The following is a 144179-nucleotide window of genomic DNA, read 5'->3' on the forward strand; positions in this document are numbered from 1 at the left end:
GCCTTTGACGTGGTGAGTCGTCCTGCTTGCCTTTTCCGTCATTTTTTGATTCCCACTTACGAGGCTGCTCTCGGCTCTGTTGGGCACCTTGTGCTCTGCCGCAGCCTCCTCCACCGGTGGGTGAGACCGATGTTTCCTGCAAAGAGCGAGGAGAACGTTGTTCAGGAACCTGAAATCTATCAGGTGACTTAATCATAGTGCAGTCGCGCAACTCATATGTACGCTCAGTAGAGGCAGGTGTTGATGAAGCAGGGCGGAACCACTGTTTTTGTTGCTGTTTCTCCTGTTTTTCTTTCTTACTCCAATTTTATTTCAGAACTTTCTGGCGATCATCTTTATCAGAAGGCGCCGACTGAGTTTGCTCCTGTGCTTGTTTCTTAGCAAAAGGCTTAAAACCCAAACTATTACGGCCAATAGTCTTATAAGCCTCCATAACATTTTTCGATAACTGACGGGGTTTCTCTGCCTCAGGAACATCGCGCAAAGCATTAGACATTTGGAAATCTACCGCATCTCCCTTAACATTAGCAAGGACGAGATCGCGAACCATGTAAAACGCTCCAACGAGTCACATTCCCGCCTCTACAGCCGCCTCCACTCTATGTTCATCTTGAACTCGTTAATTGAGGGAGGGCAGGACAGCCATTGACGGGGTGCCGAAGCACCTAGTATAGACTGCCGCAAACTCACACCCCAAGTAGTACAGTCATTTACGTCCGGCACTACGTCTTTCTGCAAACTAATAGTAAGGATCCTGTGTTTTTCCACAGGAGTGGTATTTGGAAATACTGCCTCCAGTTGGCCACATTTCTCGGCAAGCCAGAAAGGCATCTCATCCTTATCCTGGGGACACTTGCCACTAACCACATTAACCATAACAGGACTAAACTTCGGCCCATTTGGTCCAACTGGATGCGGCGCACCACCCGGGCCCCACCCGGGAAGTTGCGGGAAATATAATGAACAGGACCCCTTATCACTGACACTGCAGAGACATAAAGGGGCCTCCATTCAGCAGCTGTAAAATGCCCCGCATTAGGGTGTGGGGTATAACCAGCTAAAACAGGCCAAGAGGCGCCTGCAATTGACAACAGTCCCACTCTAACCGCTGTTATAACATGTGGGAGGGCGCCATTAAACCAAACGTTATGCTGCCAAGCAGAAATCGCAACTTCCTGTGTTCTATATGGAGCGTAATCTGCAGGCACGGCAGTCGGAGTGTTAGTGCAAAACACATCAGTATTACCTTCAACCACAGGAAACGTGATCTATGAGTAAAATAGCTCAAATGGGTACCATACGTCAGCAGATACAACAAAAACCCCTGCCATGCCTTCCAAAGAGAAGTTGAAATCCCGCAAATGATTGCGCACAGCCAAGCGACTGTGAACTTGGATATCAATCGCAGCCATACCGACACAGAGAAAGCCAAGTGATGGAGGAAGGTTTCGCACGTAATGAGACTTGCTCGGATTCAACCCTCTCGAAATAACACATAATGCATTAATAAACATGTTTCGTATTACTAATACTGCACCACACGACATTTCTAGTATCTAGGGGAAGCTTGTCAATGTGCTTTTACTAACAGTAACTCGAGTGACCTAATATGGCCGCCTCGACGCGGGAACTTTTCTGCACATGCGTCTTTCACACTCATGTTACATGACGTACTCTCTTCTTTGGTGGGAAAACTTTGCTTAAGCGCACTAGAATTAAAAATGGCTGCTCTATGTTTCACATGCTGATGCTTGCACTGCTGCTCATACTAAACCCTGTTTGTTCTGCCTAATCACTACTGGTATAATTAAAATAAAGTAAGGAGAATAGAGTAGAAATAAGTGGTATACAGTGAATTCATTTATTCATTGTTCTAAAACTGTTTCTCTTTAACTTTGCTACTAGCTCGTTTCTGGGCCTAATGTTACCCTGCTACACTCCATATTAAAAGAACTGCGCCTGCGCAGAAGAACCCAAGAGTCCTCACGTCATGGCATTGAACCGGTGCCAGCAACAGACTTGCCTGTGAAACTCATGAGAACCTCACCCTTCGACCTCCCAAAGGAAGCTCAGATGTACCGAAAAGTTATGTATTGTATTTGTTATTGAAACATCCATTGTTAGGTGGAATAAAAGTGCATGGGAAAATAACATCATAGGAGGGGACATTAATTTGAATATATAAATGAAATGACCTCATAACTGGTATGGTGTGATGACCTCTCCTCGATTTTGACCAATCAAATTGAGGGAATACATGAACATGCAACATTGGGGGGTGGTACACTACCCTGGAAAATGGTATATCTAAGGTAGGCTTAGCTAGTTAGATTGTCCGACTTGCCCGAATAGCTGACCTGTCATTGACCCAACGAACACAATAGGCGATCGAGAGCAGAGGTGCTGGCGGAGCACTCAGTCAGATGATTCGATAACCCAATCGGGGTTCTGGGAAGGAGTTTGATAACCCAATCGGGGTCCGACTGTTAGCTGCAGAGAGGGGTGTGACGCTGGTGTTGCACTTAGCTGTGGGTGCCGATCCTGACCTGTGGTGGTCTTGTCCTGATCCAATTTGGTTTGTACTTGTCCTGATTCTGGTCTGCACCTGTCCTGTCCTGTTGGCACCTGAACTATCGGGAGTCCTGTCCTTTATCCCAGCCCATGGCCAGGGTTGGCCTTCACACCTTTCTAGGTAAATATACATTTGTGTGGTTATGTCATTGTACTGTTTCCCTTTTCTTACCCTTCCTATGTTTCAATGCTTAAAAAAGTCTTGTAATATTTTCACATCATCTTGCTTTGATTATTTTCTTCCTAATTGAAAAAGCTTTAATTGAATTGGTATGGACTAAGACATTTAAGAATTTACATAGATAAAGAGTTTAAACCTTTCCCGAGTTTGTGGTTATTTTATAAAGGCAAATGTTTATTTACTGCCTATTATGCTAACTCCCTTGATCCCTTAGGACTATAGGTACCGATAACAAGGATTGGTAAGTCAATGGCATAGGTCCTAAATGGTTAAATAAATCCTGATTAAAGTGTAGGTTTACCTGTTCAAAGTGTGTATGTTTTATGGGTCCAGGTGAGTATGGTAAATGAGCAGGTGAGCCCGTGCTCTATTCTTTTGGTAGCAGAGTAGTGCTTAGGGTTTAATTAAGATAGGTAGCTAGTTGTGTATTGATGATTTGATTTTGTACTGATTTTATGTACTAACCAAAACCCTTTTGTATTGTTCTATGTTTGTTTTGGAATCCCCGGGGGCAGAATAGCAGGTGGTAAATGGAAGCCACACTGCAGTGAGGTCACTTGCCTAAGGAATTAAGTGCGTATAAAATTAGGTAGAACTTGAAGCACTGGTTAGGGATTTTCTGTATAAATGTGTGAATAAATGATAGCAGAAGAGTTCGCTGGTGAAACCATGGCCTTATATCACCTAGAAAGGGTAAGCCTGAGGGAGTAACAGGTTATCTGATGCTTGTGTGAAGAGTAAGCGGAAGGGATTCACTCGCAGTGTATGAAGAGTAAGCGGAATGGATTTACTCGCAGTCAGAAAAATGATTCTTTCCTTTGAATTTAGTCACTTAGGCACAGTGGCGAATGTTTTTATGTTGTTAACCCCTTCACTGCGGCGGCTATTCCGCCGCAGTGCTAAGGGGGCGGGGCGGCTGCACGGCGCTCCCGTGCTCGTGACGGAACCGCTCCTTCACGAGCCTCGGGTGCGCTGTGCTTGTGATGGACCGGTTCCGTCACGGCCCCCGCCCGCCCAATAGAACGCTCAGCGCAGGCGCGGAATTCGCGCCACGCAATCGCGGCGAGCGGGCCGTGACAGGACCGTTCCGTCACAAGCACAGCACACCCAAGGCTTGTGACGGAACGGTTCCGTCACAAGCATGCAAGGGGTTAATTATTAATATTGCATTTAAAAGTGAAAAGTAATAAGTTTTCGTATTACCTTGAAAAGGAGGGAGTCAGTTGCGGTGCTGCGCTGATGTCACCTAGAGTCACACTGGTATTGGTTGAGACAGCGGGTGTGTAGCTGAGATAATAATTGTAAAGGAGGGGTGAGTGCAGGAGCGTGAGAACTTGTCTCACGAGAGAAGCCGTGCAATTATTGGTCAAATTTATTTGAAAACTAAACTTTGATTGGTTCTTTAAAATAAGAAATGAGCTGGTATTGGTGAAGCATTTACTAAACAATTGAGTGTAGCAGCATATTAAATTTAACGGTGCAAATCATATGTGGCATATAGATCCAGCAATTATAGGAAACAGACTGAATAGAAGGTACTTAGGTTTTGCGCAAGAGCAATACAGAAGGGGAAGTCCTCATATCATGTAGGAAGGAAAGAGAAAAATGAAGTTTTTGAATAGAATTAAGAATTTCTTCAAGAAAGATAAAACGATTAAAACTAGAGAAGGGATTATTATTCCACCACCAAATATGCCCACATCATACATGATGGTAGAAAGGGGTTATCACACTTGTGTGTGATTAGAGAACTGAATGGAGTACACTAAAGATGATGGTGTTTTGGCATTTCCCGAAAATGGTACCTTTAATGGTAGAATTTTGTATAATTTGAGATCACGCATGAATGAATCAGATCCCAGACCTAGATGACCCAGTGCGAAGCATTAGAACAATGGGAAACTGAGGCTTTTGAGCGAGAGAGACCCGGAAGTGACAGATGTCCTAAAGAAACCAGAGATAAGCAAATGAAGAAATGGAGACAGTCTATGTTAGTGGAAGGATTATATCCCGTACTAACGTTTGAAGAACCATCAGGAAGCAAGTGCACAGAGAAAAGGAAGAATTTAATGACTAGTGGTGACTCTGATTATGATTATCTGGAGGATTTGTTAATGAAAAATCCACCACCTTACCATGAGGAAGCAAGTAGAGCTAACCCCAGTGCCCCGTTCTTCACACCACCTTTGGTTCCACAAGGGGTACATGAGCCTTCATTAGAAAAAGTCTTACAGGAAAGGAAAAGAGAGGCAATAAATAAACAGAGAAATTAATTAATTCAGAAAATTTCCCAGTTGAATACGATTCCTGAAGCCTTGACTATACCGGTAACTATAGGTCCTGTTGTTCCCTTGTATGGAGATAAACAAATCTGTCCCAAAACTCCTGTTCTGACCACACCGGTAGTACAACCTAGAAAAGAACCCTTGATTATTGATGAAGAAGCAAGTGAGTGCGAGTCAGTAGTATCCCTAATTGATATACCTAATAGAGAGGTGGTCTCGAGAAATAGAAAAGCCAAAATCACAGCTGAAAGCATTGGATATTTTCAAATTAAGAGTTGAATTGGAAGAATTGCTTGCTGGAAATGTGGAGTTAGATAGATTAAATACCTTCAGTGAGGATGAATTGTTGTTTATATGTCGAAGTATTACTCGAAATACAAAAGTTTTCCATCCTGACCTGTGGTGGTCTTGTCCTGATCCAATTTGGTTTGTACTTGTCCTGATTCTGGTCTGCACCTGTCCTGTCCTGTTGGCACCTGAACTATCGGGAGTCCTGTCCTTTATCCCAGCTCATGGCCAGGGTTGGCCTTCACACCTTTCTAGGTAAATATACATTTGTGTGGTTATGTCATTGTACTGTTGTCCCTTTTCTTACCCTTCCTATGTTTCAATGCTTAAAAAAGTCTTGTAATATTTTCACATCATCTTGCTTTGATTATTTTCTTCCTAATTGAAAAAGCTTTAATTGAATTGGTATGGACTAAGACATTTAAGAATTTACATAGATAAAGAGTTTAAACCTTTCCCGAGTTTGTGGTTATTTTATAAAGGCAAATGTTTATTTACTGCCTATTATGCTAACTCCCTTGATCCCTTAGGACTATAGGTACCGATAACAAGGATTGGTAAGTCAATGGCATAGGTCCTAAATGGTTAAATAAATCCTGATTAAAGTGTAGGTTTACCTGTTCAAAGTGTGTATGTTTTATGGGCCCAGGTGAATATGGTAAATGAGCAGGTGAGCCCGTGCTCTATTCTTTTGGTAGCAGAGTAGTGCTTAGGGTTTAATTAAGATAGGTAGCTAATTGTGTATTGATGATTTGATTTTGTACTGATTTTATGTACTAACCAAAACCCTTTTGTATTGTTCTATGTTTGTTTTGGAATCCCCGGGGGCAGAATAGCAGGTGGTAAATGGAAGCCACACTGCAGTGAGGTCACTTGCCTAAGGAATTAAGTGCGTATAAAGTTAGGTAGAACTTGAAGCACTGGTTAGGGATTTTCTGTATAAATGTGTGAATAAATGATAGCAGAAGAGTTCGCTGGTGAAACCATGGCCTTATATCACCTAGAAAGGGTAAGCCTGAGGGAGTAACGGGTTATCTGATGCTTGTGTGAAGAGTAAGCGGAAGGGATTCACTCGCAGTGTATGAAGAGTAAGCGGAATGGATTTACTCGCAGTCAGAAAAATGATTCTTTCCTTTGAATTTAGTCACTTAGGCACAGTGGCGAATGTTTTTATGTTGTTAACCCCTTCACTGCGGCGGCTATTCCGCCGCAGTGCTAAGGGGGCGGGGCGGCTGCACAGCGCTCCCGTGCTCGTGACGGAACCGCTCCTTCACGAGCCTCAGGCGCGCTGTGCTTGTGATGGACCGGTTCCGTCACGGCCCCGCCCGCCCAATAGAACGCTCAGCGCAGGCGCGGAATTCGCGCCACGCAGGCGCGGCGAGCGGGCCGTGACGGAACCGTTCCGTCACAAGCACAGCACACCCGAGGCTTGTGATAGAACGGTTCCGTCACAAGCATGCAAGGGGTTAATTAATGAATATTGCATTTAAAAGTGAAAAGAAATAAGTTTTTGTATTACCTTGAAAAGGAGGGAGTCAGTTGCGGTGCTGCGCTGATGTCACCTAGAGTCACACTGGTATTGGTTGAGACAGCGGGTGTGTAGCTGAGATAATAATTGTAAAGGAGGGGTGAGTGCAGGAGCGTGAGAACTTGTCTCACGAGAGAAGCCGTGCAATTATTGGTCAAATTTATTTGAAAACTAAACTCTGATTGGTTCTTTAAAATAAGAAATGAGCTGGTATTGGTGAAGCATTTACTAAACAATTGAGTGTAGCAGCATATTAAATTTAACGGTGCAAATCATATGTGGCATATAGATCCAGCAATTATAGGAAACAGACTGAATAGGAGGTACTTAGGTTTTGCGCAAGAGCAATACATAAGGGGAAGTCCTCATATCATGTACGGAGGAAAGAGAAAAATGACGTTTTTGAATAGAATTAAGAATTTCTTCAAGAAAGATAAAACGATTAAAACTAGAGAAGGGATTATTATTCCACCACCAAATATGCCCACATCATACATGATGGTAGAAAGGGGTTATCACACTTGTGTGTGATTAGAGAACTGGATGGAGTACACTAAAGATGATGGTGTTTTGGCATTTCCCAAAAATGGTACCTTTAATGGTAGAATTTTGTATAATTTGAGATCACGCATGAATGAATCAGATCCCAGACCTATATGACCCAGTGCAAAGCATTAGAACAATGGGAAACTGAGGCTTTTGAGCGAGAGAGACCCGGAAGTTACAGATGTCCTAAAGAAACCAGAGATAAGCAAATGAAGAAATGGAGACAGTCTATGTTAGTGGAAGGATTATATCCCGTACTAACGTTTGAAGAACCATCAGGAAGCAAGTGCACAGAGAAAAGGAAGAATTTAATGACTAGTGATGACTCTGATTATGATTATCTGGAGGATTTGTTAATGAAAAATCCACCACCTTACCATGAGGAAGCAAGTAGAGCTAACCCCAGTGCCCCGTTCTTAACACCACCTTTGGTTCCACAAGTGGTACATGAGCCTTCATTAGAAAAAGTCTTACAGGAAAGGAAAAGAGAGGCAATAAATAAACAGAGAAATTAATTAATTCAGAAAATTTCCCAGTTGAATACGATTCCTGAAGCCTTGACTATACCGGTAACTATAGGTCCTGTTGTTCCCTTGTATGGAGATAAACAAATCTGTCCCAAAACTCCTGTTCTGACCACACCGGTAGTACAACCTAGAAAAGAACCCTTGATTATTGATGAAGAAGCAAGTGAGTGCGAGTCAGTAGTATCCCTAATTGATTTACCTAATAGAGAGGTGGTCTCGAGAAATTGAAAAGCCAAAATCACAGCTGAAAGCATTGGATATTTTCAAATTAAGAGTTGAATTGGAAGAATTGCTTGCTGGAAATGTGGAGTTAGATAGATTAAATACCTTCAGTGAGGATGAATTGTTGTTTATATGTCGAAGTATTACTCGAAATACAAAAGTTTTCCATCCAGACCTGTGGTGGTCTTGTCCTGATCCAATTTGGTTTGTACTTGTCCTGATTCTGGTCTGCACCTGTCCTGTCCTGTTGGCACCTGAACTATCGGGAGTCCTGTCCTTTATCCCAGCCCATGGCCAGGGTTGGCCTTCACACCTTTCTAGGTAAATATACATTTGTGTGGTTATGTCATTGTACTGTTTCCCTTTTCTTACCCTTCCTATGTTTCAATGCTTAAAAAAGTCTTGTAATATTTTCACATCATCTTGCTTTGATTATTTTCTTCCTAATTGAAAAAGCTGTAATTGAATTGGTATGGACTAAGACATTTAAGAATTTACATAGATAAAGAGTTTAAACCTTTCCCGAGTTTGTGGTTATTTTATAAAGGCAAATGTTTATTTACTGCCTATTATGCTAACTCCCTTGATCCCTTAGGACTATAGGTACCGATAACAAGGATTGGTAAGTCAATGGCATAGGTCCTAAATGGTTAAATAAATCCTGATTAAAGTGTAGGTTTACCTGTTCAAAGTGTGTATGTTTTATGGGCCCAGGTGAGTATGGTAAATGAGCAGGTGAGCCCGTGCTCTATTCTTTTGGTAGCAGAGTAGTGCTTAGGGTTTAATTAAGATAGGTAGCTAGTTGTGTATTGATGATTTGATTTTGTACTGATTTTATGTACTAACCAAAACCCTTTTGTATTGTTCTATGTTTGTTTTGGAATCCCCGGGGGCAGAATAGCAGGTGGTAAATGGAAGCCACACTGCAGTGAGGTCACTTGCCTAAGGAATTAAGTGCGTATAAAGTTAGGTAGAACTTGAAGCACTGGTTAGGGATTTTCCGTATAAATGTGTGAATAAATGATAGCAGAAGACTTCGCTGGTGAAACCATGGCCTTATATCACCTAGAAAGGGTAAGCCTGAGGGAGTAACGGGTAATCTGATGCTTGTGTGAAGAGTAAGCGGAAGGGATTCACTCGCAGTGTATGAAGAGTAAGCGGAATGGATTTACTCGCAGTCAGAAAAATGATTCTTTCCTTTGAATTTAGTCACTTAGGCACAGTGGCGAATGTTTTTATGTTGTTAACCCCTTCACTGCGGCGGCTATTCCGACGCAGTGCTAAGGGGGCGGGGCGGCTGCACGGCGCTCCTGTGCTCGTGACGGAACCGCTCCTTCACGAGCCTCAGGCGCGCTGTGCTTGTGATGGACCGGTTCCGTCACGGCCCCGCCCGCCCAATAGAACGCTCAGCGCAGGCGCGGAATTCGCGCCACGCAGGCGCGGCGAGCGGGCCGTGACGGAACCGTTCCGTCACAAGCACAGCACACCCGAGGCTTGTGACGGAACGGTTCCGTCACAAGCATGCAAGGGGTTAATTAATGAATATTGCATTTAAAAGTGAAAAGAAATAAGTTTTCGTATTACCTTGAAAAGGAGGGAGTCAGTTGCGGTGCTGCGCTGATGTCACCTAGAGTCACACTGGTATTGGTTGAGACAGCGGGTGTGTAGCTGAGATAATAATTGTAAAGGAGGGGTGAGTGCAGGAGCGTGAGAACTTGTCTCACGAGAGAAGCCGTGCAATTATTGGTCAAATTTATTTGAAAACTAAACTTTGATTGGTTCTTTAAAATAAGAAATGAGCTGGTATTGGTGAAGCATTTACTAAACAATTGAGTGTAGCAGCATATTAAATTTAACGGTGCAAATCATATGTGGCATATAGATCCAGCAATTATAGGAAACAGACTGAATAGAAGGTACTTAGGTTTTGCGCAAGAGCAATACAGAAGGGGAAGTCCTCATATCATGTAGGAAGGAAAGAGAAAAATGACGTTTTTGAATAGAATTAAGAATTTCTTCAAGAAAGATAAAACGATTAAAACTAGAGAAGGGATTATTATTCCACCACCAAATATGCCCACATCATACATGATGGTAGAAAGGGGTTATCACACTTGTGTGTGATTAGAGAACTGAATGGAGTACACTAAAGATGATGGTGTTTTGGCATTTCCCGAAAATGGTACCTTTAATGGTAGAATTTTGTATAATTTGAGATCACGCATGAATGAATCAGATCCCAGACCTAGATGACCCAGTGCGAAGCATTAGAACAATGGGAAACTGAGGCTTTTGAGCGAGAGAGACCCGGAAGTGACAGATGTCCTAAAGAAACCAGAGATAAGCAAATGAAGAAATGGAGACAGTCTATGTTAGTGGAAGGATTATATCCCGTACTAACGTTTGAAGAACCATCAGGAAGCAAGTGCACAGAGAAAAGGAAGAATTTAATGACTAGTGGTGACTCTGATTATGATTATCTGGAGGATTTGTTAATGAAAAATCCACCACCTTACCATGAGGAAGCAAGTAGAGCTAACCCCAGTGCCCCGTTCTTCACACCACCTTTGGTTCCACAAGGGGTACATGAGCCTTCATTAGAAAAAGTCTTACAGGAAAGGAAAAGAGAGGCAATAAATAAACAGAGAAATTAATTAATTCAGAACATTTCCCAGTTGAATACGATTCCTGAAGCCTTGACTATACCGGTAACTATAGGTCCTGTTGTTCCCTTGTATGGAGATAAACAAATCTGTCCCAAAACTCCTGTTCTGACCACACCGGTAGTACAACCTAGAAAAGAACCCTTGATTATTGATGAAGAAGCAAGTGAGTGCGAGTCAGTAGTATCCCTAATTGATATACCTAATAGAGAGGTGGTCTCGAGAAATAGAAAAGCCAAAATCACAGCTGAAAGCATTGGATATTTTCAAATTAAGAGTTGAATTGGAAGAATTGCTTGCTGGAAATGTGGAGTTAGATAGATTAAATACCTTCAGTGAGGATGAATTGTTGTTTATATGTCGAAGTATTACTCGAAATACAAAAGTTTTCCATCCTGACCTGTGGTGGTCTTGTCCTGATCCAATTTGGTTTGTACTTGTCCTGATTCTGGTCTGCACCTGTCCTGTCCTGTTGGCACCTGAACTATCGGGAGTCCTGTCCTTTATCCCAGCTCATGGCCAGGGTTGGCCTTCACACCTTTCTAGGTAAATATACATTTGTGTGGTTATGTCATTGTACTGTTGTCCCTTTTCTTACCCTTCCTATGTTTCAATGCTTAAAAAAGTCTTGTAATATTTTCACATCATCTTGCTTTGATTATTTTCTTCCTAATTGAAAAAGCTTTAATTGAATTGGTATGGACTAAGACATTTAAGAATTTACATAGATAAAGAGTTTAAACCTTTCCCGAGTTTGTGGTTATTTTATAAAGGCAAATGTTTATTTACTGCCTATTATGCTAACTCCCTTGATCCCTTAGGACTATAGGTACCGATAACAAGGATTGGTAAGTCAATGGCATAGGTCCTAAATGGTTAAATAAATCCTGATTAAAGTGTAGGTTTACCTGTTCAAAGTGTGTATGTTTTATGGGCCCAGGTGAATATGGTAAATGAGCAGGTGAGCCCGTGCTCTATTCTTTTGGTAGCAGAGTAGTGCTTAGGGTTTAATTAAGATAGGTAGCTAGTTGTGTATTGATGATTTGATTTTGTACTGATTTTATGTACTAACCAAAACCCTTTTGTATTGTTCTATGTTTGTTTTGGAATCCCCGGGGGCAGAATAGCAGGTGGTAAATGGAAGCCACACTGCAGTGAGGTCACTTGCCTAAGGAATTAAGTGCGTATAAAGTTAGGTAGAACTTGAAGCACTGGTTAGGGATTTTCTGTATAAATGTGTGAATAAATGATAGCAGAAGAGTTCGCTGGTGAAACCATGGCCTTATATCACCTAGAAAGGGTAAGCCTGAGGGAGTAACGGGTTATCTGATGCTTGTGTGAAGAGTAAGCGGAAGGGATTCACTCGCAGTGTATGAAGAGTAAGCGGAATGGATTTACTCGCAGTCAGAAAAATGATTCTTTCCTTTGAATTTAGTCACTTAGGCACAGTGGCGAATGTTTTTATGTTGTTAACCCCTTCACTGCGGCGGCTATTCCGCCGCAGTGCTAAGGGGGCGGGGCGGCTGCACGGCGCTCCCGTGCTCGTGACGGAACCGCTCCTTCACGAGCCTCAGGCGCGCTGTGCTTGTGATGGACCGGTTCCGTCACGGCCCCGCCCGCCCAATAGAACGCTCAGCGCAGGCGCGGAATTCGCGCCACGCAGGCGCGGCGAGCGGGCCGTGACGGAACCGTTCCGTCACAAGCACAGCACACCCGAGGCTTGTGACAGAACGGTTCCGTCACAAGCATGCAAGGGGTTAATTAATGAATATTGCATTTAAAAGTGAAAAGAAATACGTTTTCGTATTACCTTGAAAAGGAGGGAGTCAGTTGCGGTGCTGCGCTGATGTCACCTAGAGTCACACTGGTATTGGTTGAGACAGCGGGTGTGTAGCTGAGATAATAATTGTAAAGGAGGGGTGAGTGCAGGAGCGTGAGAACTTGTCTCACGAGAGAAGCCGTGCAATTATTGGTCAAATTTATTTGAAAACTAAACTCTGATTGGTTCTTTAAAATAAGAAATGAGCTGGTATTGGTGAAGCATTTACTAAACAATTGAGTGTAGCAGCATATTAAATTTAACGGTGCAAATCATATGTGTCATATAGATCCAGCAATTATAGGAAACAGACTGAATAGGAGGTACTTAGGTTTTGCGCAAGAGCAATACATAAGGGGAAGTCCTCATATCATGTACGGAGGAAAGAGAAAAATGACGTTTTTGAATAGAATTAAGAATTTCTTCAAGAAAGATAAAACGATTAAAACTAGAGAAGGGATTATTATTCCACCACCAAATATGCCCACATCATACATGATGGTAGAAAGGGGTTATCACACTTGTGTGTGATTAGAGAACTGGATGGAGTACACTAAAGATGATGGTGTTTTGGCATTTCCCAAAAATGGTACCTTTAATGGTAGAATTTTGTATAATTTGAGATCACGCATGAATGAATCAGATCCCAGACCTATATGACCCAGTGCAAAGCATTAGAACAATGGGAAACTGAGGCTTTTGAGCGAGAGAGACCCGGAAGTTACAGATGTCCTAAAGAAACCAGAGATAAGCAAATGAAGAAATGGAGACAGTCTATGTTAGTGGAAGGATTATATCCCGTACTAACGTTTGAAGAACCATCAGGAAGCAAGTGCACAGAGAAAAGGAAGAATTTAATGACTAGTGATGACTCTGATTATGATTATCTGGAGGATTTGTTAATGAAAAATCCACCACCTTACCATGAGGAAGCAAGTAGAGCTAACCCCAGTGCCCCGTTCTTAACACCACCTTTGGTTCCACAAGTGGTACATGAGCCTTCATTAGAAAAAGTCTTACAGGAAAGGAAAAGAGAGGCAATAAATAAACAGAGAAATTAATTAATTCAGAAAATTTCCCAGTTGAATACGATTCCTGAAGCCTTGACTATACCGGTAACTATAGGTCCTGTTGTTCCCTTGTATGGAGATAAACAAATCTGTCCCAAAACTCCTGTTCTGACCACACCGGTAGTACAACCTAGAAAAGAACCCTTGATTATTGATGAAGAAGCAAGTGAGTGCGAGTCAGTAGTATCCCTAATTGATTTACCTAATAGAGAGGTGGTCTCGAGAAATTGAAAAGCCAAAATCACAGCTGAAAGCATTGGATATTTTCAAATTAAGAGTTGAATTGGAAGAATTGCTTGCTGGAAATGTGGAGTTAGATAGATTAAATACCTTCAGTGAGGATGAATTGTTGTTTATATGTCGAAGTATTACTCGAAATACAAAAGTTTTCCATCCAGACCTGTGGTGGTCTTGTCCTGATCCAATTTGGTTTGTACTTGTCCTGATTCTGGTCTGCACCTGTCCTGTCCTGTTGGCACCTGAACTATCGGGAGTCCTGTCCTTTATCCCAGCCCATGGCCAGGGTTGGCCTTCACACCTTTCTAGGTAAATATACATTTGTGTGGTTATGTCATTGTACTGTTTCCCTTTTCTTACCCTTCCTATGTTTCAATGCTTAAAAAAGTCTTGTAATATTTTCACATCATCTTGCTTTGATTATTTTCTTCCTAATTGAAAAAGCTGTAATTGAATTGGTATGGACTAAGACATTTAAGAATTTACATAGATAAAGAGTTTAAACCTTTCCCGAGTTTGTGGTTATTTTATAAAGGCAAATGTTTATTTACTGCCTATTATGCTAACTCCCTTGATCCCTTAGGACTATAGGTACCGATAACAAGGATTGGTAAGTCAATGGCATAGGTCCTAAATGGTTAAATAAATCCTGATTAAAGTGTAGGTTTACCTGTTCAAAGTGTGTATGTTTTATGGGCCCAGGTGAGTATGGTAAATGAGCAGGTGAGCCCGTGCTCTATTCTTTTGGTAGCAGAGTAGTGCTTAGGGTTTAATTAAGATAGGTAGCTAGTTGTGTATTGATGATTTGATTTTGTACTGATTTTATGTACTAACCAAAACCCTTTTGTATTGTTCTATGTTTGTTTTGGAATCCCCGGGGGCAGAATAGCAGGTGGTAAATGGAAGCCACACTGCAGTGAGGTCACTTGCCTAAGGAATTAAGTGCGTATAAAGTTAGGTAGAACTTGAAGCACTGGTTAGGGATTTTCCGTATAAATGTGTGAATAAATGATAGCAGAAGACTTCGCTGGTGAAACCATGGCCTTATATCACCTAGAAAGGGTAAGCCTGAGGGAGTAACGGGTTATCTGATGCTTGTGTGAAGAGTAAGCGGAAGGGATTCACTCGCAGTGTATGAAGAGTAAGCGGAATGGATTTACTCGCAGTCAGAAAAATGATTCTTTCCTTTGAATTTAGTCACTTAGGCACAGTGGCGAATGTTTTTATGTTGTTAACCCCTTCACTGCGGCGGCTATTCCGACGCAGTGCTAAGGGGGCGGGGCGGCTGCACGGCGCTCCTGTGCTCGTGACGGAACCGCTCCTTCACGAGCCTCAGGCGCGCTGTGCTTGTGATGGACCGGTTCCGTCACGGCCCCGCCCGCCCAATAGAACGCTCAGCGCAGGCGCGGAATTCGCGCCACGCAGGCGCGGCGAGCGGGCCGTGACGGAACCGTTCCGTCACAAGCACAGCACACCCGAGGCTTGTGACGGAACGGTTCCGTCACAAGCATGCAAGGGGTTAATTAATGAATATTGCATTTAAAAGTGAAAAGAAATAAGTTTTCGTATTACCTTGAAAAGGAGGGAGTCAGTTGCGGTGCTGCGCTGATGTCACCTAGAGTCACACTGGTATTGGTTGAGACAGCGGGTGTGTAGCTGAGATAATAATTGTAAAGGAGGGGTGAGTGCAGGAGCGTGAGAACTTGTCTCACGAGAGAAGCCGTGCAATTATTGGTCAAATTTATTTGAAAACTAAACTCTGATTGGTTCTTTAAAATAAGAAATGAGCTGGTATTGGTGAAGCATTTACTAAACAATTGAGTGTAGCAGCATATTAAATTTAACGGTGCAAATCATATGTGGCATATAGATCCAGCAATTATAGGAAACAGACTGAATAGGAGGTACTTAGGTTTTGCGCAAGAGCAATACATAAGGGGAAGTCCTCATATCATGTACGGAGGAAAGAGAAAAATGACGTTTTTGAATAGAATTAAGAATTTCTTCAAGAAAGATAAAACGATTAAAACTAGAGAAGGGATTATTATTCCACCACCAAATATGCCCACATCATACATGATGGTAGAAAGGGGTTATCACACTTGTGTGTGATTAGAGAACTGGATGGAGTACACTAAAGATGATGGTGTTTTGGCATTTCCCGAAAATGGTACCTTTAATGGTAGAATTTTGTATAATTTGAGATCACGCATGAATGAATCAGATCCCAGACCTAGATGACCCAGTGCGAAGCATTAGAACAATGGGAAACTGAGGCTTTTGAGCGAGAGAGACCCGGAAGTGACAGATGTCCTAAAGAAACCAGAGGTAAGCAAATGAAGAAATGGAGACAGTCTATGTTAGTGGAAGGATTATATCCCGTACTAACGTTTGAAGAACCATCAGGAAGCAAGTGCACAGAGAAAAGGAAGAATTTAATGACTAGTGGTGACTCTGATTATGATTATCTGGAGGATTTGTTAATGAAAAATCCACCACCTTACCATGAGGAAGCAAGTAGAGCTAACCCCAGTGCCCCGTTCTTAACACCACCTTTGGTTCCACAAGTGGTACATGAGCCTTCATTAGAAAAAGTCTTACAGGAAAGGAAAAGAGAGGCAATAAATAAACAGAGAAATTAATTAATTCAGAAAATTTCCCAGTTGAATACGATTCCTGAAGCCTTGACTATACCGGTAACTATAGGTCCTGTTGTTCCCTTGTATGGAGATAAACAAATCTGTCCCAAAACTCCTGTTCTGACCACACCGGTAGTACAACCTAGAAAAGAACCCTTGATTATTGATGAAGAAGCAAGTGAGTGCGAGTCAGTAGTATCCCTAATTGATTTACCTAATAGAGAGGTGGTCTCGAGAAATAGAAAAGCCAAAATCACAGCTGAAAGCATTGGATATTTTCAAATAAAGAGTTGAATTGGAAGAATTGCTTGCTGGAAATGTGGAGTTAGATAGATTATATACCTTCAGTGAGGATGAATTGTTGTTTATATGTCGAAGTATTACTCGAAATACAAAAGTTTTCCATGAAAAATAATGAATTTGGCTTTAGAGATGGGATTGATATTGGAAAATCTAAAGTGTTACAGAAACCTTACCGAGCTGAATTTTCTGACAAAGATTTAGAATACATGAATGTGTCATGACAAAAAGTGCAAATAAAGGAATTATTGTCATTGTTGCAAAAGTGGGGTGATTAGGACAAGTGGAAAACTAGATGGACAAAGAAAAAAGAGGAAGACCAAGCAAAAAATACTACATCTGAATATTTATTAAAAGAACCCGAAAAAGTAGAAAGGTTGTGTCCAATAAGAGAAGTGCCAGGAGGAGGGTATGTACATGTCCCATGGACCCGACAGTATATCTGATCATTTACAAATGATTTCCCGAAACTCAGAGAGAAACCTGTAGAGTGGTACCGGCAAGTCGAAAGATTTGTAAAGGTCTCAAAAGTATTGTTGAAAGATTTAGATGGGTTGTTTGATATCGTAGTACCCGCAGATTTATGGACAGAATGTAAAATTACTATTGATTGGCCCAGTGACGAATACCCCAGAGAAACAAAGACAGGAGCACCATCAGATGATGTAATGAAAAAATACCATCAAGTCATAACCTTCCTGAAAGGGAAAGTACCCCCAAAAGAAACAAATTGGACAAGAATAGGCAGAACTACCCAGTGCATGCATATTATGAGCGCCTTTTACAGGTATTCAAGCAGTACAGTGGGTTGGAAAACATCTATACGAAAGACATGACACATTTTATTTATCGGTTTGTGTCAGGGTTAAGGCCAGAAATTTTGCAAATGATTAAAGATCATAAAATCTGCTGGCAGGCCAAGCCTGTTGATGAAATACTCAAGTATGCAAAATACTGTGGGGATGAAATTGACAATAGATGAAGAAATTTAGAAGAAAAGGTAATGTGGGCACAAGTAAAGTTAGCAGAACAGCAAGAACTCCAGTTGAATCAATTGAAAAATAATCAGAATCAAGGAGATGGAATTGGGGGTAAACCGAGAGGAAGAATGAACAGAGAGGAGGCAAAGAAAAAGTTTCCTTGTTATGGGTGTGGAAAAATGGGGCATTGGAGAAACGATTGTAAGGCTGTATTGAATAATAATGTCCAAACTGACAATTTAAATCCACAGATGCAGAATGGGGTGTCAAGGAAACAACAGCAACAGGTAATACAGAACCAGTTACCACTTGTACCTATGCCAGATTCTGGGAGCCAAGCTAAGTACAGTGTGAATACCACAAATTGGGAGGGAAGTGGAAGGAGAGACGCAGTGACATCGCAATTTCTTTTGAGTGATGCATTTTTCAAGGAAGATAGTTACTGACGGTGCCTCAGAGGGGAAGACGAGGAGTGCGTACTTGGCGCATCCTTGCCGGTAGATCAGTCAGGTCCATAGATTGAGGGAAAGGTTGAGGGAAATTATGTTACCTTTTGTTGGATACTAGCACTACCCATTCTACTGTGAGAACAGCAGACGTTCCAAACCTACCCCTCTCGGGAGAAGCGATCCAAGTAGTGGGTGTTTCTAATAAACAAATTAGTACCCCTGTTACGGAACCTATTTATAATTACATTTATCAAGCGCACAGCTACCCGGAGGTTTCCCGGCGCTAAGCAAACTGAGCAGAAAGGGAAACAGGGAAAGTCAGACCAGGAAGGTTAAAAATCAAAAAGCCAAGTTTTAATTCCTTTCCGGAATTTCAGAAAACAAAGTTCAGAGCGCAGAGATTGGGGTAAGGAGTTCCATAACGAGGGTGCCAGCAGGGAAAACGAGCGTCCTCCCATTTTGGCTCTGGTGACACGAGGGATCTTACATTTGTTCTGAGTGGAGGACCTAAGTGTACGGGGGGGATGTATTGCTGAACCAAAACAGAAAGATAATGAGGGGCTCTACCTGTCATGATCTTGTGCATATAGCAGAGTGCTTTGAATTTAATTCTGCTCTCGATGCATAACCAGTGCAGTTTACGCCTATGCTGTGAGACCGAGGATCTCGCAGGGAGGTGACAGATAAGGCGGACTGCCATATTCTGTACCACCTGAAACCTCCTGGTCACCTCCTTGCCGGCACCGAGGAATAGGATATTCCCATAGTCCAGGCGTGAGGTGACAAGAGCCTGGACTACAGATCTCAGGGTGTCGGCAGGCAGCATCCACGTAATTTTCCTCAGCCACCTGATGATGGTGGTACAGGTGGCTGAGACTTTCACAGCGTGTTGTTTAAATGATAGCTGGTTATCAAAGATAACCCCTAGATTACGAGCAGACACGGTGGGAGTAGGTAAAGGCCCCATCTCAGGTGGCCAATGTTGTGGGCCCCAGAGCGAGGTGTCTGAACCAAACAGGAGCAGTTCGGTCTTGTCCCCGTTTAATTTTAATTTGTGCTTCAGCATCCAATCTGATATTTGTTTCAGCCCGGATTGAAGAGAAGAAGAGGGAAGATTTTTATTGGTAGACAATGAGTAGATGACTTGAGTGTCATCAGCATAGGAATAAATTGTGAGACCAGCCTGTTCTGCCAAAAAAGCAAGGGGTCTCACATACAGGTTAAAGAAAAGGGGACTAAGGATAGACCCTTGGGGAACACCGTGAGTGGAAGGGAATATGGATGAAACAGAGGAAGAAGAGAAAACTTGAAACGTGCGATCAGAAAGAAAATTAGCAATCCAGGCCAGGGCGGAACCTCCGACGCCAATAGCCTTCAGGGTGGACAACAAGATGGAATGGGAGACGGTGTCAAATGCGGCACTCAAATCAAGCAAGATGAGTGCCACCGTCTCCCCATTGTCCACCTGCCGTCTAATGGTCTCTGACACACCCAACAGAGTGGTCTCCGTAGAAAAACCAGCCCTGAACCCGGATTGAGAACCATGTAAAAAATTGGAGGTTTCAACATATGAATTAAGCAAAAAGTTAACATGTTTTTCCAAGATCTTGGAAAAACATGAAATCAAAGAAATGGGGCGAAAATTAGAAGGATTGTTGGGGTCAGCGTTAGCCTTTTTCAACAGTGGAACCACCATAGCGTGCTTCCAGTCACTAGGAACAATAGCTTCTGTTAGCGAGGCGTTCAGGACATCCAAAATAATAAGGAGTGAAGCTGAGTCCAGAGAGCTCAGAACTTGAGGGGGCATTGGATCAAGGGGGGAGCCAGATTTGATGTCATGCAAATACTTTTTTAAGAGCCCAGAAGAAATGGGGTCCCACACTTGAAGTGGGGGGATCACTGACTCAGAACAGGGAATGAGAATAGGGGGAACATTGCACAGATCTTGCGCAGAAGGAATGGAGGCTGCAGACATAGAGTTAAAAGTGTCGTAGATCCTATCAATTTTCGCAAGAAAGAAATTGGCTAAGGCATTGCACTGGACCGTGTTCAAGCAGGGGTCCTTAGGTACCGAGGACGCACCTGACAAGTCTTTGACTATTTTAAACAGGGCCTTCGGCCTATTTTGTGCTGTCAGTATAGTGCTGTTAGCAAAATTAGCTCTGGCGATGTCACAGGCCGAATGATAGGCTTTAAGGGCAGACTTATATTTTGCTTTGTGCTCCGGGTCATAGTTGGAGCGCCAAATACGTTCCAGCTTTTTGCAGTTGGATTTTTCTAGACGGAGGGAGTCAGTAAACCAAAGTGCCGGTGGATGGTGAATTTGTGCTTTATTTTTATGGATAGGAAGACACGCGTCCAGAGCAGTTATCAACCATGATCTAACAGCCGGAAGCTCTTTAATGGTCGTGCCGGAAACTGTGGGTTTTGAGTTGGCGAGAAAATAATTTAATTTGTCTATATCTAGACGTTTCCAGTTCCTACTGGCATTATGGGGAAGACCGGGACTTAAGGAGTGGGATTCCCTCAATTTGATGGAAAAGTTGACGATATAATGGTCAGACCAGAGGACCGGAATTGCAGATTGATAGACAATATCAGTAAGGTTAGATATAATGGGATCGAGAAGGTTGCCAGCCTTGTGAGTAGGGTCAGAATTATGAAGGTGAAGGTCGAGTGCTTCAAGATCCTGTAAAAGACGCTTAGAAATCGCGCAAGAAGCAGAGTTAAAATGAATATTTAGATCACCCACAATAATGAAGTTGGTTGATTGCAGTAAAAACGGAGCGATAAATTCAGGAAGTGAGGCAGCCCAACCGCTAGCAGATCCCGGTGGGCGATAAATCAAGGAGCCAGTCAAGGTAAAATGAGGGGAGAGGGTCAGTTTAAATAACCCGGCTTCACAGTTAGGGAAATCGAGGTCTTCCCATTTACAAGAGAATTCTCTCTTGAAAATAATGGCGATTCCCCCGCCATCTTTAAGGACTCGGTTACGCCCCACATAGGTGTAATCGTAGGGGAGAGCCATGGCGATGTCCGGACCAGAGCAGTCATTCAACCAAGTTTCCGTGACAAACACGGCAGCTGGACCAGCTGTCTCTAGAAGATCAAAAATATCTCTCTTGTGTTTCGAAAGGGAGCGGCAGTTAATGCTGATAAAACTCAGAGAGGTGCAAGAATTGTGCACAGTGGTAGGGAGAGTAGGCTTAGTGATGGGAATATTCCAAAAAGTAGAAGAGATACAGTCAGTACTTGAATTGGAAGAATCCAAGGCAAGGAAGCAGTGAGGGCATGTAATGGGCGCGTTTTGGCAGTTCAGAGAAATGCCCGAGGGACAAAATGATCCTCGTAGCTGAAGTAAAGCAGTGCGAGAATATGAAATAAGAGTATGGGCAGGGGAACCAGGCCCTGGGCCCGTGCTGGCGCGGACGGGCGCAGACGGGCTTAACTCTGGCGCGACTCCGGCGCGCCTACGACGCGCCCGCTGCGCTCGCCCGCTGCGCTGACGCATGAGAGGCGTCTTTGTAGGCGGTGATGCGGTGGGGGAGGAGTCGGGAGGGCGGGGTAGGGACAAATTAAAACAAGATTGCCGTTCCCGGCTCTTACTCAGCGGGACGGTCGGGTAATAAGCAAACACGCTGCTAGCAATCAGCAGATACAGGTTAAAAAGATGCCAAAGTGATTAAAAGCGCTCAGCGCGAAGCCATCCGCCCTCTGCCACAGGGCTCTGACAATGCGCGAGGAAAAGAGGCAGCGCCTAAGTAGGCGGTGATGCGGTGGGGGAGGAGTCGGGAGGGCGGGGTAGGGACAAATTAAAACAAGATTGCCGTTCCCGGCTCTTACTCAGCGGGACGGTCGGGTAATAAGCAAACACGCTGCTAGCAATCAGCAGATACAGGTTAAAAAGATGCCAAAGTGATTAAAAGCGCTCAGCGCGAAGCCATCCGCCCTCTGCCACAGGGCTCTGACAATGCGCGAGGAAAAGAGGCAGCGCCTAAGTAGGCGGTGATGCGGTGGGGGAGGAGTCGGGAGGGCGGGGTAGGGACAAATTAAAACAAGATTGCCGTTCCCGGCTCTTACTCAGCGGGACGGTCGGGTAATAAGCAAACACGCTGCTAGCAATCAGCAGATACAGGTTAAAAAGATGCCAAAGTGATTAAAAGCGCTCAGCGCGAAGCCATCCGCCCTCTGCCACAGGGCTCTGACAATGCGCGAGGAAAAGAGGCAGCGCCTAAGTAGGCGGTGATGCGGTGGGGGAGGAGTCGGGAGGGCGGGGTAGGGACAAATTAAAACAAGATTGCCGTTCCCGGCTCTTACTCAGCGAGACGGTCGGGTAATAAGCAAACACGCTGCTAGCAATCAGCAGATACAGGTTAAAAAGATGCCAAAGTGATTAAAAGCGCTCAGCGCGAAGCCATCCGCCCTCTGCCACAGGGCTCTGACAATGCGCGAGGAAAAGAGGCAGCGCCTAAGTAGGCGGTGATGCGGTGGGGGAGGAGTCGGGAGGGCGGGGTAGGGACAAATTAAAACAAGATTGCCGTTCCTGGCTCTTACTCAGCGGGACGGTCGGGTAATAAGCAAACACGCTGCTAGCAATCAGCAGATACAGGTTAAAAAGATGACAAAGTGATTAAAAGCGCTCAGCGCGAAGCCATCCGCCCTCTGCCACAGGGCTCTGACTATGGAAATAGGAATAGGTAATTTTAAAGAAATGCACACATTTGTAGTGTGCGGCTCCAGTCCAGTGAACCTATTAGCTAGGGAATTATGGTGTAAAACGAATTGCCCAATCTTTTGTACCCCAAGTGGGGTTGAAATTCAAACCCCAGACGAAGATGGAGTTTATAAATTAATGTTAGCCAAACAAGAAATTGAAAATAAAAAGATGATAGTGGAAGATCTCCCAAAGGAATTACAGCATACGGTGAATTCTGAAGTGTGGGATTTCACTGGAAAAGATGAAGGATTAATGGCAAATGTTGACCCGGTAAAAGTGACGGTGAAAGAAGGTGCAGACATTAGTCAATACAAAATAAGCCCAGAAATAAAAGCAGGTGTTGCAGCAGAAATAAAGCGTTTGTTTGGGCAAGGCATGTTACAAGAAATAATGAGCAGTCCATGTAATTCACCTATAATTGGCATAAAGAAACCGAGCGGGAAATATAGGGTCGTGCAAGACCTCCGCAAGTTAATAAAATTGTCGTCCCATGCTGTCCAGTTGTGCCAAATCCTGCAGTGATTCTGTATCAGATACCGTGGGGAGCCGGATGGTTCACTGTAATTGATTTGTGCCATGCCTTTTTCTCCATACCATTACATCCAGTAAAGCATGACTTCCTTCTTGAAGCTGCGAGACTGTCTGAGCTCAGCTCCAGCTTTAGGGATGCCTGATAATTCAAAAGAATTTGCACTGTTCTGTGTTGCACGTGACAATTGTGCATTGTCTGACTAGACCCAAATACACGGTTCAACGAGACGTCCTGTGGCATATTTTTCTGCTACACTGGATCCAGTGGCATCTACATTGCCAGGATGTCTGAAAGCAGTAGCTGCAACCTGCATGAGTCTTGAGTAAAGTGAATCCATCATTATGGGACACCCTGTAACTGTGTTTGTCCCACATGCAGTGGTGATTCTATTAACCAGAACACATACTCAATTTTTGACTCCTAGTCGGCTGACTAAGTATGAGCGAATCCTTCTAGGTGCAGGGAATGTGACCATTGCCAGATGCACTGTCCTAAATCGAGCTACACTGTTACCTGATTCACACTTTGAAGAAGTGAAAGAGGAAGTCGAGCATGATTGCATCGACCTCACGGAATACAGTACTAAGCCCTGTCCAGACATAAGAGAAGAGCCATTGTTAAAATCAGAATATGAGCTATTTGTAGATGGCTCATGCATGAGACACGAGGAAGGAGGACTGAGTGCTGCTTATGCTGTGTGTACTTTGTGGGGTCCAATTGAAGCATCCTATTTACTGGAGTCAAGTCTGTACAAATAGCCAAATTAGTTGCATTAACAAGAGCCTGCAAATTTGGAAAAAATTGGAGAGTAACCATATACACTGACAGTCAGTATGGTTACGGGGTTGTGCATGACTTCGGCCAACTCTGAATGCAAAGGGAGTTTCTGACTTCTTTGGGTACTCCTATTAAGAATTGACATTATGTAAAAGACTTGCTGGAAGCAATTCAATTACCAAAAGAAGTGGCTGTGGTCAAAAGTGCTGTTCACAAATCGGGAAATGACAAAGTGAGAGCAGGTAACTGATATGCTGACCAACTAGCTCAGCATTGTGCCAAACATAAGATGGCAATAAATAGGACAATCGATGCATGTGGAAACAGCTGCCAACTTATGTTGCTTGAAAGAGTGAAAACATGGGAGGAAGTGAGAGATTTGCAGAATGAGGCAGAAATGAAAGAAAATGAAGAGTGGGAGAAAATAGGATGTCAGAGAAGGGCTGAGGATGGGGTTATTATTTACCTTGATGGGAGACGTGTGTTACCAGATTGTATGCTTGCTCCTATGGCTAGGATGTACCATGGAGATTCACACATCGGTAGGGATGTGATGATTAGACTGTTTAGACAGAGTTGGTTCAATGCGAGATTCAGGAATGTAGCAGAGAGTCTTTGCCAGAGGTGCATAACCTGCCAACGAATGAATCCTGGTAAGAGAACATTAGTGTTCCCAGGAAAGATTGGAAAGGCAGAAGGTCCCTTCATACAACTCCATATTGATTTCATCCAATAACCCCCTTGCCAAGGACTGAAGTATGTCCTTGTCATTGTCTGCCTATTTCCAAAATGGGTGGAAGCCTACCCTACCCGCAGGAAAGATAGCCTCACTGTAGCCAAGCTTCTACTTAGGGAACTCATACCTATGTTCGGTTTTCCAGTAACAATTGAATCAGACCGAGGGTCTCATTTTAATAATGAAATAATTCATCTAATCTGTGAAGCATTTCAAATTGAGCAAAGGCTGCACTGTGCACACCGCCCTTAGGCTTCTGGAGTGGTAGAACAACTGAATGGCACAATCAAGTCACAATTGGGAAAGATGTATGGATCTACCCGATTGGAGTGGCCTGATGCTTTACCTCTTGTTTTGATGGGACTCAGAAGCATCCCAGACAGAAAAAAAGGCTTGAGTACCCATGAAATACTCATGGGAAGAGCAATGAGGCAAGCATGGGTACCAGGACACAAGCTGATAAATATATTTGAATATTTAGTACTCGAGTACTGCAAAGAACTGGCTGACCAAGTGCGTTCTATCTCTCACCTGGTTGGGGAAGACGCTGTCGCCAGACAATCGACTCCAGCACATGACCTGAATCCAGATGACTGGGTAGTGATAAAAGCACATATTTGAGAATCTTGCCTAGCACCAAGGTGGGGAGAGCCACATCAAGTGATATTGGTTACCACCACAGCTGTGAAGTGCAGGGGAATTCCAAATTGGATCCATGCCAGTCACACCAGGAGTGTGACAGAACCTGATAAAGTAGAAGCAGAAGGTTCTGCAGCTGAGGGGTCTCATGACGTTGATCTCAAAGTAGTTGATGAGGAACAACCGAGCACCAGTCAGGATGAATGGATTCCAGTAGTTGACATACCTGCAGAATTTGTGAGAACCAGAAGTCAAACCTCTCTAGACAGACAGAGTGATAGTGAGGATGAGTCAGGAATAGAAGACTGCACTCAGATTACAGAAATCCAAGCCAATAGTAATTCTGAGGAGGACCAGATAAGGAAAGATCAATGTACTCAGACATTTGAAACTCCAGCCAGAACTCCTGAGTCTGAGGAGGGACAGATGGGTATTACGGTGAAAGCTCAGGCAGAAGACAATAAAGAAATACAAAGATCTGAGCAGGACCAGATAGGTGTGGAAAAACGTGTTCAGGAAGAAGGCGAACAAATTAAAAGCCAAAGTCAAAGTCAAACTCAGCAAACTCCTGAATAAGGCCAGATTAGTATCCAGGCAAAATAAACAAAAATAAGACCTGGACCAAGTCAGATAGAAAGGGATACAGAGGATGACATTGAACCAGATGTGCCACAATTGAATGAAAATAAAAGAGCATCTGAAGAAAGTCAAAGCAAAGTGCCAGATAAAAGACTCAGAAAGGGAGATAAGTGGCCTGGTTTTGGTAAAAGACAGAAATTTCACCTTAAAACAATAAATGAAGAACCAGAACAAGTAAATGAAATATCAAGCCAAGCTGGGCCATCCACAGAGCAACCAAGAAGAAGAAGTTCACATTTGAAAAGACTGAATAACAAGTTCAAAGGACCTGAGTGGACCTATGTCATACTTGAAGATTTCTAAAATGTAGATCTGAGTGATGACGAACTGATTGTTGATCAGACTGACGAAGAAGTCAATCAATCAATTATTTGCATTTGTAAAGCGTGCTACTCACCCGTGGGGGTCTCAAGGCGATGGGGGGGGGGGGTCAGTGCTCAAAAAGCCAGGTCTTGAGCTGCCTTCTGAAGGAGAGGTGGTCCTGTGTGGCGCGCAGGTGGCTGGGAAGAGAGTTCCAGGTCTTCGCTGCCAGGTAGGAGAAGGACCTGCCCCCGGCGGTGACCCTGCGGATGCGGGGTACAGCTGCCAGGGCTTGTCCTGTCGAGCGCAGGGTGCGAGGAGGACAGTAGAAGGAGAGGCGGTGGTTGATGAGTTTTGGTCCGAGGTTGTGAAGGGCTTTGTTTTGTGTGCGTGGGTGAGGAGCCTGAAGGTGATCCTCTTGTTGACTGGGAGCGAGTGAAGTTTCTTCAGGTGTCCGGAGATGTGGTGGTGGCGCGGGGATGTTCAGGATGAGTCGTGCGGCTGCGTTCTGGATTCGTTGAAGTTTCTTCTGTAGCTTGGTAGTGATGCCGGCGTACAGAGTGTTCCCATAGTCCATGCGGCTGGTGACGAGGGCGTGGGTGACGGTCTTCCTGGTGTCGGTGGGGATCCAGCAGAAGATTTTGCGGAGCATGGGGAGGGTGTTGAAGCATGCTGATGTCACCGCGTTGACCTGTCTGTTCATGGAGAGGGACGAGTCCAGATGAAGCCGAGGTTGCGGGCGTGGTCGGTGGGTTGGGGAGTGCTGCCCAGGGCGGGGGGCCACCAGGATTCGTCCCAGGCGGTGGGAGTAGGGCCGAGGATTAGGACCTCCGTCTTATCGGTGTTGAGTTTAAGCCGGCTGTCTGTCATCCAGTCCTCTACTTCCTTCATACCTTTGTGTAGTCTGGTTCTTGCTGAGGTAGGGTTGTTGGTGAGGGAGAGGATGAGCTGAGTGTCGTCGGCGTAGGATATGATATTGAGTCCGTGTTTGCATGCGATGTTCGTCAGGGGGGTCATGTAAATGTTGAAGAGGGTGGGGCTGAGGGAGGATCCTTGTGGGACGCCGCAGATGACTTCAGTAGCTGTAGATCTGAAGGGAGGGAGTCGGACTCTCTGTGCTCTTCCGGAGAGGAAGGAGGTGATCCATTCCAGGGCCTTGCCTCGGATGCCGGCGTTGTTGAGGCGCCGTATTAGAGTACGGTGGCATACCGTGTCGAAGGATGCGGAGAGGTCCAGGAGTATGAGTGCCACGGTCTCTCCCTTGTCTGTCAGGGATCTGATGTCATCTTTGGCTGCGATGAGGGCGGTCTCGGTGTTGTGGTTAGCTCTGAAACCGAACTGTGAGGGGTCGAGTGAGTCGTTGGATTCTAGGGCGGTGGTGAGTTGAGTGTTGATGATCTTCTCAATCACTTTGGCGGGGAATGGGAGGAGCGAGATGGGCCGGAAGTTTTTGAGTTTGGTGGGGTCTGCTGTAGGTTTCTTTAGGAGGGCGTTGAGTTCGGCGTGTTTCCAGTTTTCGGGGAAGGTTGCGGTGGTGAGTGATGCGTTGATGAAGTCTCGTAGGTGGGGGGCGATGATGTTGTTGGCTTTGTTGAAAATGTGGTGCGGGCATGGGTCGGATGGGGATCCTGAGTGGATGGAGTTCATGTTGCGGGAGGTTTCCTCGGTGGTGGTTGGGTCCCAGGTGTGGATGGTGGTGTTGTCATTGTCGGATTCCGGAGGTGGGTTCGTGTTGGATGTGGAGAGGCTGTTGTAAATATCGGTGACCATGTGGTGAAAGAAAGAGGGGGGGATGGCGTTGTTTTCAGCATCGGGGTTAGAGAGTTCCCTGACGATGCCGAATAGCTCCTTGCTATTGTGGGCGTTGTTTTCGAGCCTGTCTTTGAAGGATGATTTTCTTGCTGCGCGGAGGAGTTGGTGGTGTTTGCGGGTGGCGTTCTTGAGAGCAGACATGTTCTCGTCGGTCTGATTGAGGCGCCAGGTTTTTTCGTGGGTACGACATTCTTTTTTGGAGTCCTTGAGGGTGGGGGTGAACCAGGAGTTTTTCTTGTGGTTGTCTTTGTATACCTGGGTCTTCAGGGGGGCCAGGAGGTTGGCGCAGTCTGAGATCCAGTTCGTGAGGTTGGAGGCCGCTTCGTTGGGGTCTGCGGTGCTGGTGGGTGGGTTCTGGGAGAGGGCTGTGGTGAGTTGTTCCGTGGTGACTCGGTTCCATTGTCTTCTTGGTGGTTGTTGGGCGTGGTGGTGTACGGCGTTTTTTTTTTAAGCTGAAGTGGACACAGCTGTGGTCCGTCCAGGATAGTTTGGTGGTGTGGCTGAAGGAGATGTGTTTGCTGGAGGAGAAGATCGGGTCGAGTGTGTGTCCGGTGTAGTGGGTGGGGGTGTTGACCAGCTGTTTCAGTCCGAGGTTGGCGAGGTTGTCCAGTAGGGTGGTGGTATTGTTATCGGCGAGGTTCTCCAGGTGGAAGTTGAGGTCCCCTAGGAGTATGTAGTTGGTGGAGGGGAGTGCGTGTGGGCTGATGAAGTCTGCGATGTTTTCGCTGAATTTTGTGCGAGGTCCCGGTGGTCTGTAGATGATGGTGCCTCTAAGGCTGGTCTTGGGGTCGCTGTAGATTGAGAAGTGGAGGTGTTCGGCGTCGGGGAGCGTGTTGTCGGTGTTGGTCGTTATGCGGATGGAGCTCTTGTGGACGATGGCAATGCCTCCTCCGGTGTGGTTAGTGCGGTCGCTCCTGATGATTTTGCAGCCGTCGGGGATGGCTATGGCGGTGTCGGGTGCTGAGGAGGGGTTCATCCAGGTCTCGGTGAGGAAGGCGATGTCCGGGGTTGTGGAGTCGATGAGGTTCCATATTTCGATGGCGTGCCTGTGGACGGATCGGGTGTTGATCAGGATGCATTCGAGTTTGTGTCCGGGGGAGTTGTTCTTGTTGGGTGCGTTGGGTGTTCATAGGCAGGTGAAACGGCAGTTGCGGCAGGAGAAAGCCCCGTGGGCTCGCTTCGGGGTGGCGCAGCAGCAACCCGGTGTGCGTCCGCGGTTGAGGGCGGTGAGGGTGGTGGTGTCGTAGGTCCGGCGGGGGGGTGGGGGTCACGGGGTCCAGGGGTTGTGGCGCTGGGCGCGGTCCAGGCGCGGATGGGCGCAGACGGGCTTGCCTTAGGCGCGCCTTTGGCGCGCCAGCGGCACGCCCGCTGCGCGCGTCCGCTGCGCGGCCTCGCAGTGGCCGCCATTTATGGGGTAGCTGGGGGAGGAGGGGTCAGCTGGGGGGTGGGCGGCGGGAGGGTATCCGGGGAAAAGACCGATTTGCGGTCAAAAAACGGCGGGAAAAGGGTGGCGGGAGGGACAGAAACAGAACGAAGGGGAATCTGTGGGGAGAAAAAACAGTGAACAGAGACAGACAAAGATGGCAAAAAACGAAGGGGAATCTGTGGGGAGAAAAAACAGTGAACCAAGACCGACAAAGATGGCAAAAAACGAAGGGGAATCTGTGGGGAGAAAAAACAGTGAACAGAGACAGACAAAGATGGCAAAAAACGAAGGGGAATCTCTGGGGAGAAAAAACAGTGAACCGAGACCGACAAAGATGGCAAAAAACGAAGGGGAATCTGTGGGGAGAAAAAACAGTGAACAGAGACAGACAAAGATGGCAAAAAACGAAGGGGAATCTGTGGGGAGAAAAAACAGTGAACAGAGACAGACAAAGATGGCAAAAAACGAAGGGGAATCTGTGGGGAGAAAAAATAGTGAAAGACTGGGGGCAGATGGCGGAGAGCACTGGTGGCGCTGCACGAGGCAGGGGGAGCGACCTACCCTTGGGTCAAGGGTCGCTACCTCAGCCTCGCAGCGGCCGCCATTTATGGGGTAGCTGGGGGAGGAGGGGTCAGCTAGGGGGTGGGCGGCAGGAGGGTAGGCGGGGAAAAGACCGATTTGCGGTGAAAAATGGCGGGAAAAGGGCGGCGGGAGGGACGGAAACAGAACGAAGGGGAATCTGTGGGGAGAAAAAACAGTGAACAGAGACAGACAAAGATGGCAAAAAACGAAGGGGAATCTGTGGGGAGAAAAAACAGTGAACCGAGACCGACAAAGATGGCAAAAAATGAAGGGGAATCTGTGGGGAGAAAAAACAGTGAACAGAGACAGACAAAGATGGCAAAAAACGAAGGGGAATCTGTGGGGAGAAAAAACAGTGAACCGAGACCGACAAAGATGGCAAAAAACGAAGGGGAATCTGTGGGGAGAAAAAACAATGAACAGAGACAGACAAAGATGGCAAAAAACGAAGGGCAATCTGTGGGGAGAAAAAACAGTGAACAGAGACAGACAAAGATGGCAAAAAACGAAGGGGAATCTGTGGGGAGAAAAGAACAGTGAACAGAGACCGACAAAGATGGCAAAAAACGAAGGGGAATCTGTGGGGAGAAAAAACAGTGAACAGAGACAGACAAAGATGGCAAAAAACGAAGGGGAATCTGTGGGGAGAAAAAATAGTGAAAGACTGGGGGCAGATGGCGGAGAGCACTGGTGGCGCTGCACGAGGCAGGGGGAGCGACCTACCCTTGGGTCAAGGGTCGCTACCTCAGCCTCGCAGCGATCGCCATTTATGGGGTAGCTGGGGGAGGAGGGGTCAGCTGGGGGGTGGGAGGCGGGAGGGTAGGCGGGGAAAAGACCGATTTGCAGTCAAAAAAAGGCGGCAAAAGGGCGGCGGGAGGGACGGAAACAGAACAAAGGGGAATCTGTGGGGAGAAAAAACAGTGAACAGAGAAAGACAAAGATGGCAAATAACGAAGGGGAATCTGTGGGGAGAAAAAACAGTGAACCGAGACCGACAAAGATGGCAAAAAACGAAGGGGAATCTGTGGGGAGAAAAAACAGTGAACAGAGACAGACAAAGATGGCAAAAAACGAAGGGGAATCTGTGGGGAGAAAAAACAGTGAACCGAGACCGACAAAGATGGGAGACCAACTTGAGAGAAGATTCACAGGTTAAAGTCTGTGGAAAAGTTACAGAGAGGGGATAAAGTCAGCAATGTCTGATTATAATATTAATGGAAAACCAAATAGAAATTGTATAAGGACATGTTGTAGAATATGCACATGTAGTATACTAATATTAGTTATAGTATGGTTTGGACTGACATTAGCTATACCTTACTTGATGAGCAAAGATATGCAGAATAACACTAATATACCTGAACAAGTAGATGCACCTGAGAGGTTAGATACACATACACATGAGAAAGCAGTTAGTCTCAAGCAACCGGGAGTAAATTTAGAAGCAACAGATGAGATAAATTTACATTACAGAAGAGCTAGAAATAGAACTAATTTGAATACATTTGCTAATTTGTTAGTACATTATGAAGAAGCTATGGAGATCAGTGATTGTTATGTGTGCATGAAGTTGCCCACATCAGTAGCTGAAGGGCTTACATACCATCACTTACCCCTGACCTATGGTATTTCATGTAGCATTTTAGCTAGTCTGTTTTATAGAACTGGAAAATTGCAATATTATTATTCTAATTTCCTTTACGTGGAAATTTAAATCTCATTTCTAGCACTAGAAATTCCACACACTTCATGGGTGATTATTTCCTAACAATGGGATCAATAGATATAGCAAACGCTCACCAAGACAATCTAACATGCACCTTACACGAGAAAAAAAAGATTTTTCGAGATTTAGTCGAGAAAAGGAGACAGGATTTCCATAGAAAAGCCTTTGATCAGAAACGAAAGATCCCTAAATGGTCTGAAAATAAAGAGTTTACCTCTAATGGCGAGACTCAAGCTGCTATGTTGCTGGATTTCGAAAAGAAAGGGAAACTCTGTCTCCATAGGGAGAAAACAGATTATTATAACAATATATTCAATGGCTCCAGTGAATGTGAACATAATTTCAAATTAATTGGGGATTGGGGTTTCAAAGACAGAACTGAACCAGTTGTTCCCAGAATGTACTATATTTGTGGAAATAAGGCCTATTTTAAATTGCTTGATCATTGGTATGGGAGTTGCTATTTTGGAATAGAATTCCCAAAGCTATACCATGTAGAGAAAATCACTGAAAGCATTGAAGATACTAATGGACTAACAAGTAGTAAAAGAGCAATGCTTGCTGATATTGTAGGTGATATATTCAGTGCAATAATACCTTCAGTGGGAGTGGTTCTGAACATTCAAAGGATTTGCAAATTGTCAACAGTGGTGGATCGCTTATCAACTGACACTGCTAGTGGATTTCTAATTTGTCAATACCGAACTAGTTGCAGTAAGATCAATGGTTTTACAAAATCGACTTGCTCTTGATATATTATTGGCAAAAGAGGGTGGAGTCCGTAGAATGCTGAAGACGCAACATTGTTGCACTTACATACCAGACAAAAGTGTTGAAATTGGAAAATATGCAACAAACATGACACATTTGAGACAAGAATTTAAACCACTGGAGGTTGACAGTGCATGGAAGAGACTAATTAGTGGTCTCTCTTTTATAGGTGATTGGTTTTCAAATGTAGGAAAGAGTTTTGTTGGTAAAATACCGAAGTCAATGGTGGGAGTAGCCCTACTGATTTTAGGGATAATATTTTGTTGCAAATGTCGCAAGCATAAAAAGACATATACAGTAAATAAGAAAGGAAAGAAAAGAAACTTCAATGAAATTGAGCTTGAAGGATTTTAATGGGGATTTATACAAGAAAATGAAAAACGTTCACATGAATAATGGGGAAAAGCCTAAAAGAGTGTTTGAAGAAATAGAGCTGAGTAAATGATGTAAATTGGCCTCTGTTTCTGTAATTTGTGATGATATAAAATATAATCAAAGAGGGGATTGATGGAGCAAGGTTTTGCACGTAAATAGACTTGCTCGGATTCAACCCTTTCAACAAAACACATAATGGATTAATAAACATGCTTCGTATTACTAATACAGCACCACACTACATTTCTAGTATCTAGGGGAAGCTTGTCAATGTGCTTTTACTAACATTAACTCAAGTGACCTAATATGGCCGCCGCAATGCGGGTACTTTAGTGCGCATGCGTCTGTCACACTCACGTGACATGACATACTCTCTGCTTTGGTGGGAAAATTTTGCTTCTGCGCACTAGAATTAAAAATGGCTGCTCTATGTTTCACATGCTGATGCTGGCACTGCTGCTCATACTAAACCCTGTTCGTCCTGCCTAATCACTACTGGTATAGTTAAAATAAAGTAAGGGGAATAGAGTAGAGATAAGTGGTATACAGTGAATTCATTTATTCATTGTTCTAAAACTGTTTCTCTTTAACTTTGCTACTAGATCGTTTTTGGGCCTAATGTTACCTTGCTACACTCCATATTAAAAGAACTGCGCCTGCACAGAAGAACCCAAGAGTCCTCAAGTCATGGCATTGAACCGGTGCCAGCAACAGACTTGCCTGTGAAACTCGTGAGAACCTCACCCTTCGACCTCTCAAAGGCAGCGCAGATGTACTGAAAAGTTATACATTGTATTTGTTATTGAAACATCCATTGTCGGGTGGAATAAAAGTGCATGGGAAAATAAAATCATGGGAGGGAACATTAATTTGAATATATGAATGAAATGACCTCATAACTGGTATGGTGTGATGAACTCTCCTCGCTTTTGACCAATCAAATTGAGGGAATACATGAACTTGCAACATTGGGGGATGGTAAACTGCCCTGGAAAATGGTATATCTAAGGTAGGCTTAGCTAGTTAGATTGTCCGACTTGTCCGAATAGCTAACCTGTCACTGACCCAACGTATTCAATATGCGATCGAGAGCAGAGGTGCTGGCGGAGCACTCTGTCAGAAGATTCAATAACCCAATCGGGGTTCTGGGAAGGAGTTTGATAACCCAATCGGGGTCCGACTGTTAGCTACAGAGAGGGGTTGTGACGCTGGTGTTGCACTTAGCTGTGGGTGCTGATCCTGACCTGTGGTGGTCTTGTCCTGATCCAATTGGGTTCATACTTGTCCTGATTCTGGTCTGCACCTGTCCTGTCCTGTTGGCACCTGAACAATCTGGAGTCCTGTCCTTTATCCCAGCCCGTGGCCAGGGTTGGTCTTCACACCATTCTAGGTAAATATAATTTTGTGTGGGTATGTCATTGTACTGTTTCCCTTTTCTTACCCTTCCTATGTTTCAATGCTTAAAGAAAGTCTCGTAATATTTTCACAACATGTTGCTTTGATTATTTTCTTCCTAATTGAACAAGCTTTAATTGAATTGGTATAGACTAAGAAATGTAAGAATTTACATAGATAAAGAGTTTAAACCCTTCCCGAGTTTGTGGTTATTTTATAAATGCAAATGTTTATTTACTGCCTATTATGCTAACTCCCTTGATCTCTTAGGACCATAGGAACCGGTGACAAGGATTGGTAAGTCAATGGTATAGGTCCTAAATGGTTAAATAAATCCTGACTAAGCGTAGGTTTACCTGTTCAATGTGTATGTTTTATGGGCCCAGTTGAGTATGGTAAATAAGCAGGTGAGCCCGCTCTCTATCACAAGTACAATGCAATATAATGAAGCACGATTGGGTAGTAAGTCAATAAAAAAGTTTTGAAATATCAAGCTTGAAAAGACCTATGTAACTATAGGTAGATTTATCCGTCACCACTGTCAACCGGGAACAACAGTGAGGGGGTTGTGGATTGATATAAGCACTACTCGAGAGTCTCACAATAAGACCACTACGTTAGGTGCACCAAATTGCAGGGATCCTGCTCCTACAGAGAAATGTGCACAGAGACCCAGGACATCAGTGAATTGTGGTGTACTAGAAACTCACCTCAGTACCTAGAAATCCCCAAACAGCTAGCATCAGTGTCACATTAGCTCTTCGTCCTATAGCAAATGTAACCAATGATTAGACAACCTAGAACATGCGACTTAGGACCAATTCAGGAATGGTGGGAAGTGAGAACACTCTTTCATTATACTCACATACCAGTCCACAACAGGAGTAAATAAGAGACACGGGTAAGGTTAAAATATTTATTTTAACGATGTGCTCTCAGGTGCAGTATGTTTGCCAACATAAGCAGACATAAGATTAGAAATAATATGGTCAGCATTGTTACAATTCCATAAAATACAGAAGGAGAAATCATATTAGAATGATGGTAAAAACAGGTCTTATAGCGTCTAGTTATAACACCCTCCCTATATAGGAACTTAGGGCCCGATGTAGGTAGCCCTTTACCGATCGGAATCGGCCGAAAATACCGATTTTCGGCCGTTTCCGATCGGTAAAGGGCCATGGAGATGTAGGGGCACATTTTCGGTAATTTTACCGATTCGTTATCATTACCGAATAGGTAAATTTACCGAGTCGGTAATATTTACCGATTCGGTAATGATAACGATTCGGTAAAATTACCGAAAATGTGATGTAGGTAGCCTATGTTCCGGCAGCACATGGCTTACAGAATCGGTATTTTACCATGGAATACAAATCCATGGTAAAAAACCGATTCCTGTGTACATGCACATCTGTGCATGTACACATGTGCCATGTGACAGACAGACGTGCCCTTAGGGCATGTCTGTGTGCCACATTGCACACATGGCCGTTTTGGGGGTGCTAGAGGGTGTCAAAGTGACACCCCCTGCACCCTTGTGAATTCCTTAAATACCGATTGGGTAAATACCGAATCGGTAATGCCTAATCATTCCTATGGGCTTCAAAGCCCATAGGAAAGAATGGGCATTACCGATTCGGTATTTACCCAATCGGTAAATAATGAATTGTTAAGGATTCGGTAACGAATCCAGATGTTGGGACCTACATCCCATTTACCGATTTTAAAATACCGAATCGGTAAGATTCGGTATTTCAAAATCGGTAAATGGGATTTACCTACATCGGGCCCCTATGTTTATAAACTATAGAAGTTCTCCTAGGCTTGTGTGGGGGACTCCATTACCTCTCCGCTCAGAGTAAATCACATCAGGATCAGCAAAAGCTCTCTGCATCCCTGGAAACGGAAAATCTTCCAAGTGTGTGAAATCATGGCAACTGTGCAATAATAAGTGCGCTAGAATCTCAGTTGGCTCACAGCTGGCACTTGTTGTGTCTAAAAACGTTAGCTGATCATTTCGAACAACAGCTACCATGTTATGATATCCTTGATGGCTTCAGCACTCACTGTGCAGACTAGGGGCATGATGTAAGTCTAGAGATGTCGAAAACAAGCCTATTCTCATGTGCAGACATTCACGAAGTCTAACTTAAAAAAACAGCTATATGCAGTGTCGTGTGCAAAAGCGGCAAAAGGTAAACTGCCGTTTAAACTTCTAATAAGCCATGCTAACATAACATGCGTGCAAAGCAGGCCTTAGGCTACACTACAAAGCGAGCAGAATGAGGCAGAATGAAGTTCAGAAATAAGCAGAAAGAGGCAAGATAAAGTTACCAAACAAGTAGAAAAAGGCAATATAAAGGTCAGCAATGATCAGAAAAAGGCAAGATGAAGGTGACAAACGAGTAGAAAGAGGCGGAATAAAGGTAAAGTGGCAGCACAAAGAGGCAGAAGGAAGGTCAGAAACGAGCAGAAAGAGGCAAAATAGAAGTCAAACACCAGCAGCAAGAGGCAGAATAAAAGTCCAAAACTAGCAGAAACAGGCAAAACAAAGTTCAGGAGTGAGCAGAAAGAGGCATAATAATAGGCAGAATGAACAGAAAGAGTCAAATAGAGGTCAGAAGTGAGCAATAAGAGGCAAAATGGAGGTCAGAAACAAGCAGCAAGAGGCAGAAAAAAGGTCAGGACAGAACAGAAAGAAGCAAATTAATCGGCAGAACTAGCAGAAAGAGGCAAAATAGAGGGCAGGGGTGAGGAGAGAAGAGGCAGTAAACGAGTAGAAAATGAGCAGAGGAGTAACAAAACCAAAATCTGCAGAGGGTAGTGGACTTCAGGCATGCTGGAGAGAAGGACCGTCACAGGATTAGACGGAACGAGGACCTGCCCTCTACTTTATTTTACTGCACACCCACAGACAGACCCACTCATGCACCCACTTACAGACTCACTTTTGTACCCAATCAAAGATCTACTCAGAGACTTGTGTACCCACTGACAGACACATTCAGACACTCATGCACCCATTCAGAGATCCATTCAAGTACCTATTCACCTACCCTCAGACCCACTGAGACACTCACACACACACTCACAGGCCCTCTCAGGGACTCACACACCTACTCACACACTGATGTACCCACTATCAGACCTACTCTGAGACTCACATACCTACTCACAGACCTACTCAGATACTCACCCACCTACCCACAGATCTATTCAGATACTCATGCACCCCCTTACAGACCCACTCAGACACTCTCACATGCTCTCACAGAGCCATTCAGACACTCATCCATCTATTCACAGACCCACTCACTCATGCTCCCAATCTTAGACCCACTCAGAGACTCATGCACCCACTCACAGATCTTTAGACTCATGTACCCACTAACTGACCTACTCAGACACTCATTTACCCACTCAAAGATGCACTCAGAGACTCAATCTCTCACAGAGCCATTCCGACACTCATGCACCCTCTCACTCACCCACTCAGAAACTCAGAGACATGGCCATGTGCTCACAGACCTTCAAAGACACTAATGCACCCACTCACAGACTCAGTCTGAGACCCATGCACCAATTGACAGATCCACACAGGCATTCCTAAACTTAATTGCAAATCCATAAACACACCCATATAGTCACTCACACACACACTCATAGACCCATAATCACTCACACACCTACTCACAGACCCATACAGTCACTCACACACCATGTCATTAGTGATGTGATATGTGAGCTCATAAGCAGTGCTTTGCAGGGGAGCGAGTTATAGTTAGCCCAGCTAACTATAACTGCTGAATTTCTCTGTTTTTGTATGAGTGAAACCTGAGTGTAACTTTAATATGCTGTATGGATGAGTGAGTGGTTGTGTGAGCAGATGTATTGGTCAGTGAGTAGCTGTGTTAGTGACTATATGGGTGACTGACTAGATGTGTGAATAGGTGTATGGGTGAGTGAGTGGCTGTTTAAATGGGTGTTTTGTTAACTGAGTGGGTTTTGCAGTGGCTGCATTGGAGAGTGACTGTATGAGTGGTTGTATGGGTGAGTGAGTAGATATGTGAATGCATGTATGGATGTGTGAATGGGTAAATAAGTAGTTGTGTGGGAGTGCGAGCGGCTCTTTTGAGAGGCTGTATGGGTTAGTGACTGGGTAGCTATATTAGGGAGCAAGTGGGTGTGTGAGTGACTGTATGGAGGAGTGAGTAGCTTCGTGGGTGACTGTATGGATAAGTGAATGGCCATGTGAGTGGCTCTGTGGATGAGTACGTGAGTGTGTGAGTGGTTGTATGGTTGAGTGAGTGGATGTGTGAGAGTTTGTATCGGGGTGTGAGTGGCAGTATGAGTCATCTGTGGATGATGTCATCAGTTTGAGAAGTTATTCGTGATGTAATCTGTTATGTCACTGACCATGTCATTAGTGATGTAATATGTGAGGTCATAAGAAGTGCATTGCAGGAGCGTAAGTTATAGTTATCTCAGGTAACTATAACTGCTTTACTTCTATGGTTTTACTCAGAGTACAGTATGAGCCTAACTATAATGTCCCTGTAACCTTTGTTTTTTCAGTGAATTGCTATAGTTTTTTACATTCTATTTCCGAACTATAATGTCCCTGTAACCCATGGCTTTTCTGGGAATTTCGACAGTTTTTAAAATTGTATTTGCTAAATATAACCTGTAACCTTTGAGAGTGGGTGTGTGAGTTTCTGTATAGGTAGGTGAGTGGGTGCGTGAGTGGCTGTAGCTGTCTTAGAGTCGGTGTATGTGGGTAGGTAAGTGGTTTGGTAGGTGTATGAGTGGCTATATGTGTCTGTGAGTAGGTGTGTGAATGACTGTATGGATGTGTACATAGCTGTGTGATTGGGTGTGTGAGCAGCTGTGTGGATCTGTGAGTGGGTATGTGAGTGTCCAAGTGGGTCTGTGAGTAGTAGTGCGAGTGTGTGAGTGGGCCTGTGACTGGATGCATGAGTGTATAAGTGGGTCTGTCAGTAGGTGCATGCTAAGGAAAGGAGGGTGCGCACAGAGCCCCTCTCCTCAAGCTCCTGAAAAAATATTTAAACAACATGAAAGGGCAGGGTAGGAATGCCCTGACCCCCTAGCTATGATGTGTGAGGTCTCTATGCACCGAGGGTTAAAACATTTTTTTTCAAATTTGCTGCAAAATTGCAGATGAATCAGCAAATTTGCGGCATAATTGAAAAAAAAAACAATAAGTGCAGTCTCCTGTGTTGGTTTACACAAGAGCCGCCGGGTGAGGGCATAAAATATTAAAAGGAGGGGGGCACAGGGCCCCACATCTAGGGTCTTTTTAGCCACGGGAACCACCATTTATGTGGGCACCTCAGGAGATAGCAGGAGCCTGCCCTGTAAGTGGCGGTCCCGAGGGCCATAATTGGCTCCCGGAGGGTAGCTGTGCAGCCCCCTCCTTTACTTTTCACACGCGGGCCCCAGGGAGGAGTCATTCGCAGGACCATATATGGCCTGGGAGGAGGGCCACATGGCCCCCTCTCAGTTTTAAGTATGTCTTTGGACCAGAGGAGCTTGTGATCCCGAGGATTCACACAGCCCCCCTCAAAACTATAATTCTAACCCCAGGAAGGTAGTGGTTCTCAGGACTTTGAATAGTCCGAGGAGGGGGATCCTCTCTACCCCACTCCATATAAAAATATAGGCCCTTTAAGGTGGTGGTTCCAGGGGCTCAAAGGTGGGGGGTCCGCATGGCTCCCTTCTAATATACTAAATAAAGCCCTGGGGAGGTGGTGGTATTCAGGGTTTAAGCGACCCTGGAAAGGGACCCCATGTGCCCCCCTGCTTTCCTTTTTTTAATGTGCACATACCCCGGGCCCTGGCCCAACCAGGGGCTGCAGTGTAAACAAGCTCAGGAGACCACACTTGTTTTTTGCAATTTTGCCATAAATACGCAGATCCACCTGCAATTTCATGGCAAGAATGCGAAATAAAAGTGTTCAACCCCAGGCGAACATTTGGTAAATGGCGCCTAAGATACTGGAAAACAAAAAACGCTCTTCCTATGGAAACTAAGTGCTAACTAAAACTACCTATTGGAAACTGCCAGTAGTTAATAGTTATATATATTTATATGTATCCAAAAAAACTAACAACGGTTAAAGCTAAGTCATAGTTAGGAAAATGGTACTTATTTTTTGGACGCAAACTCATTTTAAACTACACAAACATTAGGAATTCTACACTGATAGTTATGTATTAAATTGATGATTTACACACTTATTTATTAATTATGTATTTTTTTTTCTTTTTTTGCAGAGATTTATATAGCACGAACTAGACCCGAACCGGGTATCAGAGCACTTTACATAGCACCAGTTACGTTACATGAGGACACACATTCATTTTTTATTTTTTGTTAGGCACGGGGAGATCTACAGCCTGATTCATGTACGGGCCGTTTTGCGTGTCCCTAATAGCGATTAATAGCGACTCGCTATTGAGGAAACGCAAAACGGCATTCATGTACTTTTCGGGGAAAAAATAGCGACTCGCACGCGGGCCCTAAAGCCGTTAGCGACCGACAAAAAACGCAGAAAAATCGCTATTTCCGGCTACCTGCGATCGGGATAGCGACTCGCAATCCCGATCGCACGGGATAGCGACTCGCAATCCCGATCGCACGGGATAGCGACTCGCAATCCCGTGGGATCGGGAATGCGAGTCGCAATCTCGCGGGATCTGGAAAACGGGAAGACGCATTACGAGCATCGTGATGACATCACAACCAGGAAGCAGCCAAATCCCACCCCCAAACAACACAGTGACGCTATCAGTCGAGTGTTGAAGACCGAAAGCTGCCGCTAAACCGCCGTTAGCGACTCACAACCCCGCCGAAATAGCGACCGCCATGTCGGAGGAACCCCAGCCAGGCCCCAGCAACAGCGCTGCCCGCAAGCGCAAACTGAAATTCTCCGAACAGGAGCTGGAGAACCTCATCGAAGGGGTGGTGGCCAACCACGACCAGCTGTTTGGTGCCAACTCCCGGAGGGTCCCAGAGCAGGAGAAGAGGAGGATCTGGGTTGGGATTGCCTCCAGTGTGAACTCTGTGGGCGTTGCGGACAGGTCTCTGGAGGAGCTCAAAAAGCGGTGGTACGACCTCCGAGGCCGTGCCAAGGAGAGGGTGGCGGAGCGCCTTGGTGAGGCATCAGGCACCGGAGGTGGTGGACCGACTGTCCCACCCAACACCCCCCTGGAGGACCAGGTAGAGGACACGTTGGAGAGGGAGGCGTGTGTTGGCGTGACCCCTCTGGACTCCTCCCGCCCCACCCAAGACACCCAAGGTAAGTGGCATGCGACTGCGACCCTGTCCCCTATGACCGCCCCTGACCAAATAGGCTCACTCATTGGCCCTTAGTCATGCCTATGTTGTGCATCAGGAAATGCCCTGAAGCATTGTGGGAGACGTAGTATGTCCACAATGTAGTAGTACCACAATGCGGCCAGAAAGGTTCCAAAGTGCGCAAATACACAGCCACCCAGGGAATGACACCCAGCATGCATGTAACATCTGCACGTCTGACAGTCACATGCACCTAATGAGTATCCACTTACCCTCACAGGTGCGGGTGACAGCAGTGACAGTGAGAGGCTGCTGATCGATGAGGAGGCCCAGGAGGAGGAATCCCTACCTGATACACAGCCACCAGCCCCTGCAGCAGCGACAACACCAGCAGCCAGGCCCCCCGCCTCTGCTGCTACAACACCTGCAGGCCCACCGTCTGCCAAGGCCAGGCCCCCCGCCTCTGCTGCTACAACACCTGCAGGCCCACCGTCTGCCAAGGCCAGGCCCCCCGCCTCTGCTGCTTCAACACCTGCAGGCCCACCGTCTGCCAAGGCCAGGCCCCCCGCCTCCGCTGCTTCAACACCTGCAGGCCCACCGTCTGCCAAGGCCAGGCCCCCCGCCTCTGCTGCTTCAACACCTGCAGGCCCACCGTCTGCCAGAGCCAGGCACCCCACCAATGTGCCTCCAGTGGCTGCCGCACCTGCAACACCAGCTGCTACAACACCTGCAGCACGTCCAATAAGATCTGGGCCAGCCACATCCGCTACACAGCGGCCCAACAGCAGGCGGGGCAATGGGCATCTCCATGCCTGCATGAGCGTGGAGCGGCGCATGCTCCGCATACACCAGCGGCAGTCCCAGCAGCAAGGAGCAATCCAGCTCCAGCTTCATAAGATAGGCCGCAATGTGGCTGGAGTCGGGGAGAGGATGGACCGCATGACGGCGGCCATGGACCGCATGACGGCGGCTATGGAAGACAACACTGCAGCGCTGGTGAAGCACCGCAGTGTTGCAAGCAGGCGCCACCACCAGTTGCTGAGCCGGCTGTCCACCTATAGCCGCTCCAATTATGTCTCGGCAAATGCCACCACCCTGCTTGCGCGGCGCTCGTTGACCCAGCAGCACCAACTGGTCCAGTGCTGCGAGGATATTACCCGGGTGCTGGAGCATTTGACCACCGCCGTCACCGCACTGCACGCACCTGTGCTACCGGCAATTGTGGGGGGTGATGATGCTAGTGAGGGTGCCTCCAGTGTCAGCAGCCACTCTGCCACGCCGGCCCCCCCACCTAGGCGCAGCACAAGGGCTACGCCTGCTCCAGCTGCCCAGGATGAGGAAGAGCCTCACAGGCGCCTGGGGATTGTGCGCCGGAGGCGCCAATGACATTGTGTCAGGGACACAGGCGCAGGCTGAACTTAAGCCTGCCATGGACCGTCTCATGCAGTATGCATGAATACTGCATTTTGTAAATAGTTGTTACCAAGACCCTTTTTTTTTTGTGATTATAACAAATACATTTATTTTGGTGCACACATACGCCTTGTGTAATCATTACAGTTTGCATGCAATTGTGATATGTGGGGTGGGGGAAGGGGGTGGGCTAGAAATTGTTAGCTGTGATGTGGTTGCGACGTCTGTGGCCTTCAGCTGGGTTCTCCCCGCGTGCATGGTGCGCATGTGCTGGTGGCCGGTCGTCCCCCTCAGATTCACTGCCTGAGATGTCAACTGGTATCCGGCGCTTGGTTGCAATGTTATGAAGCATTGCACAGACAGCCACAATGCGGCAGCACGCTGCAGGACTGTAATACATGGCCCCACCTGTCTTGTGCAGTATACGGAACCTGCTCTTGAGCAGGCCAAATGTCCTTTCAATACAGTTCCTTGTCCGGATGTGCGCAACATTGTAGCGGCGTTGCTGAGGTGTGGCAGGGTTGAGGTAAGGGGTCAGGAGGTATTCCCGTAGGGCGTAGCCACTGTCACCTGTATGAGAGGAGCAGATGTTGATTGCCTGTGCAGCGCAGTTACTTCATAGCAATGTGACATTGTCGACAAAGTGTACTTACCAAGTAGGTGTCCTTCCCCAAACTCTCCCCTGATCAGTCGTGTGTGGAGTCCGCTGTGCCTGAAGATGAAGGAGTCATGGGTACTCCCTGGGTACTGGGCCACAATGTCAGTGATGATGGTCTTGGCATTGCAGACCATCTGTATGTTGAGGGAGTGGTACGACTTCCTGTTGCGGTACATATACTCCGTGCCAGCTGGTGGGCAGATGGCGACGTGGGTACAGTCTATGCAGCCAAGGACATGGGGAAAATGGGCAACATTATAAAATTGTAGTTTTGTGAGGTCCAAATCCTGTTGGCTCGTGGGAAATGTGATGTGCCGGTGGAGCTGGGTGAGCATGGCGTCAACAAAAGTGTGGAGGCAGCGTGACATGGTGGGCTGGGATATCCCCCCAGCAGCGGCTACTATGCCCTGGAAACTGCCGGATGCCAGGAGGTGCAGGCTGCACAATACCTGCACATGTGTGGGCACAGAATTGTTTCGCCTTGTTGGGTGCTGCATGATGGGGTCGAGTTCTTGTATCAGCCAGGTGATCATTTCCCCATTCAGCCTGTATTTAGCATAAATCTGTTCTCTGGTTTGCCCCAGCAAGGTGACCCGCTGCCGGTAAATCCTTGCCTGCCTCATGCGTCTCCTCCGTGCTGCTCGCTGTAGCCTTCGCCGCCTCACCACCATGTACATCCCAGGCATTGTGGAACGCCTATTGCTGCTGCTGAATGTCCTTATGTGTGATTGGTCAGGCCTGGACCTGTTGGTGATTGGCTAACAGTTTTTCAAATTTTGGTTAATCATGGCTTTTATGGTTACCACCTGCTTTGAGTTGTCCTTAAATTGCGCCGCGCAAATGTGCGATTTAGCGCTTTTTCGCTAATGTATTTCTTTCATGAATGCCGATTGAGACAATATTGCGTTTCGCTATTCAATTCGCAGATTCCGTGGTTGGTCGCTATTTCATTATCGCTAATGCTCGACTTCCCGGAGTCTGCGACTTTTACAGCGTAATCGCTATTCCGCTCGCTATTATTTTTTAGCGATTTCGCTATTTCGTACTTGAATGCCGATTCCGTGTTTTGCACCCGCAATTGCGTTTTCGCAGCCATTGCGGGCGCTATTTCGTTTCATGAATCAGGCTGTAAGTGATTTGCCCAGAATCACAGGATGTTTGGCGTTGTTACCGAGACTCGAACCCAGTTCCTCCAGGTCCGAGGTCGAGTGCCCTAGCCGTTAGGCCAACTCCTCTCTTTGTATTACAACTCCAACTTAAAATACACAAACATTAGAAATTCTAAAGTTACAGTTATCTCTTACATTTATTATTTACGCACTACTTTCATATTATTATGAGTCGTACTTCTAACTCACATTTATACTTACTCACCACCTTCAAATTAATATACCACGCGCACCACCATACAGTTTTATCACCTCACTCTCCACTCTAAGTTAAATAAAACTCACCACAAATAACATGGCTTCCTTTAACTTTTGTAAAGGCATTCATTAGCCAATCACCTAATGATTTGTCATCACTATATACCGCGGTGCTACCCTGAAATACCGTCAAATTTAGTGGAAATACCGCAGAAACAGATATCACTAAGATGAAAAACCTCATTGCCTGACAAATACTTACTTCTCTTACCTGCAGCACCCCAAAGCATCAGCTGAATTTCAGCAAAATCCAACTGGCTGTTTTCCTGCTATGCGAAATAGGACAATATAAATGGTGCAGGTAGAAGGGTGTTTATCACCTTCAGATCTTGGTTATTTTTTAGAAAATAGTGTCTTTTTTTACAACTGTTGCAAACAGTGCACACTGTTCTCAGCAGATTCTGTTTATTTCTCTGTAGTGTGTTCCTTATGAAAGTTTCACTGCTTCCAAACAGTGTGGTATAAAGTAAAGTCGCTCCATGGAGTAAGCAAGTTTACTGTACTCAGTTGTCTACAGTTATCAACTTCATTTCTCAATTTAGGTTCGGTGAGTTTTAGGTGTTTAATACAGACAAATGCTGTCCATAGTAGGTACATTGTTTTGGAACTGACATTCACTATTTTTAGGAACTCTGCTTTCTCGGAGCAGCTGTATAGAGATTGAACACTGTACTCAATCAGGGTTTCCTATATATCTGTGTTTGATTGTTTATTTGAACTATGCTAGCTGTAAATTGTATGGGATAGGGCCAATGTTGCATATAATGCATGCTTTCTACACCTAAGGGAGTTGTTTGTAGTAGCAATAATGATGGATGATATTCTCCTGAGCAATGTTTTATTTATTGTCAGACCTCTAGTGTCATATTAATTTACAGAACAATATGCAGGAAAATAAAGCGTTGATGATGTCATAAGTAGTATGAGGGTACGTGTGTTGCTGCACTGCACCAGATTCGAAAAATCCAAAATATTCATTTGCAGGGGCACGATTTAGGTGTCACTCTGCGCTATATTAGTTTTAAATCTTGTCGCTTTTCAGGCAGGGGGCACGAATTTGGTGCTCGCACTGCGACCTATTGATTTGTAAACTCTTTCCCGAGCATTGCTAGCTTCTGGGTGCACGCTGCTGTGAGAGGGCAGGGGGGCACTTCACCAGTCGCCTACACTGAGTGTGTATTTTAAAATCCTTATGTGTTCTTAAATTTTGTGCCACTGTCACTGTATTTTTTTGTGTATTCCCACTCCCCGTTCCTCCCCGAGCCGAGCTCGTGGTGTGGAGGGAGGTCTTGCTTTCTCTTTTGCACTCACTTCCGGCGGAAGCGGGGGGAGCGGTCTAGTCTTCCTGCCGCCTCCTCCCTACATAACCGATGTGCTGGCCGACGCGCGCAGCGGGCGCGACGGTGGCGCACCGGAGTTGTGCCAGAGTCCTGCCCATCTGCGCCCGTCCGCGACCAGACGGGACCAGGGGCCACCCCCCTTGTCCCTCCAAAAGTCACATATTCGTACTCCAGTGAGACCCTGATGAGTCTCAAACCTTCACAATGCTTGCGTCACCCTTCTTTGTCTTGCCACCTTGCACCTCTAAGCTGTCCGGAGTGCAATTTCTCCTTATTATCACTCCCCTCCTTGCTTGATATAACCTCTTCTAATTTTTTGCAAAATCCATTACGGCACAACCCACTTGATTCCCCTGCTGCCCTTACCTTTATCAGCCTAAATTGTAGGTCCTTACCGAAGCACAGGAATGACATCTTCGACCTCATCACCTCCGCTCAACCAGCCACTATGTTTCTTACGGAGACCTGGCTGAACAACAGCTCTGGCCCCGACATGGCTTCTGCCCTCCCCGACGACTACACTTACGTAGGTAAAAACAGAGTGGGAAAGGAGGGAGGCGGTATAGCAATTATCTTTAAAAGAATGTATTCTTACAAGTGGGAAGACTTAGCTATTCCTAATTGTGAAGCCGGCCTGTTCAAACTTCTGCTTTCCCCCAACTACACTCTTTCTGGCACTCTCATCTACCGTCCACCTGGCACTGCCTCTTCATTTCCTGATTATATGGCTCCACTACTCTTGCACTCAACTAATTTTTTGGTCCTTGGAGACCTTAACCTACATTTCAATGACGTCTCCTGCCTTGTCAGTTCACACCTTATACAAGATTTAGCTGCACTTAATATTTCTCTACATAACTCTGGCCCCACTCACAAGGCAGGAAACCTATTGGATCCCATTTTCTCTAACTTAGATACCATAGCATGTAAATCCCCCAGGCCCATTCCTTGGTCAGATCACTACATAATTAGCTTCTCTATAAAAATTGACCGTGCACCGAATATCCCTGGAAACTCCACGCTTCCTAAAGCTGGTAGAAATTGGAAGAATCTAGATTCTAAAAAAATGAATTCCTGTCTTAAAAATACCAGACCTCCTATTAATATGGCCACGATTGAGGAGAAAGCTGTTATACAAAATTGGCTTACCTCCGCGGTCAATACATGTGTTCCTCTACGCAAATATAAACACAATTTGCATCACCCCCCGCTCCATGGTTCACTAAGCAATTAAAAAATGCGAAATCTATATGTAAAAAGTTGGAACGGAAATGGCGTGCTTATTACGATCCTGGGGCCAAACGTACTTACCAAAGACGCTCTTTCCAAATACCATTCCCTTTGTAACATAGCCAAGGCGGAATATGTTAATCGAACCATTCTAAATGCTCAGAATCGACCTAAAGCCCTATTTAAAGCTGTGCAGGAACTTTCGGGCATGTCCTGCCTGCCCAAAGCTCCTTGCTTGGATGAAATGCAATGTAACTCCCTGGCAGAATTCTTCACTGCCAAAATCGAGACCATCTATACTAACTTTGGAGCTCCTACTCACAATGCATCCCCGCCCTCCACGCCTCAGCTGACTGCATGGGACCCTCTTACCTTCACTTCTCTGCAGCATATTCTGGGTTGCATTAGATCTGGTTCCCCCTTGGATCCCATGCCCCCACAAATCCTTTTAACTCTTGATTCTCATGCACTCACTTTAATTTTAGAACTCCTTAATGCTTCACTCAGAGAAGCCAAGGTCCCGAGCATGTGGAAGCATGCAATGATTGTGCCCCTACTAAAGAAAACCAATGCTGATCCCAACCATCCAGCTAATTTTCGTCCCATTTCACTTCTGCCGCTCTGCTCCAAAATCCTGGAAATGCATATTAATACACAGCTTACCACTTACATTGAAGCAGGCAACTTTCTCCATCAGTCTCAATCTGGTTTTAGGGCTGGTTTCTCTACCGAGTCTACTTTTCTTGGGGTCTCTGAGACCATTTGTTGCCAGGTAGATAGAGGGGAAACTGTGGCACTCATCCTACTTGACTTGAGTGCCGCTTTCGACACTGTTTCCCACTCCATCCTTCTTACTGCCATTAAGTCCATCGGCATCAATGGCTCAGCTCTCGGCTGGGTGGCCAGCTATCTTTCTGACCGCACGTTCCAAGTTTTCTCCCCTTCCTCAGCTTCAAAAATCCATCACTCCACTCATGGCGTCCTTCAGGGCTCTATCTTGAGTCCACTATTCTTCAACTTATATGTTAGACCCCTAGCCACCATTGCAGAGCAAGCCGGACTTATTATTTATTCTTACGCCGATTATACTCAGATCATCTATTCACAGGCCAAAATTCCAATACATCCTCCCTTCTTTCTGGTCTCACTAACATAGCTGACTGGATGCATGACAATAAATTAAAATTAAATGGGGATAAGACCGAGATTCTTTTGTTTGGCCACAATACCACACTTTGGGGTCCCCACCATTGGCCACAGCAAATGGGTCCCCTACCGGTTCCCTCCAAAACAGCTCGCAACCTAGGCATCATATTTGATGATCAGCTATCGATGAAGCAACATGTGATCAAGGTCTCAGCCACCTGTATTACCATCATCAAGTGGCTGAGAATGATCATATGGATGCTTCCCCATGACACCCAGAAAACCGTATTCCAAGCGTTAATTACATCACGGCTGGACTACGGGAATGTTCTTTTTCTAGGTGCATGCAAGGAGGTGATTTGCAAATTTCAGACGGTTCAAAATATGGCTGTTCGATTACTTTGCAATCTCCCCAGAACCTCTTCTACTTCTGCTTCTCTGCGTAGCCTGCACTGGCTCCGGATTGAAAATCGCTATAAATTCAAGGCCCTCTGCATCATGCACCGTATCAAGTCAGGTAATGCCCCTCTTTATTTAAGCAACCTGGTTCAACACTATTGTCCCCCCCGAACTCTTCGTTCGTCGACCCAACATAGATATCAGGTGCCTCGTATTAAGAGAGCCAGAATGGGCGGCCGCTCATTCGCTTATTTGGCTCCTTCCCTGTGGAATACCCTACCTCTTTCCTTACGTTCTGAATCCTGTTATCTAAGGTTCCGCAGAGACCTTAAGACCTGGTTATTTAACCTATAGATCCTTTATGCTTCCTAGAGCCCTTCCTTCTGCAATTACCCCGTTCTCTCTCTTTTGTTTAGCGCCGGGAAACCTCCGGGTAGCTGTGTGCTGTATAAAATTAAATATTATAATAATTATAATAATAGAATAAATTATGTCATTTGAGAATGTCATCAGTGATATCATAAATAAGGTCTTAGTACATGCAATGAGAGATGTAATAAGAGCGGTCATATGCAGTGCATGGCTGGGGCCCAAGTTATAGTTAGCAGAGCTAACCATAACTGCTCAATTCCAGTGTTTTTTTAAGTTATAAACGTTAATGTTGTCAACTAGAAACTCACCTAACTATAACGTTAATTTAACCTATGATTTTTAAAAAAATCAAAGTTTTTTTTCAACAAAAAGAGATTTTTTGTTTCTCACACCTAACTATAAAGTCTAGAACCTTACTTGAACCTTGTTTTTTCTCTGTAGAAATATATATATATTACCTACTGGCGGTTGCCAGTAGGTAGTTATAGTTAGGACCAAGTTTCCATAGAAAGAACATTTTTTGTTTTGCTTATAAATTTGGTGTCGTTTGATGAAACTTTATGAAATTTTCCAAACTAATTTTTTGTTCATATCAGCTCCTATGTTCAAAGTCCCAAAACTTGTTTTCTCCATGTTAATTTCCATGGGAAACTTTAGACAAGGCTACAGGTCGAACGGGTGAACGAAATTACCCCAAATTTGGCAGGGAGAAGAGTCTTGTTCTAGAAAGCACACCTTTGTGTATTTGGTGTAAATCCCTTCAGTAGTTTTTGAGAAATATCGAAATTTACAGATATCGATATTTGGGAATTCTGCCATCTGATTGGCTGAGGCGTTACAACCATGAGCTTGCTGCTGATTGGCTTTGAGCGATGCGAGCGGTTGCAACTAGGAAGTGTTGGTGGCCATTTTGTGATTCCGTTGAAGTAAGTAAGGGGAAATAGGGCAAAAAAGTGAGAAAGAGGAGGGTAGGAGCACTGCAACCTCTGTGGGGTGTTTACAGTGTGTTATAGAGGGGGTGCGAAGCAAAGTATTCACCCCTACCGGTGTGAAAGTTGTGGGCTACAGAAATTAAGTGAGCTGCTAAGGTGAGCTGGTTCGGGAATCGGGGATTAAAGCGTGAGCCCAAACGGTGTGTCTTATGCTGTGAAGTCATGTGCCCTGACCGCTGCACTACAGCTGTGGAAGAAGTGCCAGCATGTATTTAAACCTCCTAGGATTAACTACTGACCCGTACTGGTCTGAAAGTCCTGGGGTACGGAAAATATGTGAGGTATTGTCTAGAGTCTCGTGCAAGTAGGAAGTGTTGGCCGCCCTTTTGTGATTTCGTTGAAGCGAGTAAGGGGAAAAAAAGGGCAAAAAAAGTAGGAAAGAGAAGGGTAGGAGCACTGTAACCTCTATGGGGTGTTTAGGGTGTGCTATACAGGGGGTGTGAAAGTAACTACTCATACCTACCGGTCTGAAAGTGCTGGGTTATGGAAATTAAGTGAGGTATTGCCTAGAGTCTGATGCTGCTAAGGTGAGCTGGTGCGGGAGTCGGGGATATAAGCGTGAGCCCAAACTGTGTGTCATATGCTGTGAAGTCATGTGCTTTGGCCACTGTGCTACATCTGTCGAAGTAGTGTGAGCATGTAGTTATACCTACTCGGATGAACTTTTATTTCAATGATTGTAACTTGTGTATGGTGCTTAGGGGGTGTTATACAGGGATTGCGATGGTAAATTTGCGCGTATCAAATCAATTCGATATTTGTGAAGTGGAAATTACTCACTCCTACGGGTCTGATGGCGCTGGGGATGTAAGCTGAGCTGCTGACGGACTCGGGGTAAAGTTGCTGAACTACTGACCCCTATCGGTCTGAAAGTGCGGGGTACGGAAATTAAGTGAGGTATTGCCTAGAGTGTCATGCTGTTAAATTGAGCTGCTGCTGGACTCGGGGATGAAACCGTGAGCCTCAACTGTGTGTGCTATGCTGTGAAGTCATGTGCCCTGGGCGCTGTGCCACACCTGTCCAACTTGTGTATGGTGCTTAGATGGTGTTGTATAGGGAGTGCAAAGGTGAATCAATACAGTATTTGTAAAGCGCAAACTACTCACCCCTATGGGTTCGTAGAGTCGGTGATCAAAGCGAGAGCTCTGTGTTGCAAAGTGAGATGGTGTGGCCGCTGTTGCACAGCTGTGTGGAGAATACATTTTGGCAAGGGTCCGGGAGTTGCCATTACCTGGCCCTAAAATAGCGGGCCTAAGTTGTAAGTTATAGAGTGGCTCTAAAAATACCCCTTGTGTTCATTAGTTGGAGCTACATATAAGTGTGGATGCACAGCTTCAAGTTATTCAGGAACACTCGATTTCCCAGATCTGTAGAAATCAGCCATATCAAAAAGTATGTTGTTGTTGTAGATGGACCCCATTTTGTGGTCTCTGAGATATGTAGACACAGCTTTGTTGACTTTCTTCCTAGATTTTTCAATCTGAGGACAAAATTGTCTTGACCATTTCCACTTCTGTCTTTGGCGTATTTTGGAATATACAAAGACAGTTTGAGGCAAAAGTAACATCAATTGTCCAAAGGTGTCCTTCATAAGCATTTCCAAACCTACCCCAGTCAATGTGCCTAGGTCGTTTCCACCACAGTGCACAATCATGAGTCCAGGGTGTAGGAGATGCAAACAGGTTTTAACCAAAGGCAACAATTGGTGGCACTTCAATCCTCTCAGTGGAAACCATTTAATGTCCACATTTTTTAAACCTAGGTCTAAGTCAATACGTCTCTGTTCTGAATACCTCTTGTACCAGAAAACAAAGCTATGTCCTACAATCCACACTAGAATTATGAAGGTATGGCTGGAAGGTATGGAAAGATATCTGTAGCTCATGCAGTTCCTTCGTAGAATAAGAGATATGTTTAAAGATGGGAAACTATTTTTTTTTCCAGATACAAAAAGAGACTTAATTGGGAGATGAAAAGCATTGCTTTTTAAAAGTAGGGTGCACATTCATTTTGTGGAAAAGCATCTTTGTGATTGGTTAGAAAAAGAAGTTTGAACGTGGAGTAGATATTATAGGATAACATTTGCTCAACTCAACCACACCTGCCACTTGCATTTGGTAGGCACTGTTCGAACTTAAAACAATCATAAACTTTTAACCTGCACGTGTCGTTAAATGTTGGAGAAAATGTTGCAAAAAAATATTGTTAGGTTTAAAAAAATTGATTAACTTTTAACCTGCACGTGTTGTAGAATGTTCTAGAAAGTGTGTAGATAGAATACGTTGCACTGCTGACTTCGATGTGTCGTTGAATATGAAAATTAAAACAGCAGCAGGAAGAGTAAGAAGCAAGGAGTGGGGGGACGGTGGAGATGGGCACAATGGCACACATGTACAATCAATTACATCACAAGTATAGACAAACAATGGCCAAAATGAAACACACCAACAAGGCGCATAAGTCACAAAATCCGGCAACATCACACCACTGAATAAGCATAGAAGTGAAAACCAAGCTGCATTCATACAAGATGTGTACGAAGGCCAGTCGTAGGTGTTTTGGGATGTCTGCGCCCGTGGTCATCATGGATGAGATGCCCAGCACTTGGCACATGGGCAGGTTCACTGTGTGTTACGTTGCTAAACAGCTGCTCATCCCTCCCATGAGCCCCCACACTTTTGTACGGTGCACTGTTGTATCCCGTGCACTGGTACAGCACAGCTTTGTAATGCCTATTCCGGCATGCCCTGTGGCATTCGAACTACACCAAGAGAGTGCCATTTGGTGGTGGTGTATGTCACTTTAAAACATAGTCTGCTGCAGCCCTTGTGGCAGGCCACACCAGAACACAGAGACACACTTACTGCACTTCCTGCACACGGACATGTCTGAGATACCCCGTTTCCCTTTCTGGATAGGCACACCCCTGCGCTGACCTGTGTATACCGGACCAGCACACGTGTGTTGTGCTTGCAGGAGGATGCGTGCGTAGATATATGTGCGGGGTCACTGCCAATGCTGAGGTGACATGGTAATGTCTGCTAAAGACAGCACACTGTGATGTTGCAGGGGCCGTGCCTATCATGTTAACACAATGACCACACAAACACACTTGCTCATATGCGGGTTCGGGGGGCGTTGGTGGTCCTGGGGTTGTTGCGATGAGTCTTGTGGCCCTCATGGGTATCCCTGTATCATGCTGATTGACTCCTGTGGTTGTTCTGGTGTGGATCTTGGTTGTGTTTCCTTTCATGCTGCAGGTAGTCGTCCTGCTTAACACCAGAAGAAAGCAGGTATAAAATTCCTGGTGGTAACGTGATTATCGCCGGTATTAAGTTTGCAGCTGTGAAAGTTGTGATGTCATTTTTTCGTTTGCAGAACAATATACGATCTGGGTAGTGTATCCTGTCAAGATCCAGCACCTGATTCACTATCATATAAATACAATGAGATTTCTTCATTGATTTTGTGTGTACACTGTAAATGCAGGCACTACCTCAGTGCAATGCAATTCAATGCAGGATTTTAGTACTTAGAATAAATCGCAAAGGTGCACCTCATGTCTTTTTTCATGGGCACGGATACTCTGCATTTCATTATCAGCACTTTAATGCAACTAAAGTTGAGATAAATCTAACTGTGTCCAGAAGTTGGTGTAAACTGCAGAGATCACCAGTATTCCCGCGATAAGTGATCCAAAATTTACCACCACGGTCGATACCAGCAAATAACAGTAATAAGAACATGCAACAACAATGACAACAACTTCACAACCTTGATCGATAACCTCGCCAACCTCGGACTGAAGCAACTCGTCATAACGGACACCCACAACCCCGGCCACACGCTCGATCCCGTTTCTCCTCAAGCCTGCACGTCTCTGTCAGCCACACCACCAAACTCCTCTGGACCGACCACTGCTGCATCCACTTTGCCTTTTGGAAATCCACCACACACCACCGCACCCAACAGATCCCCCGCCGCTGCTGGAGCAAAATCATTAAAGACCAACTAAAAGCAAACCTCTCTCTCAGCCCACCCCCGAACCCTCCAACACCGACAAAGCTACCCCCGCCTCAGACGCTGGATCAAGGACTGTGCCAACACCCTCGCCCTGCTGAAGAAACCCCTCATAGAGACACCAGCAAGAGGGCCAGCTGGTTCACACCGGAACTCCTAGCCCCCAAGCAAGCCTGCCAGAAATGGCACAGAGAACAAACTCCGGACAGACACGCAGCACACAAGGACACCATCCACAACCACCACCACCTCATAAGGACGGCCAAGAGGACCTCCTTCAAAGACAACAACGCACACAATAGCAAGCAGCTCTTCAACATCGTGATGGAACTCTCCAACCCCAGCTCCAACACCAACGACATCCCGTTGTCACAAGCCCTGTGCGACTCCCTCACCACCTTCTCCCACTGCAAGATAACAGACATCCACGACAGCTTCAACACCCACACAGCACCAACAGACAGCAACACAACAGACCCTACGCACACCATCGACCACGCCCCCTTGCTAGCCTGGGCCAGCGTGAGCATCGATGACACCATCAAGACCCTGTGCACAATCCACTCCGGCTCTCCGTCAGACCCATTCCTGCACCACGTCTTCAACAGAGCAAGCAGCTCCATCGCACCCCACCTGCGCAACGTCATCAATCTCTCCCATGAGACCACAACCTTCCCAGAAATCTGGAAACACGCCGAGATTAACGCTCTACTCAAAAAACCTAAGGCAGATCCAAGAGACCTCAAGAACTTCCGGCCCATCTTGCTGCTCCCCTTCCCGGCCAAGGTTACAGAGAAAACCATCAACAGACAGCTAACCCGATACCTCGAAGAAAACAGAATCCTGGACCCTTCCCAGTCAGGGTTCGGCAGCAACCACAGCACCGAGAATGCCCTCATCGCCGCCACCGACAACATCGGGACCCTGCTGGACAACAGCAAGAACGCAGCATTCATCCTCCTAGACCTCTCTGCCATCCTTCTCCCACCTCGCCGCCAAGACATGGAACATCCTCCCACTGAGCCTACAATAGACCCAAGACCTGCTGACCTTCAGGAGGATACTCAAGACCTGGCTGTTCGATCAGTAGCACCCCCCCCCCCAGCGCCTCGAGACCCTTGTGGGTATGTAGTGCGCTTTACAAATGATGGATTGAAGAACTAAACGATACCGTGAAAGAGGCCTCTAAGGTAGCTTTTTTAAATATAAAACCTTGGGGGTGGAAACAAGAAATAGGAGAATTAAGAGAGCCAAGAATGGACATTAATATACCTTGTTTCTCGTGGCTATGTATCATATTTTCTAGGGAGGACGTTGTGTGCCTCCATATTGAGTGTCAGGATTGCAGTTTACCCAAGGAGGAAACCGGTTTTGGGAAAGGAGAGATATATCTTTCTCCAGTTTATCAAGTATTGGGTGGGTATTACCCTTGATATTATTATAGAGTGTGTGTAGGAAGTGATGTGAGCCAGCCTGGTGTACAAGTGACATGTATAAGTATGGATAGCACCATCTGTGGAACCAAGACTGTAATATAGAAAAGATTTTTTAGGTTTTTAATAAAAGATGTCTTAATTGTAATTAATGATGCAATGGAATGTGAAATAAAATATGAGTAGTATGTAATGTTAAAAATTGAGTCTTTATAACAAAAATATCTCATATATATTTCTTTTATATTACTGTTTTTTAGATGAATATATTGGGAGATTTGATAAAAATATGTGTGTTAGCCTGAAGAAGGTGGTGAACGATACGATACCACTGAAACGCTTCGCTTCTTTGATTAAGAGAGTACCCAAACAACACCAGGCCTTGAATAGAGCTGCTTTGGTTAAGAAAGCATTTTAACTAACATCTGGATTGAATAGAAGCAAAGGAATGTTATTTATAAATCAAAATGGGAATCAGCATTCAATCCTATGTATTTCAAGTGCCTCTGATACGTAGCAGGTTGTTGTTTGCTGGCTTTTTAGAGTACTATACAGTTCTCCACCTACTTTGTGAATGAAATGTTTTAATATATGTGTATTGATCAAAGATTTGTGATTTTTCTTTAACATTTTACGACATCTGTCGAATTAAGAATATATGATATTTTCATATTATGCTCTTGGCTTCTATTTGGTGCTGGTGAGTGGCGTATGACTGGATGTGAGTTAGATGTGAGCTAGATGTTGTGGTATGCTCTATAAGGAGCCCAAAGGGATCTTTTTATTTGACATAGCTTGAATCCAGTGGCAAAGTGAGCAAGGGACCCACATCTGGGCATACCCTGCCAACTTAGGGCGAACAAAGCAAAACCAAAGGGGAAGGAGTGTTGAACATTGCAAGAACTCACCCCCAGTCAACTGATCTGGGTTTAATCCATCATCATTCTTTAGCTCTCTCCGCCACCCCAGTGCAGACACGGCCATATGCAAATCGGTCTGACCCTGTGCCTCATGGGAACAGGCCATGCCATGTCTTCCCTGGGCTGGAAACAAGCATCGTTAGACCTGTTTCTGGCTAATCAACCGTCATCAGCCATGCTAGCTTGAATCCAGTGGCAAAGTGAGCAAAGGACCCACGTCTGGGCATACCCTGCCAACTTAGGGTGAACAAAGCATAACCAAAGGGGATGATGGACGGAGAGTTGAAAATTGCAAGAACTCACCCCAGTCAACTGATCTGGGTTTAATCCATCATCATTCTTTAGCTCACTCCGCCACCCCAGTTCTGACATGGCAATATGCAAAACAGTCTGACCCTGTGCCTCATGGGAACAGCCCAGCCTGAACTGCCAAGCCATGTCTTCCCTGGACCGGAAACAAGCATCCTGGGACCAGTTTGTGGCTAATCAGCCGTCATCAGCCAGGCTAGCTTGAATCCAGTGGCAAAGTGAGCAAGGGATCCGCGTCTGGGCATACCCTGCCAACTTAGGGCGAACAAAGCATAACCAAAGGGGATGATAGACGGAGTGTTGAACATTGCAAGCCATCACCCCCAGTCAACTGATCTGGGTTTGATCCATCATCATTCTTTAGCTCACTCCGCCACCCCAGTTCAGACATGGCCCAATGCAAATCAGTCTGACCCTGTGCCTCATGGGATCAGTCCAGCACGAATTGCCAAGCCATGTCTTCCCTGGACCAGAAACAAGCATCCTGGGACCGGTTTCTGACTAATCAGCAGTCATCAGCCAGGCTAGCTTGAGTCCAGTGGCAAAGAGAGCAAGGGAGGAGTCTGGCCCTGGTTTTCCCCCTTGACCGTCACCTACCCAGCCGGGCATTGGGCATTGTTCCTCCTCGTCTCCCCGCTTTTACTCCTTCCTCCCCTCCCTCCTGCGAATTATTGAGACAAAGTTTATGTGTACTGTACCTTTCTATGCTCTTGTATCTGATGTATCTTGTTACGCAATGATCCTAAATGTAAAGCGCTCTGATACCCTCTTGGGTCAAGTTCGCGCTACATAAAACTTTATAAATAAAGGGAATTATTTCCCACCCTGGTTTTGAAGGATTTCATGTTCTACGATAATTTCTAGAGTGACCGTTATTATGGGATTTTCTCTTTGTTTTCAGATACGAATGGAAAGTAAGAAATTCTTCCTTCTTCTTTAATGGTTCATTGGAGTGTTCTTCCTCCTTTAAGGTGCTGCGGTCAGTCGCCATTCTCAAGACACAGAGTTTTCCTCCCCAAGAAATTAATTTTCCCAGTTAGACTTCAGGATGTTTGGTTATCGTAATGGATTGTCCGGTCAAGGACAGTGTTCTAGATTGAATGAGTATCTCAAAGAAGTTGGACTTAATGGTTTTCAAAAAAGAATCACACAAAGAAAGAGAAAGTGGTTACCTCTGTGAGACCTTATATAGGGTACTCTCTATGGTTATGGGGCACCTAGTGCTCACTGGATTTGTAGTTTACGAATAAAAAACTGTTTTTATTGGCTGCTGTGTAATAAATGCAAATAAATAAGAAGCATAATCCTTGTCTCTGTGTCCTTAATAGAATAGAAAATTCTTGTCACAACTTTTAGTTCCGTAGCTGAAAACTCAGAAAGTTCCCCAAGATGGCCACTGTTACCCATGAGCCACCACAAAAGAGAGGAACAAAAGAATCACTCCTGTTTTTTTCTTTCTGGATGTGATGCCCTAGTCTGACGCTCGTCTGCTGACCACGGTGAGTATTTTGGTTCTATTGTATTTATATGTTTGTTAAGCCCTTTGCTGTGCTTTAGCGAGCTGGGCTTGGTTTCTCCGTTTTAGTTTTTAAGCTCACATAGCGCTTTGCATTTACCTGTAGCATATTTTGTCTCACCATGGTGTTCTGCTTGGGCAGCGCTGTTGGGTTTTCTTGCCGTGCCTGGCCCTGGGTGCTCTGCTTTAGCGGGTGGGGCTTGCTAGTTCTACCATGGATGCCCGTTGAGCTCTGCCAACAGCGGGCGGGGATTCATGATTTTGCTTTTGTTCCCATAGTGCTCTGCATTTATCACAGGTGATGGTTACCGGTTTGGCTCTGGGGACCATGGTACTCTGCAGGTAGCGGACGGGGCGTCCCTGTTAGGCTTTTGGTGCCTTGCATACTGGCCTGACTGTCTGGTTGCTCCTTGTGGCTTCGGGTGGTACGTGGTTTTCCAGTTTTTTCCCCATGTGACACATGGGGATTTTATGGTTCTGGCTCCTCCCCCCGGCAGTTTTCTATGGGCGATTTTCCATTTGACCTTAGGTCATGTGTCAGGTATATATTGCCTGTTTTGGCTTCTACCTACTCAGTGTTTTGGCATTTGGGTTGGTGTTTGTTGTACTAAGAAGCCTGTTGAGGTCGCTGGTTCCTCGGTGCAGGCCTGGGAGGGGCAGCCTCCGCCCAAACTTCCGAGGCACCAGCTTGAGGAGCCTGAGGGTGATGCCAGTTCATCGCATCTTAAGACCTGTAGGACACTTATTTGCACTTCCCAATCTGTCCTCTGCATCAGCAATTTGGTTTTCAGTGGAGGGCCGCCTTTAAAAGTTTGCCCTTCCCTTTGGGTTGGCATCAGCTCCAAGGGTTTTCACCAAGCTTTTTGCTCCCCTGGTGGGTATTTTGCCCTGTCAGGGTATTCTGGTGTTTCCTCACCTTGACAATTGCTTAATTGACTCTTCTTCTCTTTATAAGACTTGCTAAGATGTCAAGTTGGTGTGTGTCCTGTTGCGCATGCATGGATTTCTGCTCAGTGCCTTGAAGTCCCACCTGCATCCATCCTTGTCCCTGCAGTTTATTGGGGCCCTCTTTTGAATGGACTTGGGGGGAGGTTTTTCTGGCTCCTGTTCGGAGAGACAAGCTGATGTCGCACCTGTCTTCCCTCCTGTCTCTCCCATCTGCTCCTGTGAGGCTGTGCAACAAGAAACAGAGGGAGATGGCTTCCACTCTGGCTCTGGTCCCCCCTGGAGCCGGCTGCATCTCTATCTATTGGTGCATCATGTGCTGCAGCACTGGAATCCGGTGTCTCAGGATTTTGAGGCCCAGATTCCAGTAACTCAGCGGGTGGTGCTGGACCTGCAGTGGTCGTTAAACCTGGCCAACCTCAACAAGGGTCATCAGTTGTGTGCTCCCCTTCCGGTGATCATCTCTACTGGTGCCAGTGGCATGGGGAGAGGACCTGGGGTCCATTTCGGCTCAGGGGTTGTGGACCCGGGTGGAGTCTCTCCATTCTTCCAACTGAAAGGAGCTGGCTGCAGTTCAGACAGCTGTTTCATTTCCTCCCTTCCATCAGGGGTCAGGCGTGTGTGTCAAGATGGACAATCAGGTCAAAAGGTCTAATTTTTGTCATCTGGGGGGATGGTTCCTTCCCTCTTTGTGTTGGCCAAGGATGTGGGGTTGTGGGCAGAGTGTAATCTTCTTTCTCTGACTGCAGTCGCTAACATCGCTATCTCCTATTACCTACAAATGCGTACTTTTGGAAATATTCGCGCTAAGCGCGAATATCTCCAAAAGCTTACGCCTGCCCAGAGCAGTTCTTAGCCATGTTATCCAATGATGGGTGGATAACATGGCTAAGAGCATTAGCTCGGTAATGCATGAATATCGCTGACTTTTCAGCGATATTCATGAATTACGGCCGATTTTTATCGCTTTTTAGATAAACCTTGATAATAGCAAGGTTTATCTGCGATAAAAATCGGCGGAGCTCGGCGATAATAATATTGCCGCTATCCGTGTTAAGCGATAAATATCGCTTCATCTTGGTAATATGCCCCTTGGTTCTGCCAGAAGGGAGAAGTATCATGCGTAAGGACTGCATCCAGAAAGACCAGGACTCGGAGTAATGAAGATTACCGGGAAGTAACCAGGGAATTAGGTACGAGCCTACTTCGGTTTATATTCAGACTTTTTTCTTTCCTCTTTCCTATGTTAACTCTTTTCAACTCGTAGAATTTCTGTGCAGTCACTGTATGCTGTGGCTGACTAATTTTCCATGGCAGTATGTGTAGTTTAAACACCTGTTTGTCTTGTCTAATTCCCACACTTGTATTTACAGGTGTTTTTAATAGCAAACGCTGCACCAGACCTGCATTTCTCTCAAAAGGTAAAATCATTGCTGGAAGCTCTTCATCAAATCGATGCAGTTTTTCGTTCTCATCGTTAGTGTCTGCAGGTGTATATACAGTAAAACATTTTTTCCGTTCTACATTGATTAACATTGCAAAGATTAGTTAATCTACGTGAACAAATAGCGCTACGTCTCATTTGCTGAAGATTTCATAGTCCCTGATATGTGTAACCAATTGCTCATATTTACATTAATTTGCATTGTGAAAAGCAATTTTATAGTTTCAGTCACGCTTAATAGGCAATTTGCAGCTGAGTGCCTAATGGCATAGTTTCTTAAACCTGTCCCCTGGGTCTTTTTAACATTTGATATGAGACTAAACCTTCAGAATAGACGTGGTGCTAAAGATCTTAAAAAGCTAAACACTGTTTAGCGATTACACAAGGAAGGCACTGAAAACGAATATACCAATAATATTTTTACGGGCAGACATAGGCCCTCTAAATAAAATCTCACGTTTTAAATAATAGCATAAAATGGGAAAACTAGGAAAAAATACTTTATTACAAATTCAAGCCACAAAAATATTTCCAGATTATACGTGCTTTTACCAGGTAAAACAGTTTCGCCATGCTCCACTTTCGTCTTAGATGAATGTTTTCCTGAGATAGGCACCCCACAGTCACCCACAGAGCATGTGGAACGCAGTAAAAGCTGTTTTTAGATAACTGTATAAGTGCATGTTGGTGGGGTATTTCAGGCCAGGCAGCTGCCACTCAAGACTCCCTATCTCGAGTGCCCATGCATTTGTATGCATCGCACAACCTGTTTACACTAAGGTTAAGTCAATCTGCATGGATTTGATATACATCGATAGCCGCCGCAACCTCCTTATCGTTTCCTTTTCCTTGAGCGTGAGTAATATAAACCACCGGCCTCGAGTGAGATTTCAAATATTGTTTTCAATTGAACCGCAAACATACACGGATTGACTTGAATACCCTTGAATCGCAATGTGACGGCACGTGACGCGCTCCATTTAATCAGTAATTACTCTCACAGATCAAATCTATTTGAAGCGCCGAGTAAAACCCATAATTACTTCAATTGGCTGGAGTGTGTTCTGGCATATTCTATTGCACAAAGTAGACCAAACTTGACCTGCTAAGTAAAAAAATGATTTGATCCCTCTTTTGAATGTTTGGTGAGGGCGAGGGAGGGATTATAATATTTGAATCAAGGTTACCTTTGCTAGAGAACTTTGATTATCATCAGTGTCATGAAAAGCAACATACGTGCATGGCAAAGTGTGCATACCTGGACGTGTTAGTATGATTGAAGAATGAATGTGGTAAATGAATGAATGGACGACCCATATGTTAGACCTCTCTGAGTCTCATACCTTCCAGGCGTGTTTTTGTTGGCTCATCGCAAAAATAAATGTTATTTATTTATAATGGCAATGTTGTCAGGTTCTGCTAAACGTGAGAATATTGCACACGCTCGCATTTTATCACGTTTTTAGTGTTGTTATACTTTAATAGGTGTGAATTTCCTTTTGGTGCACTTTAGCTTAAAATAGGTCCTAGTGTTTCATGGACATATGGGATGTTAAAAAACATGCTAACCCGCTGAGTGAAAGTTCTATGTATAGGCTTGCATACGTTGGATATTTTCTCATATGTGCTCACACGCCATTGCATTGTATATGTACTTGTCATACAATTAGTATACCACAGGAAATAAAATGTACATAAGGACAGAGATAATTTCTAATTTACCCACACTATATATATATTACTCTCCTTTGTACTTGCCTAATCACCATCAAAAACAAAAAGCAACGGGCGCCTGCATAACAACTTGTTGACTGTAATGTGGAAACTAGCTGATTTGGCTGTTAGCATCAGCTGAAGCCATTTTGTTTTTTGGCAGCCATTTTAGTTAGCCATGTACTCGCCATGTGCTTTCTCCCTCTTCACTATTGCCTTCCCTTGTATTCTGCTTAAGTCATCAGTTACAGTTAACTCCTTCATTACCAAGCCAGAACACTGCACATGCTCAGAAAGGACTAGCTGGTAGAATGCACCTGCTCTTAGAATAACTGTCAGGCTATATTGACTGATGTTAGCAACTCTGTTACTCCTCCTACTTTGTTGACTAAGTATTTTCTGTTAGTCCTTATATGTGTAATAACTATTTGTGTGCACACTTATACTGCCTCTTGTTTAGTCTTCATGCTAACTCAGCAATAAACTGGCCATAAAAGGCCCTTGGTTTCTGTACTCCTTCGACTGTCTCATACAGTGGCCTGAGGTTACCGTATTGACGCAGTCTCCCTCGTGTGAGGTTAATAAATGCATTTTTTTTATTACATCTTCCGTGCCAATCTCTTCTTTGTTGATTTAAGGACCAGGTGCATCAGTGAACCCCTTATAAGGTTTTTTCTTTCTACAGTAAGGCATCTGAAACAGTATCCCATCACATCAGTAAAACGAAGAACAGAACCATATGGGATCACCTATCATAACTCCCCAGGGTGGTAACCCCCATTTGTTCATGGAGCCACCACTTAATATAGATGAAACACCATGTAAGTGCAATACCAAATATCTAGGAAAGTTGGAACCAACCAAAGTGAAGGAATGTTCCATAAAATGAAACGGATACTATTAGAAAGCATCATAAAAAAAATGAGCATATACTGCATAGTGGATTATTATTTTTGGTAAGTAGTGACTTACCACTAGTAATAATCAGTGACTTATCACTAGTAATAAGTAGTGACTATCACTAGTAATAAGGCCACACACACAATCAAGGTTTCATTAAGTTATTCTCTTGCTCAGCACTTGGTAGATGGCAGCGAGTAGACAGGCATACTTTGGAAGATAGGTGTGTAAAGCATTTAAAAACACCAATACATTAAATAAGTAGGACACAGCACATAACTTCAATTTATAAAAATAGGTTATATTTTTATGAATAAATAGACACCAAAACGAGAAAAATCCACTGCAGGGAACCGGAGACATGAATTTCTAGAGAACAAACGCTTTCTAGTGCTCAAAACCTATAGTGCCACTTTGGGACATCTGGTCCTGCTTAACAGGGACATAATCCAAGTTTGAGGACAACTGCGCTGGAGCCCTGGTCGAATACACTAAGCCGGAGGCATCGGTCAAAGTTTTACCTTCTAAGATACTACCTAGAGCTCGGAAAACTCTCTACTCCATATCCCTACTATCCCGACATGCGGTTTGGGTATTTCTAGCCCCTCCTGAAGGGGAGTACAAGACCATATAATCCAAGCTCAACAATTCCGACATGCTGTTTGGGCCTGTCTAAGCCTCACCGGAAGGGAAGTACAAGACCATATAATTCGAGACCGCATCATTTGAGGAGTTTAGCTAGGGCATAAACATCCACAAAACAGGGAAACCTATACCTGACCCTGACTATGTTTTTAATCTCAGGTAGGCGCTGTGACAGAATCCCACCTGTTAAAAACCCTATGAGACCGTCGGGGGAAAGATGGGACCCTCTCTTCTTTAGATAATATACAGGTACCCCTTTAAATTGAGTTGGAGTATCACCTCCCTGGCTGTCGATGATAAGGGGAGAGGAATAATAATAATATGATCTTTTTTGCCCCCCTCTCTCCACCGTCCAGCCTTTCGACTAAAGAGGAAGTAGCCTAACAGAAACATCGAGCCCACTTTCCAGCTTCCCGAATTTGCGGGTTTGGTAGGAGCCAGTAACCTACAATAACGATGAGTGGCCCTGCCTACCCCTTCTGTCCACCTCTGGGGGATCATGAATTCGGATTATATCCCCCTCTCAAACTCATGCCACTATTCCCGGAGAGACGGTGATGTTAGAAGGACCCCCCTATACGAGTGTGTTTGTTACGCTTTACCAGAATGAGACCGCTGGGGGGAACCTTTCTAGAAACTTTCAGACCCGATAAAATGAATGAAAGAGATACTCTAGAACGTGATGTAAGAATGTGTAGTGTGATGGTTTCCTGTCCCCTGAGCTCGTTGTCCTGAAATTAATTTTCTAGATAATCAAGGAATTTGTTTCCATTGGAGTGACTTTAGTAATTGGAGCCATAACACATACTGATTGAATAGATAAATTGTATCATGAAAAATGATAAATCATGCATATTTGGATTGTGTTTTTTATATATGTACATATGTTTTTGTATTTGCAGTTGTTTTGTCCCCCACACTGTGGTACTCCCTCGCCCTGACAAAGGTGCGGTCCCCCGGGCCTAACACCGAAACGCGCGTTGGCGTAATTCGTGCTGGTGGCAGAATTGCATCAGTTTTGATGACCTTTCCACCGTTGTTCTGCCCTACCCTGTCCCTTTGCTAGTGCAATATTGTTCATCCTGATTGCACGCTTAGGCATGGTTGTACCCTTTGTAAATATGATGTTTGAATGTGAGCAGATCGCTTGAATGTGGAATAGTGAGAAGCGAATGTGGTTGTGAGTGGTGTGTGTGGGACGTCTTATCCTCTTGATTATATGTATATATTTTAAACTTGTATGATGTTTTTTTCACTTTAAATGCATGATGTTGAAATGTAAAGGAAACCTACAACAAAGCGAATACTGACAAATAAAGACATTCTAAAATAGTCCTTATGTGTTTTTGGCTATGATACTATGTGGTGTCACCCCCTGTATATTTAGGGATCCTATGGTAGGGCCCTAGCATAAATTTGTGGCAGGGTTGTTGCTATTCTTTTTTGCTGATTTACCCCATTTTGACCTGCCCCTATCCAAAAAAAACCCATTGGGAACCCCCTTCTATTTTGTTGTGCTGGTCTAAAGTGTCATTCTCCCTTTGAACAAACCCTCCAGGATTTCGCGATCTCGCGATTTGCAAACAAATTGCAAAATGGGCAGTTTTGTAAAAATGCATCGATTTTTACAAAATTGCCCATGAAATCTGACCCCTTCTATTGGCCCCATGGCTCTCACCACAGAGCCAATAGAAGGAGTGTACTCAGGGTCCTCAAAGCAGGCAGGTGAGGTGGTGTGTTTATTTACACCCCTCACTGTTTTAAAGTACATGTTGGGCCCGCTGCCTGCCTAGCGTGCAGCGGGCCCAGGGGGGGCATTATTTTTGGGCCCACCGCACACGGGTCATGCGGCGGGCCCTGGGGTGCATCATTATTTTTCACTGTACATGTTGGGCCCCCTGTATGCCCAGTGTGCGACAGGCCCAGGGGGGGGCATTATTTTTGGGCCCGCCGCACATGGGGCACGAGACGAGCCCTGGCAGGCATAATTTATTTTAAAAAAACACATTTTGAACCCGCCCCGTGCCCAGTGTGCGGCGGGCCCAGGGGCGCATTATTTTTTGGCAAGCCACACACTGGGCACACGGGTGGCCATGGGGGGCATCATTTGTTTTTAAAAAGCACATGTTAACCCAGCCGCCTGCCGAGTGTGTGTAGTGGGGTAAGTGGCAGTGTTGTGGGACAGGTGACATGGGAAGGACTAGCCTAGCCTGCTCTGACTCTTTTTTCTTCTTTTGTAGAGTCTCGGAGGGAAGAAACTGCTAGTTCAGGAAGCATTGGCCCATCTGGCAACTAACATATGCTTGCTGCTGCACAGCACAGGTAAGTTTTGGGCCCGCCGTGGGCCCAGGCGGGCGTATGAGGGGCTGTGGATTTTGAAGAGGCATAGTGGGGTAAATGGGAGTGTTGTGGGATAGGTGACATGGGAAGGGCTCGCCGAGCCTGCTCTAACTCTTTGACCTGCTGCAGCTGATCCTGCAATTGGACCTACCTGAGCCCTGCTGGCCTCTGCAGGAGTGAGTCCTTGATTCCCAAGAGGTGCCTCCTCGGGTCCTGGACCAATGGCTAACATTAGAGTGTACTCCCCCTCAATAAAAGGTGAAAATGCTAAGGTTTTGGCTGCTCCGGACTGCCAATGGTACCATTCACGCCAATACTCTTCCACTCGCAACGACCGTCATAACGAAGCTCCATGAAACCTGTTCTTCATGCTGACAGTGCTCTTCCACCCGCTGTTCACTAATAACCTTTACATGTCCTGTCTCCATCACCACCCCCTTTTGTACCGCTTTGTTCGCCATAAGTTGGGAGGGTATTCTCAGACGTGAGTCCCTTGCTCACTTTGCCACAGGATTCAAGCAAGCCTGGCGGAAGACGGCTGAAATGCCAGAAACCGGTCCTAGGAAGCTTGTTTTCGTCCAGGGAAGGCATGGCTTGGCAGTTTGGGCTGGACTGTTCCCATGAGGCACAGGGCCAGACTGATTTGCATATGGCCATGTCTGAACTGGGGTGGCAGAGTGTGCTAAAGAACGGTGATGGATTAAACCCAGATCTGTTGACTGGGTGTGAGTGTTTGATTGGTTCAGATGCTCCGTCTATCACCACCCCCTTTTGAACCGCTTTGTTTGCCACAAGTTGGCAGGGTATGCTCAGACGTGAGTCCCTTGCTCACTTTGCCACTGGATTCAATGAAGCCTGGCTGAAGACGGCTGAAATGCCAGAAACTGGTCCTAGAAAGCTTGTTTCCGGTCCAGGGAAGGCATGGCTTGGCAGTTTGGGCTGGACTGTTCCCATGAGGCACAGGGTCAGACTGATTTGCACATGGCCATATCTGAACTGGGGTGGCAGAGTGGGCTAAAGAATGGTGATGGATTAAACCCAGATCTGTTGACTGGGTGTGAGTGTTTGATTGGTTCAGATGCTCCGTCCATCACCACCCCCTTTTGTACCACTTTGTTCTCCATAAGTTGGCAGGTTATGCTCAGACGTGAGTCCCTTGCTCACTTTGCCACTGGATTGAAGCAAGCCGGGCTGAAGATGGCTGAAATGCCAGAAACCGGTCCTCGGAAGCTTGTTTCCGGTCCAGGGAAGGCATGGCTTGGCAGTTCGGGCTGGACTGTTCCCTTGATGCACAGGGTCAGACTTTTGTACCGCTCTGTCTTCAAATGTGCCAGTTTTTCTATCAGCTGATTGACCTCAGCCCTCTGTCGCTTCCGCCTCCGGCTCACATAAATAACAATCTCTCCTCTCAATCCTACTTTAAGATCATCCCAAACTACTCTCCGAGAGGCGCTGTAGCAATTTATATTAAAATATTCTGTCACCTAATGCCTTATCTGTGTGATAAATTCAGCATTGGCCAAGAGCTTACCTCCCAATCCTGCTATTTCCAGCAGTAGTGTATTATGGTCTGAGAATAGTTTAGGAAGTTTTTTGATCTCAACATTGTTTAAGATTAGTGAAAAACAGGTAAATATCTAAACAATCATGCTTTTTATGGGATGTATGACGTTTCAACGCATGTTTTTACCACGCATGCCTTTACAACGCAGGTATTACAACGCAAGTCGTTACAACGACTTGCGTTGGGGGGCGCTGGATAGTGGAATAGTTTAATTTTCTATTCCAAATCCAGTCCCCTTGGACAGTAGGGAAGGTGTTGGATAGAAAATTAAACTATCCCCTATCCAACAACGCCCTCCAGCGAAAGTCGTTGTAACAACTTTCGTTATAATTCCTGCGTTGTAATGGTAGTGCGTGGTAAAAGTTTCGTTGTAAACGATGTTCCCCTGTTTATGTGGGTGAGAGAAATACGTATACCCAGGATCCATCATAGTGGTTGAGAAAATATCAGGTGGCTTTGGGAAAGAATTAGGGTACCTCTCAAACAAAGGGAGGACGCAGATAGTCTACTCCAAGAGCACTCATTTTCAAGATCCCCAAAAGGTTGAAACAGCTATCTATTTGGGGGTTAAGATAAGTAGTGTTGTGGATTCTATATGGTCAATGAATTTAGACACTATACTAGTCACTCTAAGTACCGACTTAAGGGCCTTGGACCAGCTTCATTTGGCAATAATAGGGCGGTCTAATATCTTTAAAAAGATTTTCTTACCTAAGGTGCTGTACCTATTTTGCTCTATTTCCCTTGAGGTACCAGATGCAATTATTAAGAAACTGGACTCTCTGTTTCTGAACTTCATATGGCAATACCAGGAAACACGAAAATCTCTAAAACATTTTCTGCTCCCTCAGGAAAGAGGGGAATGTCCCATCCCTAATCTCCTTGCATATTATGGACCGCTCCATTACAATAGATGGGAATCCTGCTTGCAGCAGATCGATAAAGAATTAATGAATGGAATTCCCCTCCATACACCAGCTGGCTAATGGTAGTGAGGTTTTTGGTGTTTTACCCCGACAACTTGAACCTAGTTATTATACACAAAACTCTCTTTAAGCCCCTAAAGGCAGCTTGGAAAGTCTGGATGAAGGTTGGTAGACTGAAGAAGATCCTAAGTTATAACAGGTATATTGTGCCTCTGTGGAGTTTGTCGCTTTTTCTGGCTATGCTCTTTGATGTAATGGGCAGGTATTGGGAACAAGCTGGGATTGCTAGGATTGCACACCTTTATAATAATACAGAACTCTCCTCTTTTACAGGTCTTAAGACAGATATCAGGGCACAATTTATATATAAGCTGAAGGAATGTCTTGCCCGAATACAGGGTGAGCCCATGAATTTAGCTAGGATTCCACTCCTGGAAATAATTTGGTGAAGGGATTGCAGGATAAGAGATATCTATAAAATCTTACTGGAAACTACCCCGGATGATCTAGCAAAACCAGAAGCAAACTGGGCTATGAAGGTAGTAGACGGGGATACAGATTTAAACATGTCAATTGCACTGGGGAGGAAGATTTACCTGTCTGCAAATCTGAATGCCCAGCACTATAAAACAAATTTTAATTTATACTATACATCGAAGTTATTCAACTGGGGTAAGAGGGAGAATGATAAGTGTCCTAGATGTCAAGAAGGAACAGCCGAATTAATACATATGTTTTTGTCTTGCAATGAGCTTCGATCTTTAAAGACAGGTAAGGAGACACTTTGGCAGGAGGCGATGGCAAAGTTATTTCTATTAGCCGCTTATGATGCTAATGGGATGCGATAGTCGAGCTGAACTGGAGGGAACACAAATGTATTTCATATTAATTTCAGTTGCCGTGGCCCGACTGTTGATCGCAACTGCATGAAAAGAAGAAGATCCCCTACCTACCAGGGCTAGCTCGTCACCTCTTGGCTATTTATGAGCAAGAAACATGTTTTTTATAAATGTAATGGCTGACAGCCAAAGAATAGGGGCTGTAAGATTTGGGCACCACTGACAGTCTGACTAGTAGGTAGCGATAACGGGGTAGCTACGTCTCAGGACACTGTGGGTCTAAGAGTTTAGGTACAAGCTCTTTCTAGCTTTTTTAATTCATGCTTACTGAAGGAGCCCTTCAGTCTCTTGAGTAGGCAATGTTATATATTCTACGGTGAAGATATGCTACATTTTCTATGGATATGAAGGCATTTATACTGCAAGACCTAGAACTCCTTTAAACTGAAGGAGGCTAACCAGCTCTGCATTATGCTGCTATATTAACCACATCTCCCGGTTTCCCATTTTCACTTTTCATAAAGGACCAATGCACTTAAAGTGTCAATATTGTATTATGTACTATTTATTCTTAAGCACAACTATGTATGTTATTTATTCTTCTCTTCTTCTCTGGACAGTAATGTATTTGCCTCATAGCAAAGCCTGAGTGATTTTGTGCCAAGCTACCAGCAGGTTAAGCATAGGCTCATTTAGTGATTTTTGTGGTTCACTCTGACATGGATTGTGCTTTTTGCCTGAGTGGGGCAGGCACCCCCCTCAACCAATAACCCCATTTCGTACCCTCCCAAGCAAGCTCATCAGAGCCCTACATGGGGTAGTAAGCATTACATGAATATTGAAATATTGTACAGGGCAAGAAAGTAACAATAATGGGAATTTATGGGTTCAATTAGGTGCATGTTCACTGATTCCCATGTCAATTTCCCATTTCAAAAAGATTATCCAGAGTTCTTCTCAGAATTCCACAGTATTCCCATATCCTGTAATTACCAGTACATTTAGTATTTGGATATCCAGTAATTCATGTGGAGACACAGATGCAGTATTCTTTGTCCAGTCAGAACAAGTACCGCAGTCTTTGGGCTAGTGAAATTGTAGGAAAAAAACACTCTGGAATATTAAACCTCAGTCAAAAATGCTTTCAAATGTTTCCTTGCTATCACAGAAAAATATTTGTGTATGCAGGGAGGATTACAGGAAGTGGAGAAGGTGGCCTTGCCACACCAGAATACGTTAAACAAAAAATAATCTTGAAATAACAATTTTCTGAAATAATGGTGACTGGGGAAACCGATTCTTGCTGTTAATGGAATAACTGGAGACACATATAAAGACTGAGATTGTTAGTAAACGTGCCTGCTGCATAATTCAGCATGTAACAACATTTTTCCACTGTCATTGTTTTGTGGTCGTATCAGATATAAACATTTTTAATTGATTATATGCCATTTAAAATAAATCCGTTCAGGGACAATCATCTTTAGCTGTGCGGCTGTTGCCTTCTAAATCCTAGTGTTCTTGTAAACAGATAATAATGTTATGTTGCTCATATTTATTCTGATAGAAAATATTTAAACCTTTCACTCACATTTAATCTCAATAATTTAACGATGAAAAAGAAACATAAATCCAGCACAGCTCAGATAAGATATCTAATTGACAATCTCATTTCTACTCACTGCACTAGCCAATTTGTGATGCTGCACACCGAACAAATAGTAACAGTTGAAGAGTGTACTTGAGTACAAGGGAGTCAATAATGTAGGGTATACTCATACGTCTGTCTAATAAGATGTGCTATTTCACTCTTATTTTATGGATATATTTAATATAGCATTTGCAATTGTCGATCAAATCTATTCCATCTTCGTGCTGCTGAAGAATGAGAATTGCATGCTTTTGTACACGATTGGTTTATTAACAAGGCGATTTTTCTTTAAATTCTGAAGTCCAATTCTCCATCTATTTTAATTTTTTTCATATATAGTTTCAGCCGTAATTAAGCCCTAGACCCTCCCGCCTAAAGGGTTAACTGGATGTTGGTTGAGAACTGCTTAGTTCTCAACCAACATGCAGTTAACCCTTTAGGCGGGAGGGTCTAGGTTAACTGGATGTTGGTTGAGAACTGCTTAGTTCTCAACCAACATGCAGTTAACCCTTTAGGCGGGAGGGTCTAGGGCTTAATTATGGCTGAAACTATATTATTGTAAACATGACATCTAGGATCAGTACAATAATCAAAATATGTAATACCCATAAGGCTATAACCAGATGATTCTGTGGCACAGCAACTCCTGACAATGCACAGGATATTGTTCAAAGAAAGGTTGTTAGGTGTGAGTCGAAGTGCATTGTGGTATTAGGCCCTTGATAGGCCCTTGATAAACAGCATTACCATGGGATACGTTGTTTATTCATTGGGGGCAATCCATGCCACCTATTACGAGTTATATTTTGGTATTTAAGGCGCCAAACTCCCCATGGTACGGTGTGAACTAATGTGAAATGTAAGGAGATACAGCAAACACTGTTGTCAGACCATGATCAGTGTGAGCCAGGCCTAAATACTATGTCTGCCACCATTAACATGGAAGTGTGTCTGAGTGCGCTGGTCCACTAGTGGCTGGGGCTGTGACTGGGACTCTGGGGAATGTAGTTGTGCCTGTCAAAAAGTATCATTTCCATTTTCTTGTGTGCCATTTGTCCATGTTTGCTTTCTCTTTGCCACGTCATGTCTCTTGACCCGACACCATCCCAGACAAATTGGCAGGTTGATATTATATTACATAATCGAAATGGAGAAGTTTATTGTCCATTATTATAATCTTTTTCTGTATCTATCAGAGATTGTGACTAGAATGACATGGAGTGAAACTCATCTTTTATTTGGCCTGTGTAAGAAAACTTCCCCTTTAGTGATTAAAGATGCATCCGTCTCAACCACATAAAAGAGAGCAGCTCGTTTTAAGTCGTTACACAGAAGCGGAGTTAAAATTTCTCTTCAATTCAGAAAATGCTTGTTATTGTTCAGACTCCCATTCAAATATCATTCCCTACTTAGTTAGTTGCTGAACCGGATGTATACACACTGAAATGAACAGCCAATACAATTTGACTAAGTTCATTAGTATCATTCACATTCCTTGGAGAGGGCCACTCCACAACTACCTTGACCTATGCTAGATCGCGGCCAATATAATTTCAATACATTTCAAAACCTATAGAATAAAATGGAAAAAGCTACACAAATGATTTTTCTGCTTTGGCATATAGCACATGTTTCCCTTACGTGACTTTGATATTCTTCCAGCATGGAGGAATATATCGGCATATCACCTAGGCATACCACTATGGGGATATCCAAATGTCCCTGAAAACAAAATTCATGAAATGCTGAAAGGCAGCAGAGATATTGCAGAGGCCAAAATGGTCTAATGATGTATGCAAATTCTCAATAACAAGGATTAAATGCTGTTTTTTCTTTCACCTCCATATATCTGTACCAGGTTACATGCTGTCTCAGATAAACCTCGAAGAGAATTGGGGATGATTTCACTTAGTTGAGAGCTCTAGGTATGAGCCCGAGTGGATACCGATTTCATATTTGTGTCCCTCTGCTCGCAACATGGAGTGTTGGATGACATCTTTCTCTAAATTCAGTGTAGATATTGTAGGAGTAGCTCATCTACAGTTATGATCAGAGGGTCGACCTTGCCATAAGAAATGGACTTTCAAAGATTCAAATGATTTCTACAGACATGTTCCGGATGTGGACGAAATATAATTGGCTCCTTTCTTAATGAAAACGCTAGAGAATTCTTCATACTGCTCAGCTATTTAATTCTCCTCTGTCTTGCTCTTCTCATTTGTCACTGTGCTAACATCAGTGAATGTGGTCAATGTACACCATGATATATTCATGCACAGGAGCAGCAATACCAATAAATGCAATGTCAATGTATGCCATAAACTATGCATGCATAACAATGTCAAAACTAGTAAAGGCAATGTCAATGTACGCTATGACAACTGAACACATAATAATGAGAATGTCGGTAAATATTATATCAATGACAGCCATTTTCTATGTACATGCAATAACGAACTTGTATCATTGCTGTCAAATTCACCCAAAATGATCTCCCCACCAACTCCAGGCAGAAATACGTGGTCAGACATGCCCTGTGACCCAAACCCAGGCCTACTAATTGATAGTTCACAGGTAGGGTTACACTCAGCCTGAAGGCAACCAGGGGAAACCATGATCCATTCCACAGATAGGCAGCCGCACCACAAACAGGCCTGAGGAACTTGACTCCAATAAAACACATTTGGCCAAAGGCTCATGTTCCCAAAATACTACCAAGTTAAAGGCCACATGAAGTTAGGAACGGAGCATGCATACTACACATAAAGATCACTGGTTCCCCATGCCAGACATCTGGGCACATATACACTGGCCCACACTAGCTCTCCCCAAGGTGAAGAGCCACCTGTGTGCCCTTCATCAGATGGTTGCACTTATAATTTATGCTAGACGTGGACCCACATGCTCTTATAGAATGTGAAATAATTTCATAGTACCTCACAAACTGTATATATGATTGGCCAAAACTTCTGTACATTGAAACTGTCATCTCGGGCAACTCTGTCAACACCTCTTGTCTTTTTAATTTTTCTAGGTACATTCATATTCGAGCAACAACTAGATTAGTTTGCAGAGCAATACAAGTCAAAGGCTTCCAACAGTGGCTTGAAGAATCAGTGATCCATACAATAGGACACATTGAAGGATGTCTCAGGTGAGTTCCAATTAATCTGAGAATTATGTTCCTTCAACCATATAGTAACTAGAACAATTGTAAAAGATGGGTCATCAAAAGAGGGAAGGATATCTTTTCCACATGATCTGTCTATGTAGCCATTAATAGGGGAAGCATCTGTTGGCATAAGGCAAAGGTCTGTTCCCTACGAAGATGTACTTGACTTACTTCTTTTACAGCCTTCTAATTAAAAATAATCTTAAGTATGGCTTGCAACTTATAATACATTAAGCATGGGGAGGCACTGTGTTCCACCAACGCATTCAGTTTAATTGGTTCTTGTGTGGGTGTGATCAGAACTTCTAAAAAACGAGTTTATTGTTCTAGAAAGGACAATTATGTTACCTATAAGTTCATCCCTGGTCCATTCTTTGTTGATGAATCATCTCATTTACCTAGAATTGCAGGCATTTTTTCACCAAATGTCTCTTTTTCTGCAATAGAAATAGATACTGGACTTTCTTTGTTGCTCTTTCTCTTCTAGGGATACCAACTTTAGGGTTTCCCCAATCTACATATAGGGTTGTCAATGTCAGTTGAACCCTCTTCCGTGTCATGATTTCTGGAAAGACACATTCTGTGAGGTAGCATTTATTACAAGTTCTCCCATTGCTTTTGACCTATGTCTGTTTTAAGACATAAATCAATTACATTGTCAGTCTATTAATCACCAAGAACAGGGTGTCCTTCCAATCCTCCCTAACATAATAAAATGCACAAAAGCACAGTTGGACATTGGGTTCCTGGCTTACTGGGTGGAAGCCCTGGTCAAGCAAAAACCACAATCCTAGTCAGGGTAAGCCACAAACACACTCTAAATTAACCTATGCTCACCCTCTGGTAGCTTGACACGGAGCAGTCAAGTTTAACTCATGATGCAATATGTAAAGTATCTGTACAACACTTCAAACAGTAAAACACCACACAAAAAAATTCCACACTAGATTAGAAAAATGAAGCTTAATTTAATCGACAAAAGAAGACCAAAACAACAAGAATCCGATAAGTAGAACCAGAGGTTTGAATCTTTATTGAATAATCAGAAATATATTGCATAAAAGCACAACATGCCAACCAAATATATCTGGTCGCTCCAGACCGGGTCAAATACAAACATTCAAGCTGACTGCAATGGGTTGCGGGTTGAATACAGTGCCTGATAAGTCCTTCTGAGGTTTAACTTCTCAAGAATTGTGCAAAGATTCCAGTTTGTGGGACAGATGTTCGTCAGGAGCAAGGAGAGCATTGCTGGCAGAGGTCGATGGGGAGCAAAGAGTTGCGGACAGACAGGCTTGAGCCTCGCAGAGGTGCTCCATGCCAGTGCTTGCTATTAGAAGAGACAAACTTGCGGTTGCTTGCGCTGATTCTTAGGGTTAGCGGCGTGGTTCAAATACAAATGGGCCTGTTTGCAAGAGCCCAAAAGATTGATTTTAAGAGCTACATATCCACCTAGGGGCCCAGGGACCTGAAAGGCACTTCTTGGGGGTCTGAAACTTGTAGAAGATGGGTCCAGAGCAGTGGGGAGCATGTTATGCCCCTAAGGCTCAGATCAGGAGGCCAGAGGACTAGCCCTTTGCATCACTGTGGGGTGCTGGGTTCAAAATGGGTTCAATGTCTAGTTCTTCCTCTCCAGGCAAGAGGGCAACAGGTCAGCACAGCAAGGCAGCAGTTCTTTTAGAACAACAATCCAGCAGAGTGACAGTCCTTCAGCAGCACAGCAGTCCTTCTTCTTGGCACAGTATCCACAGGCTCAGAGGTGTACAGAAGGTATATGGTCTTAGGTGCAGTTGTTATATCCAGTTATGCCTTTGAAGTGGGGGAGACTTCAAAAAAGGGTCTATGAAGTGCACAGAGGTCCTCCCTTCCTGACCTGGCTCCAGACTCACTACAAGGGAGTATGCAGCCCTTTGTGTGGGGACAGGATACAGCCTATTCATATATAAGTGTGAGGATGTGCTAAACTCCTCCCTCCCATCCTGCCACGATGGCCCATCAAGTCATAACTAAGTTTCCCTTGTTTGTGACTGTCTAGGAGTGACCCTTGACCCTGCTTGCAGGTCAGGCCGCCCCCCTCCGCACAGCTCCGCCTATGTTGTGCCTGCCTTGGGCCAGCTGCTGCTGCCTCGTGAGTTCACCTCCCCCCCTCCTGCTGGTATATTGTACTGTGTCTCTCTCCTTGAGTTTCGTTTTTATCCAATATTGTACTGTGCCTTAGTATTTACCGTTCTCTGTTGCCCTGCATTGTTGACTGTTTTTGTGCCCCTGCCCAGCCCCCTTTTTGCCTTCTGTCTCTCGCTGTCCCGTTCCTTTCCGGCCGCTGCCTTCATGTGCCCCCGCCCCCCGCTCTCCCAATCACCACCCCACTCCCACCTCCCAGCCGCTCCTCCCTCCCACATCCCCTTATATGGCGGCCGCCACGCGGTAGAGGGAGTGACCCTTGACCCTGCTTGCAGGTCAGTCCGCCCTCCCTCCGCACGGCTCCACCTGTGTTGTGCCTGCCTTGAGCCAGCTGCTGCTGCCTCGTGAGTTTGCCGCCCCCCTCCCGCTGGAATATTGTACTGTGTCTCTCTACTTGATTTTCGTTTTTATCCTATATTGTACTGTGCCTTAGTATTTACCGTTCTCTGTTGCCCTGCATTGTAGACTGTTTTTGTGCCCCTGCCCAGCCCCCTTTTTTCCTTCTGTCTCTCTCTGTCCCGTTCCTTTCCCGCCGCTGCCTCCCTGCGGCCCCGTTCCCCCTGCTCTCCCATTCGCCACAACACGCCCACCTCCCAGCTGCTCCTCTCTCCCACATCCCCTTATATGGTGGCCGCTGTGGGACCGCACGGCGGGCGCACCGCTGGCGCGCCGAAGCCACGCCTAAGGCAAGCCCGTCTGCGCCCGTCCGCGCCTGGACCGCACCCAGCACCAGATCCCCTGGACCCCGCAAATGCCACATCACCAGACTCCACTACGACGCCAGCATCCTCCACGCACTCAACGCCGTCCGAAACCACAACTGCTTCCAAGCCGCCCCGAAACGGACTCATGGACCTTTCTCCTGCCACACCTGCAGCTTCACCTGCAACAGAGCCACGAAAACCGCCAAGGACTGGACCCAACAAACTCCGCTGCATACTCCTCAACACCCGCTCCGCATGCAAACACGCCATCGAGCTCTGGGATCTGCTCGACACCTCAGCCCCAGACGCCAGACGTGGCCTTCCTGACCGAGATCTGGTGGAGCAACTCCTCGGAGCCCGACATCGCCATAGCCATCCCGGATGGATACAAGATCACCCGCAGGGATCGCACCAATGTAATCGGAGGAGGAATCGCCATCGTCCACAAGTCAACCCTCAAAGTCACCACCTACACAGACACCCTCAACACCGCCGAATACCTGCACTTCCGGATCCACACCGACCCCAACACCACCCTCAGAGGTACACTCATCTACAGGCCCCCCGGACCCCGAGCTCAATTCTGCGACTCCATTGCCGACCTCGCCAGCACCCACGCACTGGACTCCATGGATTACATCCTCCTCGGAGACCTAAATTTCTACCTCGAGAACAACGACGACGCCAACTCCGCCGCCCTGATCGATAACCTCACCAACCTCAGCCTCAGACAACTCGTGATCGCACCCACCCATGCCGCTGGCCTCACGCTGGACCCCACAGACTCCCACGTCGCCTTCAACCATACCACCGAACTCCACTGGACCGACCACCGTTGCATCCATTTCACCTTCAAGAAACCAACCACGCACCACCGCACCCAACAGCTACCTCGCCGCTGCTGGAGCAAAGACACCGATGACCAGCTGATCACCACCCTCGCCCAAAACCCTCCCACCTACCCCACCAACCCAGACACCGCAGCCCCCAACCTCAGACAGTGGATCAACGACTGCGCCAACACCCTTGCCCCACTCAATAAACCCTCCAAAAACCACGCCAGCCAGAGAGCCACCTGGTTCACTGACGAGCTGCAGACCTTCAAACGCGCATGCCAGAAACTGGAGAAGATATGGCTCCACGAACGCACCCCGGACAACCAGCAAGCCCACAAGGACGCCACCTGCAGACATCACCACCTCATCAGATTAGCCAAGAGATCCTCCTTTAAAGACCGCATGGATAACAGCACACATGACAGCAAAGAGCTATTCAGCATCGTAAAGGAACTCTCCAACCCCAGCGCCAATGCCAACGACATACCGCCCTCACAAGAACTGTGCAACTCACTAGCCTTCTTCTTCTACCGCAAGATCGCTGACATCCATGACAGCCTCAACACTATGACCACCCCGACTACACCAGACTCCACCTCCCCTGTGAACACCACCAGCGCCAACCGCCTGACCTCCTGGTCCAACGTCAACGACGACGAGACCCGCAAGGTCATGAACTCCATTCACTCAGGATCTCCGTCAGACCCGTGCCCACACCACGTATTCAACAAAGCAGACGCAGCCATCGCACCCCAGCTATGGAAGGTCATTAACATCTCCTTCAAAACAGCGACATTCCCGGAAAGCTGGAAACATGCCGAAATCAACGTCCTCCTCAAGAAGCCCAAGGCGGATCCCAAGGACCTCAAGAACTTCCGGCCCATCTCCCTGCTCCCGTTCCCGGCAAATGTCATTGAGAAAACCGTCAACATACAACTGGCCCGCCACCTGAAAGATAACAACAGGATGTATGACGTTACAACGCATACTTTTACAACGCCTACCTTTACATCGCAAGTTTTACAACAATAGTTTAATTTACTATTCCAACTCCAGTCCCCGTGGATAGTAGGGAAGGTGTTGGATAGTACATTAAACCTATTCCCTATCCTAGAGCGCCCCCCAGCGCAATGCGTTGTAATGGTTTGCATTGTAAAAGTTTCGTCGTAAAGGCACTGTGTGGTAAAAGTTGCGTTGTAAAGGATGTTTCCCATAACAACATCTTGGACCCGTCCCAGTCCGGCTTCAGACCAAACCACAGCACCGAGACAGCCCTCATCGCCGCCACAGACGACATCAGGCGCCAACTAAACAACGGCAAAACATCAACCCTCATCCTCCTGGACTTGTCAGCCGCCTTCGACACGGTCTGCCATCGCACTCTAAAGACACGCCTCCTAGAAGTCTACATGGCCCCCCTCGCACAAGTGGCCCGCCAACACGACCTCAACATCATCTCCTACGCCGACGACATCCAGCTCATCCTCTCCCTCACCAAGGACCCGCACACCGACAAAACCAACCTCCACGAGGGAATGAAGGCCGTCGCCGACTGGATGAGCAACAGCCATCTGTAGCTGAACTCGGACAAGACGGAGGTGCTCATCCTCGGAACCACCCCCTCAGCCTGGGACGATTCCTGGTGGCCGACCACATATGGAACAGCACCAACACCCACCGACCATGCACGCAACCTAGGATTCATCCTCGACTCCTCCCTCTCTATGTCTAAACAGGTCAACGCCGTCACCTCCTCCTGCTACAACACCCTCCGCATGCTCCGCAGGATCTACAAGTGGATCCCGACTGAAACAAGAAGAACGGTGACACACGCCCTCGTCAGCAGCAGACAGGACTATGGCAACGCACTCTATGCAGGATTCCCAGCCAAACACCTACAACGACTACAACGCATCCAAAACGCCTCCGCCCGACAGATCGTCAACGTCCCCTGCCGCAGCCACATCATCCCCCCACCTGAGAGTCCTTCACTTGCTCCCCGTTGACAAGAGGATCACCTTCAAGCTCCTCACCCACGCACACAAAGCACTCCACAACGCCGGACCAGCCTACCTGAACAGCAAACTCAGCTTCTACACCCCCACCCGCCAGCTCCGCTCCGCCAGCCTCGCCCTCGCCGCTGTCCCCCGCATCCAACGAACGACCTCCGGTGGCAGATCCTTCTCCTACCTTGCCGCCAAGACCTGGAACACCCTCCCTGCCCACCTACGGCAGACCCAAGACCTATTCACCTTCAGAAGACTCCTCAAGACATGGCTCTTCGAAAAGTAGTGGCACCGCACCCAGCCCCCCCCCCTCAGCGTCTTGAGACCCTCACGGGTAAGTAGCGTGCTTTACAAGTACTCTGAATGATTGGTTGATTGATAGATGTATAGAATATGGAAAGCCGAGCTGTCAACCAACCCGGACATGCAATCAGAGACACGCTGCAGGTTCACAGGTCTAAGAGCATTTTCAAAATTGTAATGATAAATTTACCATTTAAGAGAATTTGTCATTACAATTTCATAGGTACTAAACATGACAAACCTACCTTTTCTCAATTAGGATCTACAGCATATTCAATGTAATAAGAAATCACCAATGTTAACCTGTGAGAGGGATAGGCCTCATAGTAGTGAAGAACGAATTTGAGAGTTTTCACTATCAGGACATGTAAAACTTAGAAATACATGTCCTGCTTTTTAAATACACTGCATTGTGAGCTTGGGGTGTCCAGGGAAAACCTGAGGGGTGACGTATATGCGTAAAAAGGAAGCTTTGTGCGTTCCAAGAGGTTTAACTTGCCAGGTTGACATGCCAGTTTAAAGCTGCACACCTAGGCTCTTCAATGGCAGGCTTGAGACATGTTTAATGGGCTACGTAAGTGGGTAGCATAACCAGTTATACTGGCACACTAGTAGCATTTAATTTACAGGGTCAGGGGACATGTAGTATACAGTACTGGGGACTTATAAGTACATTAAGTATGCCAGTTATGCATAAGTCAATATTGCGATTTTTTAAGCAGAGAGCACAAGCACTTTAGCACTGGTTAGTAGTGGTAAGGTGAATAGAGTTCTGAAGTCAGCGAAAAAGATTTCAGCAAAAAAGGGAGAAGGAAGGCAAAACGTTTGGGGATGATCATGCAGGAAAGGCAATTTTTAAAACAACCCCTCTCCAGCCTAAAACCAGGGTAGACTAATCAATACCTTGGTGCAATTCCTTGCTTAGGTGATAGAATGTGGACAATGGCCCTCTACTGCGTGTGCATTTGTCAGTTCTACGCCTCGCTGAACACATTTGAATCCCTTTTTCTATACTCCAATTGAGCCACCGAACTGACCAAGAGGGAACCCTCCTCTTCACCTGTGGACCCCATCAATGCAGCACCTAACGTTAATTTGCTCACAGATGCACCCAGTAGACAGATGGTACCATCATGGCCAACAAAGCGATGTGACCTATTCCACCCCTTGGGTCTGACTTCTGTCCCCAACTCAAGGAAACAGCTGTCAGTATAGGTAGCCAGGCATCAGGTGATCCAGGCCTCTCTGACCTCTGAAGTTTCTCAGAGTGGGGAGAGAGGGGGTAGTAGCAGTTTTTTCTTTAATTATGCTTTTTGATTAGTTCAGCCTTGAGAAAGCTCAAGTCACAATAGTCCTAGGGAGTGAAACACATGTTGACTGTTCTCGGAGATGGAACTAATATTTTGATAATACAAGTAGAGCTATGAACATACTGGCATGAGTTTGACTGATAACTAATGGGAGAACACTCCTACACTCTGTTGAACTGACTTTGAATGGAGAAATCAAGGGGCTATACCCCGTTGGAGTGCAATTCCGCCCCAAAGAATGAATTTTATCCGGCAGGTGAAGGGTGTCAGTCCCTTTCCCAGTGTACCTGCTACAAGTTACCACCTTCTTCCAAGCCTTACCCGTAATAATTGAAAAAAGTGTAGGAAAGTGCCCCTTTTTGCATGGTTGCCCCCACGTTTTGCCTAATGCTGATGTACTTTGTCTGAGAGTGCCCTGGGCTCCTGCCCACTGGGTACCCAGGGTGTATGTTCTTTCCCTAAACTGTACTGTTGCAAAACCTAATTGCCAATTGCCAATTCTCTGGCCACATATATGTTCCTTGTAAAAGGTACCATACGTAGCAAGGGCACTCTGACCAGGGAAGACCTCTAAGGGCTGCAGCACTTATTGTGCCACCCTTAAAGGCCCTGTACCTTTACACACACCACACACTGCCAATGCAGGCTGCGTATTTTGGTTCAAAAGAAAATGCTACCAAACTTCCCAGTTTTCAGTAAAGCCATTATGATGCTGTGGAGTTCGTAATGACAAACTCCCAGCACCATATACTCTTTATGGCATTACTGCACTTAAATGTCTAAGAATTGACTTAGACACTGTAGGGCTGCAGGGCTCATGCACCTGTACCCTCACCACTGGAATAGTGCACCCAGCTAGAGGGGTGGCTTAGCTATGCCAGGGCAGTGGGTTGTAGGCATGGTACACAGGGATGTGTACCATGTCGTCTCATCACTTTGTTCTGTACCAAAACACGCAGCCTGCACTGGCAGTGTGTGTGTAAAGGTACAGGGCCTCTAAGTGTGGCACAATAATTGCTGCAGCCCTTAGAAGTCTTCCCTGGTACAGAACAGTTTAGGGAAAGAACATAGACCCTGGGTACCTGGTTGTCAGGAACCCAGGGCACACACAAAGTACATCAACACTAGGCAAAAATTGGGGGGCAACCATGCAAAAAAGGGGCACTTTCCAACAGAAAGCTTACTAAATACAATGTTATCCATACCTCAAAGATATGGCCGAATATGTGAATTGAAGGGAACAAAGGAATACCAGACTTAATGAGGTCTTTGATACATCCGGTGCAGGAACCTCACGTTTAATTCCAACAAATCTTTCCTCGCAAAGCGCGCTTTTCAAGCCCTGGAAAAAGCCGTAAAGTAGGAGCCCTCAAAATGGTGAGCGGGATCATCTCTCACAAAATATCTTGAACACAATCTTATACCTAGAAGGCTCTGAATTTCTATTTTTCCACCAATTGAGACTACGTCATCAGAGTAACTCCAACAATGGGATTATCATTTACGAACTGCTTCGAATGACATGTTATGCCAACTGATTGATGTCTCTCAAGAAGAATATGATAAATACAATGCTGAAGCAGATTCTCTGATGGCTAAAATTGAAGAAGCCAACTGAGGGATCATCTCTAAGAAAAATTTCAAACATCTAAATAGGATCACAGAAGAATATGAAGAAGATATAATACAAAGGAAAAATAGAAAATTCAGGAGGGACCTTACAGACTACCAGCAGGGTAGAGTATACACATTTGGTAAAACTACAATAACATCAAAACAACAACCAAAGCAAGCTCATCTGAAAATACTCAGTAGAAGAATGAGCAAATTTTCACCAATAGCTAAAGCTACATCACCTGGGAAATGCACATGACAATCGTGTAAGGCCAACAAAAATAAAAACCCAAGAAGGCAATACCACAGAAGTGCAAACTGGAGCCTGGAACACTGTCAAACAGAACAGTGGGACCTTTGTTCAGAACTAGATAGACTTAGTTAAATTCACTAGAAAACTGAAATTGCATTCATTCTTTGCTGGCAAGGTCGATTACAAGTCGCAACAAGTTGGAGCACCCACACCAGTGATCTATCTGTACAAGACCTGGAGACCATCCATCTCTTAACTTTTTTATCAGAAGATGCTACTGTAGAAGAGACAACTACAATCCTTAACACATCATTGGAACTTGGAAGCGACACCACACACAATCCCATCTAAACTATCTACCAAATCATAATTTGTCCCACGCTTGCCACTTGGGAATATAATTGATGTTTTCTTCACAGCAGTAATGAGGGACATAACTAAGGAACATGAGAAATATCAATGCAAGAACAAATGCCTACCTGTAAAAATCACATACACGCAAAAATGTGCAATGCTAGAACTGAGACATGACAATAAACTGGTCATCAAAGAAGCTGATAAGGGTGGCAATGTAGGTATTCAACATAAGGAGGATTTCCTCCATGAAGCATATCGACAACTTAATGACACCCATTGCTATAAAAGATGATTAGGCTGTGGGGTTTTAGGTTTAAACCTATAATAACTGATAAAACCCCACTGAAAGCATAATGGCCCTCACCGGTGAAAACATATAAACACTGAAAAAACACCTGGACAACCACAAACTAAATGCCATTCAAAGAAAGGAAAAAGAGAGTGAAAGTAATTTTTTTCTTCCTGAAGGGGTCAATACAATGTAACTTTGTTATACAAGTAGTAGTAAGAAAGACTGGCTAACATTATTCTGCTTGAGGTTTGTTTTTTAGGGATGCCACTAAAATATTGTTTCTTCTTCCTTTTACTTTTTCAGTTTTGTGGCCTTTGGTCTAAAGATGCAGGGTTTAGTTTCATGTTTAGGTCTAGTTTAATTGTTTTATAAGCTATAGAAAATCAGGAAATATCAAATTCATATTTGATATTTTGGCTGCATTTGATTCTTTCAGCGATAGGTAAAATGGCTGGTTTCATAAAAATCTTTCCTAATATGTGTCATCACATCACAGAGAATGAGTAAAAACCCTTAATACATCAGACCATAGTTTCTAGTGGGTCAGTATTGATAGTAGGTGAATTGCCAACACCTCAGGCTTTAAACATTCAATGCAAGGTATGACAAGTATATATATCACCAAGCATCTGGGATAGTGGTGAAAACATGACACCAGACTTTTGGAAAACATGGACTGCAGTGTCACTTGTAATGCTCTGCAAAAAAGGTTCTTTCCAAGTTCAACAAAGATTGGAGTGATATTGTTTGTATTTGCAGTGATTCAGCTACTATATAAAAAGTTGTGTGATGACTTGTCACAATTGATACCCGAGCTGAAATGATTCCCTGTAGTAGATCCTTGACACTTGTTAGATGGTATGCTGAAAGCATCTTTAAAATCTTAAGAGTTATTGACGGATGCTATTGACTTTTTAGTCCATTCTCTTGCACTTGTTTCTAATGCACAGGAACTAAAATGCAAATATTTATCATTTCGTGCTTTATGTGGCATCAAAGAAAGAGTCATCCCAACCGTGTCTCTTAGCAGATGGTTCTCAGCCCAATGGGCTAAGAATGCTGAGAGGGCCTTTTCGCAGAAGTTTACATGGGAAGGAAAGAGCGAGCGCACATGACCCAAAGACTCACTGAAGAAGTATTGTATGGTGTACTACAATAAGATTAATTTGCAAAAATCTATTTGGACCTCATATACACTATAAGTACACTGTCGATATACCATGTTCTTTCAGTGCAGAAAGCATGCAATAATAAAAGCAAAACGTTCCATAAACACCGGAAAAACACTTTTTCTGTTGTTTTTAGTGGCGCAAAAATGTGTAACCACTGATAACAACTGTTTTTTAAGATATTGAAAACACTGAAAAAACCCCACCAGAATTTACCAAAAATAGAAACTGAAAACAGGAAAGCCTAAAGATGATCTAAAAAGTCTGCCAAGGAAATACAGAGTCCATTACAAACTCTTATCCAGAAATGGAATGATAATGGTGTGATCACACAGAAAGAAAAACATTTTCTTTGGATAGATCTACCACCCACACCTACAATCTACTTACTTCTTAAAATCCATAAATCAGGCAATCCACAGAAGGGAAGACCAATAAGTGCTGGCATCAATTCTGTCTGTTCAAAATTAGGCACATTTTTTGAAGACAAACTGCAATCTTTCATGAAAGCACTGCCAGCACACATTAAAGACACTGGAGACATTCTAACCAAACTACAGGACATCAGCAACAATTGATGTATACGTCAATTAAACATTCAGATGACTTAGAGGTTGTTAAAAAGCAACTGGCAACAAGATCTGCACACCACTTGGAGAGAAAGCAAATAGTGTTAGAAATGTTAGAATTTTGCCTAAAGAACACATTTTTCTTATTGAGATTGGACTATTTCCTACAATTGCAAGGTACAGGGGTGGGAGCATGATTTGCTCCACCATATGCCTGTCTCTTAATGGGGGTGGTGGAAAAATACTGGCTTTGGAACGATAACCAGGAACACCTGACAGAACACATCATGATCTGGCAAGGAAGCAAATCACTTCTTCAACAATGTATAGATGGTCTCTCACCCAACAAATGGGGTATCCAAGTAACCCAGACTATTTCAAAAAATTCAATAGAATTTCTTGACCTTACTTTATACATGGAAGGTAATACACTGGAAACCAAGATTCACTGGAAACAAATAGCAGCAACTTCCAAACTTCATGCATCTAGCTGCCAACCGCAACACATAATGTCGAACATTCCAACAGGAGAATACAGACGAGTGAGAGGAAATAGCAGCCACCTTAGTGAATATGAAGCTAGTGCTAAAGAAATCACGAAACACATGACATCAAGGGGTTATGATGAAACCAAACTTCTATCAATCAAAAATCAGTATTCCGAATTGAACCAGAATTCAATCTTACATGGAGGAAAAGAGAAGACAGACAAACAAATAACCAGGTTCATTACTATATACAGCAATGGACATATATACGGAAAGTTAAAAAAAAAACATTGGTCACTCGTTACTGAGAACATATCACCCTCCAGATCAACACTTACATCTTTCCTCAATGAGCTTCAAACGACCAACAAATCGAAGGGACATGCTGTCTCTCTTTTTTCTAAACAAACCAAAATCAACATCTAAAAATGAAAACAACTAAGAGGTCTTTTAGTTTCCAGAGATAGGTGGGCGCACTTCCTGAGTATCCGCAAAGTGCTTTCTGAATTTTTAAGGAGTCTTGGCAATGAGGCGGGCGGTGTTACCTCTATACCGCTCAGAACGTTGACCGTGAGGATGATCAACTCAAATTAAACAATAATAACTATGCCCCTGCACTTAGACATTTATGGGATGACAGATGGTAATTGTAAGAGGAAATTTACGGTTGACAGTTATTATATTTTTATACAAATCCAAACATGTAAAACATCTTCGAGAAAGAGTTCATATTCTTGAGTGTGGGTAATATCAGTAGAAACACAGTTCGTTCATAGTGTGGTTACTTCAGTTTATTTGTTCCAATTCGTAAGCCAACACGTGTTTCATCGCAGGGAACAAGCTGCGAATCTTTAGGGCTGAATAAGAAAAAGCTTTGAAGACTTCAAAGAATCCGTATAGATCTCTAGTCTTTTGTCGTTAGGAATTTGGGTTGTTGAAGGTATTACGGCTTTACTCTATGTCCTCATACAAAATATTTACGGGATGATCAGTCATAAGAAAACGCCCCATCCGGGCGTTGCTCGAAAAATCCGGTCACAATCCAAATCGTTAAAAGGGTACCTTGTTCTGCACCGTGAGTTGAGTATACCGGGAGGAGAAAACGTTGCGAACGAGGCGGGTGCGCCGTCTTGTCAACGTCGACAAAGTTTTTGTCAGTGTTAGTCTCCCTCTTTCAAGGTTCCCGGTCGCCGTGTTCCAGGTACGGACCAAAATCAACATCTATGTTCCCCCAGCCACCAAGTGGCTTTCATACTTGCCGCAACTGCTCAATTTGTAAACAGGGAACCTCCAAAACTAATGACATGTACATCAGTGGTAAATACTTTAGGATAAAGTCTTCAACCTGCTATTGTGATTCACATTATATTGGAAGTACAATCAGACCATTGAAAACACAGACCCAAGAACATTATAGCAATATTCACAAGGAAGACACAATACAACCGCTAGCTGAACATTTTCTCATATTCTTCCTCACCAAAGAACTTTCTCCTTTTGTGACCTGAAGAGAATAAAATTGAACCTACGAATGGGAGATGCTGAATTGAAATTACATCAGGAGGAAGGTGCACTAATTATACATTTTGAAACAGTAGGCCATGGGTTTAATAGGGATGCAGCATGGCACCATTTGCTTAAATAGAGTGAAAGTCTCTAGGAGTATGTCCTCTGTTGACTGATCATTAGGGGAGAGAAACAGCTGCAACTCACCCTTTTAACACCAGATACCACATAGGTAGGGTACAATCAACATGTAAATCAGTACTTCATTTTTCTATTGCTTAAACATTTAAAAATGCACTTTAACCTACCCATACAATAAGCCCCAAAACTCTGGGTTAACAATGATATCTTTTATCGTAACAAGCATTTTGCTGTGTGTCCCAGGGATGTAAAGACTATCACAGATAAGATGCAGGCTATGACTAACATTGATTCCAACCAAGGTAAAATAGCTCTCTGTGCTTCATTATTAACAATAGTGACTGAGAAGGTGGAACCTCTGATAATATTTTGACTTTGCTCCACCATACGCTTCATTTCCTCCTGAGTATTTGCTTCCTAAATCCACTGTCACTTTCCTAATAACAATTTTGAAATATACCAGAGAAGTTTACCACCATCAATATGGGTTATTAATGCAATTTAAATTAATTTCCCTAAACCTCGTTAATGTTTGCAAATGATAACAATAATAAACCTGTTACAAGTAGTCCTCTTTCTAATATTTCTGAGAGAGGCACTCGCTTTCTTGACATTACCTTATGGTTAATACACCACCTGACGCCATCAAAAGTTGGCGGCATTAAAGGACACCATAATCAGTCCTTCCTTGTTTGTTCCTGGGTAAGTGCTTATTAAACCCATGGTTGGGATCCTAACAAATATCTCGTAATAAACCAGAAAGGTGCCCCATCAATAGGGGTTACAAATATTGTTAAACCACATTGATATTAACAAATGATACCAGAAATAAACTTGCTAAAAATAGAATTCCCTCTAATATTACTGAGACCAGCATTTGATCTCTTGGCGAAACATTTATGGTTAAAGCTTCTCCTGACTCAATTAAAAGATGGCGGAAGCTGGTGGCATGCCCTGACCGAGCACCAAGATGGTGGCTTGATTGAGGAGCTCTAGAGCAGCCGCGATTAATTAACTACCTCGCGGCATCCTATCGAGCAGATCTGTGCTCCCGGGTGCAGCTGCAGCCGCCTGAAATCTTGGTGTGGGGTGGAGTGAGGCAGAATCAAAGAAAATGCCCCTGACCTCCAAACACAGCATTGTCGCTGATGTGGTCCTCGGAGGCCCTGAGACAACAGGATTCACGGGCAGGACGGAGGGCTGTGCTGCCGCTGAGGAGTGCAGCTTTTGCTAAAATCGAGGCCGGGGCTCGGAGGCCCAAAGAGACAGAATGGCAAAAATAGCGGCATCCTGAGGGGCCGGACCCTGGAGGTGGTGGTGAATTTCACGAGCTGATACGAGTCCCAAAAGACTGGAGTGCCTCACACTGCCTGGATGCGTACAAAGAAGACGCCGGTCCTCTGCAAATGATCGGCCTAACGTGGGGCCACTCCCGATGACAGACATAGGCAATGGACTCCTGGAGGCGGATGGCAGAAATGGTGGTGCTGAGCTATGCCTCCATAGCCTTAAATCTCTCTATTTTCCATGCCGTGCGTGATGTGAGGGTGAGACCCTGTTAGCCTAAATAAAACACGAGCAGCCTGACTGGCCCATTCGTAGCGTGACCGGGTCATAGCGTGCCTGATATTTATAGCATCCCCTCCCGGGTCTGACACTGGTTATGTAGAGGTGCTTCTTCCGCTCGCTAAATAGGGGTGTTTTTCTCTCATTGCCTCATACACACTTGGGGGACTATCCACTTAATATGGGTCGTGGAGACCCGAGATAGCGCAACTCTCCTTCCAGATCACTAAGACCCCCAGACGCAGTGACGGCGGGTGAGGTTTGTGAGTGGTGTGGCTGGGCTTGGTCGGGTGGGGAATCATGACTTTTTTGGGGGGAAGTTAGTCGCCATTTCCTGTTCAAATCTTATTTAACAAAAATGGGATTAAAAGCTGCATTTTTTAGCCAGATTTTTTACACACAAGCTCTCTTGCCCTCTCTCTGTGTTATATATCAGGTTTGCTACTAGGTGCGTTATTAGAGTAATCCCACAGCCATTGACAAGCAACAGTGGAAGACCACCTTCCATACTAGAGATCCTACTTCTGTATACTCAATATAGATTCCAATGACGCACTCCATGTGTAAATCAAATTTGAGTAGTGTTAACCAATGATTTGATGTGCAGCAGCAAAAAATGATCAGTCGATTCACACTGCATTGAAATCCCAAAACATAGCTACTTCACAGGATCAGAAGAAACCCCTCTGTGTACATTTATTTAGCTCCTCTGAGCATCAGCTTACTTAAGCACTAACAACCAGTGAATGGCTTCACGCTGTCTTTGTTTTTTTAAAGTTCAAAAATAAAACAATGGTCAAGGACACAGTGACCTAGACAATTGAAAAAAGGGAAAGGCAGCCAACCATCACCATTACACCACTGAATTTCCAAAAAACTGTCTTCCTTGACAAGGACTGTAAACCCATTTACCTCAGATAACTGACATACTTTACAGTTTTAAGTTATAAGTTAATTTTTCACAATGGCTTGCAATATAAATGCATTATGTAATAATTTGAAGACTGTTGTGAGCGCAGTGGAGAAATTTAGCTATCCAACAGTAACATAGATGACTGGCAGAAAAAAACTGGGTTAATTATTCTGGTTAAAACAAACCGATGCAGGTCACAAGGGATGATATACGAGAACAGTTATTTCCAAGTTATAACTGAATACATCTAGCGTGTCCTAAAAGAGATATAGCAAGAGAGTATGGCCCACTCTTATGGCTGTCACTGCACTCAGCTCTCACCAGAAGTCCATGAATATTAATGCTGGACACAGCTTGGACCCCTCTGTGGGCCATGGTCTGATGAGATTTTATCTCAACATTATCAAAGAACATCCATTTAAGCATCCAGCTTGCATGTACCAAACATTCAATGTCATGCAAGACAGCGCAGGAAACATTTGACATTAAAACCCAGGATATTTTTTTATTTAACCTAATGTCTACTTCATTTTTGATCTCAAGCAATCAGTTGTTAGCTTTATATAAGCTCATTGGTCAAGCTCACGGCCCCCATAGAAGTGAAAGCAGACACTCATTGGCAAATCCAGCATATGACGAGAAATAGCAGCACACCGCACACAAAAGAACTGTATCGTCCTTGGAAGACATGGACAAGGCCTGTTAATCCTCAAAATCAAGGGAACATTTGCCAGTTTCCTGTATTTTTAAATGTTTTTTCATTCCAGGTGATTACAAAGTGCAGATTCAGCTGAGAGTGTGCAGCAACCCCTCCCCAGCCTGGGGCAGATTGTCAAGTGCCTCTGGAGAATTGCTTGCAAACCTCTGAGAACACCTGCATACTTCTTAGCAACTGGAGAAACATAAGCAGGGGACATGCATGCTACAAAGAACAAAGCGCAAAGCCTACTCACCATCCTGCGGTGCCAAAATGACAGAAGGATGAAAAACTGCCAAGCGTATCATGGACACTAGGTGCACGAAGCTCATCATGTCTAAATCCACAAAAGGGGAATACCATAGTGCTAAGGAAAGGATCCATGCTGCTGGCACTGGAGGCTTGAGTACACTCGACATCACTATGAAAGTGCAATGAATACTACTCTGTGCGATTTTACTTGCAAAATCTTTCAGAGGCTTGCATGTCATGCTGCTGATTCTCCTCGAGCCCAATCAAACTTTCAGCTGCTTTGCAGTCAGATTACTGACTCTCCTCCATGCCTAGTTCGGGTCTTTCAAAGGCTCACTTGGTATGTAAGTGACGTACTACGGCTCTACCAGAATTTGATATGAAGCTGACACGTAGACAAATCATCTACCTCACCAAACTTTAACCTCAAATGACTATATTCTGGGGTCGGCCTTACTGTCAACTCACCCTCACTTTGCGGATGCCAGCCTTTTAATGGTATTATCTTCCTAAAAAGTAACACTCCTGCACACACCACCAGAATGTCACTGTCCACATTTGTTTCTCCAGTTACTCATGGAGAGACCCTTTTAAGCATCTGATGTCACCCACATGTTAGAGCCAAAAGGTCGACATGTTGCTTACTTCCATGAGGTCATGAATCCGCCATAATTGTAACCAGACCCATGTGTGTCTAGCTGGGAAGCTTGTTTCCTTTCCAGTAAAGAATTGGCTTGGTAGTTTGGTCTGCCCTGTTCCCATGATGCACTGGGCCAGGGACAGACTAATTTGCATGTAGCCAGGTTCTGAACTGGGATGGTGCAGTGAGCTAAAAAACGGTGATGGATCAAGCCCTGATCTTTTGACTGGGTAGGAGTGTTCTGCTTAATTCAGATACTCTGTCCATCACCACCCCCCTTTTTGAATCGTTTTGGCCACCACAAGTGTGGAAGGGTATGCTCAGATGTGAGTCCCTTGCTCACTGCACCATCAGGATTCAAGCAAGCCGGGCCGAAGACGGCTGTAATGCCAGAAACCGGTCCCCGGAAGCTTGTTTCCTTTCCAGTAAAGAATTGGCCTGGTAGTTTGGTCTGCCCTGTTCCCATGATGCACTGGGCCAGGGACAGACTAATTTGCATGTAGCCAGGTTCTGAACTGGGATGGTGCATTGAGCTAAAAAACGGTGATGGATCAAGCCCTGATCTTTTGACTGGGTAGGAGTGTTCTGCTTAATTCATATACTCTGTCCATCACCACCCCCCTTTTTGAATCGTTTTGGCCACCACAAGTGTGGAAGGGTATGCTCAGATGTGAGTCCCTTGCTCACTGCACCATCAGGATTCAAGCAAGCCGGGCCGAAGACGGCTGTAATGCCAGAAACCGTTCCCCGGAAGCCTGTTTCCTTTCCAGTAAAGAATTGGCTTGGTAGTTTGGTCTGCCCTGTTCCCATGATGCACTGGGCCAGGGACAGACTAATTTGCATGTAGCCAGGTTCTGAACTGTGATGGTGCAGTGAGCTAAAAAACGGTGATGGATCAAGCCCTGATCTTTTGACTGGGTAGGAGTGTTCTGCTTAATTCAGATACTCTGTCCATCACCACCCCCCTTTTTGAATCGTTTTGGCCACCACAAGTGTGGAAGGGTATGCTCAGATGTGAGTCCCTTGCTCACTGCACCATCAGGATTCAAGCAAGCCGGGCCGAAGACGGCTGTAATGCCAGAAACCGGTCCCCGGAAGCTTGTTTCCTTTCCAGTAAAGAATTGGCTTGGTAGTTTGGTCTGCCCTGTTCCCATGATGCACTGGGCCAGGGACAGACTAATTTGCATGTAGCCAGGTTCTGAACTGGGATGGTGCAGTGAGCTAAAAAACGGTGATGGATCAAGCCCTGATCTTTTGACTGGGTAGGAGTGTTCTGCTTAATTCAGATACTCTGTCCATCACCACCCCCCTTTTTGAATCGTTTTGGCCACCACAAGTGTGGAAGGGTATGCTCAGATGTGAGTCCCTTGCTCACTGCACCATCAGGATTCAAGCAAGCCGGGCCGAAGACGGCTGTAATGCCAGAAACCGGTCCCCGGAAGCTTGTTTCCTTTCCAGTAAAGAATTGGCTTGGTAGTTTGGTCTGCCCTGTTCCCATGATGCACTGGGCCAGGGACAGACTAATTTGCATGTAGCCAGGTTCTGAACTGGGATGGTGCAGTGAGCTAAAAAACGGTGATGGATCAAGCCCTGATCTTTTGACTGGGTAGGAGTGTTCTGCTTAATTCAGATACTCTGTCCATCACCACCCCCCTTTTTGAATCGTTTTGGCCACCACAAGTGTGGAAGGGTATGCTCAGATGTGAGTCCCTTGCTCACTGCACCATCAGGATTCAAGCAAGCCGGGCCGAAGACGGCTGTAATGCCAGAAACCGGTCCCCGGAAGCTTGTTTCCTTTCCAGTAAAGAATTGTCTTGGTAGTTTGGTCTGCCCTGTTCCCATGATGCACTGGGCCAGGGACAGACTAATTTGCATGTAGCCAGGTTCTGAACTGGGATGGTGCAGTGAGCTAAAAATTGGTGATGGATCAAGCCCTGATCTTTTGACTGGGTAGGAGTGTTCTGCTTAATTCAGATACTCTGTCCATCACCACCCCCCTTTTTGAATCGTTTTGGCCACCACAAGTGTGGAAGGGTATGCTCAGATGTGAGTCCCTTGCTCACTGCACCATCAGGATTCAAGCAAGCCGGGCCGAAGACGGCTGTAATGCCAGAAACCGGTCCCCGGAAGCTTGTTTCCTTTCCAGTAAAGAATTGGCTTGGTAGTTTGGTCTGCCCTGTTCCCATGATGCACTGGGCCAGGGACAGACTAATTTGCATGTAGCCAGGTTCTGAACTGGGATGGTGCAGTGAGCTAAAAAACGGTGATGGATCAAGCCCTGATCTTTTGACTGGGTAGGAGTGTTCTGCTTAATTCAGATACTCTGTCCATCACCACCCCCCTTTTTGAATCGTTTTGGCCACCACAAGTGTGGAAGGGTATGCTCAGATGTGAGTCCCTTGCTCACTGCACCATCAGGATTCAAGCAAGCCGGGCCGAAGACGGCTGTAATGCCAGAAACCGGTCCCCGGAAGCTTGTTTCCTTTCCAGTAAAGAATTGGCTTGGTAGTTTGGTCTGCCCTGTTCCCATGATGCACTGGGCCAGGGACAGACTAATTTGCATGTAGCCAGGTTCTGAACTGGGATGGTGCAGTGAGCTAAAAAACGGTGATGGATCAAGCCCTGATCTTTTGACTGGGTAGGAGTGTTCTGCTTAATTCAGATACTCTGTCCATCACCACCCCCCTTTTTGAATTGACGGGTTTGCTGCCCAGGCATTTTCCAGAAATGGTGAAACTGGTGACATTTTGAGGCTGACGTGCATTCATGCCATAATCCAGAATCCACCAAGGAGGGAGATTATTGAGGAACAAACGTAATATTAATAATACTAACGTGGAGAAAAGTGGATTTAAATTCGCCAATTGTAGCGGTGCTATTACCGCCGTAATAATCACTTTGACGCTTCCATGTTAAAGTCCTCAAATTTCTTTGGTGCTCTAATCACTCTGCCAGACTTCGTTCTCACTCGCTCAGGGCTGAAGCTAGCGGCTTGTCCACTGTCTGTCCAGCCGGCTGCCACCTTTGGCCTTGTTCGCCGTTCATTTCCTTGTCCTTGCCCTCCTGGGCTCTATATTGCAACCTGGTTGTTTCCATCCATTTCTTCACCTTCCTTCTGAGTGTACTGGTCTTCTTTGCTCCATTGAAGGCGGCTGGTCCCAGGCTCATTGGACTCTGTTTCTTCGGCCATTCCGGTTCCTTCACTTCCCTTAGGAGAGAGCAAACTCAACTCATCTGGAACTTCCCATTTCATGATTTTGTTACATTACGCCACCCTGTCTTGTGACCACATTTTCCCATCGCTCAGCAAAGCCGACCTGGCATACGGCTCTACCACTTGCAATGGAGGGGTGAACTTGCTGTCTCCCTTCTTCTTCCACACCGCCTGTTTCACTCTTACCCACTCGCCCTTTTCTAGGGCCACCTCTTTGACACTCCGTTGTTTGTTGTAATGTTCTGTGAACAAGGCCTGTGCCTTCTCAATATTCCGACGTTCGACTGCCGGGGACCACTTGCTTTGGACTATTAGATGTTTCTACGCCAGATTGTCCTTCGTAAATGGGTCTCTCCCACGCAGTATTCTGAAGGGGCTATATCCTGTGCTGGCAGGGGTAATGCGATACGCCCACAACATCTTTTGGAGCTCCTTCTCCCAATCTTGCCCCCCACTTATTGCTGCTTGCACTGACCCCATTATCACTCTATTAAATCTCTCTGCCAATCGTTCCCGCTGGGTGGTAGACTGGGGTGTGTTTTACTTCTATCCCATTGCAGACCATGAATGCGTCCCAATTTGCAGACACACTGCGGTCCATTGTCAGAGGTGATCACTTTAGGAATTCCTTCTTTCAAGAAGGTGGATGTGAGGAACTGCTTTAGTGTCCGCAGCTTCACATACTTCCACTTCCGGCCATTTGGAATACCTGTCCACCAGTACTATAGCATATTTGGGCACCCCATTGGTATCCAGAATGGGGCCTAAAATGTCCACCGATAGCATCTCCCACGGACTACAAGGACATGTAAATTTTCCCAGTGGCGGTCGCTGCAAGACCTGTGTTTTGTCAGCCTTGCTGCACAGTTCGCACATTCGGACATGTCTCTCCACTTGACTGTCCATGGCTGGCCACCAATAAGCCTACTTTGCCCTGGCTTTGGTCTTCATTATTCCAAGGTGTCCCTCATGTAGAATTGTTTGGAGGTGTTCCACCAAGTTTTTTGGGGGTACCACTTTGTCTCCTCTTAGTAGGAACCCTGGATTGTCTCCAATAGACAGTTCCTCTCGAACTTCCCAGAATTTACTCAGCTGGCTGTCTAGGTGTTTCTTGTCCGGCCAACCATGTGTCACGTAACTCTTCACCGCCTTCAAGGTCTCGTCTTGGGTATACGCTTCTTCCCATTCTCCTGCACTGATTACCGTTTTGTGATCTTGTGTGGATGCCACCATGTAGCCCTCCCATCCTGAGGGCTCTTGATCTGCCGCCGGCTCCATAGCTGCCACTCTGCTCAAGAAATCCGCCACTTTGTTTCTGTTTCCAGGTATGTATTCCACTTCATATACGCAATCCAATAACCTCAGGGTCATTTTTGCGATGCGGGGTGTCGCGTGTGCATGCCCACTGGAGGTGAGGACTTTCACTAGCGGTTTGTGGTCCGTGCGGAGCAAGAAGTTGGAGCCCCATAAAAACAGTCTGAACCGCTCCATGGCCCATACAATTGCCAGCATTTCCTTTTCTATCACGCTGATGGTGACTTCTCCCTCCTGTGACTTCTGCATCAGCACTGCCCCCAATCCCTTGTCTCAGGCGTCAGTGGTTAGTATGGACAACGCAGCTTGGTCAAATCCTTTGAGGGGTATGGCTTTGCAAATGTCTTGTTTAAGTTTGTTGAACTCCGTTTGCTCATCGCTGGACCATTTGAATGTGTTCCTTTCTTTCAAGAGTTGTCTCAGATGATGGGTTTTGGACGTAAAGTGCGGGACGAATTACTGTAGAACTCCGCTATGCCTAGAAACGAATGGATATCCTCCTTCTTCGTGGGTGTGGGTGCATCTTTGATGGCTGATACATTGGCTCTCTCCGGTTCTATTCCTTTTTCACTGATCTCATGACCTAGATATGTCACCGACTTTACCCCGAACGTGTATTTTGCCCCTCTGCAGGGAGCCCGTTTTGCGCAAGAATGGTTAATACCGAGTGTAGGTTTGGGTCATGGTCGCTTTTCGAATTTCCCATTATGAGGATATTGTCTTGGAAGTATTGCACTCCTTCCACTTTTTGGAACAGTTTATGCATGAGTTTTTGCATCACCACTGCTGCGGATGCTAATCCGAATGGCATTCTCAGGAACTTGTAACATCCGAACGGTGTTATGAATGATGTAAGGTGACCGCATGAAGGATGTAGGGTGATTTGATGGTATGCAGATGAGAGATCCATGGTGGAGAACCACTTTATTCCTTTTGTCTTAGATAGCATCTCATTTATCCGGGGTAGCGGAAACTCGTCCACCCATATGTTCTTGTTAAGTTCCCTTAGGTCCACACACAGGCGTACCTTCCCGTTGGGTTTCTGGACAACGACGAGGGGTGCAAGCCACACGGCACTTTCTATTGCTTCTATGTTTAATTTTTTTTCCAGACGTAGCAGTTCTTCCTGCACCGCCTCCCTGCTTCTGAAGAGAATGTTGCGGACCTTGTGGCTTACCGGTCGTGCCCCATCTTTTAAGCATATTTTGTGTGTGAATTTGGGCATCCGACCGATGGTTCCCTTGAAGACCTCTGGATATTCTCTCTTCCACATGTCTTCTTTGTACTCTTGTTCTGTATCCATCATTAGGACTTGGGTGACTCCTCCAGGGTTAAGCTGGATTCCTAGGGCGCCTTGATCTATCCATCCCAGAACAGAAGGCCCCTTCTTGGCAACGTACAGCTTGCCGTCCGCTGTTCGACCTTTGAACTCGAACGTGAGGGGACAATACCCTACTATGTACGTGACTGGACGTATGTCTGGAGGACTTAAGCTTGCCTTCGTCATGTGTTCGAAGTCTTTTTCCCACACTGTTCTCTGAACTATAGTGGACGGGGAACCTGAATCTGCCACTATATTGATTTGTACTCCACCGATTGTCATTTGTACATGCTTCTTGGATCTTGTGCAGTTTATTCTGAGGACATGGTCGTCTATGCACAAGACTTCTTCTCCTTCTTCTTCTGGTGTCTCTTCTTCTTCTTCGCAGTCTTGGGCTACGTACTTCACCTCCGTCCTCCTGAGTTTGCGTCTGCACACCTTTTCGTAGTGTCCCATAATCCCACATAATGAGCATTTGGCCCTGAAGGCTGGGCAGACTTTGTCGTTGCCAGCATGTTATTGGCTTCCACACCGGTAGCAATTATTCTTGCTGTCCCTTTGTGATTTTGTGTTCCCGTAGTTCTCGGAGGGTATTTCTTCTGGTACCTTGTGTTGGGCGGTGGAGCTTGCTGGGTTGTTGCTAGTCTGTTTCTGTCTGACACTTTGCATACTGCCGTTTTGCTGACTCTCTCCTTTCTAGCCACTTCCGCCCACCTCTTGGACAGCGCCGCCTTCTTTACCAGTGCCACTACTTCTTTGAGGGGAGCATCTCCATTTACCCACAGCTTCTCTTGGATGGCCGTGTTGGAGGTGTGCATTATCATCTGATCCCTGATCAGTTCGTCATGCAGCGTTCCAAACTTGCACGTCACTGCCAGCTTCTGAAGTGCTGCTACATACTCATCGATCGATTCCCCACCGCTTTGTTTCCTCTGGAAAAAATTGCATCTGTCTATGGCTATGCATATTACCGGACGGTAGTGCGAATCCAGATCATCCAACGCATGTTGGAATTCGTCCGAGTCCATAGGAAACCTGGTTTTCTTCACTAGGTTGTCGTATACCCTTATGCTTTCTGGGCCTAGGTTGTGGAGAAGTATCTTCTTCCTCCTGGAGCTTGAGTATGCCGCGTCGCTTTCTTCTTCTAGGGCGGATAGGTAGTTCAGGAAGTGCCTCTTCCAGTCTTCCCACGGCATTGCTGGTTCTCCCCTCTTAGGTAGGAAGGGGACTAAACTGGTGAGGGAGGACGATTGCGCGCACATTTTCTCTGCGTTACGTTGGGCAGGGATCTGCTGTGCTGCCACGCCTGGTGGACTCCCCGGGGCCTGCCTTTCTCCTAAACTGCTGTCTTGTGCGGGAGCTGGGCTTCCTTTCCCTTCCTCGGGAACCGCCTGGGAGTTCCAGCGCTGTGATCTAGCGTGGTTCTGTTGGCCTTGGGACACCCCCTCTTCCAGTCCGAACCCTTGCTCTCCCCGGTGGCCGTCTGAGACAGATTGTAATGCTGTACTCACGGTGTGGAGATCCTGTTGCTCACTGGCTCCTGGTCTCCGTGTCCGTGCAGTCTCCAATCCGTGTTTGTCCTGTGGGCGAGGGCTTGTGGTCTGCTGCACCGGGCTCACTGTGGCCTCTTTTGTGCTGGGCTTGCCTGTGATGCACCGGGCTCACTGTGTTCCCCTCTGTGCTGGGCTTGCCAGTGGTGCCTGTGGAGGGTGCTGTGGCATACACTTGCCTGCTGGGGTCAAAAGTGCACTGTGTACCCCTCTGTGCTGGACTTGCCAGTGGTGCAAGTGGAGGGTGCTGTGGCATACACTTGCCTGCTGTCAAAAGTATTGGTGTCTGCTGCTTTTGTGCTTATCTGGCGCTCTCCTGAACTGTCTGCAGGCACGAGCGTTGCTTCTCCCCCCCCCCTTCACGGGGTTTCTGCTCCCTCTCCTGCGCTCGGGTTCGTTCAATTAGCAGCCGCAGAGTATCCCATCCTCGTCGCCATTGTAGCGGTGCTATTACCGCCGTAATAATCACTCTGAAACTGGTGTAGATTGTGCAAATTCCTTTATTCCTGAGCGCCGGGAAGCGAGTGTGTCACCTCGTCACTCCGCACTCCAACCTCGCCGTCATGCCCTGCGTGCGCTCCTCAAACAACTAGAGCGTCACCACACCAATGAACTGCACTGGAGTTGAGGAAGTAGCTTTTATGTAGGAGAAGGATAAAATAACATAATTTTAACTCTTTGTACCACACATCTCATGTTGTTTTTCCTGTACAGGAATTTTAGCTTTTGATATATATAACAGTTTTCTCAAGACCGGGTGCACATGAACAACGAAGAGGCACCGGAGGTTTTAAAGAACTAGACATGACGTAAGAAATTTCAAAAGGAGGGGAATGTGCGAGGTTAGCTACTTAACTTTTCATGTCTTTGGGTAAAACTCCACAACACATTTGAAAGGAAGGTACCAGTACAACTGTTGTCAGTAACGAAAAGGAAACACACTACAAGAAAATGTGCACTATTAACACCGTGTCTGCACATGAACTGTTAAGGCAATGAGATCCTCTGCTCTTCAAAAAATAAACTCACAGGGAAGGAAATGAGAGGGCCGCTGCCTGGACAGTTTGTACTTCTTACAGCCACAGCAAAAAATAATAGCTAACACGAGGATGAATAGCACATAGCAGAACAAACGCGAGACTGAAGTCGCTTCTACTTTCCTTATTGACTGTCCGGTGGTAAAATGGCGCCCAGCAGCTTTGACTCGTGGGGGATGCAGCATTCAAAGTCGAGTCTGCGCAATGTCTTAAGTCATGCTGACAAACTGTGCAGACTCACTACCTTGCCTTCCCGCACTCAGACGTCTACCACACCCTTTCCATACTGGTCACAGGGTCCCACCCTTTGACGAGTAGGGAAGTGACGAGTAGGGAAAGGGTGGGATCACAATGCTCTCCACTCCCTGATTGACGTGGAGGCGCAGCTCTACATGGCTTGACGCCCAGGGATAACTTTACCTCCACGTCATCAAGGGGTGGAGACTGGGCCTTGATGTTCGGTATTTGCTGAGCTGATGACCTCACAGGTATCAGGACAGTGAGATCGTCAGCCCGGCAATACTGCAGCCTAGGAAAGCAAGTAGGGAAAGTGCTGGTTTGTGAAATGACAAACTGCTTGTTCTAGTTTGAACATCACAGACTGCAACATAAGTGAGTCCAGTCGTAAATGGCAAACAGTGCCCCTATTATTGCTTTTAATTTTATGCGGAATGTAAAGGGGGCGGAGTCCGATGCCCTACAGCAGGAACCGCCGCTGTCCAGACGGGAGGGTGGAGAAGACACTGCATGAGGAGAGCCGCCGGAACGCGTTGAACCCCCAGACCCAGAACAAGATGCATTGGAGGTCACTGCTGCCATATTGGCGGAACTTTGAGCAGGCTTTAAGGCTGTAGCAGGGATTCCGTTCTCCTACAGAACTGTGCATAGAGACTTGGAACCTCAGTGAATTAGGGTGTTTCCAAAACTCACCTTAGTACCCAAAATCCCTTTACCGAGCTAGCTACAGTGTCTCATTGGTCATAACAAACTCCCAATGTTTAGACAAACCAGAACATGAACTTAGAATACCTCAGGTCACGTGGAATACATGAGCACTCTTTCGTTATACAATCATTTCAAACCAGAACGTGGAGTAAATGAGGACGCGTGCATATTTGAAATATTTATTTACTAATGCAGTGTTCTCAAACACAGTATCTTAGATAATACAAGCAAACATATTATCAGAAGCAAAGTTATCAGCATAGTTACTAGTCCATAGAATACAAAAGGTGACAACATACTAAAAATGCTGAAATGAATAAGGGTTAACAACACCTAATTCTCACCCTCCCTAACTAGCATAATATATTATATCTAAGAAGGTCTCATTGGGTTTTAGCACGGCGGCCCCATACCTCAAGATCCTAGTGTGAAGGGATCACATCATCTTCCACCAGCTCTCTGCATGCGAAGCACCATCAAGTGTAACGTGTGCCCTGTGTGCAGCAATATAAAACGTGCCTAAAGCAAGAATTTGGATGCCGCTTGCATGTATGTTATGTCTAGGAAGGTGCGAATATCAGACCTCACAACAACACTGTGTTGAGTAATCCTTGAAGGCTTCAGCGCTCACTGTACAGACACAGTTTACCAAGCAAAGCTGATATCAGAGCAATACAATATTATTCTCGAGTAAATCACACCGCTCTACTGGGCTGTAAGCTACAAACAACAATTATGTGTCGTGTGCAGAAGCAGCGAAAGGTAAAATGGTGTTTAAAGCATTTAATAAGCTCATGCTACCTTAACACAGTATATAGGTAATGCATATCAATATGACAAGGCCATCGATGTGCGCTGGGATGACCTGGGTGCGCATATCGACACCATGCATGGCCGATTGGTTCTACATGTGCCCTGCATCGACACTGCAGAAAGCCGCATTTTAGATGTTTAGAATACCCAAACAGCAATGGCCAAGCGCCTTGATCACATAGAGTGCCTCCTCAAAACAACAGCAGCGAAGGCAGAAGATTTGGAGGCAAGATCGCGTTGCACCAATCTCCGGAAAGCCAGAGTAGCTGAGACTACAGGCCCCATGGAGGGTTACGTGGAGTGATTGCTGACTGAACTATTTGGCAGAGACTGTTTCTCTGCCACATTTGCTGTGGAACGGACTCACAGATCTCTTGCCCCTAGATCGGCACCTGATGCTCACGCATGCCTTATACCATGATTGCTCAATTATCGTGACCGCGACGTTGCCCTGCACAGGGCCAGAGAGGTGTAGTACCTGCAGTTTCAGGGAATGTCGCTGTCATTTTACCCAGACTTTACACCAGTAGTGCAGGAAGCCAGATGCAAATTCCAGGACATCAAGCAAACTTTGAAAACTGAAAACATTCACTACGTCATGTTATATCTGGTGCGCCTTCATATTCAGATTGATCGCAAAACCTCCATCTTTGATACTCCTGAGGATGCGGCTGACTTTTGGAAACACCATAAATCGAATTGAGGATCCCTTGTTGCTTTCTGTGGTAGACTCACTGAGTGCAGATCCACTAACATTTCGAGGACAAAGTGACAAGAAACCCTTTTCTTTTTATTATTGATGACATAGCTACTCTTCTAATCCTACATGAATGCAGTTACATGCAAATTTACGACCCATTGTTATCATGTTAAGTGCCCCGCTCGGGGTGTTGCTACCACCCCAGGAGATCTCCTATTCCTTGTAATTTATTCTTATTTTTATAAGTTGGGATGCGTTGGGATTCACTGGATACAAATTGGGTGGTTATCCAATGTGGGAAGGGGGTGGTGGGTTGGGATCTCAGGTTATGTGAGTTTGAATTTGTTTTTATATTGCAGGTCACTATTACATTCACCGGCGGGTTGTTTAGATATAACCATAGAGACGCGTCAGACCACATACTGTTATTTCCACTGTGAGAGACTCTGGAGGGGGATTGGGGATTGGAGCTTAAATGCATTTTTATAAATGTGAGCGTTCATTCGAATCCCCACAAGGGACAACAGATATTGGCCTATTCGGCCAGGCACACAATAGACATTGCTCTACTGCAAGAGACCCATTATGCCCCTACTCACACAACTGGTTTGCCGCTTCCTGGGGTAATAACAGATTCTTTGCTAGTTATAGCACCTACTCAAGTGGAGTTTTGTGCTAATTCACAAAGCTCTCCCTTTTGCGACTCAGATGGCGATTGTGGACCCTGAGGGACGACATTTGCTGGTGGGTGGGAACTTGGACACAAAACAAATTCTTCTCATTAATGTTTATGCCCCCAATGTTGACGCCTGTGGCTTCTTTGCTAGTTTCTCCACACATATTTCTGCAATACCAATTGACTATCATATTTGGTGGGGATTTCAATCTCACGCTGTAGGCGAGCGTTGACACCCAAATGCGTGATTGCAGCTTCTGAAACCTGAATACACTCAGGCCGGCCCTTATCCCCTTTCCACTATTCTCCAGCTTGGGATCACGAGGACTCCAGCCGAGATTCATACATTGCAATCCACAAGCTGGGCTTGGGGACGTCTCCGTAAATATTTAAAGTCTGAGTATTTGTATTCTCCGCATCTGCCAATTCTGGATAACCCATGGCTGTCTCCTACCACTAAGGCTTTAACACAGCGTGCACTCATTCGTTGTCGGCTCTGTTCAAAGACTGACAAATTTGCTCAGTAACAGACCTGACAGAGGACTGTGATATTTCCATGCTAGACCGTTTCCTGTTGCACAGAACACGGGCCTCGCTGGTCGCTGCACTGTGCCCCTTGGCAAGGGAACCACCGGAGTTTCTATTCCTCACCACAATAATTTAATTACATCATCCGACTGCACACATCTAGTTTCCAGACTGTATCATCTTGTGCAGACACTTCAGCCAGCGGTGGGCGGAGAGGTGCGGGCGGCCTGGGAGGGGTATCTGGCACACCCTTTGACAGACAAGATGTGGGCCTATTGCTGTGAGCAGACTCTTTATGTATCCAATAATTGCAAGCATAAACTTCTGGCCCGATTCACAAAAGTAATCTGAGACAAAATCCTAACTTTAGGATTCCCAACTTTACTACTACTAAATGCCACTTGTGAATACCGACATTCATAAACTTAGTATTTTGTCTCAGTTTAGTAGTTGTAAAATTAGGAATCCTAACTTTACTACTACTAAATGCCTTTTGTGAATACCAAAAGTCATACAGTTAGGATTTTGTCTCAGATCACTTTTGTGAATCGGGCCCACTTAGTTTATGTCACCCCCATGCTGTTTGCATAGATGGATCGCACTAAACTGGACAATTGCCAAAGCTGTGTGATGAAGCATGCTGATATGGCCCTGCCACCCTGGTTTTTGGGAGTTTTTAAAAAACTTTTTGGAACTAATGGTCGAGACTGAACTTACACCCTTGCCACTGCTGGCACTGCTCGGATATGTTTTCCCTTTGAGTGTTGGGATCAGACGCTTTACTGCAATTGCGCTATTGCTGGCCAAGAGACAGGTCTCCTTGCATTTGTGCGGAATTACGCAAGCAATGGTGAAAGCCTGGTTGAACAATTTGATGTATTGCAACACCACCAGCGATATCTATACAACTTTGGTACCTCCCACCTCCCGACCCCAAACAATTGTCAGCCACTTTGCTCCTACTAACAAAACAAAAAAAGATGCCAAAAGCTAATGACACCGCAAGAAGTCCTTTCTCCACTCCATGAAATATAAAGCAAAGGACGGGCTACGACAATTGACTAAAACATGTTGCAGTGATACAACTTCAGTGAAATCAGTGATGGGATTTATCCTAATGAGATAGGTCGGAAGGAGACTTTTGGAAACAATGATTAGATTAATGTTGGGCTAGATAATACAATCTTGCTGAACTATATACAGATATTGACCTTACTATGCATATGTGGCAAATTTACCCTAACTTTCCGCATATTATGGTGCAGGCAAAAAGAAACATTAGCCCTAAAATGTGCATGGGGGAATGCGATTATGCCCTGGACTTATTGATAATACCACATGCTGGACGGCTTAGATTTACGGGAGGGCGTAGACTTATATACGAAATCATACTGTAAGGGTAAAACCAGGCTTAAATGGAAAGCGCTATAAAATGTACATGGCTTACAAGTCACTGAATATAATTATTCAAGTTACAGATCTGCCCTCATGCTGACAAGCTGTAGGACTGTGCCCGCTGCTATCTAGAACATTCAGCATAAAAGCATATGATTTACTGAGACCATAAATGCCCAATACTTGCTGGAATATAGTATGAACAATGTACTTAATTGAAATGCATTTGGTTACATATAAATATGCACAACTGCTATACAAAAATTACTCAGGAAATGAAGAGATTAGTCAGTTTAATTTTAGTAGGTATGAAATGTTTTGCCACTTACCTATTACTCTCTTTTTTGCCAGCATAATATACTAATAAGAGCACTTACAAACACGATTAATAATTAGCAATACCCCCAAACCAAGCTTCAATGCATGCAATATACAAAGCACTTACAACAACTGAGCCCTTGACTAAGCCTCACTCAAAACTCACCAGACCCGAGACTCACATGGCAATGCTTAACAACAGAGTAAGAGTCCTGCTTTAAATCACTGTTTTAAATCACTTCGTTTGAATGTCGTTCTCTCTTTGATTTTCTTTTACCAAGTCTGCAGCCATGTTTTTGCAGAAGACTTTAAATTAACTTCTCTGCACCCACAATTGAGTTGTTACATCATGCACAGTGGGTAATACATTTCCTTACTCCCACTTTTGGTGAAGTCTTGGTGCTAAAACAGAATCCAAAATTAAGTTTGTTTTTTCTTTCTTTATTCTATTTGATTGGTTCAGCCTTGAGAAAGCTCAAGTCACATTAGGGGTGAAACATGTGTTGGCTGTTTTCGGAGATAGATCCAATATTTGTATAATAAAACTGGAGCTATGACAATACTGGCGTGAGTTTGACTGACTGATTACTAATGGGAAAACACTCCTACACTCTGTTGAACTGATATTAAATGGGGAAATCCAGTGTCTGTACCCCATGTGAACACCCGCCACACAGAAGGGTTTTTATACGGCAGGTGGAGAGTGTCAGACCTTTTCCTAGTGTACCTGCTGCAGTAGCCCCAGGTGCCTTGCACCCCTATTCCACTCTACATCCCACCAGTTAGAGAATAGTATCCTGAAACTGGTCACTTATTCCTGGGTCAATAACCTGCAGCTGAACAAAGATAAAGGGTGAGTCCTACTTCACCTTGCCCCTACATCTGGGGTCATGTACCCTCTGCTTGGGAGTAGTATTCCTAAAATACTGAACTGTCATGGCACAGTGGGTGGCTGCCCCCCTCATTGCTCCTGAAGCCGGGGGCACTACTTTCCCCAGAATGTAGTCGATGGGAAGCTTGAGACTAACTATGACCCTCTTTTGGGTCACCTCCTCACCCCATTTCAGGGATACCTGTGCCATAGGAAGGAAAATGTCCTGCTCACAGGCCTGAGTCACCATACACACCTGGCCCATGTACTGTTCTGGTAAAACTAGCTTTTCCACTATCATGGTCTGGCTATCCCCGGCAACTCGCAGAGGAATGACTGGGACCCTATTCACCTCAGGGATTACCAGCGAAGGCTCTGAGTCTAGCTCCCAACTAAGGGAGATGTTGGCATGGTCTCTGACCTGTCTCTGGGGACTACTTACCTCTAAGGCCACATTGACCTCTCCTGTAGAGTTTCCACCAATGGGTGGCTTCTTTTGACAGACGGAGTTATCCTGCTTGTGTTCTAGTTGAGAACAATAAAAGCAATGGGTTGCAAAAGGAGCACCCTGGGACAACACCCACAAGAATCTGCCTCCTTCTTCTCAGAAGGGACATGTGAACTGTTTCTTTCCTTCTTGACCTGAGACTTGTCTGGGTCTCTCTTGACCTCCCCCACACACTGTGCTGGTGTAATCTGAGCTACTGTTCTTGGGGTCACATCCAGATACCTTCCGGACACTTTGGTGCTGACCCAGAGATCCACCTCCTCAGCAAGCTTCCTGGGGTCAGTCAGTTTTTTATCAACCAGGTCTTGGTGCAGCTCTGTAAAACAAATATCCAGAATGTGCTTTCTCAAAATTAGGTTGTACAGCACAATACAATTTTCTACCTTGTTGCCTCTCACCGAGACCTTTAGTGCCATGCTGGACTAATCTAGAAAGTTCACCCAGTTATGTGAGGGAAGCTTGTGGCTGCCCTTAATTGTATGTCAATACCCCTCCAGGGTTAGCTCAAATGAATGATAAGTATGGCCTTCGTGGCAGTGTAATGTGTCTGGTCCTCTACCTCTAGTGTTAGAAGTGTGTCCCACCCCACTCTGTCTATGAACCTCCACAAGGTACCCCCAATACTCCTGGGGAACATTCTGCACCCTAAGAACAACTTCATAAGCCAAGAACCACTTATCAATATCACTCCCCACCACATAATCGTGTAGCAAACCTTTAGGATGCGGGGGAGCAAGATGACGGCCGAGACCTCGGCCGAGTAGGCTGGTGCAACGTTCTTCTGGACCATTACTTTCCTCCTTGTTGGCGTTTTGTTTCTATCCCGGATTATGTATCTAATAACCTAATTGTCTAAGGCACATTCAGTGTTACCTGTACGGCGTTGGTTTCCAGGCTCGAATTAGTGAGAGCGGGACTCACCGCTAAACTGTTCTGGGTGTGGCGTACTGCAGCCTGCTCCCGCCCGCACTCAGCTGTGTCCACGTATGGACAGATCCATTGGAGTGACTCCCTGGCCCGCGGCAGCCCTGCTCTGACCGTCAGTATGCCCCCGAAGCCGGCAGTAAAAGGAGCCGCGGCTTTATCGAAAACCCGCGGCTCCACACGAAATGCTGCGGACACAGAGAGCAAAGATCCCCCGGCTGTCTCTGGTGGGGCGAACGAAAAGCGGCTTGCATCAGGCGCTCTGAAATTGGCGCCTTTCTCAGCTCCGACTCCGAAGAAAGGGCAGACACTTCCGGACCTATTCAATCGACGAGGCCTCAAAGAGAAAGCCCCTGCAATGTTGAGCAATGTCAAAACTGCTGAGAAGCCGCAGGATTCTCTGAAAGGGGTGAAAGCTGGTGCCGGTAAGGAGGGGGAGGCTGCTCCTGCTACTCTGTTGCCACAATCACCACAATTGTTGCATGCTTCACAAGTAACCCCCGACCTAATGGCTAATAGTGAGGTGGATTCTAACAGCTTTGATACCTGCAAGCTTGATGCCCCTCTGATTTATCATCCGTCACTGCAACCTATAGTTGATATCTTACCAGACGACGAAGATTTGGCTGACGGTGACAGGAATTCGGGGGCTCCATTCACACAAGTACCAAGTGATCTGACTAATACTGCTCTGGTTCCCCCCCCCAATGTATCCTGGGAAATGTAGTTCAGCCAAGTATTCTACCACTACGACTTTTCTACTGAACTTGCCCTAGATATAAGGGAGTCCGAGAGTACTGAGGCCACCAACAAATTCTATTCTATGTCGGATCGCTCATCGGCGGATGAGGAGGTAGAACTAGAATGGTCAGATTATGACAGCGAATCTGGGGACTGGCGCCTTAGTGAGGCTTCTAAGGATGTGAATACAGCTGATGCCTCTAGTACAGTCCGTAAAGTTCTCAGATCTAAGGCAATAACAAGCAATACAGGTTCACAGGCTGCATCACTAGACCAACCCACAATAAGCAACAAAGCTGTAGCTGGCAACCTTTTAGGCTGTCCAACGGAAACTCTTGAGGAGGTGACCCTCTCAACAATCTATCTAACCATCATTACGCATAGAGAGGAAACAAGACAGGAAAATATGCGTACTCAGGGGGCCTGCCGCAGAATGCAAAATTCCCTTCGCCGGGTGGTGAAAACATGTACGGATATTGCTTCTAGGGTCGGCGAAGCTGAGGAGTGGATCTCGGCCCTCGAGGACGCAGCGGTAGCTCAGAAGGGACTTGCAACGGAGATTAAGGAGCAATGCGAGGACATTTTGTGGAAACTCACGGATTTAGAAAACCGGGCAAGAAGAAACAATTTAAGGATTCTAGGTATCGATGAAGATAAAGAAGGCAAGGACGTTAGGCAGTTTATAGTCAAGCTTTTTACCGAGGCCTTCCTAGAAGTCACACAATGGGACTGGAACCTGGAGATACAGCGGGCACATTGGTTCCCATTTCGGAAGAGGCAGTCCTCAGCTTCATCTGGCACTAATAGTACCTTCCCACGAGCAATTCTGATCTGCTTCAACTACTTTCTAGCCCGTGAGAAAATATTCGACCTGGCCAGACCGGATAAGAAGCGGATGGGGAAGGGCTGCCAGTTCTTTGTTCGGCCTGATTTTTGCCCAGCAACAGTTGAGCGACGATGGCACCTTCGCCAGTTGATATCGTTGTTTCAGGAAAAGGGCGCCCAGGGTTTTTTACTCTTCCCGTCCAAGTTAAAAGTAATCTGCAAAGGCCAAACAAAGTATTTTTCATCAGAGATACTTGCCAAGGAGTTTTGGGGTTCTAGTTAGTCAGAACTGCTTTATTTGATTGATTGAATTAGGATAGGACTTGTATTGCAATTTATAGAGATGTAAGTTGACCCGAATGATGGATGTATTTTTCTATTTTTCTTTCTGGGGGTCGGGTCATCTGCAATTTTGTAACAGGGGGTTCTGGATCCAGGGGAACGGGGGTGTTCACCAACCTAACCGTCATAAGGACCTTGGTCCTGCTGCTCTACATAGGAGGTGAGGGGGGGGTGTTGGTTCTGGGTGGGCTGGGCGTTGGGGGCTGGGGGGTGCTGTGGTGGTGGGTGGTGCTCAGGAGGCTATTTTGGTTGTCAGAATCATGCCAGAGTGTAGGAAACATGTCCTATGTTGTATCGATTGGAATATTTTGCGAATTCAGGTTTATAAAGTTGAAAATCTGTTGTATCAGTAAATTGGGTCTTGGAGAGTGCTGGCTTATGCTATTTCTGAATGGGGGATAGATTGCGCTGTGCTACATGGAATATCTGTGGGTTAAATGATGCTGAAAAGCGCAGGTACTTTTGCAAGATTCTCCAAATTATGCAGGTTGACCTAATATGTCTACAGGAGACCCACATCCCATGGAGTAATCGTGGGTTGTTAAGACTTCCTGGGTATGAATTAGTGGCCTGCTCCCGCCAAACATCTATGATTAGGGGTGTTGCTATTTTGCTAAAGACCGGGGTCGGGCATGTTAAAAGAGCAAAAGAGGACAATTTAGGAAGGTGGGTTATTGTCGAATTATTGGTAAATAGTCGTCCTCTCTCGATCTGTTCAATATATGGTCCTAAACTGGAGACCCTGAAGTCCTAAGGAATTTAAACTTGGAATTAGTGGGGTGGCCCCGTCCAATACTATTTTGTGGCGATTTTAATATTAATTTTCCCAGTCAAATTAATCTGTTAACTTATCATAAGTATGTGGGTCGGAAGCCCCGAGTATTTAAGGCTCTGCAGATTCTTGTTGTGGAACACGGTTTGACAGATGTGTGGCATTATCATCATCAAGATAAGGATGGATACACATTTTATTCTATTCCGCATAATAAAATAGATCGCCTCGATTATGTATTTCTGTCCGATCAAAGTGCTGGGTCTGCTAAAATCGAGGTTGTTCCTAGGACCCTATCAGACTACAATCCCATAATTGTTGATCTTTTATGGGATCGTCCTGCTAAACAGGCTAGGTCATGGACATTCGAGCGGAAGATGCTTTTAGATCAGCAATACCAGGAACATATGGCCACGTGGATTCCAGAATTTATGGATATTAATAGGGGGACCGCCCCTGACTGCGTGGTCTAGGATGCATTCAAAGCTACACTGCGTGGAGAAACAAACAGCTTTGCATCTCACTGGTGGAAGCGCGCACAGCAGCAGCTTAAAGACAGACTGGACGCGTTACGACAAGCAGAGCTCGAATTGAGCACTAATATCCAATTGGGCCAAGAGTTCTCCCGTAGTCAGAAGGCGGTCGCCATATTAAAATCTAATCTGCTCTAACCACTTTATCAAGATCTTGCAGCTACATACATTCAATTTCAAACCTTAATGTATGAATTCGGGGAAAACCCAGGGAAGGTCCTTGCGAAGAGATTACAAGAGAGGGCTATGGCAAACCGGATTGTCTGGGTGATGGATCAACAGGGATGTGTGCAGGAGACCCCTAGCGGTGTCATGGATGTCTTTGTGAGTGTTTTATTCTAGTCTCTATACAGAGGACCCTAGTATCGTCCAAAACCAAGTTGGCTTGGATGAATTTTTTCAGACTATAGACACCCGTCGGGTAACAGCAGAACAAAATTAAGCTCTCTCAGCACCTATCAGCTGGGAGGAGGTGGAAAATGCTATTAAATCCCTGGCCAATGGCAAGGCCGCTGGCCCTGATCTTATTCATCTAGAGTTTTATAAAACCTTCTTTCCAATACTGAGACAGGATATGATTGCTGTTTTTAGGGCTGCTCAAGCTGGGGCCATTCCACATTCCTGGCGACGGGCCACTATCGTTCTATTCAAGAAGAAAGGCAAGGATGAGTTGAATCCCTCCTCATATAGGCCAATTGCACTTATTATTACTGATAGCAAAATGTATTAGAGGATTTTAGCTTTCAGATTAGTTCAAGTTATAGTTCCCTTGGTCTCAATCCGTCAACATGGGTTTATTCCCAGTAGGGACACAACCGATCATATTCGGCATGTCATTGCGCTGCTTGATTGGGCTCAGGCCACGGGTTCTGCCCTCGGGGTTATCCTGTTGGATGCCAAGAAGGCATTTGACAGGGTCTCCTGGGGGTTCCTGTGGGCCGTTATGCGCTGGAAAGGGTTTGCTGTTGAGTTCATCCAGGCCCTTCAAGCACTTTATCTTTCTCCAACTGCTGCAATTCGCATTTCAGGGAAAGAATCAGGGTATTTTACCATCAGCAGGGGGACCAGACAGGGTTGCCCCTGTTCCCCCCTGCTATTTGCCCTGTTTATTGACCCCTTCCTGAACATGATTGAAACGTGCCAGGGTATTTCTCCAGTCAGCGTTCAGGGGGTGGATTATAAGGCATTGGCCTATGCCGATGATGTTGCTGATTAACGGACAATGTCGGTCCTTCTTTCACAGCCCTGGAGATCCTTGCTAGCCAATTCGGTGCTATATCCAGTTACAAGCTGAACATCGCAAAAACCCAAGTTATCCAGTCAGCAGCCATGCCCTCTCGCAGGTTCCCGTAGCTGAAGAGGCCAAATACTTGGAGTTGCAAATCTCTACTGAGGTGGATCAGATTCCATATCTAAATCATTCGCCTATATTCGATTCCCTTCATACCAAGTTTGAGAGACTGGACCACCTGCATCTCTCTCTCTATGGACAATTCAATATTCTGAAAATGTTTGTTCTTCCAAAATTTCTATATCTTTTCAGGTCTATTCCTCTCCTGATTCCTCAGGTAACATTAGCTAGAGCCGAAATAATATGTCAACGGTTTCTCTGGGGCTATCGTAGGGCAAGAAGAGCTGCAAAGTGGACCTATCTCCCTCGGGAGCGTGGTGGTTGGTCAGTTCCCAACCTGTTATATTACTACTGGGCAGCTATGATACAGCTGATATTCCTTTGTGCATGTGCTAATCCATTTATGAAATAGTGCTTGGTGATGCTGCTAAGGGAGTCCTAACGCGTGTTTTAGAAACAAGTTATTTTAAGAAAACCAAATTTAAGATTTGTTGGGCTCTGTTTTCTGTCTGGCAGAAAATTCGCTCTCGCCTTGCTATCTCAAAGCTTAATTTGTACACCCCATTTAATGCTTTGGGCTTGTTGCCTCCAATATTTCAGGATGGGATAATGACCAAATGGAGTTCTTTTGGTCTGAAGGGAATTGGCGATCTTGCTCAGGATGGTCAGATGGGTTCTTTTTCCTTTTTGAAACATAAGTTTCATTTGCAATCTAATCATTTTTTCAAATATTTTCAGGTTAGTAGTTTTCTTTATAAAAATCTTTGTAGAAATTATAATATGTATGATAAGATCACCTGTGTCGAATTAATTTGGAAAAAATCTAGAATAAATGTCCTTTATCAATGTCTCTTGTCTGAGCTTCCGGATGATCTGGACGTTCAGAACGCTAAGTGGGCTGATAAATTTGGCGATCCAATAATAGATCTGAAATTTCTGCTTGAATTAGCCAGATCTGACCTAGTCTCCGGTACCTTGCGCACCCAAAGCTATATGGCTATGTTCAATCTGTACCACACTCCTGCCAAGATAGCTAGCTGGGGAGTCGCTAGAGGGGCTAGAGGGGACTCCTGTTCTCGATGTAAACTGTTTTCTGCTGATGCGATTCACATGTTTTATGCATGTCCCGACTTGTGTTCTTTTCTAAAGGAAATCGAGGTCTTCATTAATCAGGTACTCCAAATTTCGATTAAGATCTCATCAGAGTTAATTATAACTGGGTATGAATATTCAACTGCTTTTGAAAGAACAAGACACATTCGATCGTTTTTGTTTATTGCAATGGCTATGATTAGATTATATATAACATCGCAGTGGTTAAGCTCAGAGGCTCCTACCTTTTACCATTAGAAAGCTAGGATGCTTGCATGGTATAAACTAGAGTCATCTGTGCATTTGTTGAGGGGGAGGAGAAGGCGCTTACTGGCATCTAAGAACTGGCTTTCACACTAAAATGTATCTCTTGTATGTATTTAACGTATTTTCTCTCCTTGTTATCCATTGATTTGCTTATTTAACCTGATCTGTACTCTCTTTTTTTAATTTTTTTTTTAGATTCATGTTTATATACTCATTTAATGTGTTTTCCTGAACTCAGTATCCTGTTTTATTGTCTCTTGATGCCCTGTTTATTTTTTTTCTTTCTGAAAATGATAAATAAAGTTTAAAAAAAAAAAAGCAAACCTTTAGGCTGCAGACCTTTCCTTATCCATCGTACAGTGCAGATATGCAACAATCGTTACTGCTGGACTCTGCATGTGTGGTCTTGATGTCCAGCTCCTTGAGGTTGAGTTCATGTGGCAACTTTTTCTACTCCATCCATAGTTTGAGCAGTTCCATTGTAAGTGTTCTCTACTCTTTCCTGTCCTCCAGTTCCTGTGGAGACAGGTTTCTGGCAGTCACACTGCTCCCTGTTCCCTCCTGAGCATCATGGGCGTCCATGTCATCTGACGGGGTTGAGTGAGACTCTCCTTGGAGCCCAGGACTCTTGGCTGGATTTTTCCCTCCTTATCCTCTGACAGTACTCCCTCATCCTCATTGTTATCCATCTCATGATCCTCTGAGGTAGCTTGCCATGTCTGCACTTACTCAAAAGCCTGCAAGTCTACATGGAGATCCAGCTTGGTAACCTTTTTGTCTGCTTTCAATCCCTTGCGCTTGCAGAGTTTTAGCAGCATAGGCCTGGTGAGGGTGTCAGTGATGCACACATCCACACAAATGGTACAAAAAAGAGTTAAGGGGAAAAACAATTAAAAGACTAAGGAAAAATGTAAACTCATAGTGGTCTTAAATGTGGAACAGTAGTGTACTGCACAAACACAAGTCCTATCCTTACCGCTGTTCACCAATGCTATAAATTGGGTTCCTGGTTCACTTGGTTGGAAGCCCTGGTCAAGCATTAACCACAATCCTATTCAGGGTAAGTCACAAACAGACCCTAAATTAACCTGTGCTCACCCTCAGGCTTAACCTAAGAGGAAATGTGTAAAGTATTTGTGCAAAACTTCAAACAGTGAAAACACAACAGAGAAATATTTTACACCAGGTTAGAAAAATAGAGGTTAATTTAAGGAACACAACAAGACCAAAATGACAACAACTGAAAAAGTAGTACTTGAGATATGACTTTTTAAAAAAATATCCTAAAATATAGTGCCTAAAAGCACAAAGTGCCAACCGGACATATCTTGTTGCACTAGACCGGTTCAAATCCAAAAGTTCAAGCTGACCGCGATGGACTGCTGGTCAGATAAGTCCTGCTGAAATTTTGCCTTCTCAAGAATTGTGCCAAGAATCCTGTTTGCGGGGAAGAAGTTTGCCATTAGCAAGGAGGGCATTGTGGCAGTAGTCGGAGGGGCGCGAAGAGCAGGCCGGGCATCACAGATGGATGGCTTGGAGCCTTTCAGTGGTGATCTATGCAGGCAGAGATGCTTCCTGTGCGAAGATACAAACATGCAATGGACCGTGCTGCTTCTTTGGGTGTGTGGCACAGTTCTGGTTTGAACGGACCCTCTTGCGGGAACCAAAATGCTTGATTTTAAGAGCTACAGAGCCACCCAAGGGCCCAGGGACCTGGGAGGCACCTCTTGGAGCTCAGGGACTTCTTGAAGGTGGGTCCAGGAGCTGTGGGAAGCCTGTTTTGACCAGAATACTAGCCCTTTGAGTCACTCGGTGGTCGTGGGTTAAAGATGGTTTCCAGTTCCAGTTCTTCCTCTCAAGGCACGAGCAGGCAGCAGGTCAGCACACCATGGCATCAGTTCTTCCAGAGCATCAGTCTAGCAGAGTGACAGTCCTTCAGCAACACAGCAGTCCTTCTTCTTGGTAGAGTATTCACAGGTCAGAAGTGTACTGAAGTGGTAGGGATTTGAGGTCTAGTTCTTATACCCAATGGTGCCTTTGAAGTGAGGGAGAACTTAAACAAGGGTCTTTGATCTGCACAGAGGTCCTTCCTTCCTGCTCTGACTCCACACTCACTACATGGGGGTAGGCAGTGCTTTGTGTGGGGACAGGACACAGCTAATTCAAGTGTAAGAGTGACTCTGTGCTCAGCTCCGTCCTCCCATCCTGCCAAGATGACCCATCAAGTCACACCCTAGCTCCCTTTGTGTGTGGCTGTCTAGAGGGAATACACAAATCCCAGTTGTCACCAAACCAAGACATGGAATTAGAGACAGGCTGAGGGCACACAGAACTAAGAGCAGGAAAATGGCAACTTTCTTAAAGCCAAAATGGTAGTGGAGCCTCTTCAGGTCCCAATGCACTGCAGGGTGCTCTGACAAGATAACATTTTCCAAACAAATGAGTTCCAAAGATTTCTTCCATTTTAATCCATTTTATTTTCCAAATCTTAATGCATAATCTATTCATGTCCAATCGTAGTTCAAATTTTTAAATCCATGTTCAACGAATGCCTATCCAGGCATTTCTTAACAACACCAGAGAAAAAAAGAGAGAAAAAAAACTTTCTAAAAGTGGCATTTTCAAAATTGCAACAATAAATTCGACTTTGTCATTAAGGAGGATTTGTCATTACAATGTCATTGTCACCAAACATGACAGTATCACAAATAGGGGAGCAATAGAAAATTAGACCAGCTGCAAACTCCTGTCTTAAATATTAGTCACAAAGGGCAACTGTGGTGGGGGCGCTAGAGGGCGCACAGCGGAATGGTTGACCCGTGAGTCAGCTCCGCCGGACGGATGCAGGAGAAGCGTTGATTACCCATACGAGCGCTGTTGTACCCCCAGAAAAAGACATCAACAATGATCGGAAGGTGACATCTGCACACGGGTGAAATTAGGGCTGGTTTAAAATTGACACGGCGAAGTTATTTGGCAAACACCGAGCTGGCGAATGCACTGCTGCAAGATGGCGGATGCCGACGTCTGACACGGCCGGGAAAAAAAAGGTTGCAAGGAGACCCAGCTGAAGAAAGGAACCAACTACCAGGCTGTCGCAAGAACAAGCGGCCGGTTCCCATGCACCACGCATGAAATGAGGTGACATAAGGGGCCGCAAAACGCCTCCGCAAACCTCTACCGCTGTGCGTTCCACGACAAACAAGATGGCGGCCGCAGTGGAACGCAGTGTCTGCGGATCGCGCAAGTAAGCGCATGGTGGCTGCCCCGGAGAATATCAAAGCACTGAAGCACCCAGCCGAGGTAAGCAGGCACAGTGAGAGGGAAAGATAGCGAGAATTGGAGGAGGACTGACTGCGCAGACTGTATGGAGAACCTTCCTGCCAAGTAACGCAGGGCACACTACTGCAACACCGAGGTCGCGTGTGCCTCTCCAATCCAAAGCGACGAATGTGAAACTACGGCTACTTACTCAACATTTGCTCTGTTGTAAAGATGAGAGCTGCCTTCTACGCACTGCGCATGCAAAAGATCGCACTTACACACCAGATCCCATCAGGGTAACGGAATGAGCGAGAAGGCGCTGACTTGTCAACCCCTAACACACAGGGCGCGCATAGAGGACCACGACTAAATGCGGTAACTTCTTTAGGTTTTCAGCTGGAACCGCTGCACCGCCACAAACCACCTGCTGTGAGGCCGATGAATTGCACTGGAGCTCGCAGGAAGACGGTAACGCTGAAGGACAGCCCACTACAAAAGTCGCCGACTGCGCCGGAAAGTGTCGCTAAAGAGAAACCACGACGAAACGCTACACCGAGGTATACCACCATGGGTAAACCGGAAAAACAACAGTCCAAACTACAGTTTGAGGCGAGGAAGCAACACCAAAACGTTGCAAGAACATCAGACACAGAGGGCGATAATGAAGCGTGCGAAGAAACAGGTATGGAGAAGGTCCTGCGTGCTATTCAACAAAGCCTGTCTGAAATGAACAATAAATTGGACACATTGGTGTTGAGAGTTGATAACATGGCCGCAAAGTTAGATAAGCATGGTGAGAGGCTGGGCGCAGCAGAACAAAGGCTATCGAGGGTGGAGGATGAGACTGCGACTACGAACAAGGCGTGTGGCGATATGAATAAAACGCTGGAAACACTGCGCGCCAAGGTGGAGGATCAGGAAGCCAGGTCCAGGCGCAACAACGTTAGAATAGCGGGCCTGCCGGAATCCACAAATACGGGAAGAATGGAAGACTACGTAGAGAAGTTACTGAAGGAACTGTTCGGCGAGGAACAATTGTCGCCAGTCTTTCTCGTAGAGCGAGCGCACCGATCCTTGGCTCCCACTCCAAAACCTGGTGCGCCACCTCGAGTGATAATTGCCCGAATGTTAAACTACAGGGACAGAGACACTGTTCTTCGGCTCGCCAGAGAAAAGGGTACGGTTACTCATCAGGGCAACGCACTGCAATTTTATCCGGATCACACCATGGCAGTTCAGCTAGCAAGAAAGGAATTTGTGCCAGTAAAGAAGAAGCTGCGGGAATTAGGCGTGGAATACGCTATGTTATATCCAGCGAGGCTGAAGATCATAAATGCGGGCAAACCTGTAATCCTCTTGTCTGTCCAGGCGGCACATGAATATGTCAAGAAAATGGGACGACGACGACATCAACAGGACCGTGAGGAACAAGGGGACGAGGACGCATGAGCAAACATTTGCCTCAATGGGATACTACTGTGAAGAACTACGAATAGGGAGATGTGCCACATGTCGAGTGGTTAGACCGCGGAACTTTCGTGTATACAACGATATGTGATGCGCCGCACGCCACTTGAGAGATGGAACGTGCTTAATACATGAACAAAGTTGTCAAATGGAAAGACGCATGTCGGGCGCAAACACCGACCAAGAGCGGTACGCAGTGAGTAACCACAGGGTAAACACGGACTAGGGGGGGTAGGAGGGTAGAAAGAGTCTGTGCAATGTTCCACGATTGGCCTCAAACAGACATACTGGGACCGTGATGCGTGATAAAAGATTGATTACTGTCCTGAAGGCTGGGTGGGGACGGGCGATTGGCGGAGGGAGTACGGGATAGACAAACGAATTTCGAGACATGTTTAAATGCATCTGTCCACATCCACCATGTGGATGGAGAAGTGTGTCACTGGTGACACCCCCAAGAGGGTGCACCCCAAATATGGTTATATTGACTGTTCTGTTCCGGTTTGGGGATCGCTTTGGCAGAGTTTGGGTGCTGAAGTGGGTGGGGGGTGGAGGGGGGATTTAGGGGATGTTAAAACTATATCACTGTATCTGAGAAGCACTGCGACCTCTGTCGTTATGTTGACAAATGTACACCATTGCGCACAAAAGACCACTATTGAACTATGTCGAGAGTCACACAACAAGCAATGTTTTTATCACACAAGATACCGAGATGGCTGCACACCTCTCTAGCATGGATAAAATAACGGCGTTGAAATGCATCACATGGAATGTGAGAGGCCTGGGAAATCCCCAAAAAATACGGCAAATTTTTGCTTACTTTGATAGGTTGCACGTAGATATAGCGTTTCTTCAGGAGACCCATTTGGCCCCATCTGCTGACTCCAATTTGGGAGCTAAATGGGCAGAATCGGTAACCTGTTCCAACTATTCCACATACTCCCGTGGTGTCAGTATATTAATAAAGAAGGGAGTGCATTTTGAGATAACGACAGTACATAGAGACACTGAAGGGCGTAGTGTAATTGTACTTGGTAAAGTGCGACAGCAACTAAGTGCATTAGTGAACACATATGGCCCTAACACGGATGACCCACATTTTTTTGCGAAATTATGGCATGACATCACCCAGCTTCAGCCCGATCACATATTATGGGGTGGCGATTTTAACATCGCACTGCAGGATGGGTTGGATAGGTCACAAAACACACTGGAACCGCACACAAGAGCGAGGATGACGTTACAAGACGCACTGACTGACATGCAAATGGACGATATATGGAGAGTACACAACCCAGGGGAGGCGGCTGCAACCCATATCACGGCATCACATAATAGCTGGTCCAGGCTGGACTACTGGTTGGGCACGAGGGAAGTGATTGACTGGGCTGTCTCCATCAAGCATTTGCCCAGAACGCTATCGGACCATTGCCCAGTGTTTGTGGAGCTTCAAATCCCACACTACGTGCCCCCACCTTTCACGTGGCGGTTCAATGCTAGTGCGTTGCGAGACTCTATATACACTGACACTATTCACAAGGCGATAGTAGAATACTTTGAGCTAAATTGCCCCACGACTGACGACCCTTGCCTACTATGGGAAGCTTTTAAAGCAACACTACGGGGAGTATGCATTAGCACTACCACGGGCATCCTGAAGGACATACGACAGCAATTACACGCACGGGAAACGACCTTACAGACACTAGAACAGCAATATGCACAAACGAGAGACGTCACGCTGTTGGCACCTATACAAACGCTACTGCAGGAGCACCAACAATTTGCTACGGACGAGCTTAATTATATAACCAAACGTAAGACGGCAAGAATGTATGGCGAGGGGGGGAGACCAAGCAGGTCGTTGGCAGAGAAAATTTGCAAGAGCAGACCACCACAGCATATAACCGAGATTAAAACTCGGGAGGGAACGCTCACTCGGGACGTCGAAACCATACTGGGTGAGTTCAGGGCGACATATGGTCGACTATACGAGGCGAGACCCTCTCTGTCGCAGGAAGATATACTGGCGTATATGGAGGATGTGGAGATAGCGTGGTTATCAAACCGGCACAGGGAGTATTTGGCCAGACCTGTCACAGTAGAAGACGTAATAGACACAATCAAACTTTTGCCGAACGGCAAGGCTCCGGGGCCTGATGGCTACACGACGGAGTTTTATAAGGCTTATGCAGACCTCTTGGCTCCACATCTGGTTCGCCTATACGGCGCGGCACATGAGGAACAACAGCTGCCGGCATCTATGAGGGAAGCAATGCTGATAGCTTTATTGAAGCCTGGGAAAGATGAGGTGAACTGCGACTCTTATCGCCCCTTATCGCTAATAAATGTGGACACAAAGATAATTGCAAGCCTCTTAGCAGCGAGACTAAAACCGCTAATGCCTCTGCTGGTGAGGCCGGATCAATCCGGTTTCATACCGGACAGGTCAACAGCGCATAACACGCGCACCCTCTTTGCACTGGCACACTATCTAGCACCAGAGGTGAAAGCAGTGGCGGTACTCCTAGACGCCGCCAAAGCGTTTGATACCATAGACTGGACTTTCTTACATGCGGTTATGGTGAGGATGGGTTTTCCACCTATATTTACGCAGTGGATAGCTATGCTATACACAAATTTGACAGCACGTATCAGGGTTAACAAACACATTTCAGAACCCATAGCCATATGTCGCGGGACCAGGCAGGGATGTCCACTCTCCCCAATGCTGTTTGCTCTAGTGTTGGAGCCACTAGCCTGTAAAATTAGACAACACCACCACTACTCAGCCATTCAACTTCCGACACGCCCGATTCACATATCATTATATGCAGATGACATGGTAATTCATGTCAAAAACCCGGTGCAACATCTAAATCCCCTAATACGGGAGTATATAAAATATGGACACCATTCGGGCCTGCAGATAAACTGGTCAAAGTCATTGGTCTTGGCACTAACGGACAGCACCTCCCCTTTCAAACTGGATTACCCACTAGAGTGGCAGGAAGAACCTACTAAATATCTGGGGGTATGGTTCCATAGGGATCCGGAACAAGTAATTAGAACCAACTATGGTAGAGTCTTAACGTCATTGGAGGATAAAATTAAACGATGGAATAGACTACCGCTATCGCTAGCTGACAGAGCAGCGGTTGTGAAAATGGTACTATTACCAAAATTGTTATACTTGTTTACTAACATCCCCATTAAACCCCCGGCAGAGGTATTTCGAAACATAAACAGATTAGTACTAAGCTTGCTCTGGGCGGGAAAGCACGCTAGAATAGAGTTGAAAACGATGACACTACCGTATGAGAGAGGAGGTTTCAAAGTCCCTGACATGTATTTGTATTACCTCTGCGCTCAAGCACAATTTGCACATTATTGGTTCCACGAAGTACCCTTTCTAACGCATGTAGCGGTGGAAACAGGCGATACTGACCCGATCCCATTGATCAATATATTACCACACGTGAGACCGAGGTTACATGACAGAGACATAAACCCGGTGAACACAACAATAGACGCTTGGCGGCGGATGGGCAAGGCAGCGAACAAATTGCCAATTTATGCTCCGAACCTCCCGCTAGCTAATCATCCGTCCCTGTCGGTAACACAGGAACCGGTAGGAATGGACTTACTACGTAATGCTGGTATTGACACAATGGGGGATCTGTACGAGGAGGGGGTGTTTCAAACAATGGACAAGTTACAGTACATACAACATCCCACACTGTTATTTAGCTTCAATTATTACAGACTACAGAGGGCAGTGAAGGCTCACTTTCCCACATTCCCGGTAGAACCCCAAACGCTGGACACACTGCAACTGATACTAGAAGCTCCTACGGCTACACACATGATATCCAGACTCTATGTAAGCCTACAGAAAGACATAGGGGGTAACACGGACAGAATGAGAGGTAAATGGAGCGCACTATTGGGCGACACACTGTCGGAGAAGGACTGGGAAATGGCATGTTCACTCACTGGTATGCTGACCCCTAATGGAAACCTTAGGATAATACACTATAAATACATACATCAGATATATTACACGCCAGAACGCCTCCATAGATACGGTTTGAGTGAGGATTCGAGATGTAAAAGGTGCGGGGCAGAAAATGCGGACTTCCTACATCTAGCATGGCATTGCGGGCTGGTGGGGGAGTACTGGAGGGAGGTAGTAGACGTGATTAATATGATGCTGGGGGAAACGCTAGACTGCACGATGTTAAGCTGCCTACTGGGCTTGGTCCCAAGTCTCAGAGCGACGAAGAGAAAGTTTTGCGTGATAGCCCTGTTAATGGCAAAAAGGAGGGTAGCAATGCATTGGAACGGGAAAAGAGGGCCGAAGGTGAAGGACTGGCTAGTTGATTTAACTTACTGTAAAGACACATTAACGACTTATGAGGAGGACCTGCCGGCGAAGTCACGTCCTAAGGATTACTGGACATACCTGAGGGATTACCTGCAGGCGCAACAGCGAGACACGGCTGATTGATGTAGATTGTATTCTGTGATGTGCAGATGCTACGGGGGGTGCTAAATGGTGAATTATACCGGCAAACTGAGGGGGAGAGTGCTGTGATGCAGTGGTTTTAGTTTAACCAGTTCTTGTTTTGGTTTTCAGTTTCGCTCTCCTCCGGATGAGGGGGGACATAAAAGAGAGAAAAATGTAAGTGATTTGAATATGCATGAAATAATATGTTGCAAGATACTACAGTGTACAGGTTGCCTATAACCGCGCCGCCGGTCCCATGGATGTCGGCTAAATGGCTGTGTTCTTCTAACAGCACCCTGAAAGTGCTCTTTACATATGCAGCCGGCCTGTTGAGGTTGTAGGCGTGTTTTGTATAACTGATTGCAAACAAGGTAATAAAAGACTTACACTTTAAAAAAACAAAAAAACAAAAACAAAGGGCAACTGTAATGTTCACAGTGTTTTTTATGGAGGCCTATTTATAGACTATTTGTCAGAGTAGGTCTCGAAGGTAACCTCACGAATGTCCAAAGATATTGGAGTAGATGCCTCACTCACTTGTTGTGACATGCTTCCTCATCGGCGCCTATCCACACCATGGTAGGATGATACCAGGGCGGACTCCACCAAGATTTTGTGTTGGGAGTTCTTAAATTAAATCTGACTGGATAAGCAGGGATCCAGATGAAATTTTGCTGTTAAAAATACCTACAGGTATACCCAAAAGGTTCCTTTTTTAGTCGCGTACCTGGAGTATGGATAAACATTGTTCTATGGTTTTTTATTGATTATAACCGTTAAATTAAACCTTTTGTATTCATGCCAACACGTTTCCTGCTACATTAGTGATAACACAACGTTTTTAACTCACGGCCCATTGGAAAAGTTATTCTAGACGGCCACATTTGTAATACAGCAAAAAAGCGATCTAGATGTCAAAGTCCCAATCTAAACCAACATATCCTTTAAGTCACCTCTTCTTCAGCACTGTCCAAAATTAAATCAGATGCTATGAGAATACAATCTTTACTGAAGACAGGTATCCCTATTCCTGTCCACCAGCCTGACAATAATGGGGTAACTTTTAAAATATGTTTCTGCAATCCAAGATCTAAACAACGAAGGACATTTTCAATCGTGAATCAGAGCTAGTCCACAATCATCAAAATCAAAAGTGCTGCTACTGACAGTGGCCTGGAAAGTTGTCTTACTACTTTTAATGAGTGCATTCTAGATGTGCTAGATCTTCGATTTCTCTCTAAAAGATTTAGCAGATTTCTTTTAGACTGGCGCCTGAATAATTGTTGCTTTGCATCCATGTTGGCTATATGTTGATCACAGATGTGCACAGCTCAATGAGTATTGAGCCAGATATATCATTACAGTGCTTGAAATTAGTGGAGTGTAAAGCTGAAATATATGTCAAGCACATATTGTTAAAAGTATGATTTTGGAACTATCACTAGCACACGAAAGCTGAAAATGTGACTGCAAAATGTCTCCTTAACCCCTTAACTGCTGAGCCTCACCCGTGCTGATCCTTTTTTGGCTATTTGGTGTACTTTGCACTTAGGGTCCCATAACATTTTCTCCACATAGGTTATCTATGCCAAAATGGTGTCCTTCTTTTACAACATTGTGGGGATTATAAAGGTATGTAGGTTGTGTGGCTCTCACTAAATGGGACTGAGAAAATATGCAAATGCAGCATCATTTTTATTTTTTGTTGAAGAATTTGAAAAAAGCTCCAGATAAAATATATGGTTTTCTTCTTAAAAATGGCATCAACAAATAGTTTACTATTCTAGTCACCATCTCCCGAGCTTTCAGGAACATGCAGAGCTGAACAGAAATACATAATTTTTTACCACAGTTTTCAAAGAGGTAGCCCATTTTTCCAGTATTTTTATACTCTCAACCTACTTTCAGTTTATGGTGAAAACCAGTGTGAAACACATGGGTGAACCAGAGAACATATAGATATCTAAAAAGTAGACAAAATGTTAACTTCTGCAAGGGGTCATATGCGTAGATCCTTCAAGGTTTTCCCAAATAAATTAACTATTGAAAAAAGCAAATATTGAAAATGAACTGTAACTTTTAGTCATGATGGCTGATTTAGAGAAGCAATATACATTATTTCCACTACACCCTTCTAGCTGCAGGATATATACGGTTTCTAGATGTTACAAGAACTCAAGGTACCCTGAGCCAACAACTGAGCTGCACTGTCCAATAGTTTTTCGGTGTATACTGAGTTTAGACCAATTCATATGGTGAAATATGTAGAGTGACAAATGGGTTTCAAGGAAACGTATATATTTCTGAACAGGTCACAAGATATGAAGTTTAGGAGCAATAGTTATCTGTAAATAACTGAATTTGTGGGTTGCCATAATAGCATATGATTTACAAAGTATTTTTCAAAATGCATTTTTTATCACACACTGGTTTACATTTGGAAAGCATGAATGCAGAAAAATACAATTCATAATAACAAATATTCTAATATTCTATGCTCCCACAAGTCTTCTGCTACAAATGGCACCTCACTTGCGTTGGTAGACCTAATGTCTGCAAGAAAAAGCACACCAAAATGAAACATGATTCATCAAATGTTTCCACTGAAAACTGACTGCATTTTGCAAAGTATGTAGCTGATGATTTTGGGTCCTAGCTCAGTCAGCAGCTAGGGAAAACTAGCAAACTTTCACATTTTTGAAATCTATAAACCTGGGCATATCCAAGGTGGGTTTACTTGCAGGGCTATCACCAGGTTTTTTAATCCAGAATCCCTTGCCATCCTCAAACACATTTTTCTTACATTGCTGTGAAGTAAAGTTCTGAAATCTGCGGGGACCCACACACTTCCTTTCATCCATCATTCCCCTAGGTCTCCTAATAAAAATGGTACCTCACTTGTGTGAGTAGGTCTGTCACACACAACTGGAAATGTCCCAAAACACAACATGGATACATCACAAGGGGGGCTTATTTGCATGGCTGTCACCATGCTTTTTACCCAGGATCCCTTGCAGTCCCCAAACCCTGACTTAACAAAATACATTTTCCTCACATTTTTTTGATGCAAAGTGCTGGAATCTGCAGGGAGCCAACAACTTCCTTCCACCTAACATCCCCTAAGTCTCTGGATAAAAATGGTACCCCAATTGTGTTGGAAGGCATTGGGCCGATGCACAGCATTTTGTGGCTCACAAATGCCTGATTTACAGAATCAGGCCATTTGTTACCTGAGGAAAACATTTTTAAATGTACAAAGTATAATTTGTGATTCAGTAAGCTATTACCGAATCACAAATTGGAAATTCAAGTTTCTTTTAAGAAAGGGGCATGCCAAGGGTGTCTCTTCCTAACAGCGAGTCGCACAGGTATGTAGGAATGTTTTGCGAAAGCAGTTGCTTCCAGTTACCACCAACTTCAAGTTGGTGATAACCCATTCACAAACAGGAAGGGGTCCCTCCTTTGTGAATGTGGGTGCCATTTTTTAAGAGCAAGCAGTAGTCCCACGGATCCCTGCCTACTCTTAACAAATGAAAAGGAAACTTTTCATTTTTATTTTTTAAATGCATCCCGTTTTCGTTAAGGAAAATGGACTGTATTTCAAAATAAAAAAAACAGCTTTATTTAAAAAGCAAAATGCAAAAACAACAGTTGATGGACAGAATGCAGAACAGTGTCATACATTCACCCAAGTACAGAGATCTGGGCCTAAATCCATCGTTTTTCTGCACTCCACCCCAGTTCAGACATGGCCATATGCAAATCAGCCTTGACCCTGTGCCTCATGGGAACAGTCCAGCCTGAACTGCCAAGCCATGTCTTTCCTGGACCGGAATCAAGCATCCTAGGACCGGTTTCTGGCTATCAGCCGTCTTCAGCCAGGATAGCTTGACTCCAGTGGTGTGGAGAGCATGGGACTCACGTCTGAGCATACACATCCCACTCGGGGTGACAAATGCAAAACCAACAGTTGATGGACAGAATGCAGAACAATGTCATACATTCACCCCAGTCCAGAGATATGGGCCTAAATCCATCGGTTTGTTGCACTCCACACCACCCCAGTTCAGACATGGCCATATGCAAATCAGCCTTGACCCTGTGCATCATGGGAATAGTCCAGCCCGAATACCCAAGCCATGTCTTTCCTGGACCGGAATCAAGCATCCTAGGACTGGTTTCTGGCTATCAGCCGTCTTCAGCCAGGATAGCTTGACTCCAGTGGTGTGGAGAGCATGGGACTCATGTCTGAGCATACCCATCCCACTCAAGGTGACGAATGCAAAACCAACAGTTGATGGACAGAATGCAGAACAATGTCATACATTCACCCCAGTCCAGAGATATGGGCCTAAATCCATCGGTTTGTTGCACTCCACACCACCCCAGTTCAGACATGGCCATATGCAAATCAGCCTTGACCGTGTGCCTCATGGGAACAGTCCAGCCCGAACTGCCAAGCCATGTCTTTCCTGGACTGAAATCAAGCATCCCAGGACCGGTTTCTGGCTATCAGCCGTCTTCAGCCAGGATAGCTTGACTCCAGTGGTGTGGAGAGCTCAGCTGGCACCTATGGAAACCTAGCAAACGTGCACATTTTTAAAAAATTGACACCTGGTAAAAACCAGGATGGGGTGATGCGTAACTGTCACAGTGTCCCTTTTAATCTCCAAAACATGACTAAAAAATGAATTTTTCTCAAATTTCTGTAATGGAAAGTTCCAGAATCTGCAAGTGACAAAATTCCCTCCACTCAGCATTTTCCCAAGACTCCCAATAAAAATGATACCTCACTTACGTGGGTGGGCCTACTGCCTGTGATAAGAAAGATCCCAAAATGCATCATGTATGCATCATGTTTTTGCACTGAAAACTAACCCTTTTTTGCAAAGCGTGCAACTGTGGGCCGTAGCTCAGTTAGCACCAAGGAAACATAGAACAATTGAACATTTTTTAAAACTACATGCCTATGGGAACCCAGAGTGGGTTGAATTGCGAGGCTCTCACTGTGTTAACTAAAATGTCATTGCTCCCCCAAGCGAGAGTAAACATGAAGTCTGCTCCCAGCTGGCAGGTGCTTTAAAAATACTTCCGCCAGCTGGGAGTGGACTTCAGATCTGTTTCCCTGTGGGCAGGGAACCAGATCTGAATATTGCTCCCATCCACAGGGAGCAGCATTTTCAGCTGCTCCCTGTGGTGAGAGCGATGCCGGCTCCTGGTTGAGGAGGGGAGCTGGATGGGGCTGCGGGGGCCTTGTCACTCCCCTGCTGCCCCTAAAAAGAACATGGTGGGTGCCCTGGGTGGGATCCTCCCCGGGGGAAACAATGTAAAACTAAATGTGGGGGCCTGTAGACCCAGGGACCGCAACCTCTGCAGGGCACTGTATAATCTACGGGCGGGTCGGACTGCTGGGGCCTCCCAGAACCCGGGGACCAACACCTCCCCTGGGCACTGTATAATATTTATGCGGGCAAGCCTTCCCACACCACGGGGAACGTCACCTCCTGGGGCAAACAATGTAAAATAAATGTGGGGGCCTCATCACCCCCTCGCAATCCCGGGTACCATCACCTTCCAGAGGCACTATATAATATGTATGCGGGAGGGTCCACTGTGCCCGCCACTTCCCAGGGACTAGTACCTCCGCAGGGAAAACAATGTAAAATGAATGCAGGAGAGCTGTGCAGCCCCCTCTTGGAACCATGGAAGGCAGTGGAGACTGCCAACCCCCAGAGCCAGCTCCTGCCACCTCCTGAGGTGCCCACCCCAGGAGGTATCTGTTTGCTTTTGCTTGGTAGAAATTGGCAACTCCCACCAAGTAAAAGCAAGTGTAACACTGCTTACTGCAAGCTGGAGCTGTCAAACAGCTGCAGTTTGCAGAAAGCAGAGTTTTAATCTGCTTCCCTGCATGCAAATATGCATGCAGAGAAACATATGAAAACATTTCTCAACAGTAACCATGGGGCCTTGAGGCTCCCTCCACGGTAACCAATAGGGTTCACTAGGTACCCTGGGGGCACCAAGAATAAAGAGACCAAGCCACGGAGGATGGGGTCCAAGTGTAACACTGCTTTCTGCAAGCTGGAACTGTCAAACAGCTGCGGTTTGCAGAAAGCAGAGTTTTAATATGCTTCCTTGCATGCAAATATGCATGCAGAAAAACAGACAAAAACATCGCTCAACAGTAACCATGGGGCCTTGAGGCTCCCTCCACGGTACCCAATAGAGTTCACTAGGTACCCTGGGGGCACCAAGAATAAAGAGACCAAGCCACGGAGGATGGGGTCCAAGGTGTCGAACTATGACAATCCTGTGTGTTATACTTGTATTGTTATTTACATGCTGTGTATGTATACAATGTGGTCCAATGCTTTGCTCCGTCTGTATCAGTGCCGGTAAACCTGCTAAGTGGAATGTTGCAGCAATAAATGCCCAACACATGCTGAATAAAGAGATTACTTAAATGATGCGGATACAGATACAGGATGTGAATTCAGATTATCCTAAATAAATGAATTTCTTCAGCTAATGCTAAAAGGGTCTTCTGTTGTAAATTGGAAGTGATCAATGTTAACATTTAGCTGACGCCATCTTGGTTTCGGCAGCCATCTTGTCTGCCATGTGCTCACCATGTGCTCTGTCCTTCTTTACTGTCGTTCACCCTTGTGCTCTGCTCATGGACTGACTATATTTAGGCTTTGCTGCTCTGCACTTGCGCAGAAGACTCTGTAAGTGTTCATACACATGTTTTAGTCTGTAACTGTCAGGATATTTTTACCGGAATTAGCAAACTGCTAAGCTCCTCCCTACTGTTGACTGTGCATTTCTGTATGACCTTTTATGTATGTGAGCCTTCTCTTATGTACTTGTACCGCCTTCTTTTGAGCCCCTGTGTGGGTATAAAAGGTCCATGTTCCTTCTATTCAGTGTGCTACTTCATATACTACCGAAGGGTGTTGTGTGAATGTAGTTCCACCTCATGAGGTTTAATAAAGTACTTTGTTTTATATTCCAGTTTCAGTGCCAATTTCTATTCTATTGGTCTGAGGACTTGTGCAGAGAAGGGCGAACCCCTAGCACTCGTAGGCCTAGCTGAGGCCCACCACGACATGGCCAGGGAGGGGGGCAGTCTGCCGCCTCTCCCCATATTCTAATGCTGGCGCTCTGGGGGATTGGGTTCCCAGGGCCAAAATTGGCCCAGGGAGGGGGGCTGCAGAACTCTCCTTCCTTCAATAAAAATAAAAAATGTTCCCTGGGGCCAAAATGAGGCCGGGAGGGGGATGGAATGCCACCAACCCCCATCGTATAATGGCCGAGTCCCAGGGATGGGGTTCCCGGGGAAGAAATTGGCTCGAGGAGGGGGTCTGTGAAGCCCCCTCCCCCAATTTATATTCATTATTCAAAATGCCGGGCCTCTGAGATAGGGACCCTGGGCCCTACAGTGGCTCCCCTTTCTCTATTCAAATGTGCCCTGGCCATCCACACTCACTCTCAGACCCACTTACCCACTCACAGACCCATTTACAGACATGCGCACCCACTCACAGACCCGTTCAGACACTGATGCACTCACTCACAGGCCAACTCAGATTTACGCACCCACTCACAGACCCACTCAGAGACTCACACACTCACTCACACACCCAGTGATACATTTATGCAGCCACTCCTTGACCCACTAAGACACTCACACACCCACTGAGACACTCATGCATTCACTCACACAGTCACTCTCAAAGGTTATACCCCATAGGAAATATTGTTAAAATAAAATAATTAAATCCAATTTATTTAAAAAGTAAATGTAGCTTTATTAATTAAATCAATTTAAATTAAGTATATATGTAAATTTTGGCAATGTTTAATGTATAATAAATAAAAATACCTACTTTACTTTAGGTGGGTGGGATTTTTAAAATAAAATAATGAGTTAATTGTGCTGAAGCATTTTTTATTTTGCTCTACATTTAAAATAAATATAATACATTTAATTTAATATTCACAATACAAATATGTTTTCTATTTGTTTTGCAATTTATTACACATTTCAAATGTTCCTTATAATATTTTAGAATAGATTTTGGAGTCTCTGTTAATTAAGGTCATTGGGCGATAAGGGCCCATTTCTAGAGAGGTTTATCTTTTTTGGGGGAAAATAATGATTTTTGCAAATGATCAAGATGAAGGATGGGCTGAGCCATTAAATATTTGTGAAGCACGGTTTTAAATGTCTCTTTGATTTGATCAATAAAGACTTCATAAAAATCGACCAGTATAAGGTCAGAGCCCGCGGCCTTCCCAACAGGTAGACTAATTAAAGCAGTTCCGATCTCCTCCCAAGAGGGGGAGCCTTCTAAAAGTTTGCGATCCTCCTTGCACAGTCTGGATATCAAAATTGGATCTACGAAATTATCAATGCCGCATCGTCTAGTCGTTACTTCACCAACCCCTTTCTTGGTGTACAGAGCCAGGTAGAAATGAAGGAATGCTGTTCTGATTTTGTCTGGTTCAGATACTACCCTAGCCACTGGATCTCTGATTGAACATATCCCATTATTTTTAATTTGTTGTCTGGTTCTCAAAGCAAACTAATGGCAAATTTGCTCACTAAATTTGTATGCCTTTTTGCTAGAGGCGGCTTTAACCAGCTAAGATTTTACCGATTGCTGACCTAGCCATTCCAACCTCTAATTGGGCCAAATATATTTCCTTCTTTTGTTGGACTGCCCCAATAAGTTCTTCTTCAGAGCTTGCTAATTTCTTTTGGAGCTCTTGAAGCAAATGTTTGTCCTTTTTATTCTTCCTTAATGAAAACTGAAGCGTTTACCCCTGTATACATACCTTTAAGGTGTCCCTGACCACCCCTATTTGAGCGGAGCCACTATTTCTTTCTAACACTCTTTTCACAGCGCAAATTAATGTTCAGATTCCCATAAATTGTGATACGGAGAAGCCAGTGTGCCAGTTCCCCAGTAAGTCAAATAATTACCCCAGGGTCATCTGCAGTGCTACCGTTTATTGAGCATAAAGTAAACAAGGACTTAGATAAAGGCCTGGGCTTATTTAGGACCTATCTCCCATGGGCGTCCGCCTTAGTTTAGAGAATTTGGAATAGGCTGCTGTGTGGGGCTAGAATGGCTACCCCTTAAATACGTGCACTCTGTGAAGTCCCCCCTATCAAAGTGTATCACAGCGTGTTAAAGAGATCCACCTGCGCTCCTTCAATGTGTGTTTCTTGAAGGCAGACAAAATCTGCCCCCAACATTGGCAATCCCTGGGAAACCTTCTGTCTTTTCCACATGTCATTTAGCCCATAGACATTAAGAGTGACAATTGTAAAATCCGCTAGTTTGACATTCTGGCTTATCTGAGTTTCCCCTGCAATGTCATAGATGTAAATGCCAAAGACTTCCTTTTGTCACCAGGAAAAAAAACAAAAAAACTAAGAAAACAACATTACTGCAGCAACAAAACCACATTTCTACGCATACACAAAATTGCTTCATTGTGTGGGCCCCTCCATCTAACCCCTGCCCCCTAACCCACAACCCCCCCAAGCCCTCCCACCTCCCCACCCTCCAGCAACCAATGAATCAGGACTCGCCTGAATGATGGATGCCTAACTAGGGCCCCACCACCCAACCCCACCGTTTTAGACAAAGAAATATTTAGAAGTTAGGCCGTGCACGGCCGACTCATATTAGTTTGAATTTTCTCACTTTTACCCCTCCCCTTCACTCCTCCCCCCATTTTTTTAAGATATCAGGAGAGGGAACCACATCAAACCCACAGCATCTGAATTAAAAATCTGCTAGGGGTACTAACTTTGCCCAGATTTTGACTTAATTTAATTAAGATATTCCTGAGCATTAATTTCAGACGTAAAGCTGCGAGAAGAGCCATTTAAATTAATTTTGAGCTCAGCCGGATTCATTAGATAAACTTGGGCTCCCATCTGTTGAAAAGGGATGAACAGCTGGAGAAGACCCTATGTGCTTTCCATTGAAGCATGACTAAATTCCGGTTTAGCAAAAAAAGACACCCCTTCAAACATTTTTGGGGAGTTCGGATGAGCATGTTCATATACCAGCTGTCTTAGCATAAAGTTGCCAAATAGACAAAGATGACTCTGGGTGCCGATGTTTAAAAAAGGCCGGCGCGACGACCCAGGGTGTTATAGACCCATTTCCCTCCTAGATTCTGCTATCAAAATTCTAGGCAGAGTTCTCCTGGTTAAGATAAGGGATAGTATTGAGGGATGCGGTGGGCTTTCAAACATCCAGTATGGGTTCAGGGAGAACAGAGGTACCTTGGAGCAGTGCTCCAATCTACACATGTTGATCGCCAAGTATACAGCAGCCAAGGAGGGGTCGATGTTTTTGGCCTTTATGGACCTCTCCTCGGCCTTCGACTTGGTGAATAGGGCCAAGCTCTGGGCTATCCTCCTGGAGCTTGGCATAGATGGGGCATTAGTTAGATTCATGGCATCTCTCCACCAAGAGCTGTTCTCCCAAATTCGGGTCACAAACGAGGGAAGGTGCACCACCCGCTTTAAATCTATGCGTGGGGTGCGCCAGGGCTGTATCCTGGCCCCCCTCCTTTTCACCATCTATATTAATGGTCTGGGTCAACATCTGGAGGAGGTGGATGGGGACGTCCCACGTAAAGGAGATACAAAGATCCCTGCTCTCCTATATGCGGATGACGCAGTCCTTATAGCCCGGACTGGTAATCGCCTGCAGCTCTTACTTGATGCATTCGGGGTTTTTATGGACAGGCTGGACCTAAAGGTAAATGCCTTTATAATACCATGGTGGTCGGTCTTCATAGGAACAGGGGTAAATCCAAACTTTTTAAATGTAAGGGCGAGGTGTTTACTAGGGTTGCAGCGTTCCCATACCTGGGGGTGCTGTTTGACGAGAGGGGCTCTTGGGGCCCCCAGGTAAGGGCAAAGTGCCTATCCATGGCCAGATCAACCATGGCCCTCATGGGTTTTACAAAAAGGTTAGGCGCGAGGCCTATGGAGGCCTTGCTTAAGGTTTACAACGCTAAATGCACCACGATCGTGATGTATGGGTCGGCCCTATGGGGATATGTACATGTAGAGACAATCCAGAGGGTCGAAAATAGGTTTCTGCGTTCCTTGTTATCCGTGCCCCAGTCGACTGCGACCTTTTCGACTCATGCGGAGCTGGGCCTGAATTATGTCACCGACAGGCTCAACTTGGCACCGTTAATATTCTGGCTTAAGATCTGGCTTAACAAGGAACAAACCCTTAATCACGCTATCCTAGCGGACGTAATGTCTTTAGATCATTCCCACAAAGTGCCCTGGTTAGAGTACCTGAGAAAAGCCTTTGAACATCTGGGTCGCCCAGACCTTTTTCTGTCACCATCCTGTATCAGGAAGGCGGATGTGAATTTGGTCAAAAAACTTTTTATGGAAAGGGCCAGCCTAGCCAGGGAGGAAAGGGAAATGCTTAAACCCACTGTGCGTTCTCACTATTTGCTTTTAGGCACTTTTTCTCTTCAGCAATACCTCATTACTGTCACAAAGCCATTACATAGGTTTTTACTGATAAAGTTCAGATTTAATTTGATTCATTTTTATTTGGGCAATTACCCCACTTGGGTCAAACCAGATTTAGCCACCCCTTGCACTTGTGACCAATTCTCAACCCAAGACACAATGCACTTTGTAATGTTCTGCGGGCTATTCTCGGACATCAGAAAAAGATATCTGCGGCCTATTTTGAGGGAGGCTGGCTTTGCGCAAGTGAGGCCAGCACTAGTTTTCCTTCAGTCCCTGAGTAGTACCCGCATTACATTTTGCGTGGCTAATTTTTTAGTGGCGGCTTCTAGGATTAAATTACATATTACATATACATATATGTATTTAATTACGATTAAATTACATAATGCCCCACGATCTGTGATATAATGAACTTTTATTCATAACATCTACGTGTTTTTATATTTTGACCCACTGTTTTGTATGAAATGATTATGAAAATGTATCGAATTATCTTAAATGTGTATATATAATGTTTTTATGTCTTTTATGATTTTATAAATCGAATAAAGAGTATTTGACTGACTGACTCTGGGTTTCTCTCCTTCATTAGAATGCTGTTTCTGGATCGTGAAAGGAAATAGGTGGGCCCGTTGTATCTCTTTATCCCAGTTCCAGTTTGGATGGTCAGGGAATGGTCCTTTCAAGAGCTTCACAGTAAACTGTTGGAGGTCATCTCCTTCAACCACTTCGGGGATCCCAAGGAGTCAAAGGTTATTCCTGCACTGTCTGTTCTCCCGGTCCTCCCACGCTCACATGCCGACGGTAATGCAAGTGCCTTGGGAGATACTTTGCCTTTTTAACCCCTTCGGCACAGTGGAGCTGTGACTGACCTGTGCGGGCGTTCTGAAGGAGTGGGCAGAGTCATGACAAGTCCAGCTCGTCATGAGCACAGCTCCACTGAGCAGCATGACGAGCTGGACTCATCGTGAGTACTGCGGCGCCGCGGCCCTCTCCCTCCCCGTGCCACGGGGGACTACCCCCACGTGGAAGGTGTTAAGGCACTAACTTCTACTTCCAGGCTCTCTGTGCGATTTCTATCATTGTGACACATTCAGCAGTATCTAAGGACATCTTGTTCAGCTTCCAAATCCAACCTGTAGTTTCTTAGACGCACCCTTTGCTTGGCTATTGTAATTCTGCACCTCTTCTTGGAACTGTTTGATTAAATACAGAATGGAAGACAGAGAGGGTTCTTCTACTTCCATTCTTGTCTTGATTCTGTCTGACCCAGGTTCTCTAAGTGGCTCATCTCCATTGGGGAAGGTAGGCTGCGTACCAGAATAGTCCCATTTTAGGTGACTTTCATGCCGCTACCCCTTTCATTTTTATGATGTAGTCTTCCTGCGCTGCGAGGTGCCTACCTAATTTGTAAAGTGGCTACAATTTGAATCTAACTGTGCATCATCGCTTGTAGACAAATTCCCCCCTGCCGAAGAGTCAGATCCATCAATGACTGAAAAAATTGTTCCCCCGCTAACTCAGGGGAAGAGATCACTCATAGGTGCTGCCCCCTGCCTGTAATTCCATTTTCCATGGCTAGAGTAGTAGGGGTATCCTATTTTTGTCCCACCTCCGCTTAGGAACCCCCTTCTGGATCCAACAAAGTCCATGATCTCACCCTTGTCTGGCACCATCCCACAGTTTTTTTTCTATAATGCCTCCCAGTATATGGGGGACTACAGCTACGTCAGGCTGGGCCACCTGGCTGTCTAAGTCAAGGCAGTTCCTGGCCAACAAAAATTTAGGGTGGGGGACGTGCAAGTCGGTCTTGAGCAACTGCTCTGAATACAGAGGCTCATTGGGTAGCACATTAGCTGCCTCATCCTTTTTCCACCCCTTAGAGGTAATAGAACAAGTGGGGGAAACAAGTTTGCAATAGAGGGTTGAGAATCTCCCCCTTCTTTGTGAGCGACCCCCCAGTCCCCAGCTGTACCACTTTCTTGCCACCTCCTCGGGTGTCTGTTTTACCTTTGATGCTGTTTCCAGTGCCTGTCGGTGCAGATGAGACCGCACCAGTGGTCCACCTATCAATGGAAGGGTTCACGTCTTGGTACCCCTTACTCCCGTCATGGCAATAGCACTCCTTTGAGGTGTCCTTGTATTAGTAATCCGCCTGAGCTCTACAGATGCCGCAAAATGCAGAAAAATTGTTGAGGCAACCCCCAGCAAACAGTCTAACGAGATTGGGCTGCCGCTTCCTGTCTCAGATCATGAGGAAAAAGCCAGTGTGCATCCCAGCGTGAGGAGCAGCAGCTGTCTCAGCAGGGGCCAGGCTTCAGGTTGCATAGCCGATGGCCGATTCCCTGAGAGAGACAATGTGGGCGGCGAACAGCACGGTGAACTATTCAGGTGCCGCCTTGCAAATTTTCTTTATTTTATTGGCACCACCGTGGGAACGGCAAAGGAAATATCCTCCAATGACAAAAAAAAGAAATTATTGGGTGGGAGGTACTCATGCAGGTAAGGTGGTGCAGTGGTGCGGAGGTCCCGCTGCTGCCACGTTAAACTTGTAAATGGGCCCTTGGTGGTTAATACACCATGTACAGCATGTTTTGCATATTTCTGGCCCTTTATTCTCACCACGTTTGACCTGCTGGAGTGCGCTAAATTTCACAAAATTTAAAATTCTGATCCCTGATATGGATAGGTATTAACTCCTGTTTCAAGATCTGAATGCATTTATTGCCAGCAAAACCACTGACTATAGACGAATACGAGAATTATGTTCTGCCTTCTCCTTTTGTCTCTGAAGTATCTACAATTGTTATTCTATATTGTTCTTTTCTTCGTTTCTTTAAATCCTCGATTTCTATTTCTCATGTGATATTTTAAATGACTGAGCGCTTTAACTTTGATTTTGTGCGTTGTTATTAAAACAGAGGACGAAAGTGACTTATCGTTAAAATAAAACTATGTATAAGCTGAAGGAGATCTTAATAAACTAATTTAACAATGCAAGGCGTGAAAGGCAAGACTAGGTCTTCTTCAAATTAATCCATTCAAGTCTACTTTTGTTAATTAAGCAATATGTTTGATTTTTACTGAACCCAAAGCATCTACATTTATTTTATTTTATTTTGTGGTATTTGTAGAGCGCGACACTCATCCCGAAGGATATCAATGCGCTTATACCAGGGCAGAAACTACTGGGGACTAACACTAGTGGAACATTTAGGAATTTGGGAAAAGGTGAGTTTTTAATTTTTTCCGGAACAGGATGTGATTGGAGGTGTGTCTTAAGTCTGGGGGAAGCTCATTCCACTTTTTTGCTGCTAGGTGGGAGAATGAGCGACCACCTGTCCTTGCTTTATAAATACGTTTAGTCCTGGCCAGGACAGACTGAGCTGAACGAAGGTTCCTTGTGGGACGTAAAATTCAATCTTCTCTTGAAGAATAGTGGGGCCAGTCTTATTTAGGTCCCTATGGGCACGGCAGAGCAGTTTGAAGACCGCCCTCTGGCACATTGGCAACCAGTGCAGTTTCTTCAAGCATTCCGATGCCGATTCAAATCTGCCCTTATTACAGATGAGTTTGGCCGCTGAGTCTTGCAATACCTGTAGGCGTGAAAACAGGTACTCATTCATACCTACAAATAGCGCGTTGCCATAGTCAAGGTGACTAACCAATAAAGCTTGAGTAACTGAGCGTCTACAGTCCAGGGGTATCCAGGGAAATAGTCTGGCAAGAAGCTTCAGGATGGCGAAGCCTTTGCCGCAGAGGGATCGCACATGATGTTTCATGGACAGGGCATCATCCATAATAAAGCCCAAATTCCTTGCGTATGGTTTAGGGGTGGGGGCCGTACCAAGCAAAGGTGGCCACCACGAATCATCCCACACCCGTTTGGCGCCACCAAACAGCAGGATCTCGGATTTTCCGGCGTTTAACTTCAGGTAATGTGAATGCATCCACTGGGCCATTTCCGAGAGACAGTCATGTAATTTAGATTTAATGATATCGGGTCTCTCGTCCAAAGCCACCATCAGTTGTGTGTCATCCTCATAGGAGCAAATGCCGATGCCCCACTTCCTTCCAATGTCGGCCAAAGATGACATATAGACATTGAAAAGGGTGGGGCTTAATGAGGCTCCTTGGGGGACTCCACAACCGATGGGGCTAGGCTTGGAATGGACCTGTCCCATATGTACTGCCTGGGTGCGATTGCTCAGAAAAGAGTGCAACCAACTTAGTGCAGTGGATTGGGCTCCTTTACTATGAAGGATGTTCAACAAGCAGTTATGGGATACCATGTCAAACGCCGCTGACAGGTCGAGAAGTATCAGTGCCACTGCCCCGCCTTGGTCAGTGGTGCATCTGATACTATCCGACACTGCCAGCAACGTTGCTTCCGGGCTATTGTTGACTCTGAAACCCGTCTGAGAAGGGTCCAGAAGGAGGTTTGTTTTCAGATATGTCGTCAGCTGTCCGTTGACCAGTTTCTCCAAGACTTTGGAGAGGTAGGGAAGCTGAGAAATAGGGCGATAGTTCTCGGGATTCAGAATGTCTGATCCAGCTTTTTTTAAGAGCGGAATCACGGAGGCATGCTTTCAGACGTCTCGGAAGGTAGCGGTCCTTAATGATTTATTAAAAAGCTGAGTAATCAGGGGACAGATCGTGGGAGCAATTTTAGAAAACACAAAATGGGGACATGGGTCCGACGGGCAACCGGATTTAACTGTGTTCATAGCTATTAGAACCTCGTCCAGTGTGAATGGCTCAAAGCCAGCTAGGGTGGGTGTAGTACCCGAGTCTTGCGGGCCAGACACGGCAGTTGCTGTGATTGCAGTTTTAGGAGGTCTGTCTGTGTTGTTATGGGAGTGTTGGGGAGTGAAGGTGGAGTAAATTTTCTTAATTTTCTCAGTGAAAAAAGTGCTGATTCGTTCACATGCCTTAACCGAGGAGGTAAGTGTTTGGGAAATGCTAGATGGTTTACTGAGCTCCTTCACTATTTTAAAGAGCTCTTTAGCTGAGTTACTGTTTTCCTGAATACGCAGGGAAAAATGATTTATTTTCGTATTTTTTATAGCAAGGTTATACAATTTCCGATTGAGAACATAACGTAGTTTAGATGCTCTATCTTTAGATTGCCTCCAGAGATGTTCAAGTTTTTGACAATCCCTTTTAAGGTTTTTTAATTGAGGAGTGTACCATTTCTCAGTTTGAGATCGTTTCCTGGATTCCCGCATGGGTGCTAGTTTATTTAGTATGTGCAGTATTCCGGAGTCCAATGTACTGACGTCTGAGCAGACAGAGGAGGCAGCTTGATGTTGGCATCCTGGAAATGAGTTTCAAAATTTAGCTCATTGACTAATCTCCAGGCTCGTTTGGAGATCTGGTGATCTACCTTGGGTTTCTGTGGCTTACAGGGAAGGATTAATGTCAAAGTTATCAGAGAATGATCTGACCAGGATAGTGGCTGGATCTCACATATTTTAGTGGATTTGATATTGGTAAAAAGTAAATCCAATGTGTGGCCGGCTATGTGGGTAGGGCCCACTATTCAATGCTTAAGATTGAGAATTTCCATATCATATTCCAGTTGGGAAACTCCTACGGCTTGCTTTTCCTCGTAGTGAGTGTTAAAATCACCAATTATAAGATAATTTTTTTGTTTCAAACAAAGTGGCAAAAGTTGACTGAGCAGTTTGGCGCCAAGATTGACTTGTTGTCCTGGAGGATTGTATAATACTGCTCCGGCTAAAATGGTAAGACCATCGTGGAGTACTTTGAAGGGTAAAATGTGGTGCTCGTTATAGACAGTTACTGGTTCCGGAGGCAGGAAAGGTGATCCCTGAATATAACAGCGACCCCCCCTCCCCTATTACCAGATCTATCTTGTCTGATGATTTTATAATTATAGGGGAGTGCATTCGCCAAGTCCGGAGCATTGGTGTCAGATAGCCAGGTTTCAGTAATGAAAACCAGGTCAGGGTTCTTAGTTTTGAGTAGGTCCCAGATGTCTAGGGCATGCTTAGGTAGGGATCTGGCATTAAGATAAAGGCAAAGGAGGTTGGAATGGTTATGGGCATGGATTGTCTGGAGGCCTAGAAATGATTGGCCCATACTGGACCATCGGCATGTCAAACAAGAAATTGGTCCGTGAGATAGACCTGGACCCGTTCGAATACATGGCCCCTCGTTATTGCCCCTTATATCAGCGAGAGCCAACAGCTCCCTGCGAGAATAGCGGATAGATGTAGGCAGACTTTGAGTGATACCGGCAAGGGGTATGGCCCCTAGCCCCGGCCGGTCGCGGACGGGCGCAGACGGGCTTACCTTAGGCGCACCTTCGGCGCGCCTATGACGTGCCCGCTGCGCCCGTCCGCTGCGCCTCGGCCAGCACATTGGAATAAATAGAGGGGTAGCGGGAAGCGCGGGCTCCTAGCTCCGCCCTCGGGCTTACAGGGGATGACCCTGATTGGTCTGCCTACCTCCCCAATGGCTCTCCACACTATCACCACTCAGCCGTGGTGGAACGGAGCCCGGGATTCGGCGATCAAAAAACTAGGGATGAAAGGAGCAGCCTCACTCGCTGTTGTCCTCAGGATGTGCAAAATGCAGAACAACTTGATAAAATCACAATATCGCTACATTAAAAACACTGGGAAGGTGAGGAGCAGCCTGACTCGCTGTCGTCCTCAAGGTGCAAAGTACGCAAATCAATTGATAAAAACTGTTTCAAGTTATTTACAGTTTGTTGCTAGCACAGAGATATGAGCAGAAATATAAACAGCTCGCACAGCGTCAATGGCAGCAGCAGTTTCAATAGTGGTATGCTGCGCGGCCGTTAACGCTGATACTAATGTAGCGGGAAGCGCGGGCTCCTAGCTCCGCCCTCGGGCTTACAGGGGATGACCCTGATTGGTCTGCCTACCTCCCCAATGGCTCTCCACACAATCGGCACTTAGCCGTGGTGGAACGGAGCCCGGGATTCGGCGATCAAAAAACTAGGGATGAGAGGAGCAGCCTCACTCGCTGTCCTCCTCAGGATGTGCATAATGCAGAACAACTTGATAAAATCTAAGCATGGGCGGAATTTGCGGATTCGCAATCCGCGAATTTGCGGATTTGCGGATTGCGAAAATTCGCAAAATCCGTGAATTCTCGCGGATTTGCGTATTTTTTGGGGGGGTGTGTGTTCGCACGGGTTTCTGCAAGTTCGCGAGGGTTTTGTACAATTTCGCAAATTGCGAACTTACTTGTCGGGTCGCCAGTTTTGCGAACTTGTTGTTTCTACGTGCCCCGCCTGTTTGCAAGGCTTTCTTCATCACTGCCACCCTCTGTCACCACTGGCACTCTCTTGGTCACCCATGCCACCCTCTGGCTCACCCATGTCACCCTCTGTGTCATCACAGCACCCTCTGGTTCACCAGTGTACATTATTGGGGCAAAGCAAAGCACTGCCATCCTCTGTCAACACTGGCACTCTGGTTCACCCATGCCACCCTCTGGCTGGCACACCCATGACACCCTCAGTGTCATCACAGCACCCTCTGATTGACTAGTGAGTGTACATTATTGTGGCAAAGCCAAGCACACCTGCACTAAGTTTTGCAAACAACAACACCTGCCCTGCCCCAACTGACATTAATGAAGGCTGGCACCTGCTTGTCTGCTCCCTTTCCTTTTTGTTGCAATAACAGGATGCAATGGCATACTTGTAACTATTCTGTGACTGTCAGAGCAGGGTCACACAATAGTTGCAAGTAGGCAACCGGATTCTGGAGGGCCCCTTCAGGAAGCACTACAGGTAAATGGTTACAAATGATGAGCTCGAACTTTTGCACCTGCTCGTTGGTTTTGCTTTTGCAAAACTCGTTTTTCGGTAATTTCGCCCTATTCGCGAGGCGCGGCGTCGTGCGAACTCGACCGTGGAAGCCGCGAACTCGTGCAAGTTACCCCAAGGTTGAGTATGGGCGCCGCCATTTTGTTTGCGTGACGTATTTCCGTTGCCGCCCGCTATGTGTAATCTCGCGCAATGAGCGCCTTGCAAATGCAAGTTCGCACGAGTTCGCGAGAGAAATCGCGTGCGAACTTACTTACGCGCACGTGATCGGGCCGCCATCTTGTTTTTCATTCATTCCGATGTGTCTGGGTATGGTGTTTCTATCCTCTGTATATCTCTGCCATCCTTTGCTTGTTTTAATATTTTTTTGATC

This window comes from Lissotriton helveticus, chromosome 1_2 (genome assembly GCF_964261635.1).
Source record: "Lissotriton helveticus chromosome 1_2, aLisHel1.1, whole genome shotgun sequence".
NCBI lineage: Eukaryota > Metazoa > Chordata > Amphibia > Caudata > Salamandridae > Lissotriton > Lissotriton helveticus.